We start from the raw sequence: 144,179 nt of genomic DNA, 5'->3' as shown, positions 1-144,179 counted from the left end.
ATAGATACATACTTTCATCTTTTCTGGCTTGAAAATGGGGTAGTGCAGCTTTAAACTTTATTTTTATTTTCATATCACTCGAGTTCATATGGGCAATTCAGTATGATGACAAAATTAATAGAAATAAATAGATTATATAAAACAGTAGGGATGTCACAATATCACATTCTAGTTGATTCAATAGTTGATTATTGTGAGGAGAAACATCCCGATACAGCAGTTATTCACAATTATTAAAACATAACAAAACAAAAGTGAAATCCTCCATTTTCTTTCATTCTAATACATTACTGTTCCAATAATATGTGGACAGCTTTCTGAAATCAAATTTTCTGAATGAAAAAGTAAAGTTATTGTCATATAAAGAGCCACATAAAAAGCATTGATATGATAGGTGTTCTTTTTTTGATGAACAGATTGAATTGAAATGATGCTTCTTGAAATTTTGCTTCTAAACTAGTCACAATTAACAGTTTAGTTAGATATATATATATATATATATATATATATATATATATATATATATATATATATATATATATATATATATATATATATATATTATATATTTTTTACAACAACTAACATAAAACAACAAAACAAAAAAACATAGCAGGACCAGGAAGAACATACGAAAAGTTGAAGAATAAAATAAGGAGATATATTAAGATAAGATAAGATAAGATATTCCTTTATTGTCCCACATGGGGAAATTTCATTGGTGCAACGCAGGTAGATACAGAGGTAGATACAGAAGAACAGATCACTTATAGGAAGTCTGAAAAACACTTTCAGTAGAAGATCTCCTATAAATAAATAAAAACTCCCATAGACAAATTAATAAATAAATACCATTGCATGTGATCCCGACAGTAATTGCACATGAATATGTGTCACGACAGCACATAGATTGCACATGAATTTCACAGTAATTGCACATGAATTGCACAGTAATTGCACATGAATTGCACATGAATTCCAACAGCAATTGCACATACGACAGAATTGCACATCAGTATTAGGTTAGGTCAGTATTGCGACGGGATAACGTGACGATCTCCGGGTAAGACGACTGTTCTCCGCAGTTTCATGAGTTCCTCCTTTGTGGAAACGCGGTACGGCGCCGGCCGGGGGGCGGGGCCGGAGCCGGGGGGCGGGGCCGGAGCCGGGGGGCGGGGCCGGAGCCGGGGGACTCAGAGCCAAGACACATCGCAACGACACGACGAAAACACTCAATCCAGCCGAATAAAGTCAAAACAAGTTAATTTAAAGCGATTCCAGTGCGTGTCCCGATCGTTCGTGAAGTTCCTCTTTCATATAAACGTGTATATAAACGTGTACCGACGACACGCCGTACTTTAGCGCGGCCGGAGGGCGCGGGGGGGGGCTGGTGGGCTCGCTCGGAGCTAGCTCACGTCACAACAACACAACGAACGCAACGAAAAACGCTCAAATCCAGCCGAAAAAAGTCAAAAACAGTTGAATTAAAAAAATATTCCAGCGCGTGTCCCTATCGTACAGCAAAATAGAAAAAATATACTAACTATATTTACAAAATGTAGGAGATAAAGCACAATAAGTGTGAGAAAGAAGAGAGAGCGTTTACACCGGGCTGCCAGCTGTACCAGCGCCTTATGAGGCCATTATTAGTTTTTGTTTATTTATTTTTTTACGATATTGTATTACTTTCAACATAAAACAATAACCAAAAAAAAATAAAATAAAATCAACATAGCCAGGTGGGACCAGGGAGAACATAATTATATAAGAAATAAAGAAAATAAGGGGATGATATCCAACATAAAGAAGGGTTTTTACATCCTATGATTATATTGTGACCTGACTAATCACAATTATCAATTATCTGAATAATCTTGACTTGCCTAAAAACAAGTATAACTTTTTGGGGGTTTCGCGTGTTAAAATAAGCAGTGCCACCCTGGAAAATAGATGCAAATGAAAAGATTTCCCTGCCTGAGCCCGTTTCCTAAATACTGTGTCTACTGTACGAACCTGTAATGAGACAAAAACAAAAGCAAACATTGTGATGAATCCAGGTTTACTTAAAGCACACCTCATTTACTACGAAACTTTCTTTTAGCAAACGAAGCAAAAAATATGCTAAAAAGTGGGAAGCGGCGACAACGAGCGCATAGAAAGAAAAGCCTGTGATTCCGAATATAATTTCTGGTAAGTTCTTGGATTTATTTAGGAAAAGTGTGTGGCCGTTTTTGCTGGCACGGGCGGACATCACTCACACAGGTGTAACATGCTGCTTGTTCGCCGCTCCTCTCTGCCGCAGCCTTCAGACATGTTTATTTGGACATATGCCATAAATCGTGGGCTTTCGGGTGGGGGAGGTCGAGCTCAGCCTGGCGATGGCGGCGCGGTGGGCCTGACCTGCACCGGTGATAATTTGTGGTTTTGGTGCATGTTCGACAGTTCACAAAGAGCCCTCTGACCACCACTGACTGCAGGACCAAAAGCACACCATTCATAAATTAGGCAGTGTTGTGACTCATTTTAATAATAGTTAAATAGACTCAAAATCGTATTTACACATTTCTTGTTAATTATATGTTTTTTTGTAAAGGAAGTTTGTTCTTGGTGCACAAAATTCTACTTTCTCCATCATTTTTTGAAATCTTCCCAAACATTTGAATTTGCATCTTTGGCCTGAGACGAACACATTTTGATGTGCGATATATTCTTGAAAATATCATGATAAATAATCATATTGAAACTATTTTACTTGACTAGTACTTTTTTATTTGTAATTTTATTTGTCATTTGAATTTGTACTTATTTTTCCTTCTCTCTGATCTTGTCCTGTTTGTTTTTGTTTTGTTTTATGGCTTAAATTTTGAGAAAAAAATAAAAGGAATATGCTCGATACTCAATGCCAATTTTGATACTGCAATGATAATAAAAAAAACATAATTTAGACAATAGGCTGTCCTTTTCAACACTGAATAATACCACAGGAAAAGTCTAATTTTGTCCTTTTTATGTGATTTTTTAGAATCAATACTTCAAATTAGTATCTACTTTCTATTCCTGTTTTAGTATTGATTATTATCTGCTTTTTGATACTTTTCACAACTCTACAACTGACTAAATAACCCCAAAAATCCTAGTAAATCCTATTCCAAATGAACTACATTGTAAAAATCATGAGCTGTAATAAAAGAAGAGCAGAATAAAAAACTTTGTGTCACTTATTCAACCCTCTATAGCCAAACTGTTAGTATATTACAAAAAAATAAAAATAACAAACAATATTGTTCATTAATTTATTGAATGAAAAGTTGATATAGTACTTATTGTGACAGGCCTATCTTATATACACAATAAAGCACACATTCAAATATTTTCCTAAACTTACAAAAAGGTTTACACTGTCAAAAAACATCTGAACTCATGTCTTCTTGGCCTTTTGAGATTACAAGTGTTGTAAAGTACCTTTCTCTTCACCTCTGCTCTCCAAATCTGGACTAAAAATCTATTTCTAAGCATTACTCCCTCATCCACTTGTAAAACTGACTCTAATTTAGAGTCACACCGGTGTCACCTGGTGAACCTCATGTTCTGGGGCGTAGATATGTTCTGCTAAGAGGTCAAAGGGCACGGTCTAACCTCTAGCTTATCAAAGCTGTGTTTATTTAAAGTCTATGCAAGACAACGGGCAACAACAAACACGAGGACCACAGGCAGGAGGGAAAATTAGTGGCAAATCCCACTAAGGAATAGGGATTTGGCTGGTGCTGGTCTGTCAGTATTGTCATTCTCAATCTGTCTGATGGGAACATGCTCTGCTCTGGATTACTGTAAAGTCAAAGTCGAAAACCTGTAGAGAAGTTGAAATTGTGTATGTTTATAACACTATGCTGTACAAACAATCTAGTGAACACTAGTGGTTGGAGTGTGTAATTGGTCATTTTTCTATCAAGATAATCAAAACTACTAGAATTATTATTATTATTACAACAATAAAAAAAAATCACTTTCACAAACAGGAAAGGATCACAATCAAAGCAAGTCCAATCAAGATAAAGTACTGTTAATTCTATCTATTTTAGTATCTAGCATTTTTATCAAACTTATCTAGCCTAATTTCTATACAATTTATTATGCCCAATTGAAATAAAAACATTAAAATAAAATTCAGATTAAAAAAAAAACTTTGGAAAATTACATACCAAGATAACCAAAAATGCTTTTTTTTTTTCTTATTACCAAAACAGGAAATTAAAAAAATGTATTGCAGGAAAATAAGGGGGGGATATTCCACTTGAAAACAATAAATTAATTTTTTTTTTTTTAATTCACAGGTAAAAGTGAAATAAATAAAATGCTGTTAATGCAATCTATGTTATTATGCTGTCTACACATTACATTTGTTGTAATACCTACAATAGATTCTGTTCTGTTTGGTCCTTCAGCATATTTCACCTTGCCTCCACCTCATATAAAAGTTAGCAGGGAATCAATCCCTATGGAGTTTCAGCAGCGCTCATGCCTGACGGGACTTTGTTTTCTCTCTGTCTGCACTGTACGCAGCCGCTCATGATGTCAGGGATGGTCCAGTCCGTTTATTTACCTTCAGCGCTGGATCTGTGGAGCTGTGTGTGGCCCTGGTGCTACTGTTGTAAAGCTCTTCCAGAGGAAACATGAGGGTTCACTGTGCTCTCCGCTGGTGACAGATCCAGCACATGCAGCGGCTGAACGCCAGACACAATCGCTACGTTTACATGCACAGCTTACTCAGCGTACGCTCCAGATCAGATTTAGCTTCATTTAGTGAACCGGTCAGACCACTCTAGTCAGGTCAGAAAGCTGCGAACGGGTGCAACAATAAGGAATAGATATAACTGATAATAACATGGCTAAAAAACACATTTTTCATAGACATTTCAGAAAAACAATTAAATACAATTGTCTTTTCCTATAAATAAAGCGAGAAAAAAAGAAAAAAAAACACAAGCAAGTCCTCTCTGGGGGGGATTATTAGTTGTCATTGCTGATCAAAAATGAAGGAGTTTATTATGTTTTGTTTAATATGTATCTGGCTATTTCTTGACGTTGAAGTGATTGTTCAGATGTGTTTATGTGATTTGAGAAGTGAAGTTAAAAGTATAGGCCAGAAATTCTGTGGTTGAGTTTGAGTCACGTCTTTGCTGAATGTTTTCGTCATAGTTTTGTGGCTTTTGAATTTAACACAGATGTAATCTCGCATAATGTTTTTTACTGGCCACGGCAAATAGAGAGAACCCTCTTTTGCATCTCTGAACATTTAAAAAAAGACACTTTTCACAATTGCAAGCGACCAATTTCAACCGTATTAAAATAAAACCACTTTTATCTAGCTTATTCATGCCCAGTGTCATCTTAATTTTTTTATGTTTTGTATTTGTCTTCTGTGCAACATGTCTAGACACTACAGATAGAAATGTGCATTTTTTGCTATAATCTGGCATATTTAAAATGTAATTCACATGCAATCATTAATATATAAATGAAACATTTTATTTTTCACTATTTGTTTTTCCCTTCAATGCTTAAAAAAGCATTTAGGATTAACATATAATTCAAACTCTACCAGTTAATGCAAATAGTAAAATTTTTTGGGCATTTCTTGAAATAAATACTCCTTATGTGACGCTACTTTTTCAAAATAAACATAAGAGCACAGTTACGGAAATCTGATTTACGGCATAACATATAGAATCTTGTTGAATATGTATCGTTCTTTGTGGGCTGCTATGATTGTTTAGAAACAGAGCCAAGTTTTCATAATGGGGTGTCAGGGGCTGAGTCCATATCAAGGGCACAGGGGCAGGAGGGCAGGGGCTGAGGGGGAGGGGCTCCGGGATAAGTTCTCCTTTGTGCGCACGCGAGGAGGTGAAAGGCACACTGTATGAGCGGCTCCACGGCTCCTGTCGCGTGGCCCGGAGGCTGTTCCCTGGGTTTGCACGCTTACCCTTCCAAATCACCACTTAGGAAAACTCTATGACCACCCATTATCCCACTGACCCACATGTAACTGCAGCGAGGGCAATTCAAAACTGTTTCTACGATGAAAAATGCACTCACAAGCAATAAATAACAACTATCCAACCTAACTGTCATCTAACCAGTAACAGACTATAGCAGAGCAAGCTTATGTCCAGAGTTATGCATGGGTTTCAGCTTCCTGTTTTATGCATCATTTCATCGGACTTTTTCCCATTTAAAAGATGAAGAATCACTATGGCAACGGTCCTACATTCGCTTCATTCTGAAAACCATAAATATCCATGGGTTTCAAGAAGGTTCCTTCCTGATTTGAAGATTTTATGAGGACCTTTCCCCAATCAAAAGATATAACATTTTGATTTTAATTGTGCTATTGCAAATCAGGAGTCTTATGCCTGAAACCCAAGAAAAAGCTCTACACCCTGCACCAAATCGTTTATTTCTTACATTTTAAATTGTTTAAGTTTTTATACTATTTTCTATTTTCTAATTTTGCTCTACACAACAAATTTTAGATCGTCAAAACTTTGGCACTGAGATTCATTGAGGTTTGAAGTGATTGTCAACGCTCACATTCCATCATTTACACAGGAAAATGGTTGCCAGGAAGTCCAGAATTAGTATTTTTTATACAGTTTGATGGGTCTGGTCACCGTTTTCATCCTCACGATTTCAGATTGCTGTGATTGACGGGTGGTTTAGCCAATCAGGGACAGGCATCGCCCGTATCAAAACAAACATGGCGGCTAACGAGGAAAAAAGTAAGGAAAAGATATCACAAGGGACTGAAAAACGTCACAAATCTCTGCAGAATCAATGAGAAAAACATGGTGGTGTGAGAGAAGTTTGATTTTGTTCTGAATTAGCTCTTTTGGTTCTGACTGTACGTTGTCGAGGCGCAACAGAAGGAGTGACAACCAGACTCACTCTTCGAAAAGCATTGGAGAAGTGTGTGTTTTGCATTGCAGGCGTGGAAAATGGGGCAGATTTTAAACCGGTCATGCACATCTTTGCAATAACAACTTCACTTTAACGCTGGCCTTCAGTGGTTGATAAATGTACAATCCTGTATGTAGTCACCAAACTCCTACGCTCAGCAAAACGTAATCAGGATGGTGGTGTTAGGCACGGTTCTATCACTGTTGCCCTGCGTGTATGACCCCCCGGCCTGATACTGGTGTTCAGCCCACAGTGCCACCCTCGGCCCGGCTTTTCAGCACCTTCAGGCCACAAAAGGGCTTCTTTGTTCAGCCTCGCGCTCATGACGTGACCTCCAGATCGCGCTTCCACACACACACATTCAAATGTATCAGTATTTTAACATAGTAGATCTATAGTATACTACGGAATGACACGTAAAATGAAAAAAAGAATACACTTTTTATGTTGGTAAAGGATCAGTGGATACATAATGAACGCACTCATTTTGATAATAACTTGCATATTGGAAATGTGTTGGTTTATACTGTATATCCAGTACTTTATCGCTGGTAGTATTGCTCCAGATTAAATGAAGTAAATCCACCCTCTTCATTTAGATGGAGACAGGACATGTTGAGCCAAGTCTGCTAGTAATAGAAATACCGGTACAACAATACTCAAACATGACTTTTAACATAAACATTTGAACTTAGTTGACATACTTGGCATATACTCTCCTTTTCTGCAGGGTGCAAGTCAAGTAAATGCACGTATTTTACAATCCTTTTGATTTTGAAATGGCAACCAAGACACAAAACTTTCAACATGAACACAAATCTCAGTATGCGGACATTACATTTCCCCATACTTTATTCCCATAAATGGTTGCATTATGACTTACTCTAAACCGACAACATCATTTTTAATTTTACTTGGTCAATTTGATGTATTCACATTCCAAAACAAGGGTTACTTAACTTAAGAGTTCTGTCTACACTAGTATTTGTTGAAGTATTATTCCAAAGAAGTGACATTTTCCTGAACACCACTAGAGGAAATCGCTTGGCTGCATATTGGGGTCTACTGCGTTCACGTGTTATGTCTACGTCTTCACTAATATGACGATTTGAGATATGACCACCCACCTATGCGAGCGCTCTCTCTGGATATGAAATGGTAATGTGTTCAGCGCAAATTTAGGCATAGTTTTGGTTAGTTGAGATGGTAGTCAGACATGAACTGCCTTATTCAAACCAAATGCGGCTGGAATCCACAGTGGAGACTATTTTGATTCCAGAAAAGGCACGCTTTTCTATATCAATGGAAAATGTCTAATAACCAACTGTCAGTCGCTGAAATTAACCCTTGTTGAATATGGTTTTATGCTGACCACTGGCCAGTATATTTGGTCATAAATCCCAAAGGTAGGGAGCTGCCATGTTTGCACTAAAAATTCTCAGTCCAGCCACACACCTTTTCGGAGGTCCAGCAGAAAATCAGGGAGCGGGGTCAGTCTTTCCAGTCGGGCCTAATTAAAAGGGAGGGGTCTGAAACGTGCGGTCTGTGCTTACAAAGGGCTGGGGCCACCAAATGACTTTACCAAGGCAAACAAATGTGTCAATATCCAACAGCCGCTCATTGTCCATACCTAAGTGGACAGTGAACTATATTCATGTTTAACAACTCACTCACATGCTTGCTGCTGGTGGTGTAGGGGTCTAAGGCTGTCCAGTCTAATAAAGCCTTCAGGCCAGAAAAGATTTTAAACATAAAATGAATAAATAACCTCACACTACTCTTTTAAGATGATGTATTTTTCGTCATAGATCAACAGCTGCTCACAGTAAGAAGATTCCGTGCTTCTGTGCAGAGTTAGCACAAAGATCTGGAGATGGGTCCCCACTGCTCCTGGCTGGTTGCCCCGCATCTGCATTGAAGGATGGGTCAAATGCAGAAGACAAATTTCCATAAGAGGACAATAAAGTTTCCGTTAACCTTAATTCACCAGATTTTTTAAACAAATGCACAATACGAGGAAAAAATTTACACCAGCGTTCAGATAAACTACTGCCATATACAATAGTCAGGAGTGTAATGACATACTTCCTGTAAGAAAGACAAGTTTGGTGGGTCTTGTTTGCCAGATCAAGCTTGAAAACCACAAGAAGATGGCAGAAAAACACATCTCCGTTCAGTCTAGCATGAAAATAAAAGTTTTAATCACAAATGTTGTGTCTGCGATAAATCTTTACTAATACATTGGGCTTCAATATTGGTAGAAGGACACAGTTTTTTTAATTTACTGCACCCAGACTCGACACAGCCAAATAAATCTTCAGTCTACTGTAGTAAACAAGTGTAAAGTTACATATGTATTTCATAAAGACATGTGTCACAGCTAAATAAGGTGAAGTCTTGATATAGTCTCTGAAAGCTGCTTCACAGAGTCACAAATCCAAACCAAATCACGGGCTTGTGTTACCTGGGAGAGGCACATTGAGAGGCCCGAATATTAGAGAGACCATTAAAGGGTGAGAGTTTCCAAGCGGAAAGGCCTATTGGTAGCCAGGCTGCAGTTTATGGGGGTCACAACAATTGGGGGTAAAGTACACCCAATCCTTCAGTGGACCAAATTTGCAGTAACACTGTCAACACCCAGGGGAGAGGGGACCTGCGGGGGTCAGTGCGGGGGCAATGCCTGGTGCCAGAACCTCTCACCTTCGCTAGTAAATCCCAACAATCTGCACTGCCACTGAACGTGCGGCTGAGGTCAGGTGTTTGTGGCTCCTGTGGCAGAGGCAAAGACGTCATGCTCCTCCAAAAGAAAAGTCCAACACTTCCATAGTAGTAACAAACATTCTACATATCTTGTATTTGGGCTCAGGCGGCTTGTTCATTTTATACTCTACAGCTTCAGCTATATGAATTATTATTCAAATTAGATTATTTTTGTTATCTCAGAGGCCCAGTGTCAAGTGGGACATCTGTTTATAAAATGTACGGACATCAAGTAAAGAAATGTACCCTTATCTCTACCATGTATAAAGAGTGCCACAGTTGTTATAAGGACTTTCTCTGTTACGGTGGTGAACGGAGGAGCACTTTCTGGATCACCACCTATTGACATTAGGTTGTCATTTGATTCAATTTGGAGACCACTGTGGGGATGCATGTACTCTAATACACAATGAAGTCCAGTTTATTTTACTATTTCAATATTTTAATCATAATTAAATACATAGTGTGCATTTTAACATAGACTTCAAGTAGTTTCGTTAAATTTTAACATTTGGTGAACTGAAAAAGTTCAAACCTATCAACCCCTGGTCAAATCAGTTTCTAGCTTTGATTTAAGTATTGTTTAGTATAAAATTGTTAAACCACAAAGGAAACATGGTTTAAACATGCAGATATAATCAAACAAGCTTAAGTCAAGAATCACAACTCATGTTTACAACAGTAAACAGTTAATATCGCAAAGCAATTTATTGATTGCATAATATAAGGTCGTTAGTACAGAATGTTGTTTGTCCAATCAGACACGGCTCTGTGGACAGCACAGGGAGGTGGGCACGATGACTGTGACGGACATGGCTGCACAGAGACGTGTCCTCAAAGGTCACCACACTCAGACCTGATGTGGATCCACCCCAAAGAGCTGTAACTGGACAGACTGCATGTACCACTGACTCTGCTGCCAAGCTGTTTGGTTTGGCAGTGCCAGCAGACTGGAAACATGTCATGTGACTTCTGGAGAGAGCCGTTCCCACCGCTATTATGTCTAAAGGCCAAAGCTAAGTCATGTACACTAGTTATTACTGTTCATTGTACAAAGACGCTGAGTTTATATAGTAAGCGAGTAATTGTCGGTAACTATAGGAGCAAACAGCTCCGACTGAATAGATTTCAAGCAAGATAAAACTTCAGATTATAACAAAGACTACCTTTTTATATAAATGAATCTTCCAGTCTCTCGAGTTTGGAACTAAAGCAAGCCCAGAGTTTTCTGCTTTAACATATGGAGTAATAAGTTAGCTACGTGTCAAGTCAAGTTGAAATACATTTCAAATCCACCCAGCTGTAAAGTGACCCGGAGAGGTGACAGTTCACCTGATCAACCTGTACACAGGCTGCTGCCAACAGAAGGATTAAAGCTCTCAGACTCACAGGGGCCAACACTGACACTGACATCTTTATAGCACTATGAAACTGGCAGCGCTGCAGCAGTCCACCTCAGGTAGGAATGATTCAGTGTGCGCATGGAGACTCGTGTTTATAGAAATGGGTGTGGGTATATACGGTAAATTAAAGACTTTTTTTTTTTAAATGTTTCTATATTTAGTGTCCATTATGACCACATGAAAATAGGACAGAAAGAATTTGAGAAAATATCTAATTGTGTTTCTTTTTTCTGACTGATATTTCAATTAATGTTGATATTTAATCAATATTTAAACATATCCAGTTGCATCAACACCTGAGAGAAGACTGACATACAGAATGAACTGCTTCATTGTTAAAGTGGCCAACTCAAGCCCTGGAATGAATGAGTGAATTAATAATTACAACAAACAGTATAAAAGGAAAATACAAAAAAATCAACTTGAACCAACAAAACAAAACGAGTTCCAAAGAAGTTCCAAACACACTTGAGTTGAAACACGTCTTAACATCCAGTTGTGCTGTGTCACTTTTGACCCAACACCTTGAGAGTCATTGCGCAGTTCTTTACAGGCCACAGCAGCAGTGTTACCGAGCCACGGTTCACTGTAGCAGCACGGACATAGAGGACAAAGACCGCCTTCATGTGGTGTTCATTCAGCCCAGGAGACTCCTTCAGGTTTTGTGTGTCTGAAACGAGAATGTGAGGTGGCAGAGCGACGCCATCTACCCCTGAAATCAAGCACAGGGGATTTGTACAAGCGCTAGACGTCACTGTGTCCTTCATTCCTATTGCAACTGGATCGTCGGCGCGTATACGTTACAATTCTAGATTAGATAATGGCGGGCTAGAGTATGTTTTGTCCGGTGAGCTTGCGCAAAATTCCCCGAAAGGCTCTTAGTTTCAGTTTTCCGTAATTTCTATAAAGGCCAAAAAACAAGGCCACGACCAAGGTAAGCCCCGGCTATACGATATGGTTTCTGTGATACAACACCTCTCCCTCCATCGGCAGCCACTGCAGAGGAAATATTAGTTGCTTAATAAAACACAATTTAGGCAGCAGCCACAGAAGAGAGGCCTAGCAAAACAGATGTTGTCTTGTCATGTTAGCTGTACTTCCACTGAGGTGTGGATCCATTTCATTGTGTTTTCTCCTCCTCCCGTCTCGCAGACTCACCTCAGTTTGTTTTGAAACTGAGACGCAAAAGTCCTACACACACACTGTCACTTGCATTTTCCAGACTGATTTGAGGAGTGCTCTTGAGATGACAACATTAATTAAAGGCTAATTAAAGTTATGAAAACAAAAGCTCGTAGCCATATTGTTTCGTGAAAAGTAGGCATTTTACACTTATGAAACCGGGGGTGGCCCATACGAGAGGGCGAGCAAGCTGTATGTAATTAAATAACATGACACTTCTTTGGGCTGCCCAGGAAAGCCTCAGTGATACGAGACACATTCCTCTGCATTACTTTGTGTGTCTTGGAGTGGCTTGGTTTTTAGCAATTGTTAAAGCATGACCAGGTCTCCATCGGGCAAGAATAATATAAATGGTAAATGACACCGCTGAAAAAGTCCAACGTCTCAAAAATATGATTACTTAAGAAAACAAAATCAAAAATCAGATACATTTACTCAATTTTAAATAAGAAAATACGCTGATTTGCTGGTCAGAGTCTAAAGCTCTTTAATTTACCACTCAATTCTGTGTTTGGGGAAAAAAAAATCTCCAAAACAGCTCACTATCTTAGCAGGTTTCCTTTGATGATAGCCCACAGAGAGGTTCAGAGGAATAATTTCCGCTTCTTGTTTCGGCTCTTTGATCCAGATCCAGCCCCAACAAGACTCTTTCTATACAGTGGTGATATAGACAAGGGCCAACGCTGGAGATCCCACTGTGTGAGCTCGCGGTGTCGAAAAGTCATGTGTGAGCGAAGCCAGGCCAGGCAGAAAGAGCACTAAATAACAATAAGCTGTGGGTTTGTGGCTGTCCACCCACAAACTGATGATGGGGACAAGAACAACTCTATTTCCACTTGTTGTTCTACAGTTTGTCGGATTGAATTTTGCTGCCAAACTTTTCAAAATACAATCACAGAATTTGCACTTTATGAGAAACAACCACCAATTTCAACCTAATTAAATGAATAATAATGAATGAATGAATGTAATTAGGGTTTCACACCAACTTAAGGTAAATAACATAATTACTAGGTGTAATACAATATGGTATTTATGCACTACATTTGTAAATTTAACTGTTAATTTTGTGTACCGTACATAGAAGGCCTATTTTATTTTTTATCCTATAGTTGTTTTAAATTGTTTTCCTTTAATGCATGCCCTTTTTGAGTATATAAATGTCGCTTTATTCTTGTTCATTGTTTTATGTTGTACCGAGTCACAAAAGCAAGTTCCTATGTTCGTGAATTCTGTTCATTGGCAATAGCAATAAACGTTTTCCGATTCCATTGTATTCTGTTCCTGCTGCCTTTCTCAATAATACATAATTCTTATTCAACTGTCAAATACTGCGATGGTGGACTCATGTGCTCTGAAGTGTTGAGGAGACTTCATTTTAGAAGCTTATTGGCCCATATCTGTCAGAGGTCCATATTAAAGGAGTCGAAATCCCAGAAGAGCTGTAAAAAGCTCTGAAAGCGTCAAGGCAAATGAGCCTGAGAAGGCACCACCAAGGGGATGGTGCTGACTCCAGCCCGTGTAGCCCTCCACAAGTGGCCCATACAATACACATATGAACTGACGTCATGCTTGCTTTGAATCCTATATTGTGCTTTTGTACTTACTTACCCAGAAATAAAGGGCAATTGAATACATTAAATGAACTTAAAACATCACAATGCTTATCTTAAGTATAAACTTATAAAATGTGAGATGTCAGGGGCATTTTTCAGAAAACACCATCTCTGGTCTTTATTATCGATAGAAAAATGTTATGAGGCTAGACATTTGCGGCTGGAAAGCAGCAGTGTACGGAGGTGATCTGGTGTGTGTGTGTGTGTGTGTGTGTGTGCGTGCACGTGCAGGCTGCCTGCAAGTATTTACATGCTTACACTGAGGAAGCAGGGCCTCCAGGAATTTGATACAGCATCCCACTCAGGAAGAGCGCCGGAGTCAGACTCTAGATAACAGAGGAGTTGGGCTAAAGCTCCATACATTATGCATGTCCTCGCACTGTAAGAGTTAAGCATGTGTCAAAGACTCCCATCATCGTCACTCCACTCGACAGATCCGTTCACATGGAGAAAGACTCCCTCAAGGAGACCTCAGCTCAATATTAGACAGGAAATATGTCTTGACACTAATGAGACCAGGGAAAAGGCTCCAAAATCCTGCTAAATCCTACATGAATAAATCGGCGACAATGGATCATTTGAGGCTAATTTTGTCAGTCAAATAGAAGAAGACAATTAGCATCCTGCTATCTTCCTTCCAATCAAACTCCTTCTAACTTCCTCCTTTGTTGTGACCCCTATAGTTTGTTACTCACTTGCTCTCTGCAGTCTGGAGCTGTACCTGCTGTGAGCACATGACACATCCTTTTTGTCAGATTCAGCTCAAGTCTGGTGAGACTCACCTCATCCATTTAACCACACACTGTATACAAATATTTAAGAAGAAAAAAAGTCTGAAACCCAGAAAATATCTACAAGTTTTCTGGACAATTATAATACGTTACTAAATAAATATACATAATAATCAAAAATTCAATTCCACTAAGGGGTGTGAAAATGATTGATGATAAGGTTGACTTATTCAGATTTCCCTGTCCTTCTCGGGTATAGCCCTGTCTCTGTGTGAGGTAAGCTCTCTCTAATGCTTCTATTTTGGTGCCGGGCTGGAGGTGTGGGGCTGGAGGTGTGGGGGGTGGAGGTGTGGAGGGTGGGGGGTGTGGGGGCTGGAGGTGTGGGGGCTGGAGCAGACAGCGTGGCGCTGCATGTAGCGGCCAGTTGTTGGGCCAGCTGTAGTGTCCAAGGGCTTTTCCACCTGAACGTACGCGGGCCTGGGGACATCCCAACCATGTAAGCCAGAAGACCCCCTACAGCGCCTGTCCCGGTCCGAGCTGCCCCTGCCCTCCGAATACCTGTCAAAACAAAGATTTCATTTGTTGAACGGGCTTTAAGTGCTCTGTAGTTCTGACAGTGATAAATGGCCTTGTCCATCGAATATGAATCTGTGGTCTGCAAAAAACGACAGGGTGAGATAACTTTTATTTGCACAGCGCTTTCGGGTGATAAATTTGAATTCAACACCTGATGAATTGGCGTTTGAATGACTCGTTCTATGTATGAAATTGCCCCGCGCGATCCAGTGGGGAATAAAATGGCAACGGTGCGTTTTGGGTGTATAATAGTGTGTTTGCTTTTAGTTGCTTCACTAGTGATTAGGCGTCTCTGTAATAACACAAGTGGAGCTGTCAGTGGACACAGGAGCATGTTCGAGCGCTGTAACACAATCTGCACAGCTCCAGGCCTGTGAACAGCAGCAGTATTGATCTTTAGACAGCAGCTGATATTGTCACCTTGAGAGCGCCGAGCTGTTTGCTTTAGATTTTTGTGCTTACAACAGCAAACTCCAGTGACTGCTGCACAGTTTGGTTTGGGTATTATGAAGGAGCAGACGTTAACAAGGATGCCCAATGTATTCTTAAAACAATACAGTAGAAAAAAAGACAAAAATCAATATCTAGAATGTAGATTTTTTGCAGAAATACAATATACACATATTTTGGGTGTTTGTTTAGATACACTGCAAATATTTAATACAGGTTTCAAGTTCATGTGAACCTTATCTACACGTCATTTGCAAATAATTAAGCTTGTAATAAAAATTAATGCATTGAAACGAGTCAGAAACATCTTGAAACAACTAAATGAATATAAGTGACATAATAAGTGGTCAAAACAACTAGCGAACGACAAAATTAAGTGGAATATTTTCAATTCAAGTCATTTATGGTCATCTAGACATTTTTGTGTGAGCTGTCAATCCAAAATGAAGCGCTCTTTCAGCTTTCTCATTGCATTATCGAAATTATTGACAAAACTTAAACAACTATTTTTGTTCTACACCAGTAACCTTTATCAACCATTTATTAATCAGCTCAGAAGTTTTATGTCAAAAACCTTAATTCTCGCGAACTATTTCCTTCTTGTTTTGATTTTCACGCAAAGTAAACAACAAACCAGCATGTTCCCATAGCGACGTGTCGTATCTTCCCAACAAAGAGGCCGATTCACCCGCCGCTCCAGATTGGGATGGGGGCTGTGTTTTCTGTAGGAGGGGAAAAACTTTGTAGTGGCGAAGAGTTATCAGGGCTAATCAAGCATGCGATATGAACACGTTCTGTCACTCGTTGGACAAAGAGGGCGCTGTCCGGACTCCGGGAGGCCATTAACAGGGGTTTAAGGTGAAGGTTACGGCTTCAACAAGAGCAGTTCATCTCTCTGAATTGTGAGGGGAAAGTATTTTAGGCTGTTATGCATCTACCAAATTGTATATAGCAGAAACGTACTGTACACCGATTTAACATATAAGAGTTACCGTATTTTCCGGACTATAAGTCGCACCGGAGTATAAGTCGCACCAGCCAAAAAATGCAAAATAGGGAACAAAAAAACCCATATGTAAGTCGCACTGGAGTATGAAATGCGGTTGCAAGTGTGAAAATAACAAATAATATCACATATCTCTCCGGAGTATAACTATATAAGTATAAATATAAGTATAAGTCGCACCCCGGCCAAAACTATGAAAAAAGTTGCGACTTATAGTCCAGAAAATATGGTATGTTGCCACAATATTAGAGATGGAGAAAATATCCTTTACAATTCAAACAGTTTAGAATATTGAGCATGTCTATTGCCAACCCATGACCAACAGAAGAACCCAATCAAAACAACAAAAATCCTTATCCAAACATGATTCAGTTATCATTGTCCACATATTAATCAATAAGAAAGTTTTGGATAAAACCACCAGCCCAATGGTCCAAGCTTGCAATGTTTTTTTTAATATCAATGTTATTTGAACTCACAACATTTGAATCATATGTTTTGTGTCATTTTGCTTACTACTGGAAGCAGAGAAAAACATGATCAGACAAAAACTGACTTTGTACTAATAAGTGTAAACCAAACATAATTAAAGAAATGTAAAAATGAGTTCGCTCACACACAGGCCTGAGTGATGGGATTTTTAATGTAGGTAATTTGTGCCAAATAAAACCTAAATAAATCAAAGCCATATTTCAGCGTTGCTTCAGCGGGATGTAAATCTGTGGCTTTGCCCCGGGACTCCAGCTAGAGTGTTATTGTTGATTAAAAAGGATTAGGGCTAAGATTACAGTCTGTCTCCTCCCAAAGTCTATGTTAAACTTCCCCAGCGCCAGGCCTCCAAAGAGAAATAGTGTGAGTGAAGGAGCCTCTTTCAAATGGGCCACTAATCAGACGGAGAGTGACGCAGGCTTGTTCACCTTTAATGGAGCGGACAAGGAACAGGGTTTGATTGAGACACGTAGAACAAATTAAAAGAAGGCTGGGCTGAAGAGACTAGTTATGAACAGTACATACTGATATTAGCAGTCATTTTGTTTTAGAAGTTTAGTTTGAAGTAAAGCTGACAAAAGATTAAGAAAATGTAATCGGATTAATACAACTTTTTAAATGCTTTCTAAAATGTCATTATTTAATTGTCTATTTTGAAGTATTTGCACACATTTTCTTAAAATTAAATAATGTAGGAAAATTATCTTACAAATCTAAATACATTATTTAAAAGCCCAATTAACTACAATTCAGGTCAAGACATTGTATTTCATGTTGAATCTGTGTGTCACATTTTTAAAAGGTAAAAGTACATGACCAAACAACAGATTTAGTGGTTAAAGGTCCAGAATAACAGTGTAACTCTGACGGTGACAGATGTAGCTGCTGCTGTGGGCCTGGCGTCTACAAGTGTTCTGTTGGTGAAATGTTTGGTCCATTTCACTCGTTTTATGGCTCACACGCAAGATTTGTTTTTGTCCTAGAACTGATAAGGAGATCTGGAATTAAACAACATGTGCTCCATGACAAAAATGAAACTTTATTTTATGTTTTTAACTTAACCATGTGATGTCAGCGCTGCTCCTCCTTCTCTCAGGTAAACTTCCCTGTGTCATCTAAAAGTGAATATTTGGTTAAAACAGATCCTGTTGGTAGCCCTAGTAAAAAGCAAAACATTTAATGTGCTATAGTTTTAAATATACCTGTTTGTAAAGTATTGTAAAGTAAGTCTATGTGCAGCGAAGAGGAAGTGGATTTGATTGTTACGTCTACCCTGTCACTTGGTGTCTTGGTCTGTGCAAAGGGCATGATTAGCTCTGACTTAGCTACAAACATTTAAAGGGTCAGATTGAAGTGTCTAACAACTAGAGTGGCTCTGTTGTCATAAGGTGCCCTTTATTTTCTTTTTAATTAAAGAGATGGTTACCATCTGTTAAGAGCTCATTGTGGATGGAGAGAGGAGTCAAGTCATGTCTTTTCTGCCGTCCCAAATTATCGGTATAGTGAAAATTGCTGGCTTAGAGTTTTTTGAGATTTTCACACAGTAATCTAGATATACAGGTAACTGTTATGCAAATGCAGTGTATTTTTGTGAAACCTTATGTTCTGCATGACACAGGGGTGCACACACATTCCAGGTTGTCAAACTTGTTTCGTAAAAACAGGGTTTTCACTTAGTCCTTTTAAACATAATTTTTGTTGGTAGCCTGGTCATCTGTTGCTACTGTGAGAGGAAATTTAATTTCCTTTTCTGTGTAGCATGTTTAATAAAGGTCTGCTCCAGAAGGCAGCTGCCTCTTGACCTTTGCTTCCACCTGTTTTGCCCTGCATGGCCTGCCTCATGTCACTCACCTCATAACATTGACAACACCACTTTACAGCGCGTTAATTGCTACATTCATTACTCTGTGTGCTGGCTAATAATCCTCGACAGCTAGTAACATGGTAACTTTAAAAAATTACTGCTGCTCAATGCTATCTCCTCTGCTGCTACTGAACAAAAGCTACTGTGAGCCCCTTGTGCCACACACGCCTCAAATCTAAACAGCCCTGGGAATTTCAAATGGACAAAACATCGGTTCACGAACAGCAGTGGATATGTTTGTTCTCTTTGCAGGGCGGGAACAATCTGGTGAACAACAACAGTTAACAACAAACCATTGCTCTAAAGTACTTTTAAACAAACAACATGCACTGCTAATACCGGTACATCCAGATACTAAAGGATACTGAGCACATTACTCAGCACATGCAGTGTCTCTGTAGACCAAACGCTGACCTGTTGTGTGTAAATCCAGGCTTTCACTCATCCATGAAGAGACACAAGGCCATGACCCCTTTTATTCTCCCCAACACAGGAATGTACTTCATGCTAGCAGCACCATTAATTGTCAGAGCACAGAGAGACCCTAAACATCCATACAATGCAAGTTTTAAGCCATTTACACTGACTCACGTAACCATTTTATTCAGCTTCAAAATGTTGATGTTGACAAATTTAGTAGATTTGCTCATTTGTCTCAAAGTCAGTGCCTTGTTTTGTTGCTGAATGTGAAGCAAAAACATTCTTGGCGCGTCGCGCAAGGGCAATTAATGTGATCAAAATGTTTGTTTCCCAATTGCAAAGCACCACTTTTACAATCAAATATAGTTTTAGAGAATTAAAAAATAACAGAACGCATGAAGTCGAGACCATTTCCGTTCAGTCTTGGCTCGGGACTGACCCGTGCTCACACTGAAAGGCCTTTTCATCCGTGACAGCATGCATCAGACGCATAATTTGGAGAAAGCCGCTGACAGAAAATCAGTAAGGAAAATATTTAGATCTTCATGCTCACCCCCGAATGTGTCGCGTGTTAGAAATATACGGACTGCCGCACATGGATGGAAAGGGTCTTAGTGCGCAGGCCTTCTCTGTGAATTTCCCATGAGGCTGAGCTGCTGGAGACACTGCACACATGACGGACACATGTCCTACAAACAGTCTAGGACTGTAGTGGACTAAAGACGTTACAAACTTACACTGTGCAGCGATTAGTCTCTTAAAATACTGTTACAATGAATGTGAGAAGTTACTCATGAACAATTAATAACACATGTAAATGTAATAATTCGTATAAATATCTCCTATCCACTTTTGCACTGCCAGTTTGCATCATCCTGATCCTGCTGTTGTACATATTTTATATTTAAATCAATCTTATTCTACACATTTTATTTTGAAAGCCCTTTTTTAAAGCTTATTTTAGCATGGTCTGTACTATTATCATTATTATTATTATTGTTCACGGAAAAATGGGATTAAAACTGACTCTGCTTCGGAGACATCTCAATTTAACAATTATTCACTGACAAGACGAGCCAACAACAGTGAAATTCTTAATTCACACTGTCTAATGTATTGCCATTGATTGAATATGTGGTCAGTTTGATCAATTCAAACTTTCTGAATGATAAAACAAACTTATATCACTTACTGTGATATAAGAAGCACTTTACATTTATGTTTACTTTTTGTATAGAGTATGGACTGAATTGAGATTAGTTTTGCATTCTAAAATCCGCACGGTTATAATTTCTCTTACAAATATATTGTATGGATATTATATGACGTAACTCTCGGAACTGACCTTGTATTTCACACAAACAAGCTCAAGGGAGAATTTTGGTCCCGCCCCATATTGTAAAATAAATGTGCAGACAAATGATCAAATACATAGCTTTAGAGTGAGAAGTTGAGATTATTATCATTTCTAAAAGTACATTAATCTTGACACAAAACTGTTGCTTGATCCGGTCCTGGGATTGTGAACAATAACAGATTAAAATATGTAAAAATAATGCATTTCATCTATAATGTACATAGACAATTATATATTTGAAATGTAACATGGCAAAGTGGCCTTTCATTTCACATATATAGTACATTATAAAAATACACAATACAAAAATGTCTTTGGGATTGAATTGATAACAAATGTAAAAGATAGGAATCAGAGCGATATCAAACAACTCAATCTGCAGAAGAAATGCCCATTTGCGCTAATAACACAACAAGCTACATTTACCAGCTATTAGTCCCATTTCTTTTCAAAGAGTAGCAACAACAAGCTGATTAGGTCACTATTCACCACCCTGGTTTCAATCTACAGGCCGAAGAGAACATTTCTATGTTGGGTCAAGCCGAGGGGAACATACGCACTGGTAGATTGGATAATAACGGCACAAATCTGATAAATTCAATCTTACTCAGCTTATTAGATGTGGTGAATTTAACACAGAATGGTGGTCATTTAAGTTTGGTCAACCGAATGGGTGCAGTTTGAGTTTGTGTTCTGGAGTAAGATGAGGTCAGAGCTGTAATTGTTAAAGATTTGTACTTAGTTTGTCACGTCGACTTGGCTTGTTTCAACGTATTTCTGAATTTACCGTGCGTCTGAGAATTCCTCTGCGAAAATCCTATAATTAGAGCAGATAGAGCAGGAAGTTTATTCAGATGGCTCTTTACACAGCCTTCTTTATCCAATGAGGCACAGACAAAGGCCTTGAAAATGGAGTAGGCCCCATCTGTACAAGCTTATCAGCAAAACCGCATCGCTCCAGCGCTTGTATTACACTGACCGAACCTCTAACAATTACAGAATGTATCGACACCAAAACAACCTTTTTTAAACTATAAGCAAACATCTCTGTCAACACATTTGCATAAACATTAAGAAAAATGCAAATGTGCCTGTGTAGCCACAGCCTGGTACAACATAACATTTTAATGCATGTGGATCATAACATTATTAAAGGACATTGTGCTGTTGTGTTATTTTACATGCTTGCTACTTGCACTTACACACACATATTGATAAATGACTAGTGGACATGGCAGTGAGTGCCAAGCCTCAAAGGGCAGGGCACATCTGGCATCATTGCCCTCTAATATATTACTGTGATTTGCTTTTTTCCAGGTTTCCAGAGGCTCAAGTTGACTCCAACAGCTTCAAAACGACACTTAATGTGGACTTATACTGCCCTCCTCAGGTCTAACAGGGAACTACAACAGTAAACGTCTCAGCTATATTGATATTAGATGTACTGCCTTCAACTTGAACTATATTTCTATTCTAGTGAGGCGGTGAAGCGGCAAAATGTAAGTGCACTTCTCCTCCTCCAACTGCAGCCTTTGTAATAAAAAAAGTTTGTTTTATTCTTCAAGTTTCATTAAAAAGGCTAAAATGGCAATACGTCAAAATTCTGCCAAACGTTGACAAGGCTAAACTTTCACATGATTATGAAAAAGGCTACTTCCACAATGCCTTTGGAATTTCATGGACCATAGAAAATTTAGATTAAAACACAAGGAACTCCAAATGGGTTTACTTATTACTCTTTCAAAAGAAATAAAACAATACATAACATTGTAAAGGCTGTACTGTAGGACACACTCTTTGGGACTCACAGTGTAACGCTATCCATTGTGTAATTTATAGATCAGAACTTTTGGCTTGGACACCGCAAGAAAACAGACTTCATCTGTCAAACATTGTTATTTTAAACAAACTATTCTATAATTAATCTCTGATGTTTTCCAGTACGTGCACTGCCATAACGCTGTTAAAAACGTAAGGATAATTCAGATAAGGAATTTACTAAATAAAATAAAAATACAGTTAAAATAGTTGACAAAAATGGTTCTTTTGACACTGCTTACCTGCTGCTACTATAGCATATACTGTGCATCTAAAAAGGATCATTGTTTTGGTCAGTTAGAAAGTGGGACAACAGCTGCTGTTTTGACCTCAGATACAAAGTAAGTTGTAAAGACCAAAAGCAGTAACAAAGTATAAATTCTAGTGTTGTCACGATGCTAACATTTCAAACTCCTTTTTGATACTAAATGTTTGAAACACAATTCCAATTTCAATATCACAATGTTAGAAAAAAATATGCTTTGTTTAATATAATAGAAGATGATTTTCAAAGTTTTGTTAATTTTACTATTATGGTCTGTTGATTGACTGAAGATGATACTGTCATATTTAACTAGGGTTCTATGAATCCCGGATGGGTCAGGAGAGGATAAAATGATCAAATAGAACAGACCCTGTCTATCGATTAATCCACTCAAATTAATCGAGTAATCCAGTGTTTTGTCACAAATTAAATGTGACGAAACACTGACAAAAGCTCCAAAAATGATTAGGATCTCATGCAAAAACATACAGGTAAGCATTAGCAAACAGCATTTTCAAGTGAAAGGACTTATTATAGAGTCCAGTCACCCCCAAAACTCCTCAACTCGCTGCATGCCTTCTCCTTTACGTCATTGTCATAAAACCATATCATTCTAATAAAATAATTAGTCGACTGATAAAAGCTTTGGTCAACTAAGACATTTTTTTAACAACCCAAACTAGCGCCAAGACCAATTCACAATGTGTTCATAATCTACCGCTGCTTAGTGCCTATGCATGTTTGAGTCCCTTCGCATCTGGATAAGGACACTTGAATAGCGCCACATTAATTATTGCTCATCCTTAATGCATCTTAGGCTCACATGCAGTGGACTTGAGTGGTGACACCCAGAGGAGTCTTCCAGAAAATCCCGGGGAGGCTGTAGCACTTCCTTCCACTGATAAATTTCCCGTCAGTGCACACAGGATGCAGGATCAGAATGCACACACGTACACACACTCCCCACAGCTGGGAGGCATGTGAGGCATTTCCAGAGAGGGTTTTCAAATAAACAGGGACATTTTCACACCTGTTGGCGCTGGCATCACTGACAGACGACTTCCCATCAGCCATCACCACGTGTCCATCGCAGTGGCACCGTCCAAGCAAACGCTCCGTCAACAACAAGAGAGCTGGGGCGGTTTTAGAGACAGTTCCTCCGTTCTGCTGATGAAGATTAACACACAAACAGCCCTGAAAAACAAAAGAGAATAAGTCCTCTGTTTGAAAAGAGGGCTGTTTATGTTCCACAGATTTATGGCTATGGTATTTTTTAATATTTTCTTTTGAACAAACCTTTTTTATGTAATAATAAAGGAGATGTTGGCAAAAATGCATGTGATAATGTCAACACCGGGTCCTTATCATCTATAAGTGTTTTCTCACATAACAGTATCAAGTTCCTATACGGTAATACCCCAGTTCCTACTTAGTCTGAGGAACTACCCAGTTCCCCTTGCTCACGTTTACACAGCAAAAATGGCTGAAAGTCTAACTGGCTTTCTATTTAATTTAACGGAGTTAGGAAAACAAAAGTATTTTTTCCAATATCTTCCTCTTTCATCTTGATCACTATAAACTTGCACATTAAATTGTGATGCACAAAAAGCTCGAACTAATGATGAAATTAACAATACAAGACAATCATTCACAGTGTTTCTGAGTTTTAGTTACAACTTACTAATTAAGAAGTATATTTTTGGAGCTAATGTGTCCAAGTCATTTCTCCTGTAGAACAAAAATGTCTGTCTTAGTTTAGAATGAATGAAACATATTTCCCAATAAAAGAAATGTTGCTTGTGTTCCTGGTCTAACGGAAAGTACCTGTCCCAGAGTAGGAGCTAAAGTTCCCAAACTATGGCTCCAGTTCCTAGTCTCTACTCTGTGTGAACATGAATCGAATAGTGAATGTAATTTTAAAAAAAGCTGAAAAATCATCCTTAAGTGCAATTAAATCATGAACATAAACATTTTGTACACCTCACTGAACAGTTTATGTTATGGATGATCAATGAGCATGCAGTAATGATATTTTTACCATTTAATCTTAATATTTCTGTCAACTTTCTTTACGCAGGTCATAAAGAGAGAGACAGTTTGGGCCTTTGAAGCAATATAATGAAGCAATATAATATCATCATGAAAACCTGCTCTCTCCAGTTCTCACAATACAGACTGAGCTTGGCTTGATTACTTAAAAAAAAACACTCATTAACATAACTTCTCAGTAGTAACAGTCAGTTATGCAAAAAAAACGTCTGGGCATTTCAGGGGGCAGCACAGATTTGCATAGATTTGCATATGTATTGCAGCGACCAATTATGAACCGTCTGACCCCTGCGTGAGAGGTCGTAATGTATTGGAAACAAACAAGCCTTTCCCGCGAGGCAGCGTGCACCTTGTGGATCAGACACCTGCAGATTGACGAGACCAAACGGAGGAAGGTCTGTGTGTTTAAGTCATCACATCGCAATGCAAAACAGCCACATGCAAGGACCCAGGTTAGCCTCACTTCTTTGTCGTCCCGAGACACCTCCTTCTCAGATTTATGACTGTTATTCTTGAGATCATTGCAAGAAAATATGTTACAGATTTACACTGCGGGGCGAAGTTTGGTTTTAATGTCAAGGTCTGATGTAATGATCCTGCCTGGAAGAACTTCTAAGTCCCCGCTTTGACCCACAGGTTTTAAAAAGATCAAGTGCATCTACGAACCTTCGAAAAGACAAACGGCCTGGCTTTTCGGAGGAATCTCAAACTGACATTGGTGCTGTGTGGGATGCACCGATAATTTATCCTATAGGAAATCTGAGCCTGTTAGTAAATGTACAGCGTGTTCATCATTTTATGGAAAACACACCCAAAACTCAATTAAAAGTAAAATACTGTAGTATAAGTCGCACCAGCCAAAAAATGCATAATAGAGAGCAGGTGTGAAAATAACTAATAATAACAATAATAAGTCGCTCCAGAGTGTATATAGCATATAAGTATAAATATAAGTATAAGTCGCACCCCGGCCAAAACTACGAAAAAATACTGTTAGTTGATTTTGATCAGAGAATAAGTTATGTATTTTCACTTCCAAAGCATGTATTGTATTCAGGTTTGCAGTATTCAATTTCTGCCATGAAAAATGATCAATATTCCAACAAATTCTTCTGTAAATGTCCATCCATCCATCCATTTTCTTCCGCTTATCCGGGGGCCGGGTCGCGGGGGTCGCGGGTCTGTAAATGTCCTTGGTTCTTAAAGGCGTACGTTCATGAAACACTCACCTTAAAAGGCATTTGGACACAAACATCTTCTGTAGAAAAACAAGTTGCACTTCACTATGACGTGTACATTAAGTTTTACTTCATATTAGAACCCGTTTCTAAATTTCTGGTCATCTTTCCTGCCTTCACTATTAACAATTATCCAGTGAAAACAAGCAGGTAAGTTACACACAAACTGTATTGGTGGTGTTCTTTGTAATATTTTGAGTCAGTTTAGTCCTTGACTGTGCTAACCTTGGCTATTATCAGTGAGATGGGAGTAAATTAGTGTGCGGAAGATTGTGGAAGTGCGGTGTGCGTGGGCGGGGAGGGGCGCAGCGGGTTATCACCTGCTCCTCCTCCTCCTCTGAGCTTCATCCTCTCAGCTCCGACACTTTGAGCAGGTTACCCCGGGTCATTGCCAAGACGCTCTGTCACGAGAAAAACACAAGGCACTGGCTTTTTTTTTTTTTATCATTTTATGTGACAATTTTAGCTGGACAGCAGGAGCCATTCTAAAGCAAGTCGTTTCATAAATATCGTATTTTAAGTCGCACCGGAGTATAAGTTGCACCAGCCAAAAAATGCATAATAGAGAAGAAAAAAACATATATAAGTTCCACTGGAGTATGAAATAAGGTTGCAAGTGTGAAAATAATCTCACATATAAGTCGCTCCGGAGAATAAGTATAAGTACATAAGTATAAATATAAGTATAAGTCGCACCCTGGGCCAAAACTATGAAAAAAGGTGCAGCTTATAGTCCGGAAAATACGGTATACAAAAAGAGAATTCCACACATTTGAACTTTACTACTGTATACTATTAAAGCTCATTCAAACTGTTTGTTAAACCAATGCCATCTGAAGCCAACTTTGAACAAATAAAAAGCCAAATAAATCAATGCTTCAGGGAGTCTGTATGTAATGTTTAGTCAGTGTTGGGGCACTAAATGAAATAGTAGTGCAGAGGAGTGATTGCTTACATAGAGACTACAGGTGAAAGGTTACCATGATCCTTCCTCCCTTCCGATGATCTCTGGAGTGTATCTTGAAATGTCTGGGCTGCGTCGTGGTTCAGTCTCCATCTACATTTATGCAAGAACGCTTCAGAGTGCAAAAGCAGCTCCATTGTAAGCTCGGGTGGTCTAAAAACACAAAAAAGATAATAAATCAAATACAAAAAAATATACTCCAACCAGCATAATATGGTACTAGGTGTTTGAACATCTTATTTTATATTGTTGGGTTTGTTGTATTGTCCTGGGGGTTTGTGGGTGATGTTTTCCCTGAATAAGTCGCATTGAAGACATATTTAAGTTTTTATCTTGGTATTAAGTATTGATACCAAAAAAAATCTGAAAAAGTAAAATTTTGTCCAATAATGTGAAATGCATTGATCAGAAAACCACATGGTAAGAGATATTTTGAGCTGAAATTAGAGGTGGGAGACAATTTATATAAAAAAAAATTATAATATGCAAAATTATCAAATAGCCTACCGTATATAATCTATTAATAATTCCCTTAGAAAGAGACTGAAATGTCTGGTGTCATCTCCCTAACAAAGTATATGGAGTAATATCTCTTATTTTTGTGGTTAATTTTATGGTCCATTCACAGTTTGTGTTGAACTTGAACCTCAACTAAAACATTTCCAGACACATTTCAGCGCGATCCTCCCGATGCATTGAGAAAATATTAATTAAATATCATTATCAATTTATGACAAAAAGAAAATCTATTCAATTGTCTATAGAATAAGTTTCATGGTATTAAAATCAGTTTTGAATGTCTGTAGACCCAGCTTTACAATATAACTAACAAGACCAAACGTGACATATTCTTAACAACATTCTGTGCTAAACAACATTCACCTTGGTCACTAGACTCATTAATAACATTTAATTACATGTGACTCTCCTGTTATCACCAGCTACAACATGTAACTTGAGACACTTTGTAATTAGGCAGTATTATTTGTGGAAACTTTGTCTAAACAAAATGGAAATCAATACAGGGCAATGTGAGGTAGAGTAAACAGGCTATTTTTCAAAGCCAACAATACTATATGAGAATTATATATAAAAATATATAATTTGTAATTAAAACAAGGACATTTATAAACCTCAAAACAGTCTAAACTCCATTTAGGTGTGGGAAATGTTGTAGTTATTTAGATTGGAAATAAACATTGCGGCTGATCTGTAGTTTTGTAAATCCAACCAGTAAAACCAATTAAACAACGATTAAGAGTGAAAAAGATGTTTTAGAAGTCGATGAGGGAAACCAACAAATACATAACCATCAACTTTATTCTGCTAGCTTTAATACTTGATGTAAAATGTATCTAGTCTAAACAAATATTGACTTCTTGATTGTGGCAACCAATTATTTTTCCACCAAAGACAGAGGAAGTTATATAAAAAACATAAAACAATAATAAAATACGACACAACATCATCCATTGGACAGTTTGTCAATTACTACTGTGACATTCCATTAGAGGGAGTTAAATAGTAACATAGCCAGCCAAATGAATTCTCACAATATTTGATTCACAAAGTCGATTTTATAAATGATGTTATACACGTATAAATCTGGCATGAGCCACTTTCCTTTCAACACAAACTCCCCGTGTAGATGAAGTAGATGAAAGCATCCAATACATTTATCCAAACTCATAAAGATGACATCACCCCCACATCTCACAATATCATCCCAAAATGTGTTGCAAAAATCTGCAATCTGCCATGCAGCCTACGATTTAAAAATGTATGTGTGTCAGTGGTCAAAGACTGAATTATTTTAATATAGAAATATTCATGTTTTGTAGAGATATGGATACTTATACACTATTTACCCCATATAAAGTGTTGAGTTACAATATTATGTGTGACATTTATAATGTGCATAAATGACATGCCCCCATCCAAAGATGCTATAGTACCATATCAACCAAACAGAGCTCTTCGTTCTCAAAATGCTGGCCTTCTGGTGGTCCCAAGTCTCTAAAACGTTCCTTTGACATCTCTTATGATCAGGCCAGTTAGAAACAGAAATAAAAACCTACAGATTCCCAGCTACGCTGCCCTAGGAGCAACTATGCTGGGGGAAGCACTATCCTCTGCTTCAGACTCCTTTTCCTATCAACAATATTTTACATTTTAGCTCACCTGTGTCATTGCTCTTCACATGTTATTTTCCTTCTGCCACGTCCCACGTGCTGTTTCAGGACCGTGGCTAGGCCATATAGCCTCATGGCTAACCCTAACCTTAACCCTACCTTAACCCTTAACCCTGACCCTAACCCTGACCCTAACCCTGACCCTAACAGCCTAGCAGTTTCGGCCGCGCCGCGGCTCTGTAGACGCTCCCGTTTCGAACGCTGCTGATTCTGCACCTGACAAACATACATGACATGTCTGTCTGTCCCAAACTATTCACACTGGTAACAATTCTTTTTTTTCTTTTTTTTTGGTTTGTTTTTTTCTGCAGACGTAGATTAGTATAAGGTGACTTGTAAGTAATAGAGGTGCACAGGTTTTAAAATCTAGAGGATCACTCTCCCACTTCACCAATATTCACCAATTCATTTCCCAACACTGCCCTCTTGTGGGTCTTGGCTGCAGCTACTGTGTCCCAAAATAATTTTACTTTTCAATTCTAACATTTTACCAGTAACACAGTAAAAAAACAACAACATGAAAATAAACCTGCACAGCTCAAATTATTTAAATGTTGATCCTCAGCCTTTTAAGGTGTTTAGGCTAATAATTCATGGTCCAATAAGACAGCGATCAATCATAGGACTATCTAATGTTGTCAACTCATGGTGTGTGTAAATAAAATAAAGATGGAAAAATCCCAAGTATATTCTGAATTATTGCGCTTAAAATCTCATGGATCTATTGAATTTTATCAATCCAATACCGTTCTTTTTTCAACTACTGCAGTATTTCTTAAATCCTCTCCAATCCAATAGCCAGATCTATATTTTGTTATAATAAACAGGCTTGTTTGCGACCAGGGAGTCACAAATCAAATAACCAATGGTCCAATGTATTTTTCTCTCTGTCTGATCATCTTGTACTTCTTCCATTAAAGATACCACATCCACCACTTCTTCCACAAGCGTCGATGAGATTAAACAATGGCCATAAAATTGCAAACAAACATTTTAATTGCCACATAGTATGCATAAAATAAGTGTTACACTGTGATTGTTTTGAATCATGAATTTGACATAACATAAGCAATGGGGAAACAATTGTTGTGGCAGTACAAGTAGTGGACACTTGGGCAAAACGTCAGACATTTTGACCAAACCAAATTCAAGATCTGGAGATGGATCCACAGGTGCTGCACTATGACTGAAGTTGCCCATTGGTCTCGACAGGATTTACTCAGCAGCATTTGAAGTGTGTGGCTCGATGCAAAAGAAACAGGTGAAGAAATGCACAATAGGGAAAACACAGTACAAAAGCAACCAATTACAATGAATGTGGCACATCAGGTAAATTAAAAAGTAAGACACAGGCTGAACATGGCAATGTAATTTAAGACATCAATACAAGTCACATTATTACCTGAGTTACCATTATCATTATTAACACCTTCAAATGACAAAGTGCAAGAATTGAGACTTAAGTAAACAAAACTATGTAAAAAACAAGACCACTCATCCATCTTTGGCTCAAACAACTCGATTGATACATAATGATTTCAAACATGACCTGAGGAATAATACCATCAAGTGAGTTTTGACTTATGATCGTAATGTCCGCTCCTGTTTGAAGCTGACACAGAATTTCCAAGCTTCAACGTAATGAGACAAACAGATTTCCTCTGGGAACAGTTCCTCTACATCAGGAGGAATGTCCATGTCTTTGCGCTCCATGTAGGACACCAGAGTATCTTTTAGACTAGAGGAAAAACACACATTTAGATGATTTCTTTTAGACACAAAGTGAAATGTGTAATGCAATCTTACCCCCACTCAGGTTTGAAGACGTCTGTTGCCTCAGGCTTGTTGAGCTCTAGTACAAGGAACTCATGCATTTCCAGCAGGAAAGAGTCAGCACTGTTTTTAGAGAAGAAACCAGTCAGCAGCCTGCGCTCATCCACGCCAAGATCCTGCTTGTACTCCTTAGAAACATCTCCAAATGGATCCTATAACAAACAATTCAGTTAAACATGAAAACTGTCTCCGAGACTTGAGACAAAGTATAGTTTACCCTCTTAAGTTTGAGCAGCCCTTGTGATTTAAGAGACCCAAGCAGCTGCCATAGTGCAGCACAATGCTTGAGAGAACACATACTCAAAGCCTGTGAAAAAGGATTATTTTGGTAAAAACAGACAGACAAATCAAAAGAAAAGTATTAAATTAAAGAAAGTTACATTAAACATAATGTAACTAATTAGGTTTCAGACCTTGAGGATATGTGGAGGCGTTTGATTTGACATTTTCAGCACCTCCTCCAGGTAGCAAGAGAACTGCATACAGGGCTCTCCTCCAGTCTTGGGAAGAAACCCAAGAGCAATTTCCACGGTGGACAAGGCATCGCACACCTCACTGTAAGAGTCCAGCTCTGTGCTGACTGCAAACTGGGTCAGGGTTTGAAGTGGTTCCTGGGGAAAAAAATACAGTTACACAACTGAACTACTTGTACTCTGGTTGACTAAGAACAGATTTGACGTACTTGTTTTATCTTCTCCTTTACATCCTTCAGGATGATCTCATAGTTACGCTCATGTCTGTTTACTAAAGTAGGAATGCCCTAAAAAACAAGATACAGATACTTCATTTATCAGCCCTGTATACTATTCATACACATATTTTATTTAGTATTTATTTTACTCACATTTAGAGTGATTAGAGGTTTGCCCAATAGAAAGCGTGACACAATCTGCTGTTGGATTTTAGGCAGGTCATACTCGTGCAGTGTTTCCTGGCCTTTCTCAATGCTGTACTGTGTGTTGGACAGAACCAGGGGCATGAGGTCTCTGTCCAGCTCGTACCGGATCACATGGAGGTCAGTCAGATCAGCTGGACTTACTTTATAACTGAGGTGGAAATAATTTACCAGATTCACAGTTTTAAAAACATTGATCACAAATTAGGTTTCCACTGTGGCATGAGGAGCCCCACCTGGTCTCCTCTCCAGTGAGCTTGTCCACACTGTAAACCAAGTCATTGTGCAGGGCAATGAGATAACTGACAAGGGCTGTGGAGCAGAGTCCTGGGCCACGGCGACCGGGTAACAGCACCCTAAAATCACTGCTGAGGTCCAAGTCTCTCATGCAGAGATCAGGGGGAAGCTTAATCTCACCTGAAACATGTTAATACATTTCAAATGTAATATTCTGGGTAAACTATATTCTGCAATTCTTCAATTGTACATTTACCATTGTTTGCCAAAAACACTCTAAGCTGATTCCAGGTAGTCAAAACTATTTTAATATGGTTCTCGTACCAGGCCCTTAGGGAAACTGTAACGATTTTTATTTTTTTTAAAGAGAGAGAAAACGATAGACAAATAAGAGATTTATACAAACAGACTAACTGAATGACCTATATCTTACAAAAATATTTGTTGCTGAATACCTGATCGCTGATTTTGCAGAAATTCAGCAATTGTGCCACCGAGTTCACCAACATTTTGAAACTTTTTGACAAGATTTTTTTGCAGAGTGAGAACGTCGGGAAGGCACTTCACCAGTCTGTACTCGGCTTCCTGAAACAAACATAAAAATATGGTTTGTAACACCACATTTGAATGAGTAATGTATGTTTGCTTGTTGATTCCTTACCCTATGCAGGAATCTCCACAGAACTGGCAACGTGTCTTTGCCATCGTTGTGCTCTAAAATGTGTGAGAGCCCTGAAAGAGAAACCTTCTCCCTGCAGCTCCACACAGTGGAACAATGGATCAAAGAGTTTTCAGGTAGAGAGCCCAAAAACAGCCGAGGGTCCCCAAACATGACTTTCATGACTGGACTGGCAGAAATGCGTTCATCAGAACGAATGAATGTATTCACCTCCTTTAGCTGTCTGTCCAGGTTCTTTAAAGTACAAAGTACATAAAATGAGAGAAATAAAGAATACAAATGAAAGAACGTCATTTGCAAGAACTGTACCTTCAGTTGAGGAGTAATTATGTTGCTCATCCCAGTTTCCCAATTATTTCTATTTTTGTTGGTGGATAGTTGATTATCATAACCAACTGGCCCTAAAAGTAAGGACAACATAATTCATGTTTGTTAAGATATTGTAGACATTAAAAAGCTTTTAGTTGGACAGGACACTTCATGTACATAGCAGAAAGAGGCTAAAGCTGATATACAGTCAGTCTGAATAAGAGAACCTTTCTAAACAAACGTTGCCATGATAGAGTGCGTACATGTTGGTTGCTGTGGAGGATGAAGTAGGCTGCTGATGATCAGATGGACAGAGCTGACTGTATCATCTGCTCCTTTTCCAAGTGATTTGATCAGACGTTTCTGGTCCTCTCTCAGATGATCAAGGAGAAACTCTCCTGGGTCAGCTACTTGGGGCTTGATGATGCGGGAGATTATCTATGTATGAAGAAATAATCCATCATTCATTCAATGTCAAAAAGTCAATTACAGCAGGAAAACAACAAGACATTTTGGGAATGTCCCAAAAAAGTGTCAACCATAGAATTGCTTGTTTATTATTAGCCAAGTTATTTGCAATAGGCGAGTAAATTTGGTGCATCTTCTTCTAAGTCAGTAGGTGATTATGTGGTCATATAGTCTATTATCAATATTATTTGCATTCATATGCCAGTATACCCAAACAGCATGCTTTAGATTGTATTCACTCTATATAATGCAAACTGTGCCAACATTGTTATTATTTATAATTTTACCATGATATGAAATGACTTCAAATCATGATCAAGCAATAGGCCAATATGTGATATTTCATCTACAATAAAGTACTAAATAGAGTTGGCATTTTCAAATATAAAAGCCCTCCCTACTTTTTACAAAGGAAGTCTGGACTGGCCAAGATAATAACCAGATAAAGAGCCAAGCCTATAACTGTTAGCATCATTATAAGCCAATATTACGGGACTAAACCCCAGGTTAAACTTTGACTCTACTGTTGACAATGACATTTGCCTAATGTAACAAACGATGTCTGTGTAATCCCTCATTCGTCTGGGTAGGTTCCATAGTTTTAAGAAAGTTCTGATATCTGTCACCTGAACAAAGGTTTTAAGAGTCTCAGTTCCTCTGACAGGGTTCAAACTTCTAATCTAATAAAATCTTATCTTGGTCTTAACTTGGGTTTCCAAGATCAGATTTGAACAAAGTCTTATAACAGCAAAGCAAACCTGTAAGAGTGGTTGTTGTTAGCCAGTGTTGGGAAGCGTTACTTTTTTTTGTAACTATCGCAAGGTACATTAAATTGTTACTGCCCTAGAAAAAAAACTCGTAACTGTACTGCGCTACTTTGTTATAAAAGTAACCCATTAGCGCACTCTTATAATACTAAAAATCAATATTATTGTATAACCTATATTGTTTTCAGACAATTCTTTTGCGTTGCTTAACACAGTAATCATTGAAACATCAACTAAACAAGCAAAGTAAATGCGTTTGACTGAGTTTATTTGTCTTTTATGTTGACAGACTACCACAATACCACGTCATACAATAAGCACGTGTAGTCCTCAAATATCGCTAAAACTAAAGTGGCGAATCGGCAAGAGCTCCAACGCACAACAACAGAACGCACTTGTTTAGCACAGTAGTTTTTTTTTAATCAAACTCACCACATTGCTGTTATCCAACATTTACTCCTCAGATACAAAATATTATTTATAATGAAGGAGAAAATGTTTTTCAAAACGTGCTTCTGAAAGTTTATTTCTCTTTGGCGTGAGGACAAGACTCAGTCACTAGTTGGACAGTGAGCATTCTCACAACACGCCGAGCTCTGGGATTGCAGAGAGAAGATGAGATCCAACCAAAACTAACAGGTCACTGATTTGAAAAAGTAACTTGGGGCGTACTAGATTACATGGGTGCACAAAATTAACTCCTCTAAAAAAGTAATTTGATACTCTAACGCGCTACCAGCTAATGCGTTACTTTCAACTCTGTGGTTAGACTTCTCAGAAGTTAAACGTTAGTTGTTTTAGAAAATATTAACTTAATTAACCAATATAATGTTGGGTAATTCAAGTTAAAAGTCACACAAAACATCTGTCATGATACAGTTCAAACTGGAGCACTGCCCTCGTGCCAATTTCCTGTGGTGTCAAATAAATTGTACATATGACTTTCCAAGCTGAAGGTTCACATCTCAGTTCAGCCAATCAGTGCTCAGCCAACATGTTTTAAAAGCCTCCTCCTCCCCAGCACCATTTTTGCACAGGAATAATCAGACCTGGGGGAAGAGTCTAATATCTGACTTAGCACATCAAATGCATCACTTGTTATTCCCTGCCCTGAGTCTAAGATAAAAGTAATGTTATTATCTTCCTAGCGCATTAATTTGCCTCAACACATTCATTTCTTATTGTAGTTTGTCCCGATTGACCTCATAGTGAACCACTAAATGTAGTGACATTCAGTGTTGGGCAGTAACGCATTACTGTAATCGGATTACTTTTCTAGTAACATAGAAATCTAATGTGTTATAATCAATTAATTAGTGATCAGATTATAGTTACTACAATATGTTACTAAGTTATAGAAAGCTTTTTTAATCAATAAAGGAAAGATTCCAAACACTTCATAATTTATATATTTCACTTTTTACACAGTAAAATAATCCCTAATCTGTCCCTTTCTTTCTAGGAATTGCTGCACTGTATCACAGTGCACTTATGGGATCACTTTTCTGTTGCAACCCTTCCCAATAAAACTTTTTTCTCCATTGTGTCAGAGGTGGATGGATGGGCAGGAACACTACTGTCTAAGTAACAGGTCTCCAGTTGCTAGGGAAATACAAGAGTATTGCAGTTACCTGTCTGTTCTTGCAGAGACCAAACAACATGGCCATGTGTGTGACCATACGAACAACTGCAAAGGGAACTGGAGAAAGACTCTTTGAGTCCAACATGTCTGGACTGTCTCTGCGCCGAGGGTCACCGAGGATGTGGCCTGTCTGAGTACGGTCAGCCCTATTCGATACCACAAAAAAAAACAATTTTAGAAATACTGTGTGTTTGTGTGTTTGTTTAAATAACTTACTGTGCTTGAGCAGCGTGGAACCCTCCTGCTGGCCTATGATTAATTCCACCTATTTGTGCTCCACAGTCCACACAGCGACTTGTTACAACGGGTCGACCACACTAACAAAGAGAGCATTAGATCTCCTTATGTCTCAATATATATTTGCTTCTTAGCAATACTACATACCTCGCCAATAGCACATGGATGGCCATTTTGACAAGCTGTAGTAATCGGAAGGTTAATATTACACAATTTAGGAATCGTTTATTATTCATTTTTTAAAAATGTATTTTGTCTGGTACTTACTATACCAATGCAAGCCCTGTCCCATTGCTTGCTGTGCCATTGTAACTTTATCTTCAGGCATGCTGGGTAAAAACGCCGCCTTTGACAAACAAAGAAATCTTCATAAACAAGGTTGTTCTCTTAATAATAAACATGACTGAACATGTGTTTTACCTGCATGTTGGCAGGTGTAAGGGCCAGCTGCTTCAGAGGTCCCAAAATGCCCTGGTTTCCACAGAGCAGCACAGCAGCCAGATGAACTGTGAGTTCAACTAAAACACACCGAGTGCTAGAGAGCGCTGGTCGGAGCGTTAAAGGCCCAAGATTATTTGTGACGAGAGCCTGAGCAAAGGCCTTTAACTCTGGGGAAGTGAGGACTTTAGAGCTCTGAATGTAGTCCATCCACAGATTTTTTTGCTAAAAACCCCAAAAACATGTAAACAGTAAATTGGATTAATCCCTCATTCATCCACAAAACGTTCCATTGTAGGAAAAAGATTCAGTTGTAGTCATCTGGACACTGGACACTTTTTCTAAAAACAGTGTCCAGATGACTAAAACTGATTTTTCTATGAATAATACAGTACTTCTTTTGGTTGTAATGCATGTTAACCATGGATAGTTATTTTCTAAAACTTCATTATTTTACCTCAGGTTTGGGATGAAGGCTTGTAATGGGTTCTCTGTACCATGTGGTAACTTCTCTGAACAGAGCTAGAAGCAGAAAAACTGCTCTGCACTGAGGTACACATCTGCACCTCTGAAAACAAAATCATAAATAAATAAAAGATAAATATAATAATTAAATAAAAAGGATAAGCTTCATATCTAAGTAATAAGCAGAAAACAATGCATCATTAAATGTGTATCTTTACCTCACAAGTCTCATCCAGGCCGTCCACTGTGCCATCCATAACCACTTTTGCAACAGCATTTCGGATGGTTTGGTAATCAGGACCACACACAAGAAACAGGTCCATTGGCGCTGCTTCAGTCTTTTGGAAAGCAGATGAAAGAAGAAACAGATAAAATGTATGCATATTGAAATGTTGTAAAAACATGAAAAAGGAATTTGGAAAGTGTACCTTTTGCAGAATTTCATCAGGGAAAAGCCATCTCATTTGATGAACTTTTAGGAGGTTCTGAACACTCTCCACTCCATGTTGAGTTCCAGTTTTCCTAATTAGATAAATACGATACCAGTTGTTCCCGCTCAGTGTGCACAGATCTTTCACACTTTTCAGGAAATCACTGGCTGCCTGGCGATCCTGAGTTTCTGTGGTCATAATAACCAGAGCATAAGCATCAGCACATCAGAAACATACAGTATGCTGCTGCAATGAATCACTGTAACTCACCTGTGGTGGTCGTTTCTTCAATGATGAGACCAGCAGCCATGTCCAAGTCCAAGCGGACTCTTGCCACCTTCTGCATGCAGTCCACAGTGGCGGAATCAAGAGACTGAGGGTCCGCTAACAGTTCTGCAAGGAAGCTACTTTCATCCTTTAGGAACAATTTCTCAAACATGGAGTCCTACAAGAACAGACATCTCACATGAGAAAAATCATTTCACGACATATATGACTTATCAAACAACTACAATCTGCTACCTCAAAACAATTTATGTAGAGCAAGTACAGTTCAGTCTTCTCTGTATCGTCCAAGAGGTTGCTTTCCTCCACCACATGGAGATGACGCTTCAAGTACTTTTTTATTTCATCAAAGCTAAATGCATATAAAATATAAAGTATTGTACTTTAAAGTAGAAGCCTTTCATATGCCACTTTCACAGACTTTACCTGTACTTCAAGAGGAGTTTGAGCACTACTGAACGAACCACCGGGCTTTTATCAAGAGATTCATCGAATGGGGAGAACTCTTTTGTAACAATCTGTCTTCTTCTGTGTGCTGAAGAAATAATGACAATAGGTGTTGACAAAACAGTCACAGCATTAATCAATAACACAAAGAAGAAATTTGTTTTACCTCCAGGAATCAAAGCAGGTTTTGCCTCGTGCAGGAGAAATGACAGTAGATCTTGAATAACCTCTTTAGTTGGCGGGGAGTTATCTTTGAAGCACATGGATGACACAAACTCCACAAAGAAAGCATTGCAGCGTCTTCTAAACTGTGCGTGAATGTTTATTTTAATTCTGCAAAACAAATGCAATCATAAACCAGTTAGTCAATTTGAAAAACAGAGGAATAATATTTCTAACCAACCTAATGGCATCAGAAGGAAGTACTGGAAAGTCATCATTAACTGGCTGTATGCAGTACGGACAGTACATCTGCCCCAGGACAAGCCAATGTTTGATACAGTGCAAGCAGTAGATATGCTGACACGGGAGGCAGATGGGGTCCTGAGGGTCTCCAATGCACACTGAACACTGAGGGAGACCAAACCTGTAAAATAGTAAATGAGAAACCAGTTTTTCTCAAATAGTTGAGTAATGAAGGGTTAATAATGCAACTTATTTTTACCTGAAGATGCACTCAACAGCTTTATCTTTGCAGCTTTTCAATAAACCAATTACTGCTTCAAATGCATCTTTTGTTTTCATGTCAGTGTTCCTTTCCAAAATCTTAACAATATTAAATAACATCAAATAACAGAACTTTATTGCCGTTCATTAAAAATTACAGGATTTATCTGCAAAATTAAACTAACTCACTAACCTTCCAAAGTTTTTGCGTGTGGTCCAAAACTTCTGGGACAAGCTGGTGCTCTAGTTCCTCAATGCCTACCAACATGTGCTCCACAAATAGAGAAAGACAAAATATCCGATTCCAAGCATCCCTACAAAACATAATGCAGACAGGGGTTAATTATAGTCTAGTGCGTGTATCAATTCATCACACAACATAATCTTCACGACTTACTGCACTCTGCTGACAATTGTCTTGCTTCTCGCTCCGTAGAATCTCACATTGTCTTCGGAGCAAACTAGTTCAATGGGAATCTGGAGTTTATGAACCTGCCTGAGCCAAGTCTGTCTTTGGTCGTGTGTGTTCAGAAATGTGGGCTCCAGATGTTCCACACAAGCAAAAGCAGCAAACACATCCAGTACCTTGAAGGAATTAATACAAACAAACAAACAAACAAAAAACAACATATGTAAAAATATGACCAAGTGGGATGGTGTTTTTATGTTGCTGTGTTTTTAATAGTGCATGTTTTAGTTCACTCCTCCCAGCTTGTTGCCTAGTGACTACCTGTAAACCCCAATCCCTGCCCAGCCACAATCAACGCACCTGCGTTAGTTTGAAACAAAGGGGTTTAATGTCGGATTGAGGGTACACGAGTGGAGAGGGACCCAGGAAAAACTTGGACCTTGGGTACTAGGCGTGGTAGGCAGCGGAAACGTCATGGATGAGGATGAGACTTGGATCGGCGGCTCGGGACGCGGGACTAACGGTAGAGCAGCTATGGGGCCACGGCACAGAGCGGATGTGGCGTGCAGGACGGGAAGGGGATACAGCACAAAGGTAAAAGAGTGGGGAGCGCGAGTGTCTGTGGAGTGGCGTGCTGGGATGGTCAATGTGCTGGACCAACGAACCACACGAGACCAACAAGACAAGAGAACTCTATGAAGGAATCCTGCCTGCGCTATAAATGTTGTACACTTTTGAGTATTGGTGTTCAGAGGAAGACATATGGTTGTAAACTCGTTGGTATGTGTACATGACTCCATGTGTTTGTCTCAGGGACACCAGCACGGGATGGAATGGACAGAGCGTCACCAGGGCGGACATCGAGAGGACCAGCAACGGAAGGGACCGAGCTAGACCACCACCAATCGCTACAACAGCAGGGGCAGAGTTGAAAGTAGCTCCAGGACCAGGTCGTCCGTTGAAATTATCCGATTGGGGGAGAGAGGACTACGGTCTTAATGGAGAGAGCGCAGTTCCATTCTTAACATTCATTTTGTTAATTGGCCCTAATTTTATACTTTCATCTTTCTTGTTTTAACCTGTTTTTTTGTAAATAAATTGCATATACCTTTTTAACTGAATGGTGCTTATTGGTTACACAATATCATGCTCTTTCTTAAATTTAATTCACAATTAAAATAAATAATTTGGATGAATATCGGCCTCAGCTACATCCACCTTGTACAATAAAGCTCACCCTGTGACACATACATCATACATTATGTTAAAAAGCAAACTAAATAGTGAATTTACCATTTCAGGTCCATCTCTGGAACTAGGATTCCTTAAGAGCGCTTCAGTGACTTGTGGTTCTATGCAGATTATCCTGGAGAGGTTCTGCAGTCTGCTCTTGAACTCGTGATAAGCGGCATGGACCCAGGACAGAGATGTGGGTCTATCAGTGGCTTCGAGCTTTATCTTCAGTTCATTCACACAGCTGTTCAGAGCACCACTCAGGAGCTAGTAAAACGTAACAAATATGTCACATGGTCACATAGCAACAAGCATGTAAACGGTAACAAAAAGTTATCTTTTTTAGCACCTGCATCTCTTTTTCACGGGTTACATTCATGGTCAATGAGACATAATCCTGTAGATATCGCTGGTAGAATTCTGTCTGTGTGTCCTGGTCCTCTTTTCCAATGTAGAGCCCCAATGGAGTTTTCCAAAAGAAATCATGAAACTGCAGTTGTGTTGGTCCTAATGATCACCAGAAAGCATTTTATTTTCTGCCATTTTGAAATAACACATAAAATGATTTTAAAAATGTACTTTTACCTTCGTGTTGGAGAGCATGAACCCACATATCCTCTAGGTAATCTCTGATCCTCCAGCTAAAGGGCATGCTGCAGCCGACTGTTATCTTTGGAGTGATGTAGTTTTGGACCAGAATTGTTCTGCTCTCAGAGCTAACACAAAATACTTGTTGTTAATATGACATGCATAATATGACACACTTGCCATTATACAAACTGCAATAGCACTTACTTGGGGTCTTGGCTTAATGGTAGGATTTGAAGAAGCTTATCATTACCAAAAATGTCCAGCCATAGATTTTTAAGAGAAGTCCCACAGTTTGTATCCAACAATAATTCCAGGTTTTGGTCACAATCGCTGATTGCGATTAAGTGAGCCAACATGGGGACTACCACAGCCTGAACACGTTTCCATAAGGTGTTCCTGCCATTTCCCAAAGATATAAAAGCAGATTGATGTTTTGACTCTGGAAAGCTTTACTTTCTGCTTTTCTCACCTGAAGGTCCCTCCTTCTTGCAGGGCATCAATGTTGGAGGCCTCTTTCATGACCCAGTTGTTTTTTAACAATAGGGCGTTGTCAACATGAGTGGCCAATAAGGCATGAAGATGCCTCTTTATTATTTTGTTAAATCCTTCTGTAAGAAGTCAAAGGGAAAATTACAGATCTGTTGTATTGTAAATTAATGGAAATAAATGCATTGCACGTTTGAAACAAGTAACTCATTGATTTACCTTTAATTTCATCATCGTCATCAAGAAGAGTGAGCAGAATCTCCACCCTGCGAGTGCTGCGGAAACCACTCTCCATCTGATCCCAGAGCATCCCAACTGCACTTTGCACACAGCTTCGCACCAGCATCGTAGTGTCAAGGACAGTATCCATGTCCTGCTGTAACAGAACTGGTCAGTGACACCTTCAGCAGGTGTAAAGGGCAAATAAACAAAACATGACTTACATTTTGATTCTTCTCAGAGTCTGTGTTCTCCTGTTCTGTCTCCATATACATTTCATCATCTACTTCCATGGCTGCAAGATATACATACAGTATGTTATCTTGAGGACGGTTTAAAAAATAAGGTATAAATAGAGTACAACGTACCTTCAGGTTGTCTCATATTGTTCTCAAACAACTGACTGATTGTCATTCTTTGCAGGATTTTGATGTCAGAAACCATTTCATTTGATCTTCTCAGGTCATCAATATGAACTGACCTCCAAGGTCCTTGACATAATGAGAAAAGTTGTATGAACACAGTGGTGCGCAATAAAGAACAAAAATAGTAATATTAAAAATTACCTCCATGAAAACCAACATAGGAAGTCCCTCCGACCATTCTTGGCAATCTTGAGATGAAATACACAAACACTTTGTGCCCCGTGTTCTCTAGGACAATCTTTCGGATTTCATTTATGGACGAGTACCTGGTGAAAGAGAGCAAAGGTGGTAGAACCAGAGTCTCAAACATGATAGACTGACATTGACAACTTACTTTGCAGATGCTACAAGATTAGCACTCTGAGAAGCTTCATCATAATCACACTGAACGATGAGAACCTTGAAGTTTGGTTCAGAATTGTGTTGACTGCCTGTGAGGAAGTGTCTGGACACAGAAGATAAAAGCATGAAATTACTTAATTGTTAGATGATTCTTTCATTACATCTACCCTGTACACATATACACAAACCTGATTTTTTTTAAGAAGGAGTGCTCTGTGTCAAATTGCTGCACTGATAGAAGTTCAGCACTTAAACCATTTTGTTCCAGTGGTTTTAAGTCAGAGGTTGTTAGAAGTCTTGAAAATGTTGTCACCTAAAGATTGAAGAGAATACAATATAATAAGATGTAACAGATGCATAGAAGTGCCTGTGGACATCGCCTACCTCCGTGAAGAAGCTGTTCCCGAGCTGTTCCTCCATAAAGTGAGCGAGTATATAGTCAGATAAACATCCATTATTCTGCTCTTCACTGTAGACTTTGGCTAAATGCTCACTCTCTCCTCTGGGAAGTTCACTGCAATCCAAACGAACAACTGAATCTGGTGTGGCGCATTTAAGGAGAACCAGTTTAGCTGCATCTAGAACGTTCTTCTCGGGATCAATCATTTCCATGATGTCGTTCTGATTCTCCAGCACTTGCAGCACCACAGAAGCACAAGTGTCAAAGTGGTAGCCAATAAAAACGTCTGCTGGATTGTACTTGTGTGTTTGAACAAAGGCTCCCTGCTGCCTGCCCAAAGACACAAAGAGCTTCACCCATTCCTCCAGCTCTTTAACAATGGTCTTCTGTTCAGCTTTGAGGACAGTATGGATGTCCAGAAAGTGTTTTTCCAGTCTGTTGATGAGAGGAATCGGAAACTGCTTGTAGACTATTTCTCTTTCCTCAATGACAATGAGTCTAAAGTCTTTGTGGACCCTGCACTTGACTCTGTGTGTCCCCAATCCAAGATCAACATACTTCTGTCCACCTAAGAAGACATAGTACTGATTCAGAGCATCATAGAGGCTTTCATAGAGGTTCTGCAAGTTGAGAAGAACAACAGTTTGCCCGGTCTCCATGCAGATTTTAACTCTGTTGATGTTGCGGCAGATTTGGGTGTATTGCTGATCTTTTGGAAAGCTAGAGCCAAAGATTATTTCCGGATGACCACTTTCTTTGAAGAAAGTTTGTTGAAGGATTTGAAGAGCTGCATAGTTTTTGGTTAGTACCAGCAAGTAACGACACTCCTCATCCTGTCCGATAGTCTTAAGGTTTTCCTTCACAAACTCGATTGCACTGATGTTGTCCAGGTTGGGTTTTATTTGCAGCTCATTTTTGAAAAGGGAAACTGCATCTACATCCACTCTTCCACTGAAGTTGCGCAACACTGCCTTCATAATTTCCTCTGCAGACGGTTTCCTCTGCGATATCTTGGCAACTGCAAAAATCATCTTAATTAAGCTGTAGTAATCACGTAAACCAAAGAAACCATTTTCTTGCATTCTACAGATCTCCAAATAAGCTCTAGCAAAGGGCCTGAAAAAGTCTCTGACCATTTCTAGAATCCTCTTATCGGATGAACATATACCCTTTGCACTTTCAATGAGCTCCTTCTCATCTGGATCACCGCGGGAAACAAAAATACCCCTGTTCATTTTTGCTGGATCCAAAGCCCAGTTCGATATCCCAATGAATCCGACTTTTTTGTGAGGCAATGGTTCGTCATCAATGCATCCTTCCTCAAGCAATGGATGGAGAGTTTTAAGAGGCATTTTTGGAGAGTCTTCAGCCAAACCAATCTCATCAAGGACCACAACTGAAATGTACTCCTTCAGATTCTTTCCTTCCTGGAAGCGTCCACACTGCTTGAATGTATTGATAATTCCCTCTGGGGTGGAGTGAGGGCTACACTGGAATGACACTAAGTGGATCTGTTTGAGTCTTTTGTAAATGTCGGAATGAGCAGATTGACCTTGCATTGCATCAGCCACCAAAGTCTTAGACAGAGATTTTGAGCTTCCAGGTTTTCCAACTAAAAAAAGTGGGATTTGAAGCTCAATGCAGAGGACCATCATGAACACATTCTCTTTCAGGGCATTGTTTCTTGCTATTCCCATTGGAACCTCATTGAGAAATAGATCCTGCATAAGTATGATTTCTTGCTTCATTTTAAGTGGGGTGTAATCTGGTGGTAGTTTTCTGGAGACTATTTGCCTGTAGTCTTCCTTATTCTCAAGACAAGCGTGATAGCACACTCCTGTGGCCATAACTAAAGACCATAAAACAGCATCTCTGTCTTCACTGCTTTGATTGGAATCAAACTCATCAAAGAACATGGCATGATTGTTCAAAAACCAAACAAATGCCAGCATGCAACGTTCCACATCTCTGAGGCTCACAAAGCTACATTCATCTTTTCTTTTGCGCATGTACTTCTGTGAAGCTGAGAGGACATTCACAATAATATCAGAGTAAACTGTCCTGATGTCATGACGCTGAATCACTCTTTGTACTATCTGCTGAATGTAAATCTTCTCTGTGTCATCATTTAACTGCCCAAAGTCCCACACAAGTGGGATCATGCTTGGTGGTAAGGCGTGAACTCGATACACCAACTGCCGCAGAGGAATAGATCCTAGTTTTTCATCAGTTTCCTCAGCTCGAACTCTGTATCCTAAACCGGCAGATTCTAGTCTCTCGATCATCTCATCTGTGTGCTTGCGGTAGGGATTGCACGCTGCTATGATATGTAGACCAGAGCCTGATGTCAGATCTTCTCCTTGAACCGTCTTGTCACAAAGGACCTCCTTGATGCTGCTGATGGCCTCGGTGGTGTTTGCCTCGTCAAAGAACAGAACAGAATCAAAGCCATAGTCCTGTTTGTTGATAGCAGCCATACTTTCTGCTTCTCTGACTTTGGCATAAATCATGTTTGAGGTTGTTCCTCCATGGACTTTGACCAATTTCATGTTCTCTGTAGCCACTCCACTTTTTAGTAACTCACAAACAAACTTAATGAGCCTTGTTTTCCCACATCCCGTCTCTCCCATGATGATAACAGGAATGCCACACCTGAAGCGCATGTGGATTGCAAGTATCTTGAGGATGTTATCAGTCGTCAGCTCGTAAGTTTCATCTGGATCGAGATGGCACTGAATACCAAGAACCCTGCACATTCGCTTTATTTTTTCTCCTCTTGGAAGCTGGTCAAAGTCGATGTTAAAAGGCACTCTCTGCAATCTTAGGGCGTCATACAGCCGTTTAGTCATAACATTTCTTTTAATGACTCTTCCTGAAGCAGGATCAATGGCATCAACAGAGTTGTGATTGTTCGGCTGAAGGTGGAAACCTATAAAGGTAATGGATTCATGATCATCATTAAAAAAGATGTATGGGTGTGGTTCTGTTTCCCATCTCTTTCGAATGAGGAAAGGAGCCAAGTCCTCTTCTCTTACACCAGTCAGATCTACCTGGTCCATGCCAGGACTCTGGTCAGAAATATTAAGAGATGGAGTGGCAAAGTCCTTAGCCATCAAAATCATGAAGTCTACAACAAATCTTTTGAATCCAACTAGAGTGTTTCCAACAAACTCAGCATTGCAGAAGACAGATGTTTCGCAATCTTTAAGTTGTAGATTGAGGAACCATGCAAAGTTTCGTAGTTCTGCCCAGGATGGGTTCACAATTCCACAGTGCATGAGAAGCATTTGAAGACATTCGCCGTGTGAGCCTTCAACTCCATTATATGTGAACCTATCCAAATCAGCACGGGTATGAAATCGTATGAGATATTGATAAGATCGCTGAAAGGCAGGACTTCTAAATTCTTCATCATCCATCAATGGATCTTCACTATTAAAAATTGCGGGGTCATCATTTTTTCTCAGCTCTCTTTCTAGTACCTCCTTTGGAGGTCGGCAGAAAATATTCGGGAACACATCTGTGAATGAGTATTTCTGAGCCTACAAAACAAACAAACAACACTAAAGCATTGTTTAAAGCATGGTAGACGTGGGTTCATAAATTAAATGTGATCAGAAAAGGCCTACCTGGCGTGCTGTGACTTTGGATTGATCCAGGATCTCCACTACATACAACTGCTTCTCATTGCACTTCCACACCTTCCCCTCAGAGTCCATGAGACAGCGCAAAAACAGCAGCTTGAAAAGAAACTGCGGACTGCGTTGAACCTGTTGCATGACACAACCAAGATTAATTCGTTTTTCTGTTTATGTTTTGTTTTAAAGGCGGTATGGACGATTTTTCGGCGATTTGAGAACGCAGGCGGAAGTGCGCATGCGCACTCCCCCGTGCGGACTGATACAACACACACGTGCGTTTGTTTATTAGCGCAACGGAGCGCATCGCATCGCTTGTCTCCCGTAGATTTCTGTCCACTTCTGCGTCAGCTCGAACTGTCTTTCTCCGTCTTCATTTTGCCCCGTACACTGAGGGAACTATATTATGATAGATCCATGCGCTTAGGCACGCGGAAACGTGAGGACGAACCGCACGCGGCTGCAGGTGAGCGGTAGGTGCGTTTTATGATTGATACGTGGCAGGACAAATGATTTATCCACGCCACGAGGAAATATGATAAAAAATTTGCTGAAAAAAATCGTCCATACCACCTTTAAGTAACACTTTTAAAACATCATTACCGAAGAGGTGACGTCAAAATGAAACACAGTGAGTGCTTTCCTCTCTGTTTGGTTCAGAAGAGACTGGAGAACAGCATCCTCATCGACCGTGGGCTCAATCAAGCGAATGCAATTCATCCCTGTAGTCTTCTTGGTTGAGTGTTTTAGTTTTTGATACAGTCTCTTAATATAAAGGGATTTGCCTGAAAATAAAGCAAACTCATTGTCACTAACCACTTAACTATAACTGTGACAATGAATAACTACATACACGAAGACTACTTACCCACACCAGCTCTTCTGGATGAGACAATACCAACACACAGCCTGTCTTTGAATGCAGCTGCAGCACTACAGTGGCCCTCAGGGACCACATAATGATCATGCAGGTATTCCTTAATCCTCACTAGTGGAGCTTGGGGAACCATGTGTACTTTGTACTGGCTAAAGGCAGATGGAAGGTAAGCATGCTCTCGTTCAGAGCTGCAGAATATAACAAGTCTGTAATCCCGGCTGCTTTGAGTATTTAAGCTCTGAAAGAAGCTCTCGGCTTTAGAGCTCACATCGTATGTCAGCACATCTGCATACAGCAGGGAGTAGATCTTGTCTCCCCTGTACCCACAGCTGAGACAGCGTCTTAGGAAGAGTTCTACTTGTTCATAAGGCGTGGTGGAGGTACACAGGAGCACTTCATCCTGGGTTGGTAGTGACTCATCTTTGCTGCTCATGTAGGTGGAGATGCAAGATGTCAAGATGTCCTCATGCGGACAAACAACCAGGTTTGGTTTTCCAACATTTAATCCATTCGGAAGTTTTCTGCTGACGCATATTGTAAAGTTTCCATCTGAAATATCTACATCCCCTTCACTCTCTGTCACATTTGCTAATATTTCCAACAGTCGTCCAAGTGTCCTCAAGTCTATGACATCAGGTAGTGAACCCTTCATGTCTTTCATGTAAGTGTTCCATATTACATCAAATTTCTGCAGTCCACTTGCTTGTTGGATTAGCGATGGTAGAAGGTCATATTCACTGCCAAAATCAGAACTTGCTCTTTCTACCATTGTGAATGTCTGAAACTCAATGTCCTCATTTTGATCTTGAGGCTGATTAAGAATTTCATATTGGAGCTCATGCCACACCTGTCTCAGGTCTGCGGTGGAGCAGTCAGGCTTGACAAAAGAGAGCATCATCAGAACTTGGTCATCTACATGGGACACGTTTTGTTGAGAGAGGTGACTGCATAGGTATACAATCTGTTCAGCTGTATAGTAATTGAGATAGTAGTGCTGGGATCTTTGCTTAGCCACAAAATCAATCCAGAATTTGAGACACTTCTCAATTTTTCTACAAAGAACAGGAAGCTGGTCCTCAAGGCTGCCATCTATAAGAACTGCACTGAAAGCACCGCCAAGGTTGAAGTCCATCATAATACTGGGGTCCATACCATTTCTGCAACTAATCTGAGCTTCCCAGTGTCGGAAGAGAGGATTACCAGCTGTGTACAGTGCAATAAAGGCCTCAGACAATCTCTGAACACTGTCAAAAACCTGGAAAACACAACCACACACAAACAAAAGTACACCGTTTAAAGATAAGCATTTGTAAGACAACAGGGGAAAAAGGAATTATTTAAATAAAACACCTCTGTGAAATGCTCCACTTCATGTTGTCCCTGGTCTCCCTTCCCTGACATAAGCATCAGTTTATTCTGCAATTCTCTCAGATCCTCAAGAGAATAATTTCTTATCTGTCGACCATCATCATGTTCCTCTGTGATCTGGAGCTTTAGGGCCTCGTCAAGACTTAGCTGGATGGTGAGAATCAATATTAAAATTATTTGTACACAGAACAAAAAAATACTACAAATACAAATGGATTAATGTGGCATTAACCCTTTTTCCACTCTGTGCACTGATGACATAGATCCCCTTCTTGTTGATGGATGAAGCTAAAGAAAGAGATGACAACTCCACGGAGCCATGGCTCTCTTTCACCGTTTTCAGCCACTCAAGATGACGAGCACTGTCTCGCTACAAAACAAAACAGTGTTAGATTTTACACTTACAAATATTGTTGGTATCATGATGTAATCGAACCAGTTTCTTAGGCAGGTTGGGATCATTCTGTAAAGCCTTCCAAAGCTTTTGGATCGCACTTTTGAAAGATTTAAAATCTGAGTCCTGCTTTAGTTCATAAAGCATAGACGAGTATCCAAGGACAGCATCATGGAAACAAGCCACCCGGTCCACATCCATGTCATTCTCTCCAGCAGAGATCGAGGCCAGGTCCACAAACACCTTCAACTCATTGATGTCTGAGAAATAGTCATGTGATCATTAGATTTTTAATAGTAATAGTAAGTGTAAAACTGAATTATGGGTATTTGCATTTTTACCTTCAAGGGCCTCTTTGACCCAGCGCACAAAGTTTCCCCTGAGTGCCAGTTCTACCAGACAGTCTTTGCGGTCCTCAGTTATTTCCACAAGATCCTTTTTTGCTTGAATCAAGTCATTGTTAATTTGATTGATCTGCAGTGTCTTCAAGTTTGACGGCGTCTGAAGACAAATAGAAACAGAACAGAGCAAATTGTTTTACATTTTGTACAAAAAAATGGTAAAAAGCTTTTATAAAGAACAAGTACTTACAACTTTCATGAGGTTGTCCAGAATGCTGAAGTCACCCTGGGGGCAAAGGCTCCTTTTCACTTTCATGATAATCTCTGCTGAAGCCACAGCCACGTGAAGCTCATGGAACTGTTCAATTTGTTCAACCCGATTGCGGACCCACTGTTTGTCATCAGATCGATCAAGGCTGCACATATTCTCCAGGTCCTGTACCAATTTTTGATACTTTCCCTTGTAATCTATGAAGAGGTCATTGATCCTCTCAAGCGTAATACAGCCATTCTTCAGAGAAGAATATATTTCCTTGTACTCATCAAAACAATTCAAAAAAATCTCTTCATGTATTCTTTCTAGTGAAACATCTTCATCATCATCATCATCTTCGTCATAAGAGTTTTCTTTACCCACAAAAGCTCCCACATGTTGTTCCCAACACACTTTGAAGATATAAATGTCTCTGAACATGTACATCTTTTCTGCCATGTCTCTGATATCTTCGTCTAAATTAAAGTATGTGACATCATCAGCCTTGTTTGAGGATTTTTCATCAAAGAGATGAACCTCTATAAAAGTATTTAGAGGCATGTCCTCAATGTTGACACGTTGTCGCTTCTTTATGTCATCGACATCAACTATCAAAAACATAACCATGTCAGACAAAAAAATGTAGTTCAAAGATGGATCCAAGAAGCTAGAGTTGCCACATACCCGTTATAACTTCTTCAAGTTTGTTGCTCATTGTTACCAAAATATCCACCAGCTCTTTCTCATGATAGACAACATTCACTTCTTTCTGCCTCTGCTGCAACAGCTTTTTCATTTTAGTTGCATTTGTGTATTGTGTTTTTTCAATGAGACCATCTGTATATTTGCAGAGGCAAAATATCAGTACTTCAGCTAATTAGGAATTGGACACTTTATGGAAATTTGTTATCTTGCTCTTACCAATCTGTGTCAATTCTAAAAAAACATCTTTCTTCTCCAAAATGATGTTGATCAAACCAATCTCAATGCTTCCATGAACAAACTCATTGACAGCATTGTCGAATGTTGAAATTGCTAATGCAATTTTTTCACTGGCGACATCAGAAAGCTTCTCAGACACACCTTCCTCACCCATCACTAAATAAAAAAATAAATTGTAATGTATATTACACATGGGCACACATGCACTTTTATTTTATTATTTTATAAATACCGTATAGATGAAAAATGTTTTTAGAAGCAGTCCAGGAGAGGAGATGGCGCAGTATTGTCTCTTCATCATCACAATAATCCCCTCCACTGTGTGTTGGCCATGACTTCTCAACTATGGCTGAGATTAATTTCCCAAACTTTCCAAACCAATGTAAAGCAAACCTCTCAAGAAACTTTCCTTCAGAATTTGTCTTTAAAAAAAACAATAGGTGAAACAAACTTGTTTTACAATGTGAGAAAAGAATGAACTTGTGGTGGTAGTATCTACCTGGCATAAAGATGTAACAGCTTCTAGAGCACACGCTTCAATACAAGAAGCAACATGTGAATGTGATGCACTGAGGCGCTCTATGTTCATGCAGTAGTATTCAATCTGTTGCGTCGGAGACTCCTATAGATACACATTACCATTTTTGATCACATTCAATGAATATTTAATTAAGAGTGCAAAAGCAAACTTGTACACTTCTGTACCTGTTTGAACCTGCCCTCAAAATCCTTTGTTATTTTGTCCTTCCACTCTTTAGTGAAAACGTCATCTTTGAACTTGATAGACAAAATGTTATTCCAAAGCTGAATAGGGAATAAAATTGTTTAACATTTGAAGGAATGCAGTTATAAAAACCCTATTACTGAAAGTATATGACTTACCTCAATCTCTTGTGTATTCCTAGTTAAACTGACTCTGAAACACTGAATTATCTTTTTTCTGATTATGTCCAGAGCAGTATCCAGGGCATCTTTCGTTGATGTCTGTTTGTTTGTTGTTTCTGAAGTTTCCTGTGAGGTATATTTGACACTTTACTTCAACCGGACCCTAACATACTGTATACTTTATAAAATTTGCATACCAGAGGCGTGGAAGAAACAAAGTCTGAGACTGATGCAACAAGATGCACGCAGGACACAAGAATATCAGTATAGTTTGCACAATATGGTGGTCCTTTGCAAATACCGTCCAATAGTTTAACTGCTGCATCCAGGCAATCCTTTCTGTAAGTATCTGTAAAGGGACTAGAACAATCCAATCAAAAATGAAACGGTGGTAATTAAGATACGCATAAAAAGTTTTTTTTTTTAAATTCTATAACATAAAAATACAAGGCATATGTCACCTGCACTTATTTTCTACAAGATTTCCATTTATGTGCGCCATTATTTTAGAGACCTCCTAAAAGACAAAATGGAAACTTTTTTGTAGCAATTCTTAAACAGACATCATTATAGCATTTACTTACCTCAAAATTGTAGTATGTGATCTGTTTAGGAACTTTTAAAGAGAATATATGAAGCAAATCGAGAAGTTCTGGTTTCAAAGCGATGCTCCCTTCCAACAGTTCACTTAGTGAAAGTAAGCACAACCAGGAGCGCACCACAAGAACATCCATCACTCCAAGATGAAGATGATTCTTCATCAGGTTGACTAGACTTCTGAAAAGTACAGCCATATGTTTAATGATTATATAAAGTTTTTAATAATGTCAGAATAACAGAATCTGAAAGTGACAGAGGAATTGTTACTGTGGGAAAAGAGACATTTCTGGTTTATTAATATGGATACCCCCCACATGTTTTTATTTTTCTAAGATATAATTGAAACTGTACTGTATGAAAACACTGTACTTAAGGTACATAAAATACCTTGTACAACTCATTACTCATTCAGTGGAAATGCATGCCATGTTGTGGTGGTACTTCTAGGAGGCGTTCGCAAAGGAGAGCGCTTGTGAATAAGAGAGAGCGGATGGAGAGATGACGGAGAATGAAAACATGTAACACGTTGTTGTTTGACGAGATTTCTGAGAGCACTGAAATCTACAAAAGTTTCCTTCTATAAGTGCAACATTACCTTCTGTCTGTATCAGGAATGTGCTGCATATCCTCAATGTTGTGAATGCCTTCCAATCCAGCCCAAGACATCACATTCCTTGTGTTATGAGAAATCAATGCATCATATGGCTTGGTGATGCCTTTGAGAAGATGGACCGTTGGCAGCACCAAAATCCAGTGGGGCAATCGCCGAGCCTTTGTTGCATTTATTAGTGACATCAACATATCTGTCAAACTAAACAAAAATAATATTTGACAACAATACCAAAAATATATAAGGAATGTATAAAACAGCACTTATACTTTTTGAAAATGGTGGCATCAAGCAAAAACTGTTCCCAGTACTTTACAAAGTCCTCTTGGTTTGATCGGGGCAGACTTAGTGCAATGCAGAGTCGACTGCGCTCCCCATTATCCAGGAGAATGTCATATCGACTACACACACAGAGCATTATTACAGCAGCTCTGAGTGGATCTTGTACATAAAGGTTCTTTCCCTCTTGGTTCTGCAGCAACTGAGGGATCATCTTATACAGCATGAAGTTCTTTAACATTTTTTTCACCTAAAACCAAAATAAAAAGGTTAACCTTGTCTCACGTGACATTTAAGATTTTTGAAAACTAGTCAAAGCGGATGTACCTCCTCTTTTCCAAAGCCCAAGGACTCCCATTTGACTTGTCTCTTCTCATACACTAAAGGATTCGAGTAAACCTCAAAGAACTGGTTCAACCGTGCCAGAAAATTCTTTAAATTAACGTCAGACCAGTCTTTGAGAAGATCAAAAATGGTTTCAAGCATTAATTTGCCAGCAATTTCCCTGCCTTGAATCAAATCCCTCTTTTGCAACAAAATTTTTTCTATCAAGAAATTCATGAATCCTTTTTCAGGTTCCACGCATATTATGTCATCATACTGATGCCAGCTTCCTGTAAAGGAAAAAATATATACCAAAAAATAAACAGCGTATATATGTTTTTAAACAGTATCAAGACAGTATTTCAAGCATAAAGAACATAAGTTACCATCAGAATTGAGGAGCTTGTCTTTCACAAATAAGCATCTATTTGTCACATCAGTGTTGTCAACCTTGTAGATGCACTCATACTCATATTTCCTCTTTTTACTATTGTGCACAACATATTTGTATGGTATGAATACACAAACAGCTTTTGATTTGCTCGTCACCAATTCACCCTCAACTAGAAACCCATGATCTCCAAGATTTCTGTAAAAAACAACAAAATGATCAATATTTGAAAAACTTTTTAAAAGATAATAATAATAATACCTAGTTGGGTGTAGTTCAACTATGTTTTCATTCCATGATCCAATATGTTTTCCTGCCCGGATGAAGATCTTATCGCTCTTTGGATCAAATTTAAAGTCCTTTGAAAGAACTGCATGAAAATGTATAACCAGCCTGTCATGCGCTTCAACAGTTAGGTTCTTTTTTGGCCTAAAACAAAGTCCAAAAGAGTAAATTCAACTAAACGCAAATGACTGAAAAAAAATACATGCATGTACGAATTAAGGTCTATGTTACTTTTGTGGTCCTTGGGCAGCGTCGGTGGGCCGTGCGTCGTCTTCTGTGGCTTTACTTGGGTCAGAAGATTCTGACGTTTGTTTTTCTGTTGAGGCCTGACTGGTCCCAGACTGCTGTACCTCAGTTTGCTCTGCTGTGGCCGCTGGTGGATCCACACTTGAGCCTGAACTTTTAGTCTGTAAAAATATTCACATACAATTTTTAACATAACTTTTTAAGTTGTTATTGAGTATATTCAAAATTAAATTGCAATACCTCTGAGTTTGGACCAAAAATCATCTTTGGTTTAGTATTTCCAGTTTGGCTCTTATCTGGCACTTTTCCTTTGTTGTTCTCCTGTCGTTTGGTCTCCTTGGTCATTTTTTCCTTTAGTTCTACATTCTCGTTCGCATTCTTGTTTTTAGTGTTTTTTTTCTCACTTGTCTTTTTATCATTCTGGTTATTGGTGTTGGTCCCTTTATCAGAACCAGGCTGTGATATTTCAGGAGCTGTATCTTGTGTTTTTTTAGACATCTCTGTCTGGTCTCCTTTTTTACTTTGTTTTTGTGCATTTCCTTTTACAGTAGTTGTTTTCTCATTAACAGCTCGCATGTCTCCAGATGCAACAGTTGTACCATCATCTGTCACAATTTGCTTCACGTTGGTTTCATCTTCTACCATTGGCTTCTCAGTCTGGTCCACCTCTTGCTTTTTCTCTTGCTTGGTCCCTTGATTCAGTTTGTCATTAGTTTCTTTATTTGCATTCTGGTCCAGCTGTGATTGACTGGGGGTGGATGAATCCTTCTTTTTTTTTCTTTTTCTTTTTTTCTTGTTATTAGTCTTACTATCGCTCTGGTCATTAGCCTTGGTGCTTTTATCAGAATCAGGCTGTGGCGTTGGCGTAGCTTTTCCCTGAGTTGGAGATTGTGTTTGATTGTTCTCTTGTGTCTGATCATCCTTGGCATGTTTTTTAGTATCTTTTTTTACCATATCCATTTTTTCATGTACAACTTGTGTCTCTTCAGATGTTCTGACAGAATCATCATCTGGTGCTCTTTGACCTGTGTCGGCTTCACCTTCTTCCATAGGTTCACTTGGTGGGAGTTGATTTGCTGGACTTTTCATCGACACTGCACCACTTTGTTCAGTGACTTCCATGTTCTCTTGTGGTACGTCAGCAGTGGCTGGCTTTCCTGAAGTGGACCGGTCATCTAAAGAGGAGAGCTCTTGGATTGACACTGAGCTTTCACTATCAGACCCATCTCCTTCTTGAGCTCTTGTGTCTTTGTTGTCATCAGTTGGAACAAGTGACATATCAGATTGGTTGGTATCTGTAGACATATTGTCATCTTTTTTCTTCTTACCTTTCTTCCTTTTTTTTTTCTATAAAATACCAGAAAATTAATACTTCAAAAAATGCTACAAGGAGATTGCAACTCATAGCAAAAATTAAAACCACACAAAGTAAACACTAATTACACAAAATGGAATTGTTGCCGTTACCTTTTTTTTTGGATTGGCATTTTCATTCGGACGTTTTGGAGATTTATCATCATTCTCTACAGTGTCGTCAGGGGCAGCAGTATCTGGGTCATAAAGACAAACTGTCATGTAGGGTTGTGCAATTAATCAAATTTAAGTCGAGATACAGTCAAGTGACATGTCTAATTGTCATTGATTTACTAAGAGCAACTTTAATTTAGCTAACTGATTTAATTAAGGTCTACATCCATGCATATGTCAGAATGTCAGTGTTCAATGTTTCTGTTGTTGTGTTGTTTTGAATTCAGTGTTCAATGTTTTGTTGTTTGTGCTGCTCCAAATCACCAGGACAAGTTCCTATGTCTGTGAATTTTGTTCATGACAGATGGCAATAAACCCTTATCTGATTGAGTAAAAACGGTGGATTGGAGGAGCACAGAGCAGACTTGAAATTTGACTTATTTGTGTTTAATTGCCCAGATCAAAACTCTTTATTGTTTATGTTCAAGAATCCCTTCTAATTCAGTTTTTAAGTAGACTAAATAAAACATTGAGAACGATAAATTAAATGTTTTTGTTTTGTTTTAAGGTGTCTAATTGCCCAGTCCATGATGAATAAAGACAATTGTGACGTATGTGATGGGACGTCGCCCTCTTGTGGGTGAAACTCAAACATTAGAGTATAGGTGGCACTTACAGAATCCTTAGTGATGTTTATTTTACTATCATCAAGTGTCGATTTTGAGTATAAATGTTTCAATATCCCACTAAAAACCCTCTGGTTAATAATTCACTTACCTTGCGTGACTGCAGGTTGTCTTGATAACTTTGTTCCACATTTACTGCAGAAGTTGGGTTTCTTTTCCAAAATATTGTGTTTACAAGTAGGGCACTTCATTTCTGAATATTATCTGTAACAGTAAAACATATGCTCGATAAAACAAATGTTACTTTCACTTTTGTTGTCACACAATCAAGGCCAATCATACCAATGGCGGTAGAACAAAAAACAAAACTGAGAAGTCGCAACATTCCCGGGGAAAATCAGCGTTGACAGCACGATTTATGCATATAATAAATTCATAAATAGTGAGTTTTCCTTCAGGTAAATGCGCGATGTTTTCTGCTACGATGCTTTTGTAAAATAATGCAGGGAAAAAGGAGGTCTCACTCCTTCCCATCATCACTATAACAAATCATATCAGATTCTTGAGCTTGATACTATTTTATTGAGTTTTAGCACATTTCAAGTTTAAGTTTATCACACTTTAGCATAATGAAGGCATTTTATAATATGTTTTATAAACTTACAGTACGTTGACTGCCTAGAGCTCACTTTTGAAGAAAACATCTATGTCACGATGCCAAGTCCGTAGCCAATGAGAGGACAGAACAAGTAAAGATACTTCCTGTTTGTCTCTCCCAAATAATAGCTACAAAAACGTACACTGAAGGCAATTATACCCAGTTTACTGCAGATATAATGATACGTGCGGTTAGCCACAGATCGTCAACCCAGTTCCTGCGATGTTTTTTGCGACACCTTGTGGCCGTATACGGAAGCTTTTTTTCATTCCATTACAGTCTAGGTTAACCCTATCCCCCCTAGCCCTAGCCCTAACCTTAAACCCCTAACCCCTAGTGGGAAAAAAATAGAGAGTAAGAGTGTAGCTAACTCATCCCAAAACAAACTAGACTGTGCAATCTATAAGTTTAAAAAGTTTAAAACCAAATTGCTCCGTGCGGGGGTCGAACCTATAGTCTCCCGCACCGAAATATGGACAGGAAGTATGACTCCTTCAACTAGCAGGTGTCGCAGAACGGGATTGACGGGGCCTAACCGCAACTTATATAAATTCAAGTAGGATAAACTAAGCGTATCCTGCTTCTAGTCGCGCCCCATCACATGAGCGCAACATGTAGAATAACTTGCAAGTAAAAACCTTAATACATTTACTGTCATAAATATTCCTAAGGCTTAACGTTACACGAGAAACATGCCAGAGGACGACAAACTTGCAAACTTACCCGGAAGTGCGCTGTTAGCTTCGGTCGTGCGGCTTCGTTGGCTGCGGTAGTGTCAGTCTATAAACCTTTACAGTCTTTTTAGGACAAGAGGAGGATGACGCGCCCTTTCTAGTGTAGACGACTTAAGTTTCGTTTTGTCTGAATTGGGAGTTCCCTTGAAGAAAATGCGGAAAGTCTTGTCTTGAGTGGGAATGGCTCAGCGTTAACTTTCTTTTAGTTTATTTTACAGGGAAAGTGTCTTATTTATATTTATATTTTTCAAGCGTGCAACTATTCAGACTATGCAAAGTATCTTCAGATAAAGCATATACACAACAAAAAAATTCAAATATACAGTGTAATTAAATGGTAGTATTCAGATGAAACTACACCATATAAATACCGTATACACAACAAGGCATATGCTCGCCTACATATCTTAAATCACTTGTTCTAATTTCCATTTTGTTTAGTCAAAGGTTGTGCTTCAGATGGAACTTGGGCGTGTTGTAGCTCAACCACATTCATTTCCCTGAAGGCCTCTCAGCCCTACACACAAGAGCATAAACTAGGTCCTATTAGTCCAATTAGTTGTGTGAGGTTTATTTTTGTTTTTTGTTTTTAATATGGACATAATAATGGATGAAGCAGATGCATTGTTTCAAGTGTTATAGCAAATGTCATGTTTTCAAAATGGCTTTTGAACCAATTCAATACAAAATACATTATAATTTAGTAAAAGTACTACAATAATAACAGCATTAAATTCAGTCAAAATTATCATGTGTGCAGTTCTGCTCTGTTTTCAGCCACAGTTTTAGATGTTTGCTGAAGATGTCGAGGTCAGTTTGCAGTTTTAAATCAGCGTGAGGAGATTTCCATAGACTGTGTCCATTGAAAGAAAACAGTTTCAATGTGCTAACATTTACCAAATGTGAAAAGATAATGTTTTTGGATGATATCACAATGATGCCACCTCATGTGTTTTCTGTCAAATACATTAATTGCTTTGGTTTGGTTTAACCTTTTTGCAAACATACTTGACTTGGCTTTGAAACTTCACATTACTATCAATTGTGACTCTTTGTCTCTTTGACTTCTTCCATTATTTCACAATTTATGCATACATTAAAAGAGATCTGAAGAACATGCTCTGATAGAAACTCAAATGTTAAGAAAATGTTTTCTTAACATATAGGGTTAAGTGTGATAGCTTGATCCAGGTGGAGATGTTGAGCAGAGCCTGTGTCAACTGTGCCTGAGTGGAGGGTTTAGCAGACACATGGATGACTGTATCATCCACATAGAGCTGGCAGATGACACCCTGGCAGCAGTCCAGAGGGTCTTTCATGTACAGAGCAAACAACAGTGGGCCTAATACGGAACCTTGCAGCGCCCCCATGTCATTAGGGCGGAGACTAGTGTTGCACTTATAGAAGAAGAAGAGGAAACTTTTTTCAGTGCTTCTCCGTTTATTCTCCGGGAATATCGACAAGCAACGGCGTGTTACATGTTTACATTCAGTGTCCTGCCCCATCCGCTCTCTCTCACTCACGAGCGCTCACCTTTACTCAAAACATGCGAACGCCTCCTGGTGGCACCAGCACAACATAGCATGCATTTTAACTATGAGTAATGAGATCTTTAAGACATTTTATGTCCCTAAACTACAGTGCTTTTTAATTATTTTCAGAAAAATAAAAACATGTGGGGGTGTCCAAATTAATAAACAAAAATGTCTATTTTCCCCACACTAGTTTGTCAATTACCTCTGTGACATTGCATTAAGGAGTTAAATAGTAACATAGCCAGCCAAATGAATTCTCACAATATTTGATTCACAAAGTCTATTTTATAAATGATGTTATACACGTATAAATCTGGCATGAGCCATTTTCCTTTCAACACAAACTCCCCGTGTAGATGAAGTAGATGAAAGCATCCAATACATTTATCCAAACTCATAAAGATGACATCACCCCCACATCTCACAATAGTACAATATCATCCCAAAATGTGTTGCAAAAATCTGCAATCTGGCATGCAGCCTACGATTTTAAAATGTATGTGTGTCAGTGTCAAAGGCTGAATTCTTATATTTATATATACATGTTTTGTAGAGCGATGGATACTTATACACTACTTACCCCCTATAACATGTCCAGTTACAATATTATGTGTGACATTTATAATCTTTCGTGAAAGATGGTATTGTACCATATCATCCAAACAGAGCTCTTCACTCTGTTCACTCTTAAATAATTAATTTCACAAATAATCTCAGCTTCTCCACAAAACCTGGTATTGTTATTATTTATTTATTTTTAATGATTAGTATAAGGTGACTTGTAAGTACAGGTGCACAGGTTTTAAAATCCAGAGGATCACTGTCACTTCACTCTCCCACTTCAATGATATTCCTAACACCGCACAACACTGCCCTCTTGTGGGTCTTGGCTGCAGCTACTGTGTCCAAAAATAATTTTACTTTTACCAATAACGCAGTAAAAAACAACAACAAAGTAACATAAACCTGCACAGCTCAAATGTGATTATCAGCATTTTTAAGGTGTTTAGGCTAATAATTCATGGGACTATCTTTTGTTGTCAACTCATGGTATGGATGTAAATAAAATAAAGATTGAAACATCACAAGTACATTCTGAATTATCGTGCGTAAACTCTCAAAACTGTTGGGGAATGGATCTATTGAATTGTATTAATCCAAATCTTGTTTTGCATTTCTCAAATCCTTTCCAAGCCAATAACCAGATCTATATTTTCTTATAATAAATAGGCTAGTTTGCGACCAGGGGGTCACAAATGAAATAACCAATGGTCCAGTGTATTTTTCTTTCTGTCTGATCATCTTGTACTTCTTCCATTAAAGATACCACATCCACCACTTCTTCCACAAGCGTCGATGAGATTAAACAATGCCTATAAATTGCAACAAACATTTTAATTGCCATATCTTATGCATTAAATTACGTTTTTTTGTCATTTACAGTTTCTGTGGCTTGTGTTTCTTAAAATTTCTTATACTTACTCTGTGATTGTTTGTTTTCAATCATGAATTTGACATGACATAAGCAATACGGAAACAATTGTTGTGGTAGTAGTAAGTAGTGGACACTTTCCAAATATATAAAAAATTGGGTGTAGTAATTTGTTATAATCTTACAATTCAAACATACACATTGGTAAAACGTCAGACGTTTTGACCAAACCAAATTCAAGATCTGGAGCTGGATCCACAGGTGCTGCATGACTGAAGTTGCCCATTGGTCTCGACAGGATTTACTCAGCAGCATTTGAAGTGTGTGGCTCAGTGCAAAAGGAACAGGTGAAGAAAGTGTACAAAAGGGAAAACACAGTACAAAAGCAACCAATTACAATGAATGTGGCACATCAGGTAAATTAAAAAGTAAGACACAGGCTGAACATGGCAATGCAATTTAAGACATCAATATAAGTCACACATTATTACCTGAGTTACCATTATCATTATTAACACCTTCAAATGACAAAGTGCAAGAATTGAGACTTAAGTAAACAAAACTATGTAAAAAACAAGACCACTCATCCATCTTTGGCTCAAACAACTCGATTGATACATAATGATTTCAAACATGACCTGAGGAATAATACCATCAAGTGAGTTTTGACTTATGATCGTAATGTCCGCTCCTGTTTGAAGCTGACACAGAATTTCCAAGCTTCAACGTAATGAGACAAACAGATTTCCTCTGGGAACAGTTCCTCTACATCAGGAGGAATGTCCATGTCTTTGCGCTCCATGTAGGACACCAGAGTATCTTTTAGACTAGAGGGAAAAACACACATTTAGATGATTTCTATTAGACAAGTGAAATGTGTAATGCAATCTTACCCCCACTCAGGTTTGAAGACGTCTGTTGTTGCCTCAGGCTTGTTGAGCTCTAGTACAAGGAACTCATGCATTTCCAGCAGGAAAGAGTCAGCACTGTTTTTAGAGAAGAAACCAGTCAGCAGCCTGCGCTCATCCACGCCAAGATCCTGCTTGTACTCCTTAGAAACGTCTCCAAATGGATCCTATAACAACAAACAATTCAGTTAAACATCCAAACTGTCTCAGAGACTTGTGAGACAAAGTATAGTTTACCCTCTTAAGTTTGAGCAGGCCTTGTGATTTAAGAGACCCAAGCAGCTGCCATAGTGCAGCACAATGCTTGAGAGAACACATACTCAAAGCCTGTGAAAAAGGATTATTTTGTTAAAAAACAGACGGGACAAATCAAAAGAAAAGTATTAAATTACAACATAATGTAAATAATTAGGTTTTAGACCTTGAAGATATGTGGAGGTGTTTGATTTGACATTTTCAGCACCTCCTCCAGGTAGCAAGAGAACTGCATACAGGGATCTCCTCCAGTCTTGGGAAGAAACCCAAGAGCAATTTCCACAGTGGACAAGGCATCGCACACCTCACTGTAAGAGTCCAGCTCTGTGCTTACTGCAAACTGGGTCAGGGTTTGAAGTGGTTCCTGGGGAAAAAAAATACAGTTACACATCTGAACTACTTGTACTCTGGTTGACTAAGAACAGATTTGACGTACTTGTTTTATCTTCTCCTTTACATCCTTCAGGATGATCTCATAGTTACGCTCATGTCTGTTTACTAAAGTAGGAATGCCCTAAAAAACAAGATACAGATACTTCATTTATCAGCCCTGAATACTATTCATACACATATTTTATTTAGTATTTATTTTACTCACATATAGAGTGATAAGAGGTTTGCCCAATAGAAAGCGTGACACAATCTGCTGCTGGATTTTAGGCAGGTCATACTCGTGCAGTGTTTCCTGGCCTTTCTCAATGCTGTACTGTGTGTTGGACAGAACCAGGGGCATGAGGTCTCTGTCCAGCTCGTACCGGATCACATGGAGGTCAGTCAGATCGGCTGGACTTACTTTATAACTGAGGTGGAAATAATTTACCAGATTCACAGTTTTAAAAACATTGATCACAAATTATGTTTCCACTGTGGCATGAGGAGCCCCACCTGGTCTCCTCTCCAGTGAGCTTGTCCACACTGTAAACCAAGTCATTGTGCAGGGCAATGAGATAACTGACAAGGGCTGTGGAGCAGAGTCCTGGGCCACGGCGACCGGGTAACAGCACCCTAAAATCACTGCTGAGGTCCAAGTCTCTCATGCAGAGATCAGGGGGAAGCTTAATCTCACCTGAAACATGTTAATACATTTCAAATGTAATATTCTGGGTAAACTATATTCTGCAATTCTTCAATTGTACATTTACCATTGTTTGCCAAAAACACTCTAAGCTGATTCCAGGTAGTCAAAACTATTTTAATATGGTTCTCGTACCAGGTCCTTAGGGAAACTGCAAAGATTAAAAAAAATTTAAAGAGAGAGAAAGCGATAGATAAATTATAGATTTATATAAACAGAGACACGAATTGAATGGCCGAGTACCTGATCGCTGATTTTGCAGAAATTCAGCAATTGTGCCACCGAGTTCACCAACATTCTGAAACTTTTTGAAGATTTTTTTGCAGAGTGAGAATGTCGGGAAGGCACTTCACCAGTCTGTACTCGGCTTCCTGAAACAAACATAAAAATATGGTTTGTAACACCACATTTGACTGAGTAAAGTATGTTTGCTTGCTGATTCCTTACCCTATGCAGGAATCTCCACAGAACTGGCAACGTGTCTTTGCCATCGTTGTGCTCTAAAATGTGTGAGAGCCCTGAAAGAGAAACCTTCTCCCTGCAGCTCCACACAGTGGAACAATGGATCAAAGAGTTTTCAGGTAGAGAGTCCAAAAACAGCCGAGGGTCCCCAAACATGACTTTCATGACTGGACTGGCAGAAATGCGTTCATCAGAACGAATGAATGTATTCACCTCCTTTAGCCGTCTGTCCAGGTTCTTTAAAGTACAAAGTACATAAAATGAGAGAAATAAAGAATACAAATGAAAGAACGTCATTTGCAAGAACTGTACCTTCAATTGAGGAGTAATTATGTTGCTCATCCCAGTTTCCCAATTATTTCTATTTTTGTTGGTGGATAGTTGATTATCATAACCAACTGGCCCTAAAAGTAAGGACAACATAATTCATGTTTGTTAAGATATTGTAGACATTAAAAAGCTTTTAGTTGGACAGGACACTTCATGTACATAGCAGAAAGAGGCTAAAGCTGATATACAGTCTGTCTGAATAAGAGAACCTTTCTAAACAAACGTTGCCATGATAGAGTGCGTACATGTTGGTTGCTGTGGAGGATGAAGTAGGCTGCTGATGATCAGATGGACAGAGCTGACTGTGTCATCTGCTCCTTTTCCAAGTGACTTGATCAGACGTTTCTGGTCCTCTCTCAGATGAGCAAGGAGAAACTCTCCTGGGTCAGCTACTTGGGGCTTGATGATGCGGGAGATTATCTATGTATGAAGAAATAATCCATCATTCATTCAATGTCACAAAGTCAATTAAAGCAGGGAAACAACAAGACATTTTGGGAATGTCCCAAAAAAAGTGTCAACCACCTCAAATTGTAGATCTAGAATTTTTACTTAAAATAGAATTGTTTATTTATTGTTAGCCAAGTTATTTGCAATAGGCGAGTACATTTGGTGCATCATATTCTAAGTCAGTAGGTGATTTTGTGGTCATATAGTCTATAATCAATATTATTTGCATTCTTATGCCAGTATACCCAAACAGCATGCTTTAGATTGTATTCACTCTATATAATGCAAACTATGCCAACATTGTTATTATTTATAATTTTACCATGATATGAAATTACTTCAAATAAAGATCAACCAATATATCCCCTGGAGGATATTTCATTTACAACAAAGTACTAAATAGAGTTGGCATTTTCAAATACAAAAGCCCTCCCTACTTTTTACAAAGGGACTATAACATGGGTAATAAAGAGCCATGCCTATAACTGTTAGTTTCCTTAGAAGCCAATATTACAGGACTAAACCCAAGGTTAAACTTTGACTCTACTAGTTTAAACACAATAAGGACAATGACATTTGCCTAATGTAACAAACGATGTCTGTGTAATCCCTCATTCGTCTGGGTAGGTTCCATAGCTAAAGAAAGTTCTGATATCTGTCACCTGAACAAAGGTTTTAAGAGTCTCAGTTCCTCTGACAGGGTTCAAACTTCTAATCTAATAAAATCTTATCTTGGTCTTTCAGACCAGAGTCTTATGAAGCAAAGAAGCAAACCTGTAAGAGCGGTTGTTGTTAGCCAGTGTTGGGAAGTGTTACTTTTTTAAAGTAACTATCGGTATGTACAATACATCGTTACTGCCCGAAAAAAAATACTTGTAACGTTACTGCGCTTCTTTGTTATAAAAGTAAGCCATTAGGGCACTCTTATAATACTAATAATCAACATTATTGTATAACCTATATCGTTTTCTGACGATCCTTTTGCGTTGCTTAACACAGTAACATAATCATTAAAACATCAACTAAACAGTTTAGTTGATGAGTTTACCTAGAGTTTATTTGTTTTTATGTTTTTTTTTTTAATCTAACTCATTTACTCCTCAGATACAAAATATTATTTATAATGACGGCGAAAATGTTTTTCAAAACGTGCATCTGAAAGTTTATTTCTCTCTGGCGTGAGGACAAGACTCAGTCACTAGTTGGACAGTGAGCATTCTCACAACACGCCGAGCTCTGGGATTGCAGAGAGAAGATGAGATAACTAACACGTTACTGATTTGAAAAAGTAACTTGGGGAGTACTAGATTACATTGGTGCACAAAAAAAACGTTACTGTAATCTGGTTACTTTTCTAGTAACATAGAATGTAAACAATTTAATAAGCAGAAAGATTTCAAAGATTTCATAATTTAAATATTTCACTTTTTACACAGTAAAGTTATCAGTCATCTGTCCCTTTCTTTCTAGGAATTGCTGCACAGGATGTCCACAGTGCACTTAAGCGAGCACTTTTTTGTTGCAACCCTTCTCCGTTAAACCATTGTGTCAGAGGCATCTGTCCCAATGCTGTCCTCAGGAACACTACTGTCTAAGTAACAGGTCTCCAGTTGCTAGGGAAATACAAGAATATTGTAGTTACCTGTCTGTTCTTGCAGAGACCAAACAACATGGCCATGTGTGTGACCATACGAACAACTGCAAAGGGAACTGGAGAAAGACTCTTTGAGTCCAACATGTCTGGACTGTCTCTGCGCCGAGGGTCACCGAGGATGTGGCCTGTCTGAGTACGGTCAGCCCTATTCGATACCACAAAAAAAACAATTTTAGAAATACTGTGTGTTTGTGTGTTTGTTTAAATAACTTACTGTGCTTGAGCAGCGTGGAACCCTCCTGCTGGCCTATATTTAGTTCCACCTATTTGTGCTCCATAGTCCACACAGCGACTTGTTACAACGGGTCGACCACACTAACAAAGAGAGCATTAGATCTCCTTATGTCTCAATATATATTTGCTTCTTAGCAATACTACATACCTCGCCAATAGCACATGGATGGCCATTTTGACAAGCTGTAGTAATAGGAAGGTTAATATTACACAATTTAGGAATTGTTTAATATTCATTTTTTTAAACGTATTTTGTCTGGTACTTACTATACCAATGCAAGCCCTGTCCCATTACTTGCTGTGCCATTGTAACTTTATCTTCAGGCATGCTGGGTAAAAACGCCGCCTTTGACAAACAAAGAAATCTTCATAAACAAGGTGGTTCTCTTAATAATAAACATGACTGAACATGTGTTTTACATGCATGTTGGCAGGTGTAAGGGCCAGCTGCTTCAGAGGTCCCAAAATGCCCTGGTTTCCACAGAGCAGCACAGCAGCCAGATGAACTGTGAGTTCAACTAAAACACACCGAGTGCTAGAGAGCGCTGGTCGGAGCGTTAAAGGCCCAAGATTATTTGAGACGAGAGCCTGAGCAAAGGCCTTTAACTCTGGGGAAGTGAGGACTTTAGAGCTCTGAATGTAGTCCATCCACAGATTTATTTGCTAAAAACCCAAAAAACATGAATACAGTAAATCGGATTAATCCCTCATTCATCCACAAAGGTTCCATTGTAGGAAAAAGATTCAGTTTAGGCAACTTTTTCTAATAACAATGTCCAGATGACTAAAACTGAATATTTTTCTATGAATAATACAGTACTTCTTTTGGTTGTAATGCATGTTAACCATGGATAGCCATTTTCTAAAACTTCATTATTTTACCTCAGGTTTGGGATGAAGGCTTGTACTGGGTTCTCTGTACCATGTGGTGACTTCTCTGAACAGAGCTAGAAGCAGAAAAACTGCTCTGCACTGAGGTACACATCTGCACCTCTGAAAACAAAATCACAAATAAATAAAAGACCAAGGATAAGCATCATATCTAAGTAATAAGCAGAAAACAATGCATCATTAAATGTGTATCTTTACCTCACAAGTCTCATCCAGGCCGTCCACTGTGCCATCCATAGCCACTTTTGCAACAGCATTTCGGATGGTTTGGTAATCAGGACCACACACAAGAAACAGGTCCATTGGCGCTGCTTCAGTCTTTTGGAAAGCAGATGAAAGAAGAAACAGATAAAATGTATGCATATTGAAATGTTGTAAAAACATGAAAAAGGAATTTGGAAAGTGTACCTTTTGCAGAATTTCATCAGGGAAAAGCCATCTCATTTGCTGAACTTTTAGGAGGTTCTGAACACTCTCCACTCCATGTTGAGTTCCAATTTTCCTAATTAGATAAATTCGATACCAGTTGTTCCCGCTCAGTGTGCACAGGTCTTTCACACTTTTCAGGAAATCACTGGCTGCCTGGCGATCCTGAGTTTCTGTGGTCGTAATAACCAGAGCATAAGCATCAGCACATCAGAAACATACAGTATGCTGCGGCAATGAATCACTGTAACTCACCTGTGGTGGTCGTTTCTTCAATGATGAGACCAGCAGCCATGTCCAAGTCCAAGCGGACTCTTGCCACCAGCTGCATGCAGTCCACAGTGGCGGAATCAAGAGACTGAGGGTCCGCTAACAGTTCTGCAAGGAAGCTACTTTCATCCTTTAGGCACAATTTCTCAAACATGGAGTCCTACAAGAACAGACATCCCACATGAGAAAAATCATTTCACAACATAAATATGACTTTTATTAAACAACTACAATCTGCTACCTCAAAACAATTTATGTAGAGCAAGTACAGTTCAGTCTTCTCTGTATCGTCCAAGAGGTTGCTTTCCTCCACCACATGGAGATGACGCTTCAAGTACTTTTTTATTTCATCAAAGCTAAATGCATATAAAAGATAAAGTATTGTACTTTAAAGTAGAAGCCTTTCATATGCCACTTTCACAGACTTTACCTGTACTTCAAGAGGAGTTTGAGCACTACTGAACGAACCACCGGGCTTTTATCAAGAGATTCATCGAATGGGGAGAACTCTTTTGTAACAATCTGTCTTCTTCTGTGTGCTGAAGAAATAATGACAATAGGTGTTGACAAAACAGTCTTATCATTAATCAATAACACAAAGAAGCTATTTGTTTTACCTCCAGGAATCAAAGCAGGTTTTGCCTCGTGCAGGAGAAATGACAGTAGATCTTGAATAACCTCTTTAGTTGGCGGGGAGTTATCTTTGAAGCACATGGATGACACAAACTCCACAAAGAAAGCATTGCAGCGTCTTCTAAACTGTGCGTGAATGTTTATTTTAATTCTGCAAAACAAATGCAATCATAAACCAGTTTGTCAATTTGAAAAACAGAGGAATAATATTTCTAACCAACCTAATGGCATCAGAAGGAAGTACTTGAAAGTCATCATTAACTGGCTCCTTGCAGTTCGGACAGTACATCTGCCCCGGAACAAGCCAATGTTTGATGCAGTGCAAGCAGTAGATATGCTGACACGGGAGGCAGATGGGGTCCTGAGGGTCTCCAATGCACACTGAACACTGAGGGAGACCAAACCTGTAAAATAGTAAATAAGAAATATGTTTCTCACAAATAGTTGCGTAACGAAAGGGTTAATATTGCAACTTATTTTTACCTGAAGATGCACTCGACAGCTTTATCTTTGCAGCTTTTCAATAAACCAATTACTGCTTCAAATGCATCTTTTGTTTTCATGTCAGTGTTCCTTTCCAAAATCTTGACAATATTAAATAACATCAAATAACAGAACTTTATTGACGTTCATTAAAAATTACAGGATTTATCTGCAAAATTAAACTAACTAACTAACCTTCCAAAGTTTTTGCGTGTGGTCCAAAACTTCTGGGACAAGCTGGTGCTCTAGTTCCTCAATGCCTACCAACATGTGCTCCATAAATAAAGAAAGACAAAATATCCGATTCCAAGCATCCCTACAAAACATAATGCAGACAGGGGTTAATTATAGTCTAGTGCGTGTATCAATTCAACACACAACATAATCTTCACGACTTACTGCACTCTGCTGACAATTGTCTTGCTTCTCGCTCCGTAGAATCTCTCACTGTCTTCGGAGCAAACTAGTTCAATGGGAACCTGGAGTTTATGAACCTGCCTGAGCCAAGTCTGTCTTTGGTCGTGTGTGTTCAGCGATGTGGGCTCCAGATGTTCCACACAAGCAAAAGCAGCAAACACATCCAGTACCTTGAAGGAATTAATAAAGACAAACAAAAACAAAACAGCACATGTGAAAATGTGGCCAAGTGGGACAGTGTTTTTATGTTGCTGTGTTTTTAATAGTGCATGTTTTAGTTCACTCCTCCCAGCTTGTTGCCTAGCGACTACCTGTAAACTCCAATCCCTGCCCAGGGACAATCAACGCACCTGCATTGGTTTGAAACAAAGTGGTTTAATGTCGGATTGAGGGTACACGAGAGGAGCTTGCACCTTGGGTGCTCGGCGTGGTGAGGAGGACTTGGGGGTAACCTGGACCCCGGGCCCTTGCTGTGGTGAAGAGGACCTGGGGTTAACTTGGACCTTGGGTGCTAGGCGTGGTAGGCGGCAGAAGCGGCAAGAATGAGGATGAGACTTGGATTGGCGGCTCGAGACGCGGGACTAACAGTGCGGCTGTGGGGCCACGGCACAGAGCGAATGTGGCGTGCAGGACGGGACGGGGACACAGCGCAAAGGTAAAGGAGTGGGGAGCGCGAGTGTCTGCGGAGTGGCGTGCTGGGGTGGTCAATGTGCTGGACCAACGAACCACACGAGACCAACGAGACAAGAGAACTCCATGAAGTATGGAAACACAGAGGCTGCGCTATCAGTGTTGTACACTTTTGAGTAGTGGTGTTCAGCGAAAGGCTTATGGCTGGAAACTCGTTGGTGTGTAAAGCACTGGCTCTGTGCGTTTGTCTCAGGGACACCAGCACGGGATGGACTGGACAGAGCGTCACCAGGGCGGAGATGGAGAGGACCAGCAACAGAAGGGACCGAGCTAGACCACGAAAAAACACTACAACAGCAGGGGCAGAGGTGAAAGTAGCTCCAGGACCAGGTCGTCCGTTGAAATGATCTGATTGGGGGAGAGAGGACTACGGTCTTAATGGAGAGAGCGCAGTTCCATTCTTTACATTCATTTTGATAATTGGCCCTTATTTTATATTTTTATCTTTCTTGATTTAACCTGTTTTTTTGTAAATAAATTGCATATATCTTTTTAACTGAATTGTGCTTATTACACCATATCATGCAATCTCTTTCAATTCACAATAAAAAAAAACTAATTTTGCATGAATATCGGCCACAGCTACATCCACCTTGTACAATAAAGCTCACCCTGTAACACATACATCATTCATTATGTTAAAAAGCAAACTAAATAGCGAATTTACCATTTCAGGTCCATCTCCGGAACTTGGATTCCTTAAGATGTCTCCAGTGACTTGTGGTTCTATGCAGATCATCCTGGAGAGGTTCTGCAGTCTGCTCTTGAACTCATGATAAGCGGCATGGACCCAGGACAGAGATGTGGGTCTCTCAGTGGCTTCGAGCTTTATCTTCAGTTCATTCACACAGCTGTTCAGAGCACCACTCAGGAGCTAGTAAAACGTAACAAATATGTCACATGGTCACATAGCAACAAGCATGTAAACGGTAACAAAAAGTTATCTTTTTTAGAAACCTGCATCTCTTCTTCACAGGTTACATTCATGGTCAATGAGACATAATCCTGTAGATATCGCTGGTAGAATTCTGTCTGTGTGTCCTGGTCCTCTTTTCCAATGTAGAGCCCCAATGGAGTTTTCCAAAAGAAATCATCAAACTGCAGTTGTGTTTGTCCTAATGATCACCAGAAATTAATTTATTATTTATTCTGCCATTGACATAACACTTAAAATTGTTTTTAAAATGTACTTTCACCTTCGTGTTGGAGGGCATGAACCCACATATCCTCTAGGTAATCTCTGATCCTCCAGCTAAAGGGCATGCTGCAGCCGACCATCATCTTTGGAGTGATGTAGTTTTGGACCAGAATTGTTCTGCTCTCAGAGCTAACACAAAATACTTGTTGTTAATATTACATGCATAATATGACATACTTTCCATTATACACACTGCAATAACACTTACTTAGGGTCTTGGCTTAATGGTAGGATTTGTAGAAGCTTATCATTACCAAAAATGTCCAGCCATAGATTTTTAAGAGAAGTCCCACAGTTTGTATCCAACAATAAATCCAGGTTTTGGTCACAATCGCTGATTGCGATTAAGTGAGCCAACATGGGGACTACCACAGCCTGAACACGTTTCCATAAGGTGTTCCTGCCATTTCCCAAAGATATAAAAACAGATTTATTTTTTGGCTCCGATATGCTTTACTTTCTGCTTTTCCCACCTGAAGGTCCCTCCTTCTTGCAGGGCATCAATGTTGGAGGCCTCTTTCATGACCCAGTTGTTTTTTGACAATAGGGTGTTGTCAACATGAGTGGCCAATAAGGCATGAAGATGCCTCTTTATTATTTTGTTAAATCCTTCTGTAAGAAGAAAATTACAGATCTGTTGTATAGTAAATCAATGAAAATAAATGTATTGCACGTTTGAAACAAGTAACTCATTGAGTTACCTTTAATTTCATCATCGTCATCAAGAAGAGTGAGCAGAATCTCCACCCTGCGAGTGCTGCGGAAACCACTCTCCATCTGATCCCTTAGCATCCCAACTGCACTTTGCACACAGCTTCGCACCAGCATCGTAGTGTCAAGGACAGTATCCATGTCCTGCTGTAACAGAACAGGTCAGTGACACCTTCAGCAGGTTTAAAAGGGCAAATAAACAAAACATGGCTTACATTTTGATTCTTCTCAGAGTCTGTGTTCTCATATTCTGTCTCCATATACATTTCATCATCTACTTCCATAGCTGCAAGATATACATACAGTATGTTATCTTAAGGACAGTTTAGAAAAAATAATATATAAATAGAGTACAACGTACCTTCAGGTTGTCTCATATTGTTCTCAAACAACTGACTGATTGTCATTCTTTGCAGGATTTTGATGTCAGAAACCATTTCATTTGATCTTCTCAGGTCATCAATATGAACTGACCTCCAAGGTCCTTGACATAATGAGAAAAGTTGTATGAACACAGGGGGGTGCAATAAAGAACAAAATTGGTAATAATAAAAAATACCTCCATGAAAACCAACATAGGAAGTCCCTCCAACCATTCTTGGCAATCTTGAGATGAAGTACACAAACACTTTGTGCCCTCTGTTCTCTAGGACAATCTTTCTGATTTCATTTATGGACGAGTACCTGGTGAAAGAGAGCAAAGGTGGTAGAACCAGAGTCTCAAACATGATAGACTGACATTGACATCTTACTTTGCAGATGCTACAAGATTAGCACTCTGAGAAGCTTCATCATAATCACACTGAACGATGAGAACCTTGAAGTTTGGTTCAGAATTGTGTTGACTGCCTGTGAGGAAGTGTCTGGACACAGAAGAGAAAAGCATGTATATATTAGATGATTCATTAATTACATCTACCCTGTACACATTTTCACAAACCTGATTTTTTTTAAGAAGGAGTGCTCTGTGTCAAATTGCTGCACTGATAGAAGTTCAGCACTTAAACCATTTTGTTCCAGTGGTTTTAAGTCAGAGGTTGTTAGAAGTCTTGAAAATGTTGTCACCTAAAGATTGAAGAGAATACAATATAATAAGATGTAACAGATGCATAGAAGTGCCTGTGGACATCGCCTACCTCCGTGAAGAAGCTGTTCCCGAGCTGTTCCTCCATAACGTGAGCGAGTATATAGTCAGATAAACATCCATTATTCTGCTCTTCACTGTAGACTTTGGCTAAATGCTCACTCTCTCCTCTGGGAAGTTCACTGCAATCCAAACGAACAACTGAATCTGGTGTGGCGCATTTAAGGAGAACCAGTTTAGCTGCATCTAGAACGTTCTTCTCGGGATCAATCATTTCCTTGATGTCGTTCTGATTCTCCAGCACTTGCAGCACCACAGAAGCACAAGTGTCAAAGTGGTAGCCAATAAAAACGTCTGCTGGATTGTACTTGTGTGTTTGAACAAAGGCTTCCTGCTGCCTGCCCAAAGACACAAAGAGCTTCACCCATTCCACCAGCTCTTTAACAATGGTCTTCTGTTCAGCTTTGAGGACAGTATGGATGTCCAGAAAGTGTTTTTCCAGTCTGTTGATGAGAGGAATAGGAAACTGCTTGTAGACTATTTATCTTTCCTCAATGACAATGAGTCTAAAGTCTTTGTGGACCCTGCACTTGACTCTGTGTGTCCCCAATCCAAGATCAACATACTTCTGTCCACCTAAGAAGACTTAGTACTGATTCAGAGCATCATAGAGGCTTTCATAGAGGTTCTGCAAGTTGAGAAGAACAACAGTTTGCCCGGTCTCCATGCAGATCTTAACTCTGTTGATGTTGCGGCAGATTTGGGTGTATTGCTGATCTTTTGGAAAGCTAGAGCCAAAGATTATTTCCGGATGACCACTTTCTTTGAAGAAAGTTTGTTGAAGGATTTGAAGAGCTGCATAGTTTTTGGTTAGTAACAGCAAGTAACGACACTCCTCATCCTGTCCGATAGTCTTAAGGTTTTCCTTCACAAACTCGATTGCACTGATGTTGTCCAGGTTGGGTGTGATTTGCAGTTCATTTTTGAAAACAGAGACAGCATCTACATCCACTCTTCCACTGAAGTTGCGCAAAACAGCCTTTATAATTTCCTCTGCAGACAGTTTCCTCTGCGATATCTTGGCAACTGCAAAAATCATTTTAATTAGGCTGTAGTAATCACGCAAACCAAAGAAACCATTGCCTTGCCTTCTACAGATCTCCAAATAAGCTCTAGCAAAGGGCTTGAAAAAGTCTCTGACCATTTCTAGAATCCTCTTATCGGATGAACATATACCCTTTGCACTTTCAATGAGCTCCTTCTCATCTGGATCACCGCGGGAAACAAAGATCCCCCTGTTCATTTTTGCTGGATCCAAAGCCCAGTTCGATATCCCAATGAATCCGACTTTTTTGTGAGGCAAGGGTTCGTCATCAATGCATCCTTCCTCAAGCAATGGATGGAGAGTTTTAAGAGGCATTTTTGGAGAGTCTTCAGCCAAACCAATCTCATCAAGGACCACAACTGAAATGTACTCCTTCAGATTCTTTCCTTCCTGGAAGCGTCCACACTGCTTGAATGTATTGATAATTCCCTCTGGGGTGGAGTGAGGGCTACACTGGAATGACACTAAGTGGATCTGTTTGAGTCTTTTGTAAATGTCGGAATGAGCAGATTGACCTTGCATTGCATCAGCCACCAAAGTCTTAGACAGAGATTTTGAGCTTCCAGGTTTTCCAACTAAAAAAAGTGGGATTCGAAGCTCAATGCAGAGGACCATCATGAACACATTCTCTTTCAGAGCATTGTTTCTTGCAATTGTATCTCCCATTGGAACCCCATTGAGAAATAGATCCTGCATAAGTATGATTTCTTGCTGCATTTTAAGTGGGGTGTAATCTGGTGGTAGTTTTCTGGAGACTATTTGCCTGTAGTCTTCCTTATTCTCAAGACAAGCGTGATAGCACACTCCTGTGGCCATAACTAAAGACCATAAAACAGCATCTCTGTCTGCACTGCTTTGATTGGAATCAAACTCATCAAAGAACATGGCATGATTGTTCAAAAACCAAACAAATGCCAGCATGCAGCGTTCCACATCTCTGAGGCTCACAAAGCTACATTCATCTTTTCTTTTGCGCATGTACTTCTGTGAAGCTGAGAGGACATTCACAATAATATCAGTGTAAACTGTCCTGATGTCATGACGTTGAACCACTCTTTGTACTATCTGCTGAATGTAAATCTTCTCTGTGTCATCATTTAACTGCCCAAAGTCCCACACAAGTGGGATCATGCTTGGTGGTAAGGCGTGAACTCGATACACCAACTGCCGCAGAGGAATAGATCCTAGTTTTTCATCAGTTTCCTCAGCTCGAACTCTGTATCCTAAACCGGCAGATTCTAGTCTCTCGATCATCTCATCTGTGTGCTTGCGGTAGGGATTGCACGCTGCTATAATATGTAGACCAGAGCCTGATGTCAGATCTTCTCCTTGAACCGTCTTGTCACAAAGGACCTCCTTGATGCTGCTGATGGCCTCGGTGGTGTTTGCTTCGTCAAAGAACAGAACAGAATCAAAGCCATAGTCCTGTTTGTTGATAGCAGCCATACTTTCTGCTTCTCTGACTTTGGCATAAATCATGTTTGAGGTTGTTCCTCCATGGACTTTGACCAATTTCATGTTCTCTGTAGCCACTCCACCTTTTCGTAACTCACAAACAAACTTAATGAGCCTTGTTTTCCCACACCCTGTCTCTCCCATGATGATAACAGGAATGCCACACCTGAAGCGCATGTGGATTGCAAGTATCTTGAGGATGTTATCAGTCGTCAGCTCGTAAGTTTCATCTGGATCGAGAGGCCACTGAATACCAAGAACACTGCACATTCGCTCGATTTTCTCTCCTCTTGGAAGATGGTCAAAGTCGATGTTAAAAGGCACTCTCTGCAATCTTAGGGCGTCATAGAGCCGTTTAGTCATAACATTTCTTTTAATGACTCTTCCTGAAGCAGGATCAATGGCATCAACAGAGTTGTGATTGTTCGGCTGAAGGTGGAAACCTATAAAGGTAATGGATTCATGATCATCATTAAAAAAGATGTATGGGTGTGGTTCTGTTTCCCATCTCTTTCGAATGAGGAAAGGAGCCAAGTCCTCTTCTCTTACACCAGTCAGATCTATTTGGTCCATGCCAGGACTCTGGTCAGAAATACTGAGAGATGGAGTGGCAAAATCTTTAGCCATCAAAATCATGAAGTCTACAACAAATCTTTTAAATCCAATTAGAGTGTCTCCAACAAAGTCAGCATTGCAGAAGACAGATGATTCGCAATCTTTTAGTTGTAGATTGAGGAACCATGCAAAGTTTCGTAGTTCTGCCCAGGATGGGTTCACAATTCCACAGTGCATGAGAAGCATTTGAAGACATTCGCCGTGTGAGCCTTCAACTCCATTATATGTGAACCTATCCAAATCAGCACGGGTATGAAATCGTATGAGATATTGATAAGATCGCTGAAAGGCAGGACTTCTAAATTCTTCATCATCCATCAATGGATCTTCACTATTAAAAATTCCGGGGTCATCATTTTTTCTCAGCTCTATTTCTAGTACCTCCTTTGGAGGTCGGCAGAAAATATTTGGGAACACATCTGTGAATGAGTATTTCTGAGCCTACAAAACAAATAAAACAAAACTAAAGCATGGTAGACGTGGGTTCATCAAATTAAATGTGAACAGAAAAGGCCTACCTGGCGTGCTGTGACTTTGGATTGATCCAGGATCTCCACTACATACAACTGCTTCTCATTGCACTTCCACACCTTCCCCTCAGAGTCCATGAGACAGCGCAAAAACAACAGCTTGAAAAGAAACTCCTGCAGGCCGCGTTGAACCTGTTGTATGACAGAACAATGGGTAATTTGTTTTTCTTTTTTTGTTTTGTTTTAAGTGACACTTTTAAAACATCATTACCGAAGATGTGACGTCAAAATGAAACACAGTGAGTGCTTTCCTTTCCGTTTGGTTCAGAAGAGACTGGAGAACAGCATCCTCATCGACCGTGGGCTCAATCAAGCGAATGCAACTCATCCCTGTAGTCTTCTTGGTTGAGTGCTTTAGTTTTTGATACAGTCTCTTAATATAAAGGGATTTACCTGAAAATAAAGCAAATGTCACCAATGTCACCAACCATTCCCTATAACGTTGTGAATAACTCGAGACTACTTACCCACACCAGCTCTTCTGGATGAGACAATACCAACACACAGCCTGTCTTTGAATGCAGCTGCAGCACTACAGTGGCCCTCAGGGACCACATAATGATCATGCAGGTATTCCTTAATCCTCACTAGTGGAGCTTGGGGAACCATGTGTACTTTGTACTGGCTAAAGGCAGATGGAAGGTAAGCATGCTCTCGTTCAGAGCTGCAGAATATAACAAGTCTGTAAAAACGCCTGCTTTGAGTATTTAAGCTCTGAAAGAAGCTCTCGACTTTAGAGCTCACATCGTATGTCAGCACATCTGAATACAGCAGGGAGTAGATCTTGTCTCCCCTGTACCCACAGCTGAGACAGCGTCTTAGGAAGAGTTCTACTTGTTCATAAGGCGTGGTGGAGGTACACAGGAGCACTTCATCCTGGGTTGGTAGTGACTCATCTTTGCTGCTCATGTAGGTGGAGATGCAAGATGTCAAGATGTCCTCATGCGGACAAACAACCAGGTTTGGTTTTCCAACGTTTAATCCATTCGGAAGTTTTCTGCTGACGCATATTGTAAAGTTTCCATCTGAAATATCTTCATCCCCTTCACTCTCTGTCACATTTGCTAATATTTCCAACAGTCGTCCAAGTGTCCTCAGGTCTATAAGATCAGGTAGTGAACCCTTCATGTCTTTCATGTAAGTGTTCCATATTACATCAAATTTCTGCAGTCCACTTGCTTGTTGGATCGACGGTAGAAGATCAAATTCACTGCCAAAATCAGAACTTTTACTTTCTACCATTGTAAATGTCTGAAACTCAATGTCCTCATTTTGATCTTGAGGCTGATTAAGAATTTCATATTGGAGCTCATGCCACACCTGTCTCAGGTCTGCGGTGGAGCAGTCAGGCTTGACAAAAGAGAGCATCATCAGAACTTGGTCATCTACATGGGACACGTTTTGTTGAGAGAGGTGACTGCATAGGTATACAATCTGTTCAGCTGTATAGTAATTGAGATAGTAGTGCTGGGATCTTTGCTTAGCCACAAAATCCATCCAGAATGTAAGACATCTCTCAATTCTTCTACAAAAATCAGGAAGCTGGTTCTCAAGGCTGCCATCTATAAGAACTGCACTGAAAGCACCGCCAAGGTTGAAGTCCATCATAATACTGGGGTCCATACCATTTCTGCAGCAACTAATCTGAGCTTCCCAGTGTCGGAAGAGAGGATTACCAGCTGTGTACAGTGCAATAAAGGCCTCAGACAATCTCTGAACACTGTCAAAAACCTGGAAAACACAACCACACACAAACAAAAGTACACCGTTTAAAGATAAGCATTTGTAAGACAACAGGGGAAAAAGGAATTATTTAAATAAAACACCTCTGTGAAATGCTCCACTTCATGTTGTCCCTGGTCTCCCTTCCCTGACATAAGCATCAGTTTATTCTGCAATTCTCTCAGATCCTCAAGAGAATAATTTCTTATCTGTCGACCATCATCATGTTCCTCTGTGATCTGGAGCTTTAGGGCCTCGTCAAGACTTAGCTGGATGGTGAGAATCAATATTAAAATTATTTGTACACAGAACAAAAAAATACTACAAATACAAATGGATTAATGTGGCATTAACCCTTTTTCCACTCTGTGCACTGATGACATAGATCCCCTTCTTGTTGATGGATGAAGCTAAAGAAAGAGATGACAACTCCACGGAGCCATGGCTCTCTTTCACCGTTTTCAGCCACTCAAGATGACGAGCACTGTCTCGCTACAAAACAAAACAGTGTTAGATTTTACACTTACAAATATTGTTGGTATCATGAAGGTATCGAACCAGTTTCTTAGGCAGGTTGGGATCATTTTGTAAAGCCTTCCAAAGCTTCTGGAACGCACTTTTGAAAGAGTTAAAATCTGAGTCCTGTTTTAGTTCATAAAGCATAGACGAGTATCCAAGGACAGCATCATGGAAACAAGCCACCCGGTCCACATCCATGTCATTCTCTCCAGCAGAGATCGAGGCCAGGTCCACAAACACCTTCAACTCATTGATGTCTGAGAAATAATCATGTGATCATTAGATTTTTAATAGTAATAGTAAGTGTAAAACTGAATTATGGGTATTTGCATTTTTACCTTCAAGGGCCTCTTTGACCCAGCGCACAAAGTTTCCCCTAAGTGCCAGTTCTCGCAGACAGTCTTTGCGGGCCTCAGTTATATCCACAAGATCCTTTTTCGCTTGAATCAAGTCATTGTTAATTTGATTGATCTGCAGTGTCTTCAAGTTTGACGGCGTCTGAAGACAAATAGAAACGGAACAGAGCAAATAGTTTGACATTTTGTACCAAAAAATGGCAAAAAGCTTTTATAAAGAACAAGTACTTACAACTTTCATGAGGTTGTCCAGAATGCTGAAGTCACCCTGGGGACAAAGGCTCCTTTTCACTTTCATGATAATCTCTGCTGAAGCCACAGCCATGTGAAGCTCATGGAACTGTTCAATCTGTTGAATCCGATTGTGGACCCACTGTTTGTCATCAGATCGATCAAGGCTGCACATAATCTCCAGGTCCTGTACCAACTCTTGATACTTTTCCTTGTAATCTTTGAAGAGGTCATTGATCCTCTCAAGTGTAATACTGCCATTCTTCAGAGAAGAATATATTACCTTATACTCATCAAAACAATTAGAAAAAATCTCTTCATGTATTATTTCGAGTGAAACATCTTCATCAGCTTTTTTTTCATTCACAAAAGCTCTCACATGTTGTTCCCAACACACTTTGAAGAGATGACTGTCTCTGAAATTGTACATCTTTTCTGCCATGTCTCTGATATCTTCGTCTAAATTAAAGTATGTGACAGTACCAGCCTTCTCCGAGGATATTTGATCAAAGAGGTGAACCTCCATGAATTTGTGAAGGTGCATTTTTTCAATGTTGACCTGGTATCTTGCCCCCATGTCCGTGACATCCACTGCCAAGAGTTAAACATTGAGAAATTGAAAGGACACAAATGATAAACAGCAGTGTTTCCACATACCTTTCATAGAGTCCTCAAGTTTATGGCACATTGTTAACAAAATATTCACTAGCTCCTTCTCATGGTAGATGCTTTGAACTTCACATCGCCTCTGCAGCAAGTCTTTTCATTTTAGCTGTATCCCTGTACTGTTCCTTCTCTGAAAGGCAGTCTGTGGATTGCAAAAATATATAAATGAAAAGCTAAGAGTATGAAGGGAGGGGGGACAATGAAACTTACCAATCTTGATCAATTCTAAGAATGTAGCTTCATTCTCCAGAATGATATTGAGCAATCCTATCTGAATGTGTCCATTGAGCAACTGATTTACAACAGCAGAAAATAATGAAATGGCTACAACAATTTTTTCATTAGAATCCGCTGAAAGCTGTCCAGTCATTCCTCCCTCAGCAACTATGTAAAGAAAACATAAAAGTTATTAGTAGCAATTACTTCAATGGTCCCAGGGTGTAGTCCATAACTTTAGGGCAGCATAATCACTTAAGGGCTGAATGATCACCAATGCATGTTTAAATAGAATCATTCTCCTTCTTCAGCTCATAGATACACTGAATTTGTAGGTATTTGGAAATTCTTTTCAAAATTGAGTAGCAATGAAATATAATTTCTTGTATTTTGCTATTACATTAGGGTTTGTCTTATGGCAATAAAGACACAAAATGTATTAATAAGATTGCAAATTTATATGTATGTTGGTATATTACCATAAAGGTGAAAAATGTTTTTGGCAGCCGTCCATGAGAGGAGGTGTTTAAGGAGCACTTCTTTTTCCACATCATTTCCTTGACAGTTGGATGGCCATGATTTCTCAATTATAGCAAAGATGAGTCTGCTGAATTTCCAATTAATTGTTATCCTCTCAAACAGCTTGGCCTCTGATTTGTTCTATGGAAGAGACAGGAAATGTGTTCAAATTTTTTTATATTTTCCCTCAAATTATACAAATATCCTACCTGGCACAAATGAGTAACAGCATCCAGAGCACACTTTTCAATATTTGAAGCAACATATGGATGAGAACCAGACAATTCCTCAATGTTTGTGCAGTAGTATTCAATCTGATCTAAATGAGATTCCTAAAACCACATTAAGTGAGAAGGTTACACAAATACAACACTAACACGTTCAAAAAGATGTCTTACTTACTTTTTTATATTTGCCTTCAAAATCTTTTAATAACCCTTCTCTCCACTCTGTAGTGCACCAACTATCTTTGAACTGGATAGAGATTATATTATTCCACATCTAAAAAGGAAACAATAGACTGGTGTAGTAACAGTGTCATACAGTATATATAAAAGGCAAAGGTTTTGGAAGGCAACATACAAAGCAAAACCTAGAAAAAACAGTGGCTTACTTCAATTCCTCTTGACCCTTTCACTTGATACAGTGAGGAAATTCCTCTGTTTAAGGAAGGGTTTCCTAAGTAGTTACCAAAGGATCGACTGATCCAGCCTCTTGTGGTGTCCAAGGCAGAAAGTACCAAGTCTCTCATTTGCTGTTGGTCTTTCTTCTCTTCTGTTGGCTCCTAAAATGTGAATATTTATATTATTTATTTAATAACAGATTCTGCAAAACTGTACAAGGCAAGCTCCGTTTAACCAGTTTTTCCTAATTCTCAAATTTGAACCAAGATTGAAACATATCATACCTGAGGCTGGTTAGAGTAAACAAAGTCAGATACTGAAGCCACCAGATTCATGCAGGCAACAGGAATATCGATCACATTTGTGCCATATGTTGTTGGTTTGACAGTTTTGCAAATCTGATCCAGCATCGTTACCACGGTTTTCATACATTCATTCCCATAATCCTCAGAAAAGAGACTAGAACATTGTAATAGTATTGTTAGTAAGTAGTATTGAGGGATGTAAAAAGGGTTTTAGATAAACATATGTTACCTGTATTCTTCTTCAATAAGATTTTGTGTGATATACGTTATTATAGATTGCAAAGTCTGCAAAGGATTACAAGAAAACTTTACAGCACAGGACTGAAGTCCAAAAAGCTTGGAAGTAAACTAAAAGGTGTCAACTAACCTCAACATTTGTGAAGGTAATATCTTGTGGACTTTTGACAAGGTAAAGCTGAAGCAAAGTCAGTAGGTCAGGCTTCACAAAGTTGATGCACTCCAAAGTTTCATCAAGTGACATTAAATATAGGAAAGATCGCACCAAAAGTTTATCCACCTCTAATAAATGGCAATGGTTCCTCAAACGGTTTTGTATTGCTCTGAATAAAGCAATTTAACAAATAAGATACAAGTCACATGGTCATAATTATATATTACAGTATTATAGTAAAAACATACTTTCTGTGTTGGCTGTTCATGTTCAATAGGTTTTTAAAACCGCCAATGCCATCCAAACCTGTCCATGATGGTAAACAATTCAAGTTTCCAGACAATGCATTTTCAAATGGCTTAACTGTTCCATTGAGCAAGTGAAGCATTGGTAGCACTGAAATCCAGTGGGGCATTGCCTCTGCTCTCACTGCATTTATCAGGGACAACAACATATCTGGAAGCCTGTACAATTCCATCAACTTTAACATTCAAAAGTTGTCTATCACATCAATTGGATGATGAAAAAAATGCACTCACCTTTTAAAATGAAAGAAATCTTCAGAAAATCTGGTCCAATATTGAAGAAAGTCCTCCTTGTTTAATTCAGGGAGACACAGTAGATCACAGAGACGACATAGTTCCTCATTTTTCAGTTTGATATCAAACTCTTTGTGCACATAGACCATAATGATGGCTGACTTCAAGGGGTCTTGTATGATGGAATCTTTTTTCAATTTTTTTTGTAATTGAGGAACTATATTGTTCAGCATAAACTCCTTGAGCATTTTCCTAACCTGAAATATTAAACCATGGTTAGCATAGTCACAGCAGCTACCGCTACGCTGATTTAACATAACACATTTACATCATCAGGCCCATAATCCAAGGAGTTCCATCTCTTTTCTCGTTCTTCATATACGAAAGGTTCAGAGTAAATCTGAAAAAACTGGCGCAACTGTAAGTGAAAACTTTTTAAATTTTTATCAGACCAACTTTTGAGGAGGTCAAATATCATTTCCAACATTATTTTTCCAGCCATTTCTCTGCCTTGAAGTAGACTCTTCTTTTGGTCGGGCCAAAATGTCTCTTTTAAGCGTTGTAGCATGCCTTTGGGTGGTGGAGCACAGATTATGTCATCATACTGATGCCAATCCGCTAAAAATACAAAATAAATAGTTAACAACATTCACATAATTTACTCAACTTAATCAAGATATGAAACCTGTACATTACCATCTTCATTAAGGAGATGTGATTTCACAAACAAACATCGGTTTGTGTTTTGGAAATCAAATTTGTAGATGTGTTCATACTCATACTCCTGTTTTTTGTTTTTATAAACAACATACTTGTATGGTATGGACCGACCGCAAATGTTGGATTTTGGGGCTATCAAAGTGCCCGAAACAAGGAAACCATGTTTTCCAAGATCTCTGTGAAGACAGACATGTCACTTCTACCACTCCATTCAAGTAAATAATAATAGTACTAGTAGGAAATAAATACCTGAAAACACTGAGTTCAGCAAGATCTTCCTTCCAATCACCAAGACATTTTCCAGCTCTGATATAGATGCGATCCTCATTAGGATTAAATTTGAAATCCGGTGAGAGAATAGCATGAAAATATATTGTGATTCTGTTGTGTGACTCAACAGTCATAGCTGTGTTTGGCCTAAAAAAGATTTTTAAAAAAACATGACCCGACAAACCCCACATTGTTTTAATATAAATTGAACAAACTTGTATTGCTCACTTTTTGGGTGTTGGGGCAGCTTCAGTGGACCTTGTGTTGTTAGCATTACCGTCTGTGCTTGAATCGGGTGGTTTTGATGTTTGATGGTCTGTTGATTGCTCTACCTCCATGTTTTTTACTTCTGTACTTGGTGGGTCCACACTTGAGCCTGAACTTTGAGTCTGTAACAAATATTTTTTTTTAATGAAAAATCAGATTTAAATTAAATAAAAATAAATAGCTGCCACATACCTCTGTGCCCGCATTTTGTCCACAAAACATATTCTGATTGGCACTTTGTGATTGATGTTTGTTCTGTTTTGCGGTCTGTTTCTCACTTGTTTTTTCAATTGCATTTTGGTGCAGAGTCTGTTGATTGGAGTCAGATTCTTTCTTGTTTTGGGAGTTTTTCGCATTTTTCGTTGTATCCTCCTTGTTATCAGCCTTGGTCCCTTCATCAGAATGGGGCTGTGGTGCTTCTGGAGCTGTACCGTGGGTTGGATGTTGGGTTTCAGTCTTGCCCTGTGTTTCTTTAGACTTCTCACTAGCTTTAGACCCTGTACTCTGACTCTGGTCTCCCTTTTTACTTTGTTTTTGTGCATTTCCTTTTACAGTTGCAGTTGTTTTCTTATTAACAGCTCGCATGTCTCCAGATGCAACAGTTGTACCATCATCTGGCACACTTTGCTTCACATTGGTTTCATCTTCTACCATTGGTTCACTTGGAGAGGGCGGCTTCTCAGTCTGGTTCACCTCTTGCTTTTTCTCCTCTTGCTTTTTCTCCCCTTGATTCAGTTCGTCATTAGTTTCTTCATTTGCATTCTGGTCCAGCTGTGATTGACTGGGGGTGGATGAATCCTCCTTGTTTTTGTTTTTTTGTTTTTCTTGTTATTAGTCTTACTATTGCTCTGGTCATTAGCCTTGGTGCTTTTATCAGAATCAGGCTGTGGCGTTGGCGCAGCTTTGCCCTGAGTTGAAGATTGTGTTTGATTGTTCTCTTGTGTCTGATCATCCTCGGCATGTTTTTTTGTATCATTTTTAACCATATCCATTTTTTCATGTACAACTTGTGTCTCTTTAGATGTTTTGACACAATAATCATCTGGTGCTCTTTGACCCGTGTCAACTTCACCTACTTCCATAGGTTCACTTGGTGGGAGTTGATTTGCTGGACTTTTCATCGACACTGCACCACTTTGTTCAGTGACTTCCATGTTCTCTTGAGGTACGTCAGCAGTGGCTGACTTTCCTGAAGTGGACCGGTCATCTAAAGAGGAGAGCTCTTGGATTGACACTGAGCTTTCACTATCAGACCCATCTCCTTCTTGAGCTCTTGTGTCTTTGTTGTCATCAGTTGCAACAAGCGACAAATCAGATTGGTCGGTATCTGTATTTTCATTCAGACGTTTTGGAGATTTGCCATCATTCTCTACAGTGTCGTCAGGGGCAGCAGTATCTGGGTCTATCATAAAGACAAATTGTCATGTAGAACTGTGCAATTAATCAAATTTAAGTCGAGATACAGTCATGTGCTATGTCTAATTGTCAATGATTGACTGAGAGAACCTTTAATTGAGTTAACTGATTTAATTAAGAGGTCTACATCCATATGTAATGGGTAAACAGGTGGATTGGAGGAGCACAGAGCAGACTTATTGTTTATGTTCAAGAAATCCCTTTTCATTTACTTTTTAAGTAGACTAAATAAAATATTGAGAACGATAAATTAAATGTTTTTGTTTTGTTTTAAGGTGTTTAATTGCCCAGTCCATGATGAATAAAGACAATTGTGACGTATGTGATGGGACGTCGCCCTCTTGTGGGTGAAACTCAAACATTAGAGTATAGGTTGCACTTACAGAATCCTTAGTGATGTTTATTTTACTATCATCAGGTGTAGATTTTGAGTATGTTACAATAGCCCACTAATAACCCTCTGATAATAATTCACTTACCTTGCGTGCAGGTTGTATTGATAACTTTGTTCCACATTTACTGCAGAAGTTGGGTTCCTTTTCCAAAATATTGTGCTCACAAGCAGGGCACTTCATTTCTGAATATTATCTGTAACAGTAAAACTTATGCTCGATAAAAAACTTTTTTCACTTTTGTTGTCACATGAGCAAGGCCAATTATACCAATCGCGGTAGAACACACAGAGTAGTCGCAACATTCCAGGTGAAAATCAGCGTCGACAGCACGATTTATGCATATAATAATTTGATAAATAGTGAGTTTTCCTTCAGGTGCTCGGTGTTTTCTGCTATGATGCTTTTGTAAAATAATGCAGGGAAAAAGGAAGTCTCACTCCTTCCCATCATCACTATAACAAATCACATCAGATTCTTGAGCTTGATAGCATTTAATTGAGTTTTAGCACATTTTAAGTTTAAGTTTATTACACTTAAGCATAATGAAGGCATGGGTTTATCCGTTATAATATTTTTGGTAAACTTACAGTACGTTGTCTGCCTAGAGCTCACTTTCGAAGAAAACATCTATGTCACAAGCCCAGGTCAGTAGCCAATGAGAGGACAGAACAAGTAGGCAAGGCAAGGCAAGGCAAGTTTATTTGTAGAGCACATTTCATACACAAGGCAATTCAAAGTGCTTCACAGCAGGAAAAATGCATTCAAATCACAAAGAAATTACAGAAACAGAAATACAATAAAATTAACTAAATTAAAAATTATCAATCCAACTGATTTTCTAAACTAATAAAATCACAAACAAAAGAGAAGAGTGCAAAGAAAAAATCCTTTCAGTCATATGCGCAGCTAAACAAAACTGTTTTTAGCTTAGATTTGAACATTGTCAGAGTAGAAGCCTGTCTCACATCTTCAGGAAGACTGTTCCAGATTTTAGCTGCATAAAACTGAAACACAGATTCCCCATGTTTTGTCCTGACTCTGGGCACCAGCAAGAGGCCGGTCCCTGAGGTCCTCAGAGTCCGAGATGGTTCATATGGCACTAACATATCCAAGATGTACTTTGGTGCTAGGCCATGGAGAGACTTGTACACAAGCAGAGCTGCTTTAAAGTCTATTCTCTGAGCCACAGGAGCCAGTGCAGAGACCTGAGAACAGGACTAATGTGATCATACTTCCTGGTTCTAGTCAGGACCCGAGCAGCAGCGTTCTGGATGTACTGCAGCTGTTTTACAACTCGTTTGGAGAGACCAGTGAGCAGGCCGTTACAGTAGTCTAATCTACTGGAGACAAACGCGTGGATAAGTCTCTCTAAATCTGGTTTTGACACTATATTTTTGATTTTGGCAATGTTTTTTAGATGGTAAAAAGCTGCTGATGTTATTGATTTGACGTGGCTATTAAAGTTCAAGTCTGAGTCCATTATTACCCCCAGATTTCTAATTTGGTTTGTAGGTTTTAGAGCGAGACTCTGGAGGTGACCGCTAACACTTTCTCTTTGTTTCTGTGGGCCAAAAACGATTATTTCAGTCTTGTCTGAGTTCAGCTGGAGAAAGTTGTTTTGCATCCACAAACTGATCTGTTGGATGCAGTGACAGAGTGAATCTACTGGTCCATAGTCACCTGCCGATAGTGAAACATAGATCTGAGTGTCGTCTGCATAATTGTGATAGGACACATTTTCACTGCGTATCAACTGACCCAACGGCAGCATGTAGAGGTTGAACAGAAGGGGACCCAGGACTGACCCTTGGGGCACTCCACAGGTCAGGGTCATGTGGTCTGAGACACAGCTACCAATTTCAACAAAGTACTTCCTGTCTTCCAGATAGGACCTTAACCAGTTTAGGGCAGTGCCAGTGATGCCCACCCAGTCCTCTAGTCTCTGTAAGAGGATCCCATGATCGACAGTGTCAAAAGCAGCACTCAGATCTAACAGAATTAAGACTGAGGCTTTGCCCGTGTCAGTGTTCAGGCGGATGTCATTTGTCACCTTGACAAGAGCAGTCTCAGTGCTGTGATGAGGTCTAAAACCTGACTGAAAAACATCAAATGAGTTGTTTATTAAGAGGAAATCTGTGAGCTGTTGGTAAACAACCTTTTCAAGGACTTTGCCCAAAAATGGCAGATTAGAGATGGGCCGGTAATGACTCAGTACTGCGGCATCAAGACTGCTCTTCTTTAGGAGAGGCTTTATGACCGCAGTTTTCAAAGACATTGGGAATGTTCCAGATTGAAGCGACATATTAATTATGTGAGTGAATGGTGCTAACAAACTGTTCAGCACAGACTTTAGAAATCTGGTGGGTAACACATCAAGGCAGCATGTAGATGAACTCAGACTGGTGATGATCTCATGGACAGTTTTGTCAGTTACTGGTGCAAAGTGAGTTAGCTCTAAGTGTCTTGGTGGTTTTAGGGTAATTTTTTGCATTGTGGGATTTATAGCATTTTTAATGCCCTGAACTTTGTCATTAAAGAATAATGCAAACTCATTACACTTGGATGTGGAAATGAGTTCTAACGGCAGCTGAGCTGGAGGGTTTGTTAATCTGTTTACTGTGGCAAACAGGACACGCGAGTTGTTACTGCAGCTTCCAATTATTTCAGAAAAATATCTTTCCCTAGTTCTACATAAGATTAGGTTGTACATGTTCAGCTTTTCTTTGTAAATCTCTTTTTGAACCTGGAGCTTTGACTTGCGCCATTTCCGTTCGGCCCTGCGGCACTCCCTTTTCTGTGCCCTGACCGAATCATCATTTCTCCACGGCGCCTTCTGCTTATTTTTAACCATTTTAGCCTTTATAGGGGCGATGGTGTCCAGAACATTCAAAACACTAGATGTAACAGAGTTCAACAAATCATTTACATTAGAACATGAGACATTTTCAAAGTTTATCATTTCCATAAACAGTGCACCTGTGCCATCACTTATGTGTCTCCGCTGAACAACTGCAGGACCAACCGGAGGTTGGGGAGGAACAGACAGGTCAAAGAAGACACAGAAATGATCAGACAGAGCAACATCGATCACATTAACATTTGAAATATTTACCCCCTTTGTAATTATGAGATCTAGAGTGTGTCCTTTGCTGTGGGTGGGGCCTCTCACATGCTGAGTAAGACTGAAGGTTTCAAGGACAGCATCAAGCTCTTTAGCGTTTCTGTCACAAATATTATCAACATGCACGTTGAAATCACCTGTAATGACCAAACCATCAAAGTCTGTGCATATGACTGAAAGCATCTCAGTAAAATCATCAATAAAACTTTGGCAGTGCTGGGGAGGCTTGTATAAAACAATGAAGAGAATGGATGGAGACCGTTTTAGCTTCATTTTAAAGGATACATACTCAAATGATGAAAACACCCCAAAAGACAACCTGCGGGTAATTATTTCATCTCTAAAGACAGCACAGACTCCACCCCCTTTTTTGTTTTCTCGTGTTTCAGATTCAAACTTAAAGTTGGGTGGAGCAGATTCTATCAGAACTACATTTCCTGTGTTTTTGTCAAGCCATGTTTCAGTTAAAAACATAAAATCAAGATTATAAGAAGAAATAAAATTATTAATTAAGAGAGATTTGTTACATAAGGATCTGACATTTAGCACAGCAAGTTTCAGACTAGTTTCAGTGGGACTGGGCTTTATCTTTTCACAGGGAATATGAATCACATTTCTCAGATTGGGCCTGACTCGCATTTTGTTTTTCCATCTGTGTGATGATGTGACTACAGAAATAGCACTAGGGGGGGCTCTTTTTACATAGGGCCCCGGGTTGGTTTGATTTTTAATGTGACAATAAGTCCCGGCAACGCTGAGACCCAGTGCATCCTAGCTATGGGAGATACCAGGTAAAAGGCGAGGTTGGATGGGTGGTGGGGCTTTTGTAGCCAAGGAGAGTTTGGGACCAGGTGAGAGGCGAGGGGGGATGGGTGGTGGGGCTTTTGTTGGTGTAGTCGGCATAGCCCTTGCTATATTGGGCGTGAGTGGAGCCATCTTAATGCCTGATTTGATCAGACTTTCAAAATGGCTGGGAAGGCCCATGGGTGAGAGTGGAGATGAGAAGGAGAATGATGAATCTTTAGTGGGAGTAGATGTTGCAGGGGGAACCCAGGGCTGGTGTGAAGGCAGGGGCGATGACAGGGATGTTGTTGGGCTTGTCACAGATGGGTCCAAGGCCTTTGAAGATTGTTCCTTTGCTGGAGGCGGTGGAGGTGAATGTGGAGCAGCTGGAGCTGAATCCTTTGCTGGTGGTGGTGGAGCAGCTGCTGATGAATCCTTTGGTGGAGGCTGAGGTTGTGGTGCTTTTGATGTTGAAACATTGGCTCGGTCTTTGGCTGATGGAGCAGGAATTCTTCTCTCATTCCTCTCTTCTCTAACTATCTGCTCAGGACCCTGTCCAGGCCCAGTCCAATGCCTCAGAGCGTGGAGCAGGTTCTCTGTCAGCACCCTCACTCCACCTCTGCATAGGTGGGGGCCATTTCTCTTAAACAGGTCCTCTCGTTTCCAGAAGTAAAGATACTTCCTGTTTGTCTCTCCCAAATAATAGCTATAAAATCATACACTGAAGGCAATTATACCCAGTTTATTGCAAATATGTTGATTCGTGTAGGACAAACTACGGCACTGGTAGTTCCTCTGTACGTGTGAAAAGCGTATCCTGCTTCTAGTCGCGCCACATGTAGAATAACTTGATACATTTACTGTCATAAATATTCCTAAGGCTTAACTTTACACAAGACCAAGAGGACAACAAACTCACAAACTTACGCGGAAGTGCACTGTTAGCACGCTGTTAGCTTCGCTGTTAGCTTCGCTCTTGCAGCTTCTGTGAATGCAGTAGTGACATAAACCTTTACGCTATCTTTTTGGGACAGGAGGAGGATGACGCGTGATGGACTCACCTCGGGACAGGACACCTCTGTGCGGGACACTCACGCGCGTCCGGACATCCACAGACTCACACTGAATACTTTCATTTCCGCCTTTTCTAATGTAGACGACTTAAGTTTCGTTTTGTCTGAATTGGGAGTTCCCTTGAAGAAAATGTGCAAAGTCTTGTCTTGAGTGGGAATGGCCCAGCGTTAACTTTCTATATAGTTTATTTTACAGGGAAAGTGTCTATTTATATTTATATTTGTCAAGCATGCAAATATTCCAAACTATGCAAAGTATCTTCAGATAAAGCATATACACAACAAAACAATTCAAATATACAGTGTAATTAAAAGGTAGTATATCAGATCAAACATTACATACCGTATACACAACAAGGCATATAAAAACACAAGACAGCAACGCTCGCTTACTTTTCTTAAATCACTTGTTAATTAACATTCTAATCCCCATTTTGTTTAGTCAAAGGTTGTGCTTCAGATGGAACTTGGGCGTGTTGTAGCTCAAACTCATTCATTTCCCTGAAGGCCTCTCTGCTCTACACAAGAGAAAAATCTAGGTCCTAATAGTCCAATTATGCTGTTGTGTGAGGTTTATTTTTTGTTTTTCTTTTTTAATATGGACATAGCAATGGATGAACCAGATGCATTGTTTCAAGTGTTATAGCAAAATACACATTTTCAAAACCCGTTCATAGGAGGCTTTTGAACCTTTTCAATACCAAATACGTTATAATTGAGTAATAGTACTACAATAATAATAACATTAAATTCAGTCAAAATTATCATGTGTGCAACTGCTCTCTTTTCAGCCACAGTTTTAGATGTTTGCTGAAGATGTCGAGGTCAGTTTGCAGTTTTAAATCAGCGTGAGGAGATTTCCACAGACTGTGTTTATTGAAAGAAAACAGTTTCAATGTGCTAACATTTACCAAATGTGAAAAGATTATGTTTTTGGATGATATCACAATGTGCCACCTCATGTGTTTTCTGTCAAATACATTAATTGCCTGCTTGTACAATGACAGTGAAAGGGACGTGAGAATATCACAGCATGTAGATATAAGAGAGCAGCTTGTCGCTCCCTTATGATAAAACTAAAACAGCTCAAGTTTGGTTTAACATTTTTGCAAACACTCTTGACCTGGCTTTGAAACTTTACATTACTATCAATAATGACTCCTAAATATTTTGTCTCTTTGACTTCTTCAATTATTTCACAATTTATGCATACATTAAAAGAGATCTGAAGAACATGCTCTGATAGAAACTCAAATGTTAAGAGAATGTTTTCTTAACATTTAGGGTTAAGTGTGATAGCTTGATCCAGGTGGAGATGTTGAGCAGAGCCTGTGTCAACTGTGCCTGAGTGGAGGGTTTAGCAGACACATGGATGACTGTATCATCCACATAGAGCTGGCAGATGACACCCTGGCAGCAGTCCAGAGGGTCTTTCATGTACAGAGCAAACAACAGTGGGCCTAATACGGAACCTTGCAGCGCCCCCATGTCATTAGGGCGGAGACTAGTGTTGCACTTATAGAAGAAGAAGAGGAAACTTTTGTAGATTTCAGTGCTTCTCCGTTTATTCTCCGGGAATATCGACAAGCAACAGCGTGTTACATGTTTACATTCAGTGTCCTGCCCCATCCGCTCTCTCTCACTCACGGGCGCTCACCTTTACTCAAAACATGCGAACGCCTCCTGGTGGCACCAGCACAACATAGCATGCATTTTAACTGAGTAATGTACCTAAAGTAGAGTGCTTTTTAATTATATTTCAGAAAAATAAAAACATGTGGGAGGTATCCAAATTAATAAACAAAAGTGTCTATTTTCCCACACTAGTTCGTCAATTACCTCTGTGACTTTAAAATGAATGTGTGTCAGTTGTCAAAGACTTAATTATTCTTATATTTTTATATTCTTGTTTTGCAGAGCGATGGATACTTATACACTACTTACCCCCTATAAAGTGTTGAGTTACAATATTATGTGTGACATTTATAATGTGCATAAATGACATGGCCCCATCTTACCCAAAAGATGCTATAGATCATCCAAACAGCTCTTCACTCATTCATAAATCATTCATTTTACAAATAACCTCAGCTTCTCCACAAAACCTGGTATTCTTATTATTTATTTATTTTTAATGATTGGTATATATATATAATATATATGTATATAAGGTGACTTGTAAGTAGAGGTGCACAGGTTTAAAAATATTCACTCATTAATTTCCTAACACTGCACAACACTGCCCTCTTGTGGGTCTTGGCTGCAGCTACTGTGTCCCAAAATAACTTTTCAATTCTAACATATTTTAACAACAACACAGTAAAACAACAACAACAACAAAGTAAAATAAATCTGCACAGTTCAAATGTGATCATCAGCCTTTTTAAGGTGTTTAGGCTAATTGTTAAAAGTCCCCTGGGAAAGTACTACACATCCCACAATGCACCAGGGTTCATTGTAGTTCCTTAAGGCCGTATGCTGTGTTTTTGCCATTACTGTGTGAGGAGCAGAGCCTAGTTTCGTTGTTTTTTTATCCTGCCTTTATCCTGCCTTTTTATCCTACCTTATCCTGTGTGTATAGGTACCATGTGCGTCCATATGATGTGAGTATTGTTTGTAACCATGTATGCATGTCGAAGTTCTGTAAGTTAGAGAGCACGTGCTTGTTTGCGTGCCGATGTTTGCTCTTAAAGTGATAGCGCGCAGCTGGGTTAATAGTTAATACCTACTAATAGTGCTTCAGTTCTACACATGCATGCCCATAATTCAATCCCTTATTCTGTATATTTCATTGCAAATAGTCCCTTATGTATATTTTGTGCAGTTTACTTTGTATTATTTATGTTTCTTGGGAGAGTTAAGCTTTACCTGTGACTGAACTTGTAAGCTTAGGGCTCCCTGTCGTGGTCATTTAGTTTAACTACAGTAGGGCTCTCTCCTGTGGTTGCCGAATGTAACATTAGGGCTCCCTCTGGTGGTCGCTGCGTGTAACTACATGCTTTTATATATTTTCACTGCAACCTGTTTGTGACTGTTTCCTGACGCAGTTTTTATTGTCTTTCTTTTCAGATAACCACACACACACCAAGATTTACACACCCACGCACCTTTCCTCTCAAATTCATGTCATTCATGTGTATATAACTGATGGAAATGGAGTGTTTATTTTACCATTATTATTATTATTATTATTAGTAGTAGTAGTATTATCTTGTCTTATGCTAGCTGTTTTTATTTTATTTTATATTTTAATTTTATCTTTATTTAGGTTTTTGTCTATCGGAGTTTTGTTCATAAGTTTATAAGAGTTCTTCTATTAAGAGTGTTTTTTAAACTTCCTATAAGTTACCTGTCCTTTTCCTCTGTATCTACCTGCGTTACAACAATGAAATTTACCCATGTGTGCACAATAAAGGATTATCTTATCTTAAATCCATCTGTAAATAGACCTCCTCCTCCCAATGTTTGCTCTCTTCAATAAATGTTCAAGTGTGAACTGGAGTTGTCTGTTCCTTCTGACCGAGGAAGACTCAGTTGAAGATTGATCAGTAATCAGTGCATACCGGACGCACACAGTATCGCACACTAATAATTCATGGTCCAATAACACAGTTAATAATCGTTGGACTATCTTTTGTTGTCAACTCATGGCGTGTGTAAATAAAATAAAGATGGAAATGTCATAAATACATTCTGAATTATTGTGCTTAAACTCTCAAAACTGTTGGAGCAAGGATTTTTGGAATTGAATCAAACCAACACTTGTTTTGTATTTCTCTAATCCAATGACCAGATCTATATTTTCTTATAATGAATAGGCTAGTTTGCGACCAGGGGGTCAAAAATCAAATAATCAATGGTCCAGTGTATTTTTCTGTCTGATCATCCTGCCAGACAGTTTTGTACTTTTTCCATTAAAGATACCACATCCACCACTTCTTAAACAAACTAGATGAGATTAAACAATGCCATAAAATTGCAACAAACCTTTTAATTGCCACATCTTATGCATTACATTAGGTTTTGCAGTTTCTGTGGCATGTGTTTCTTAAAATGTCTAATACTTGCTCTGTGATTGTTTGTTTTCAATCATGAATTTGACATAACATAAGCAATAGGGAAACAATTGTTTTACAAGTAGCTGGACACTTTACACGCATTTTTTTCTATATATTTGGAGTAATTTATTATAATCTTAAAATTCAAACAAACATACACATGGGCAAAACGTCAGACATTTTGACCAAACCAAATTCAAGATCTGGAGATGGATCCACAGGTGCTGCATGACTGAAGTTGCCCATTGGTCTCGACAGGATTTACTCAGCAGCATTTGAAGTGTGTGGCTCAGTGCAAAAGGAACAGGTGAAGAATTGTACAAAAGGGAAAACACAGTACAAAAGCAACCAATTACAATGAATGTGGCACATCAGGTAAATTAAAAAGTAAGACACAGGCTGAACATGGCAATGTAATTTAAGACATCAATATAAGTCACACATTATTACCTGAGTTACCATTATCATTATTAACACCTTCAAATGACAAAGTGCAAGAATTGAGACTTAAGTAAACAAAACTAGGTAAAAAACAAGACCACTCATCCATCTTTGGCTCAAACAACTCGATTGATACATAATGATTTCAAACATGACCTGAGGAATAATACCATCAAGTGAGTTTTGACTTATGATCGTAATGTCCGCTCCTGTTTGAAGCTGACACAGAATTTCCAAGCTTCAACGTAATGAGACAAACAGATTTCCTCTGGGAACAGTTCCTCTACATCAGGAGGAATGTCCATGTCTTTGCGCTCCATGTAGGACACCAGAGTATCTTTTAGACTAGAGGAAAAACACACATTTAGATGATTTCTATTAGACCCAAATGAAATGTGTAATGCAATCTTACCCCCACTCAGGTTTGAAGACGTCTGTTGCCTCAGGCTTGTTGAGCTCTAGTACAAGGAACTCATGCATTTCCAGCAGGAAAGAGTCAGCACTGTTTTTAGAGAAGAAACCAGTCAGCAGCCTGCGCTCATCCACGCCAAGATCCTGCTTGTACTCCTTAGAAACGTCTCCAAATGGATCCTATAACAAACAATTCAGTTAAACATCCAAACTGTCTCCGAGACTTGAGACAAAGTATAGTTTACCCTCTTAAGTTTGAGCAGCCCTTGTGATTTAAGAGACCCAAGCAGCTGCCATAGTGCAGCACAATGCTTGAGAGAACACATACTCAAAGCCTGTGAAAAAGGATTATTTTGTTAAAAAACAGACAGACAAATCAAAAGAAAAGTATTAAATTACAACATAATGTAACTAATTAGGTTTCAGACCTTGAGGATATGTGGAGGCGTTTGATTTGACATTTTCAGCACCTCCTCCAGGTAGCAAGAGAACTGCATACAGGGATCTCCTCCAGTCTTGGGAAGAAACCCAAGAGCAATTTCCACAGTGGACAAGGCATCGCACACCTCACTGTAAGAGTCCAGCTCTGTGCTGACTGCAAACTGGGTCAGGGTTTGAAGTGGTTCCTGGGGAAAAAAAATACAGTTACACATCTGAACTACTTGTACTCTGGTTGACTAAGAACAGATTTGACGTACTTGTTTTATCTTCTTCTTTACATCCTTCAGGATGATCTCATAGTTACGCTCATGTCTGTTTACTAAAGTAGGAATGCCCTAAAAAAACAAGATACAGATACTTCATTTATCAGCCCTGAATACTATTCATACACATATTTTATTTAGTATTTATTTTACTCACATATAGAGTGATAAGAGGTTTGCCCAATAGAAAGCGTGACACAATCTGCTGCTGGATTTTAGGCAGGTCATACTCGTGCAGTGTTTCCTGGCCTTTCTCAATGCTGTACTGTGTGTTGGACAGAACCAGGGGCATGAGGTCTCTGTCCAGCTCGTACCGGATCACATGGAGGTCAGTCAGATCAGCTGGACTTACTTTATAACTGAGGTGGAAATAATTTACCAGATTTACTGTTATTCTTTTAAAAACATTGATCATAAATTATGTTTCCACTGTGGCATGAGGAGCCCCACCTGGTCTCCTCTCCAGTGAGCTTGTCCACACTGTAAACCAAGTCATTGTGCAGGGCAATGAGATAACTGACAAGGGCTGTGGAGCAGAGTCCTGGGCCACGGCGACCGGGTAACAGCACCCTAAAATCACAGCTGAGGTCCAAGTCTCTCATGCAGAGATCAGGGGGAAGCTTAATCTCACCTGAAACATGTTAATACATTTCAAATGTAATATTCTGGGTAAACTATATTCTGTAATTCTTCAATTGTACATTTACCATTGTTTGCCAAAAACACTCTAAGCTGATTCCAGGTAGTCAAAACTATTTTAATATGGTTCTCGTACCAGGTCCTTAGGGAAACTGCAAAAATTTTTATTTTTTTTAAAGAGAGAGAAAACGATAGACAAATACGAGATTTATACAAACAGACTAACTGAATGACCTATATCTTACAAAAATATTTGTTGCTGAATACCTGATCGCTGATTTTGCAGAAATTCAGCAATTGTGCCACCGAGTTCACCAACATTTTGAAACTTTTTGACAAGATTTTTTTGCAGAGTGAGAATGTCGGGAAGGCACTTCACCAGTCTGTACTCGGCTTCCTGAAACAAACATAAAAATATGGTTTGTAACACCACATTTGAATGAGTAATGTATGTTTGCTTGTTGATTCCTTACCCTATGCAGGAATCTCCACAGAACTGGCAACGTGTCTTTGCCATCGTTGTGCTCTAAAATGTGTGAGAGCCCTGAAAGAGAAACCTTCTCCCTGCAGCTCCACACAGTGGAACAATGGATCAAAGAGTTTTCAGGTAGAGAGCCCAAAAACAGCCGAGGGTCCCCAAACATGACTTTCATGACTGGACTGGCAGAAATGCGTTCATCAGAACGAATGAATGTATTCACCTCCTTTAGCTGTCTGTCCAGGTTCTTTAAAGTACAAAGTACATAAAATGAGAGAAATAAAGAATACAAATGAAAGAACGTCATTTGCAAGAACTGTACCTTCAGTTGAGGAGTAATTATGTTGCTCATCCCAGTTTCCCAATTATTTCTTTTTTGGTTGGTGGATAGTTGATTATCATAACCAACTGGCCCTAAAAGTAAGGACAACATAATTCATGTTTGTTAAGATATTGTAGACATTTAAAAGCTTTTAGTTGGACAGGACCCTTCATGTACATAGCAGAAAGAGGCTAAAGCTGATATACAGTCCGTCTGAATAAGAGAACCTTTCTAAACAAACATTGCCATGATAGAGTGCGTACATGTTGGTTGCTGTGGAGGATGAAGTAGGCTGCTGATGATCAGATGGACAGAGCTGACTGTATCATCTGCTCCTTTTCCAAGGGACTTGATCAGATGTTCCTGGTCCTCTCTCAGATGAGCAAGGAGAAACTCTCCTGGGTCAGCTACTTGGGGCTTGATGATGCCGGAGATAATCTATGTATGAAGATTCAATGTCAAAAAGTCAATTAAAGCAGGGAAACAACAAGACATTTTGGGAATGTTCAAAAAGTGTAGATCTACAATTTTTACTTAAAATATAATTGCTTTTTTATTGTTAGCCAAGTTATTTGCAATAGGGGTATACAATTGGTGCATCTTCTTCTAAGTCAGTAGGTGATTTTAAGATAAGATAAGATAAGATATTCCTTTATTGTCCCACATGGGGAAATTTCATTGGTGCAACGCAGGTAGATACAGAGGTAGATACAGAAGAACAGATCACTTATAGGAAGTCTGAAAAACACTTTCAGTAGAAGATCTCCTATAAATAAATAAAAACTCCCATAGACAAATAAATAAATAAATACCATTGCATGTGATCCCGACAGTAATTGCACATGAATTTCACAGTAATTGCACATGAATTGCACATGAATTCCAACAGCAATTGCACATACGACAGAATTGCACATCAGTATTAAGTTAGGTCAGTATTGCGACGGGATAACGTGACGATCTCCGGGTAAGACGACTGTTCTCCGCAGTTTCATGAGTTCCTCCTTTGTGGAAACGCGGTACGGCGCCAGCCGGGGGGCGGGGCCGGAGCCAAGACACATCGCAACGACACGACGAAAACACTCAATCCAGCCGAATAAAGTCAAAACAAGTTAATTTAAAGCGATTCCAGTGCGTGTCCCGATCGTTCGTGAAGTTCCTCTTTCATATAAACGTGTATATAAACGTGTACCGACGACACGCCGTACTTTAGCGCGGCCGGAGGGCGCGGGGGGGGGGGGGGGGCTGGTGGGCTCGCTCGGAGCTAGCTCACGTCACAACAACACAACGAACGCAACGAAAAACGCTCAAATCCAGCCGAAAAAAGTCAAAAACAGTTGAATTAAAAAACTATTCCAGCGCGTGTCCCTATCGTACAGTAAAATAGAAAAAATATACTAACTATATTTACAAAATATAGGAGATAAAGCACAATAAGTGTGAGAAAGAAGAGAGAGCGTTTACACCGGGCTGCCAGCTGTACCAGCGCCTTATGACGTAATGAGTTACCCAACATTTACTCCTTAGATAGAAGATAGTAATTATAATGAAGGAGAAAATGTTTTTCAAAACGTGCTTCTGAAAGCTTATTTCTCTTTGGCGTGAGGACAAGACTCAGTCACTAGTTGGACAGTGAGCATTCTCACAACACGCCGAGCTCTGGGATTGCAGTGAGGAGATGAGATCCAACCAAAACTAACGCGTTACTGATTTGAAAAAGTAACTTGGGAGTACTAGATTACATGGGTGCACAAAACGAAAACGTCAAGTTCCTCATTCCTCTAAATAAGTAATTTGAGTACTCTAACACGCTCCCAGCTAATACGTTACCCTCAACTCTGTGGTTAGACTTATCAGAAGTTAAACGTTATTTGTTTTAGAAAAGATTAACTTTATTAACCAATATAATGTTGGGTAATTAAAGTTAAAAGTAATGTCTAGCCTTTGTCGCACAAAACATCTGTCATGATACAGTTCAAACTGGAGCACTGCTCTCGTGCCAATTTCATGTGGTGTCAGATAAATTGTACATATGACTTTCCAAGCTGAAGGTGCACATCTCAGTTCAGCCTATCAGTGCTAAGCCAACATGTTTTAAAATCTGCTCTTTTTCCACCATTCAGCTGTTTAGCTCACGCAGCCTCCTCCTCACTATTTTTGCACAGGAATAATCAGACCTGGGGGAAGAGTCTAATATCTGACTTAGCACCTCAAATGCATCACTTTTTATTCCCTGCCCTGAGTCTAAGATAAAAGTAATGTTATTATCTTCCTAGCGCATTAATTTGCCTCAACACATTCATTTCTCATTGCAGTTTGTCCCGATTGACCTCATAGTAAACCATTAAATGTAGTGACATTCAGTGTTGAGCAGTAACGCATTACTGTAATCGGATTACCTTTCTAGTAACATAGAAATCTAATGCTATATAATATAAAAAAAATGTGATCAGATTGTAGTTACTACAATACGTTACTAAGTTATAGCAAGCATTTTTAAATCAGTAAATGTAAACAATTTAATAAGCGGAAAGATTTCATAATTTATATATTTCACTCTTTACACAGTAAAGTAATCAGTAATATGTCCCTTTCTCTCTAGGAATTTCTGCACAGGATGTCCACCGTGCACTTAAGCGAGCACTTTTCTGTTGCAACCCTTCTCTATAAAACCTTTTTCTCATTGTGTCAGAGGTGGATGGATGGGCATCTGTCCCAATGCTGTCCTCAAGAACACTACTGTCCAAGTAACAGGTCTCCAGTTGCTAGGGAAATACAAGAATATTGCAGTTACCTGTCTGTTCTCGCAGAGACCAAACAACATGGCCATGTGTGTGACCATACGAACAACTGCAAAGGGAACCGGAGAAAGACTCTTTGAGTCCAACATGTCTGGACTGTCTCTGCGCCGAGGGTCACCGAGGATGTGGCCTGTCTGAGTACGGTCAGCCCTATTCGATACCACAACAAAAACAATTTTTGAAAGACTGAGTGTTTGTGTTTGTATTTGTTTAAATTGCTTACTGTGCTTGAGTAGTGTGGAACCCTTCTGCTGGTATATGATTAATTCCACCTATTTGTGCTCCACAGTCCACACAGCGACTTGTTTCCATGGGTTGACCACACTAACAAAGAGAGCATTAGATCTCCTTATGTCTCAATATATATTTGCTTCTTAACAATACTACATACCTCGCCAATAGCACATGGATGGCCATTTGGACAATCTGTAGCAATAGGAAGGTTAATATTAAACAATTTAGGAATTGTGTATGTTTCATTTTTTTTTCAATGTATTTTGTCTGGTACTTACTATACCACCGCAAGCCCTGTCCCATTGCTTGCTGTGCCATTGTAACTTTATCTTCAGGCATGCTGGGTAAAAACGCAGCCTTTGACAAACAAAAAAATCTTCATAAACAAGGCTGTTCTCTTAATAATAAACATGACTGAACATGTGTTTTACCTGCATGTTGGCAGGTGTAAGGGCCAGCTGCTTCAGAGGTCCCAAAATGCCCTGGTTTCCACAGAGCAGCACAGCAGCCAGATGAACTGTGAGTTCAACTAAAACACACCGAGTGCTAGAGAGCGCTGGTCGGAGCGTTAAAGGCCCAAGATTATTTGTGACGAGAGCCTGAGCAAAGGCCTTTAACTCTGGGGAAGTGAGGACTTTAGAGCTCTGAATGTAGTCCATCCACAGATTTATTAGCTAAAAAACCCAAAAAACATGAATACAGTAAATCGGATTATCCCTCATTCATCCACAAAGGTTCCATTGCAGAAAAATATTCAGTTGTAGTCATCTGGACACTTTTTCTAAAAACAGTGTCCAGATGACTAAAACTGAATATTTTTCTATGAATAATACAGTACTTCTTTTGGTTGTAATGCATGTTAACCATGGATAGCCATTTTCTAAAACTTCATTATTTTACCTCAGGTTTGGGATGAAGGCTTGTACTGGGTTCTCTGTACCATGTGGTGACTTCTCTGAACAGAGCTAGAAGCAGAAAAACTGCTCTGCACTGAGGTACACATCTGCACCTCTGAAAACAAAATCACAAATAAATAAAAGACCAAGGATAAGCATCATATCTAAGTAATAAGCAGAAAACAATGCATCATTAAATGTGTATCTTTACCTCACAAGTCTCATCCAGGCCGTCCACTGTGCCATCCATAGCCACTTTTGCAACAGCATTTCGGATGGTTTGGTAATCAGGACCACACACAAGAAACAGGTCCATTGGCGCTGCTTCAGTCTTTTGGAAAGCAGATGAAAGAAGAAACAGATCAAATGTATGCATATTGAAATGTTGTAAAAACATGAATAAAGATTTTGGAAAGTGAACCTTTTGCCGAATTTCATCAGGGAAAAGCCAGCTCATTTGCTGAACTTTTAGGAGGTTCTGAACACTCTCCACTCCATGTTGAGTTCCAGTTTTCCTAATTAGATAAATACGATACCAGTTGTTCCCGCTCAGTGTGCACAGGTCTTTCACACTTTTCAGGAAATCACTGGCTGCCTGGCGATCCTGAGTTTCTGTGGTCGTAATAACCAGAGCATAAGCATCAGCACATCAGAAACATACAGTATGCTGCTGCAATGAATCACTGTAACTCACCTGTGGTGGTCGTTTCTTCAATGATGAGACCAGCAGCCATGTCCAGGTCCAAGCGGACTCTTGCCACCAGCTGCATGCAGTCCACAGTGGCGGAATTAAGAGCCTGAGGGTCCGCTAACAGGAGTTCAGCAAGGAAGCTACTTTCATCCTTTAGGCACAATTTCTCAAACATGGAGTCCTACAAGAACAGACATCTCACATGAGAAAAATAATTTCACGACATATATATGACTTATTACACAACTACGATCTGCTACCTCAAAACAATTTATGTAGAGCAAGTACAGTTCAGTCTTCTCTGTATCGTCCAAGAGGTTGCTTTCCTCCACCACATGGAGATGACGCTTCAAGTACTTCTTGATTTCATCAAAACTAAATGCATATAAAAGATAAAGTATTGTACTTTAAAGTAGAAGCCTTTCATATGCCACTTTCACAGACTTTACCTGTACTTCAAGAGGAGTTTGAGCACTACTGAACGAACCACCGGGCTTTTATCAAGAGATTCATCGAATGGGGAGAACTCTTTTGTAACAATCTGGCTTCTTCTGTGTGCTGAAGAAATAATGACAATAGGTGTTGACAAAACAGTCTTATCATTAATCAATAACACAAAGAAGCTATTTGTTTTACCTCCCGGAATCAAAGCAGGTTTTGCCTCGTGCAGGAGAAATGACAGTAGATCTTGAATAACCTCTTTAGTTGGCGGGGAGTTATCTTTGAAGCACATGGATGACACAAACTCCACAAAGAAAGCATTGCAGCGTCTTCTAAACTGTGCGTGAATGTTTATTTTAATCCTGCAAAACAAGCGTAATCATAAACCAGATAGTCCCTTTGAAAAACACAGGAATAATATTTCTAACCAACCTAATGGCATCAGAAGGAAGTACTTGAAAGTCATCATTAACTGGCTGTATGCAGTACGGACAGTACATCTGCCCCAGGACAAGCCACTGTTTGATGCAGTGCAAGCAGTAGATATGCTGACACGGGAGGCAGATGGGGTCCTGAGGGTCTCCAATGCACACTGAACACTGAGGGAGACCAAACCTGTGAAATAGTAAATAAGAAATACGTTTCTCACAAATAGAGTAATGAGGGGTTAATATTGGAACTTATTTTTACCTGAAGATGCACTCGACAGCTTTATCTTTGCAGCTTTTCAATAAACCAATTACTGCTTCAAATGCATCTTTTGTTTTCATGTCAGTGTTCCTTTCCAAAATCTTGACAATATTAAATGGCATCAAATAACAGAACTTTATTGACGTTCACTAAAAATTACAGGATTTATCTGCAAAATTAAACTAACTCACTAACCTTCCAAAGTTTTTGCGTGTGGTCCAAAACTTCTGGGACAAGCTGGTGCTCTAGTTCCTCAATGCCTACCAACATGTGCTCCACAAATAGAGAAAGACAAAATATCCGATTCCAAGCATCCCTACAAAACATAATGCAGACAGGGGTTAATTATAGTCTAGTGCGTGTATCAATTCAACACACAACATAATCTTCACGACTTACTGCACTCTGCTGACAATTGTCTTGCTTCTCGCTCCGTAGAATCTCACACTGTCTTCGGAGCAAACTAGTTCAATGGGAATCTGGAGTTTATGAACCTGCCTGAGCCAAGTCTGTCTTTGGTCGTGTGTGTTCAGAGATGTGGGCTCCAGATGTTCCACACAAGCAAAAGCAGCATACACATCCAGTACCTTGAAGGAATTAATACAAACAAACAGCACATGTGACAATGTGGCCAAGTGGGATGGTGTTTATGTTGCAGTGTTTTTACTTTTGGATGTATTTTAAGCTTGCTGTGTTCTTAATAGTGCATGTTTTAGTTCACGCCTCCCAGCTTTTTGACTAGTGACTGCCTGTGAAATTCCAATCTCTGACCAAGCGCAATCAGTGCACCTGCGTTAGTTTGAAACAAAGGGATATAAATCCGGATAGAGGGGACATAAGAGGAGGGGGACCTGGGGGTAACTTGGACCCTGGGCGCTCGCTGTGTTACGCAGCGGAAACGGGAAGGATGAGGATGAGACTCTGATTGGCAGCTTGGGACACGGGACTAACGGCACAGAGCGGGTGTGGCACGCAGGACGGGAAGGGGACACAACGCAGAGAAGAAGGAGTGGGGAGCATGAGTGTCTGCGGAGTAGCGTGCTGGGGTGGTCAATGTGCTGGACCAACGAACCACACGAGAACCACGAGACAAGAGAACTCTATGAAGTATGGAAACACAGAGGCTGCGCTATCAGTGTTGTACACTTTTGAGTAGTGGTGTTCAGAGGAAGACCTATGGTTGTAAACTCATTGGTGTGTAAGGCACTGGCTCTGTGTGTTTGTCTCAGGGACACCACGACGGGATGGAGTGGACAGAGCGTCCACTCCATCCACATTATGCTCTCTCTTCAATTTAAAGGTTGAATGGATGATTTTTTTGGCCCAAATCTGAGTCTTATTTCCTCGTGGCGTGGACTGCCAATTAGTCCTGCCACGTATCAATCATAAAACGCTCCTACCGCTCACCTGCAACCGCGTGTGGCTCGTCCCCCGAGAGCAGCACGTTTCCACATGTCTAAGCGAATTGATCTATCATAATATAGTTCCCTCAGTGTACGGGACAAGATGAAGACGGAGAAAGACAGTTCGAGATGCAATGCGATCCGTTGCGCTAAAAAACAAAACACACGTGTGTGTTGTATCAGTCCGCACGGGGGAGTGTGCATGCGCACTTCCGCCTGCGTTCTCAAATCGCCGAAAAAATCATCCATTGCGCCTTTAATTCACAATAAAAAACAAAAACATTTTGGCATGAATATCGGCCACAGTTACATCCACCTTGTACAATAAAGCTCACCCTGTGACACATACATCATACATTATGTTAAAAAGCAAACTAAATAGTGAATTTACCATTTCAGGTCCATCTCTGGAACTAGGATTCCTTAAGATGTCTCCAGTGACTTGTGGTTCTATGCAGATCATCCTGGAGAGGTTCTGCAGTCTGCTCTTGAACTCGTGATAAGCGGCATGGACCCAGGACAGAGATGTGGGTCTCTCAGTGGCTTCGAGCTTTATCTTCAGTTCATTCACACAGCTGTACAGAGCACCACTCAGGAGCTAGTTAAACGTAACAAATATGTCACATGGTCACACAGCAACAAGCATGTAAACGGTAACAAAAGTTATCTTTTTTTAGCACCTGCATCTCTTCTTCACAGGTTACATTCATGGTCAATGAGACATAATCCTGTAGATATCGCTGGTAGAATTCTGTCTGTGTGTCCTGGTCCTCTTTTCCAATGTAGAGCCCCAATGGAGTTTTCCAAAAGAAATCATCAAACTGCAGTTGTGTTTGTCCTAATGATCACCAGAAAGCATTTTATTATTTATTCTGCAACTGATATTACACATAAATTTATTTAAAGAATTTACTTTTACCTTCATGATGGAGAGCATGAACCCACATATCCTCTAGGTAATCTCTGATCCTCCAGCTAAAGGGCATGCTGCAGCCGACCATCATCTTTGGAGTGATGTAGTTTTGGACCAGAATTGTTCTGCTCTCAGAGCTAACACAAAATACTTGTTGTTAATATTACATGCATAATATGACATACTTTCCATTATACACACTGCAATAACACTTACTTGGGGTCTTGGCTTAATGGTGGGATTTGTAGAAGCTTATCATTACCAAAAATGTCTAGCCATAGATTTTTAAGAGAAGTCCCACAGTTTGTATCCAACAATAAATCCAGGTTTTTGTCACAATCACTGATTGCGATTAAGTGAGCCAACATGGGGACTACCACAGCCTGAACACGTTTCCATAAGGTGTTCCTGCGATTTCCCAAAGATATAAAAACAGATTGATGTTTTGACTCTGGAAAGCGTTACTTTCTGCTTTTCTCACCTGAAGGTCCCTCCTTCTTGCAGGGCATCAATGTTGGAGGCTTCTTTCATGACCCAGTTGTTTTTTGACAATAGGGTGTTGTCAACATGAGTGGCCAATAAGGCATGAAGATGCCTCTTTATTATTTTGTTAAATCCTTCTGTAAGAAGTCAAAGGGAAAATTATTGATCTGTTTTATTGTAAATTAATGGAATTAAATGTGTTGCACGTTTGAAACAAGTAACTTATTGAGTTACCTTTAATTTCATGATCGTCATCAAGAAGAGTGAGCAGAATCTCCACCCTGCGAGTGCTGCGGAAACCACTCTCCATCTGATCCCTGAGCATCCCAACGGCACTTTGCACACAGCTTCGCACCAGCATCGTAGTGTCAAGGACAGTATCCATGTCCTGCTGTAACAGAACAGGTCAGTGACACCTTCAGCAGGTTTCAAAGGGCAAATAAACAAAACATGACTTACATTTTGATTCTTCTCAGAGTCTGTGTTCTCCTGTTCTGTCTCCATATACATTTCATCATCTACTTCCATAGCTGCAAGATATACATACAGTATGTTATCTTAAGGACAGTTTAGAAAAAATAATATATAAATGGAGTACAACGTACCTTCAGGTTGTCTCATATTGTTCTCAAACAACTGACTGATTGTCATTCTTTGCAGGATTTTGAGGTCAGAAACCATTTCATTTGATCTTCTCAGGTCATCAATATGAACTGACCTCCAAGGTCCTTGACATAATGAAAAAAGTTGTATGAACCCAGGGGTGTGCAATAAAGAACAAAAATAGTAATATTAAAAATTACCTCCATGAAAACCAACATAGGAAGTCCCTCCAACCATTCTTGGCAATCTTGAGATGAAATACACAAACACTTTGTGCCCTGTGTTCTCTAGGATAATCTTTCTGATTTCATTTATGGACGAGTACCTGGTGAAAGAGAGCAAAGGTGGTAGAACCAGAGTCTCAAACATGATAGACTGACATTGACAACTTACTTTGCAGATGCTACAAGATTAGCACTCTGAGAAGCTTCATCATAATCACACTGAACGATGAGAACCTTGAAGTTTGGTTCAGAATTGTGTTGACTGCCTGTGAGAAAGTGTCTGGACACAGAAGAGAAAAGCATGAAATTACTTAATTGTTAGATGATTCTTTCATTACATCTACCCTGTACACATATACACAGACCTGATTTTTTTTAAGAAGGAGTGCTCTGTGTCAAATTGCTGCACTGATAGAAGTTCAGCACTTAAACCATTTTGTTCCAGTGGTTTTAAGTCAGAGGTTGTTAGAAGTCTTGAAAATGTTGTCATCTAAAGATTGAAGAGAATACAATATAATAAGATGTAACGGATGCATAGAAGTGCCTGTGGACATCGCCTACCTCCGTGAAGAAGCTGTTCCCGAGCTGTTCCTCCATAACGTGAGCGAGTATATAGTCAGATAAACATCCATTATTCTGCTCTTCACTGTAGACTTTGGCTAAATGCTCACTCTCTCCTCTGGGAAGTTCACTGCAATCCAAACGAACCACTGAATCTGGTGTGGCGCATTTAAGGAGAACCAGTTTAGCTGCATCTAGAACGTTCTTCTCGGGATCAATCATTTCCATGATGTCGTTCTGATTCTCCAGCACTTGCAGCACCACAGAAGCACATGTGTCAGAGTGGTAGCCAATAAAAACGTCTGCTGGATTGTACTTGTGTGTTCGAACAAAGGCTCCCTGCTGCCTGCCCAAAGACACAAAGAGCTTCACCCATTCCACCAGCTCTTTAACAATGGTCTTCTGTTCAGCTTTGAGGACAGTATGGATGTCCAGAAAGTGTTTTTCAAGTCTGTTGATGAGAGGAATAGGAAACTGCTTGTAGACTATTTCTCTTTCCTCAATGACAATGAGTCTAAAGTCTTTGTGGACCCTGCACTTGACTCTGTGTGTCCCCAATCCAAGATCAACATACTTCTGTCCACCTAAGAAGACATAGTACTGATTCAGAGCATCATAGAGGCTTTCATAGAGGTTCTGCAAGTTGAGAAGAACAACAGTTTGCCCGGTCTCCATGCAGATTTTAACTTTGTTGATGTTGCGGCAGATTTGGGTGTATTGCTGATCTTTTGGAAAGCTAGAGCCAAAGATTATTTCCGGTTGACCACTTTCTTTGAAGAAAGTTTGTTGAAGGATTTGAAGAGCTGCATAGTTTTTGGTTAGTAACAGCAAGTAACGACACTCCTCATCCTGTCCGATAGTCTTAAGGTTTTCCTTCACAAACTCGATTGCACTGATGTTGTCCAGGTTGGGTGTGATTTGCAGTTCATTTTTGAAAACAGAGACAGCATCTACATCCACTCTTCCACTGAAGTTGCGCAAAACAGCCTTTATAATTTCCTCTGCAGACAGTTTCCTCTGCGATATCTTGGCAACTGCAAAAATCATTTTAATTAGGCTGTAGTAATCACGCAAACCAAAGAAACCATTGCCTTGCCTTCTACAGATCTCCAAATAAGCTCTAGCAAAGGGCTTGAAAAAGTCTCTGACCATTTCTAGAATCCTCTTATCGGATGAACATATACCCTTTGCACTTTCAATGAGCTCCTTCTCATCTGGATCACCGCGGGAAACAAAGATCCCCCTGTTCATTTTTGCTGGATCCAAAGCCCAGTTCGATATCCCAATGAATCCGACTTTTTTGTGAGGCAAGGGTTCGTCATCAATGCATCCTTCCTCAAGCAATGGATGGAGAGTTTTAAGAGGCATTTTTGGAGAGTCTTCAGCCAAACCAATCTCATCAAGGACCACAACTGAAATGTACTCCTTCAGATTCTTTCCTTCCTGGAAGCGTCCACACTGCTTGAATGTATTGATAATTCCCTCTGGGGTGGAGTGAGGGCTACACTGGAATGACACTAAGTGGATCTGTTTGAGTCTTTTGTAAATGTCGGAATGAGCAGATTGACCTTGCATTGCATCAGCCACCAAAGTCTTCGACAGAGATTTTGAGCTTCCAGGTTTTCCAACTAAAAAAAGTGGGATTCTGAGCTCAATGCAGAGGACCATCATGAACACATTCTCTTTCAGAGCATTGTTTCTTGCAATTGTATCTCCCATTGGAACCCCATTGAGAAATAGATCCTGCATAAGTATGATTTCTTGCTGCATTTTAAGTGGGGTGTAATCTGGTGGTAGTTTTCTGGAGACTATTTGCCTGTAGTCTTCCTTATTCTCAAGACAAGCGTGATAGCACACTCCTGTGGCCATAACTAAAGACCATAAAACAGCATCTCTTTCTGCACTGCTTTGATTGGAATCAAACTCATTGAAGTACATGGCATGATTGTTCAAAAACCAAACAAATGCCAGCATGCAGCGTTCCACATCTCTGAGGCTCACAAAGCTACATTCATCTTTTCTTTTGCGCATGTACTGCTGTGAAGCTGAGAGGACATTCACAATAATATCAGAGTAAACTGTCCTGATGTCATGACGCTGAATCACTCTTTGTACTATCTGCTGAATGTAAATCTTCTCTGTGTCATCATTTAACTGCCCAAAGTCCCACACAAGTGGGATCATGCTTGGTGGTAAGGCGTGAACTCGATACACCAACTGCCGCAGAGGAATAGATCCTAGTTTTTCATCAGTTTCCTCAGCTCGAACTCTGTATCCTAAACCGGCAGATTCTAGTCTCTCGATCATCTCATCTGTGTGCTTGCGGTAGGGATTGCACGCTGCTATGATATGTAGACCAGAGCCTGATGTCAGATCTTCTCCTTGAACCGTCTTGTCACAAAGGACCTCCTTGATGCTGCTGATGGCCTCGGTGGTGTTTGCCTCATCAAAGAACAGAACAGAATCAAAGCCATAGTCCTGTTTGTTGATAGCAGCCATACTTTCTGCTTCTCTGACTTTGGTATAAATCATGCTTGAGGTTGTTCCTCCATGGACTTTGACCAATTTCATGTTCTCTGTAGCCACTCCACTTTTTCGTAACTCACAAAGAAATTTGATGAGCCTTGTTTTCCCACATCCCGTCTCTCCCATGATGATAACAGGAATGCCACACCTGAAGCGCATGTGGATTGCAAGTATCTTGAGGATGTTATCAGTCGTCAGCTCGTAAGTTTCATCTGGATCGAGAGGCCACTGAATACCAAGAACACTGCACATTCGCTCAATTTTCTCTCCTCTTGGAAGCTGGTCAAAGTCGATGTTAAAAGGCACTCTCTGCAATCTTAGGCCGTCATACAGCTGTATAGTCATAACATTTCTTTTAATGACTCTTCCTGAAGCAGGATCAATGGCATCAACAGAGTTGTGATTGTTCGGCTGAAGGTGGAAACCTATAAAGGTAATGGATTCATGATCATCATTAAAAAAGATGTATGGGTGTGGTTCTGTTTCCCATCTCTTTCGAATGAGGAAAGGAGCCAAGTCCTCTTCTCTTACACCAGTCAGATCTACCTGGTCCATGCCAGGACTCTGGTCAGAAATACTAAGAGATGGAGTGGCAAAGTCCTTAGCCATCAAAATCATGAAGTCTACAACAAATCTTTTGAATCCAACTAAAGTGTCTCCAACAAACTCAGCATTGCAGAAGACAGATGTTTCGCTGTCTTGAAGTTGTAGATTGAGGAACCATGCAAAGTTTCGTAGTTCTGCCCAGGATGGGTTCACAATTCCACAGTGCATGAGAAGCATTTGAAGACATTCGCCGTGTGAGCCTTCAACTCCATTATATGTGAACCTATCCAAATCAGCACGGGTATGAAATCGTATTAGATATTGATAAGATCGCTGAAAGGCAGGACTTCTAAATTCTTCATCATCCATCAATGGATCTTCACTATTAAAAATTGTCAGGTCATCATTTTTCCTCAGCTCTATTTCTAGTACCTCCTTTGGAGGTCGGCAGAAGATATTTGGGAACACATCTGTGAATGAATATTTCTGAGCCTAAAAAACAAATAAACAAAATTAAAGCATGGTTGACGTGGGTTCATAAAATTAAATGTGATCAGAAAAGGCCTACCTGGCGTGCTGTGACTTTGGATTGATCCAGGATCTCCACTACATACAACTGCTTCTCATTGCACTTCCACACCTTCCCTTCAGAGTCCATGAGACAGCGCAAAAACAGCAGCTTGAAAAGAAACTCATGCAGACCGCGTTGAACCTGTTGCATGACATAACGATGGGTAATTCATGTTATGTATATATACATTTCCATTTTTTAGTAACAATATATATATTTTTTTCACATATTTGTTTTTAATTACCGAAGATGTGACGTCAAAATGAAACACAGTGAGTGCTTTCCTCTCCGTTTGGTTCAGAAGAGACTGGAGAACAGCATCCTCATCAACCGTGGGCTCAATCAAGCGAATGCAATTCATCCCTGTAGTCTTCTTGGTTGAGTGCTTTAGTTTTTGATACAGTCTCTTAATATAAAGGGATTTACCTGAAAATAAAGCAAATGTCACCAATGTCACCAACCATTCCCTAAAACTATGTGAATAACTCAAGACTACTTACCCACACCAGCTCTTCTGGATGAGACAATACCAACACACAGTCTGTCTTTGAATGCAGCTGCAGCACTACAGTGGCCCTCAGGGACCACATAATGATCATGCAGGTATTCCTTTATCCTCGCTAGTGGAGCTTGGGGAACCATGTGTACTTTGTACTGGCTAAAGGCAGATGGAAGGTAAGCATGCTCTCGTTCAGAGCTGCAGAATATAATAAGTCTGTAATCACGCCTGCTTTGAGTATTTAAGCTCTGAAAGAAGCTCTCGGCTTTAGAGCTCACATCGTATGTCAGCACATCTGCATACAGCAGGGAGTAGATCTTGTCTCCCCTGTACCCACAGCTGAGACAGCGTCTTAGGAAGAGTTCTACTTGTTCATAAGGCGTAGTGGAGGTACACAGGAGCACTTCATCCTGGGTTGGTAGCGACTCATCTTTGCTGCTCATGTAGGTGGAGATGCAAGATGTCAAGATGTCCTCATGCGGACAAATAATCAGGTTTGGTTTTCCAACATTTAATCCATTCGGAAGTTTTCTGCTGACGCATATTGTAAAGTTTGCATCTGAAATATCTTCATCCCCTTCACTCTCTGTCACATTTGCTAATATTTCCAACAGTCGTCCAAGTGTCCTCAAGTCTATAACATCAGGTAGTGAACCCTTCATGTCTTTCATGTAAGTGTTCCATATTACATCAAATTTCTGCAGTCCACTTGCTTGTTGGATTAGCGATGGTAGAAGATCAAATTCACTGCCAAAATCAGAACTTTTACTTTCTACCATTGTAAATGTCTGAAACTCAATGTCCTCATTTTGATCTTGAGGCTGATTAAGAATTTCATATTGGAGCTCATGCCACACCTGTCTCAGGTCTGCGGTGGAGCAGTCAGGCTTGACAAAAGAGAGCATCATCAGAACTTGGTCATCTACATGGGACACGTTTTGTTGAGAGAGGTGACTGCATAGGTATACAATCTGTTCAGCTGTATAGTAATTGAGATAGTAGTGTTGGGATCTTTGCTTAGCCACAAAATCCATCCAGAATGTAAGACACGTCTCAATTCTTCTACAAAGATCAGGAAGCTGGCCCTCAAGGCTGCCCTCAATAAGAACTGCACTGAAAGCACCGCCAAGGTTGAAGTCCATCATAATACTGGGGTCCATACCATTTGTGCAGCAACTAATCTGAGCTTCCCAGTGTCGGAAGAGAGGATTACCAGCTGAGTACAGTGCAATAAAGGCCTCAGATAGTCTCTGAACACTCTCAAAAACCTGAAAAAATACAAACACACAAAATGTATACTGATCAAACATAACAATTTGTTGGACAGTTAGAATATTTAGACAACAGCGGTTACAGCAGAATACAGCTGTTCTTTTTTCTAGGGCTGGGAAAATTATTGTGTTAAGGCAATACATAAATCTATATATTTTTTTTTTTTCTCTCTTCTTGCGTTAAACCTACTTGACACAATAATTACTGTGTGCTAATACGCCCGTTTGTGTGTCCTCCCACTATGCCTTATAGACCCCTCTCCGGTTGTGTGTATGCGCGTGCCACTTGGACTGCTTCTGCTACGGAGGTGTCTGGTAGTTTACATGCATGCGTCTGTGCGTGCGTGTGTTTTCGGGACAATAAGTCGCACCAGCCAAAACAATGCAGAATAGAGAAAAATATATAAGTCGCACTGGAGAAAAAGTCAAATTTTTGGGAGAAATGTGATAAAAAATTATTTCAAAAAATGATTAAAAAAATTCTGGACCAAGAACAGACTTTTTATCTTGAAATGCAATCTAAAATAATAACAGATTAGAGAACATGGTGAATAGGTGTACGTATGCTAACGTAACACCTTCAGCTACATGACACATAGACAACAAACTGTGGTAAGTGTCTGGTATGTTAACGTAACATATTACCAATTATTCAGATAGATAGAGAGATATATATATATATATATATTAGTACTAACCAGGCCCTGTCTTTAAGTGATACAGTTGTTAGATTGTGATTACTTAAGTTATTTAGGTTTCCACCCATACTGTTTACCAGTTATTTATATAAAATACCTCTGTGAAATGCTCCACTTCATGTTGTCCCTGGTCTCCCTTCCCTGACATAAGCATCAGTTTATTCTGCAGTTCTCTCAGATCCTCAAGAGAATAATGTCTTATCTGTCGACCATCATCATGTTCCTCTGTGATCTGGAGCTTTAGGACCTCGTCAAGACTTAGCTGGAAGGCAAATATCCATATTATTTATTATTACTATTACAAATACAAATACAAATATTACTGATTGTTGCATTAACCTTTTTTTCACTTTGTGCACTGATGACATAAATCCCCTTCTTGTTGATGGATGAAGCTAAAGAAAGAGATGACAACTCCACTGAGCCATGGCTCTCTTTCACCGTTTTAAGCCACTCAAGATGACGAGCACTGTCTCGCTACAAAATCAAATATAACACTTATAAACACTTTTTAAAATCACAAATATTGTTTCAGCAAAACAGAGAGTTATCACACCAGCTTCTTAGGCAGGTTGGGATCATTATCTAAAGCCTTCCAAAGCTTCTGGACCACAATATTGAAATTGTGAAAATCTGAGTCCTGCTTTAGTTCATAAAGCATAGACGAGTATCCAAGGACAGCATCATGGAAACAAGCCACCCGGTCCACATCCATGTCATTCTCTCCAGCAGAGATTGAGGCCAGGTCCACAAACACCTTCAACTCATTGATGTCTGAGAAATAGGAATTTGACAATCAATTTTCTAATTGTGTGTAAAACTGAATAATGGGCATTTGCATTTTTACCTTCAAGGGCCTCTTTGACCCAGCGCACAAAGTTTCCCCTGAGTCCCAGCTCTCGCAGACAGTCTTTGCGGACCTGAGTTATATCCACAAGATCCTTTTTTGCTCTAATCAAATCATTGTCAATTTGACTAAGCTGCACTCTCTTCAGGTTCTCCTGATTCTGGATGCAAACAAACAAAAAACATAATTTGGTTAATTAAACAAACATTTAAGATTATTTTACAAAAAAAAAAAAAAAAACATAAGTACTTACAACTTGTATAAGGTTCTCCAGAATGCTGAAGTCACCCTGGACACCAAGGCTCCTTTTCACTTTCATGATAATCTCTGCTGAAGCCACAGCCATGTGAAGCTCATGGAACTGTTCAATCTGTTGAACCCGATTGTGGACCCACTGATTGTCATCAGATCGATCAAGGCTGCACATAATCTCCAGGTCCTGTACCAACTCTTGATACTTTCCCTTGTAATCTATGAAGAGGTCATTGATCCTCTCAAGCGTAATACTGCCATTCTTCAGAGAAGAATATATTACCTTGTACTCATCAAAACAATTCAAAAAAATCTCTTCATGTATTCTTTCTAGTGAAACAGCGTCATCAGAGTTTTCTTCATTCACAAAAGCCCTCACATGTTGTTCCCAACACACTTTAAAGAGATGACTGTCTCTGAACGTGTACATCTTTTCTGCCATGTCTCTGATATCTTCGTTTAAATTAAAGTATGTGACAGTACCAGCCTTGTCTGAGGATATTTGATCAAAGAGATGAACCTCCATAAAAGTATTTAGAGGTATTTCCTCAATGTTGACACGCTGTCGCTTCTTTATGTCATCGACATCAACTATCAAACACATAACACAATGTCAAACTAAAAAAGTATTTCAAAAAGGAATGCAAGCGGCGAGATACATACCGGTTATAAATTCTTCAAGTTTGTTGCTCATTGCTACCAAACAATCCACCAGCCTCTTCTCGTGGTCAACAGCATTCAATTCATTCTGCCTTTGTTGCAACAGTCTTCTCATTTTAGCAGGATTTTTGTATTCCGTTTTTTCAGTGAGACCTTCTGTTCATTTGCAAAGGCAAAATAATATAATTTAATTAAGTAGCAGACACTTTCTGGAAATATGAGGCTGTTAACTCTTACCAATCTCAATCAATTCTAAAAAAGCAACTCTCTTCTCCAAAATGATGTTGAGCAAACCAATCTTGAGGTTTCCCTGAACCACCTGGTCGACAACATTGTCAAAGGCTGAAACTGCTATCACAATTCTTTCACTGGCGGCATCAGAGAGCTTCTCAGCCAATCCTTTCTCACCAACTGCATAAAATAATATACACATATTTTTAAATCAAACATTATAATTTTTCTTATTTTTTAGAGAAAATACCATATAGCTGAAGAATCTTTTTAGAAGCAGTCCAGGAGAGGAGATGGCGCAGGATTGTCTCTTCATCATCACAATAATCCCCTCCACTCTGTTTTGGCCATGACTTCTCAACTATGGCTGAGATTAATTTTTCAAACTTCCCAAACCAATGTAAAGAAATCTTCTCAATAATCTTTCCTTCAGATTTTGTCTGTAAGAAAAAAAGGTTAAACAAACTTGTGTTATAAATCACTGTATACATTTCTATATTGTATTAATTAATTACTGTAATGTTTAAAAATAGTTTATACCTGGCATACAGATGTAACGGCATCTAGAGCACACCCTTCAATACAAGAAGCAATATATGGCTGAGATCCACGTAGACCCTCTATGTGCGCACAGTAATAATCAATCTGTTTCATTGCAGACTCCTATGGGTGCACATATTTGATTTTACACTATGGAAATATTAAAAATGTCTTATCACATGGGAAAAATCATACATCAACAGTTCACCTGTTTATATCGGCCCTCAAAATCTTTAGTAAGTTTGTCCCTCCACTCTGAGGTGCAAATGTCATCTTTAAACTTGACAGAGAAAATACTGTTCCACATCTGAAACGGAAACCAGAAAAAAAATATTGAATATTGACATTTCAAGTGAGTAAAACTTAATCTAAAAATTGAAGGTAATTCCTTACTTCAATCTCATGTGTATCCTTAAGTACACTTCCTTGAAAACACTGACTCATCTTTTTACTGATGATGACCAAAGCAGTACTCAAGCAGTCTTTTGTAGATGCCTGCTCTTTTACAGTGTCTGATGTCTCCTACATACATACATACATACATATATTTACTGTGGTTTACCAAAGTGACGATAAAAAAAATTCACATGAATTACAAACCAAAGATGTAGCAGAAGAAACGAAGTCTGAGACAGATGCAACAAGATGCATGCAGGACACAAGAATACCAGTGTAGTTTGCATAATATTTTGGCACACCGACTGCTTTGCCGATTTTGTCCAGTAGTTTAACAGCGACTCCCAAACACTGCTTTCTGTAAGTCTCTGTAAATGCGCTATAGCATAATAACGTTTTTTTTAAAGAATAGTTATACACAATACATAAAACATTAGGAAAAGGAACTTGAGCATAAGTCACCTGTACTTATCTCCTTTTAGATTTTCATGTATGTGTGTTATTGTATTAGAGATATCCTGTAAGAGGGAAAAATAGATTTGACATGAAATAGCATGATATTGTATAATGCATGCATTTAATTACCTCAAAGTTTGAAAAAGATATGTCCTTTGGAATCTTTGTGTTAAAAATATGAAGAATGTCTAGGAGTTCTGGTTGCAAACTAATGTTGCAGTCCAACAGTTCGCTAATTGAGATTAAGTGTAACCAGGAGCGCACCACAAGAACATCTATCTCCTTAAGATGAAGATGACTCTTCATTAGATTGACGAGACTCCTAAAAATGTAAATAAAAGCACATTAATACCCCTAATTAAAAAAAAAAAAAAAAAAAAAAAAAAAAAATCGAATTTCATAAGAATGTGGAATACTTACTTTCTGCTTTGACTATTCATGTTTTGAATGTTTTGAATGTTTTGAATGTCCTCCAAACCTGCCCAGTGCAGCTCACTCCCTGCATTATTAGAAACCAATGCATCATAAGGCTTAATGATGCGTTTGAGAAGGTGGACAGTTGGGACTACCAAAATCCAATGGGGCAGGCGCTCAGCAATTGCCAGATTTATAAGTGAAATAAAGATTTCTGTCAAACTAATTAGAAGCAATATTAATATTTCACAACAATAATCAAATCAACAAGAAATCAATAAAATGGCACTCACTTGGGAAAAATGACAGCATCATGTGAAAATCTTTCCCAGTACTTTACAAAGTCCTCTTGGTGTAATTGGGGCAGACTTAGTGCAATGCAGAGTCGACTGAGCTCCCCATTATCCAGGGGAATGCCATATCGGCTACAAACACTGAGCATTATTACAGCAGCTCTGAGTGGATCTTGTACATAGAGGCAGCTTCCCTCTTGGTTCTTCAGCAACTGAGGGATCATCTTATACAGCATGAAGTTCTTTAACAGTTTTTTTACCTAATGAATAAATAAATAAAATACGAATCTCATACTACATGCATTTTAGGATTTTTGCAGACATACCTCCTCTTTTGCAAAACCCAAGGACTCCCATTTGACTTGTCTCTTCTCATACACAAAAGGATTAGAGTAAACCTCAAAAAATTGGTTCAGCTGTGTCAGAAAATTCTTTAAATTAACATCAGACCAGTCTTTGAGAAGATCAAAAATGGTTTCAAGCTGAATTTGTCCAGCAATTTCTCTGCCTTGAATTAAATTCCTCTTTTGTTGTGACCAAATGTTGTTAAATTTCTCTTTAAGGTAATTCACAATTCCTCTTTCAGGTTCCGCACATATTATGTCATCGTATTGATGCCAAGCGCCTGAATGTGTTAAGAGTAAAGAAAAGGTTAATAAAGTCAAGATTGTGATAAAGAACATTGATAAAGGACATAATAATTACCATCAGAATTGAGGAGCTTGTCTTTCACAAATAAACATCTATTGGTTGTATCATTGTTGTCAAGCTTGTAGATGAACTCAAATTCATATTTCCTCTTTTTAGCCCTGTAGACAACGTATTTGTATGGTAACGGCCCACTTGTAGCTTTGGATTTGATGGTCTCCAATTCACCTTCAACTAGAAACCCATGTTCTCCAAGATCCCTGTATTAAAGCAAAAGCATGATGAAAAGAGACAAATCTGGACAAGCAAATTGAAAAACATTAAATAGTTTAGGACAATAATACCTTGTCACATTCAGTTCAGCTATGTTTTCCCCCCATGACCCAATGCGTTCTCCTGCTTGGATGTAAATTTCATCTCTGTTTGGGTCAATATTAAAGTCCTTTGAAAGAACTGCATGGAAATTAATAACCAATCTTTCTTTTGCATCAACAGGTTTGTTTTTTTTTGGCCTAAAAGGATAGAGGTTCGTTAAATATGATGCATAGAAATATAAAATATAAGTGTAAATTAAGGTCTATATCACTTTTGTGGTCCTTGTGCAGCTTTGGTAGGCCATGCGTCGTCTTCTGTGGCTTTGTGTGGGTCAGAAGATTCTGACATTTGTTTTTCTGTTGAGGCCTGACTGGTCCCAGACTGCTGTACCTCAGTTTGCTTTACTGTGGCCGCGGGTTGATCCACACTTGAGCCTGAACTTTTAGTCTGTAAAAATATTCACATACAATTTTTAAGATAATGTTTTATGTTGTTATTGAGTATAATCAAAATTAAATTGCAATACCTCTGAGTTTGGACCAAAAACCATCTTTTGTTTAGTATTTCCAGTTTGGCTCTTATCTGGCACTTTTCCTTTGTTGTTCTCCTGTCGCTTGGTCTCCTTGGCCGTTTTTTCATTTAGTTCTACATTCACATTTGGGTTCTGTTTGTGTTGCTTGGAGTCAGATTCTTTCTTGTTTTTAGTGTTTTTTTTCTCATTTGTTCTTGTATCATTCTGGTTATTGGTGTTGGTCTCTTTATCAGAACCAGGCTGTGATATTTTAGGAGCTGTATCTTGTGTTTTTTTAGACATCTTTGTCTGGTCTTCTTTTTTACTTTGTTTTTGTGCATTTCCTTTTACAGTAGTTGTTTTCTCATTAACAGCTCGCATGTCTCCAGATGCAACAGTAGTACCATCATCTGTCACAATTTGCTTCACGTTGGTTTCATCTTCTACCATTGGTTCACTTGGAGAGGGCGGCTTCTCAGTCTGGTTCACCTCTTGCTTTTTCTCCTCTTGCTTTTTCTCCCCTTGATTCAGTTCGTCATTAGTTTCTTCATTTGCATTCTGGTCCAGCTGTGATTGACTGGGGGTGGATGAATCCTCCTTGTTTTTGTTTTTTTTGTTTTTCTTGTTATTAGTCTTACTATCGCTCTGGTCATTAGCCTTGGTGCTTTTATCAGAATCAGGCTGTGGCGTTGGCGCAGCTTTGCCCTGAGTTGGAGATTGTGTTTGATTGTTCTCTTGTGTCTGATCATCCTCGGCATGTTTTTTAGTATCTTTTTTTACCATATCCATTTTTTCATGTACAACTTGTGTCTCTTCAGATGTTCTGACAGAATCATCATCTGGTGCTCTTTGACCCGTGTCGGCTTCACCTTCTTCCATAGGTTCACTTGGTGGGAGTTGATTTGCTGGACTTTTCATCGACACTGCATCACTTTGTTCAGTGACTTCCATGTTCTCTTGAGGTACGCCAGCAGTGGCTGACTTTCCTGAAGTGGACCGGTCATCTAAAGAGGAGAGCTCTTGGATTGACACTGAGCTTTCACTATCAGACCCATCTCCTTCTTGAGATCTCGTGTCTTTGTTGTCATCAGTTGGAACAAGTGACATATCAGATTGGTCGGTATCTGTAGACATATTGTCATCTTTTTTCTTCTTACCTTTCTTCCTTTTTTTTTTCTATAAAATACCAGAAAAGGAATACTTCAAAAACGTTAGGAACACTTACATGTTACAAGGAGATTGCAACTCATAGCAAAAAAAAAAACCACACACACAAAGTAAACACTAATTACACAAAATGGAATTGTTACCTTTTTTTTTGGATTGGCATTTTCATTCAGACGTTTTGGAGATTTGTCATCATTCTCTACAGTGTCGTCAGGGGCAGCAGTATCTGGGTCTATCATAACGACAAACAGTCATGTAGGGCTGTGCAATTAATCAAATTTAAGTCGAGATACAGAAAAATTACATGTCCAATTGTAAATGATTGAGAGCAAATTTTATTTAGTTAATTTATTTAATTGAGAGGTCTACAGCCATAAGTCTGTCAGTAAAAACAGGTGGATTGGAGCACAGAGCAGACTTGAAATTTTACTTATTTGTGTTTAATTGCCCTGAACAAAATTCTTTATTGTTTATGTTCAAGAAATCCCTTTTAATTTAGTTTTTAATTAGACTAAATAAAACATTGAGAATGATAAATTAAATGTTTTTGTTTTGTTTTAAGGTGTTTAATTGCCTAGTCCATGATGAATCAAGACAATTGTGACGTATGTGATGGGACCTCGCCCTCTTGTGGGTGAAACTCACAGTATAGGTTGCCTTACAGAATCCTTAGGGATATTTATATCATCACGTGTAGATTTTGAGTACAAATGTTACAATAGCCCACTAAAAACCCTCTGGTTAATAATTCACTTACCTTGCGTGACTGCAGGTTGTATTGATAACTTTGTTCCACATTCGCTGCAGAACTTGGGTTTCTTTTCCAAAATATTGTGTTTACAAGCAGGGCACTTCATTTCTGAATGTTATCTGTAACAGTAAAACATATGCTCGATAAAACAAATGTTACTTTCACTTTTGTTGTCACATAATAAAGGCCAATTATACCAATGGCGGTAGAACAAAAAACAAAACTGAGAAGTCGCAACATTCCAGGTGAAAATCAGCGTCGACAGCACGATTTATGCATATAATAAATTGATAAATAGTGAGTTTTCCTTCAGGTGCTCGGTGTTTTCTGCTATGATGCTTTTGTAAAATAATGCAGGGGAAAAGGAGGTCTCACTCCTTCCCATCATCACTATAACAAATCACATCAGATTCTTGAGCTTGATACTATTTAATGGAGTTTTAGCACATTTTAAGTTTAAGTTTATTACACTTTAGTATAATGAAGGCATGATTTTATCTGTTATAATATTTTTGGTAAACTTACAGTACGTTGTCTGCCTAGAGCTCACTTTTGAAGAAAACATCTATGTCACAAGCCCAGGTCAGTAGCCAATGAGAGGACAGAACAAGTAAAGATACTTCCTGTTTGTCTCTCCCAAATAATAGCTACAAAATCATACACTGAAGGCAATCATACCCAGTTTATTGCAAATATATTGATTCGTGTAGGACAAACTACGGCACTGATAGTTCCTCTGTACGTGTGACAAGCGTATCCTGCTTCTAGTCGCGCCCCATCACATGAGAGCTACATGTAGAATAACTTGCTGGTAAAAAAAAAACTTGATACATTTATTGTCATAAATATTCCTAAGGCTTAACTTTACACAAGCCCAAGAGGACGACAAACTCACAAACTTACGCGGAAGTGCGCTGTTAGCACGCTGTTAGCTTCGCTGTTAGCTTCACTCGTGCAGCTTCTGTGAATGCAGTAGTGACATAAACCTTAACGCTGTCTTTTTGGGACAGGAGGAGGATGACGCGTGATGGACTCACCTCGGGACAGGACACCTCTGTGCGGGACACTCACGCGCGTCCGGACATCCACAGACTCACACTGAATACTTTCATTTCCGCCTTTTCTAATGTAGACGACTTAAGTTTCGTTTTATTGGAATTGGGAGTTCCCTTGAAGAAAATGTGCAAAGTCTTGTCTTGAGTGGGAATGGCCCAGCGTTAATTTTCTATCTATTTATTTTGTTTATTTTACAGATTCTATATTTATATAAATGTAAGAGAATTTGCCAGAGGCTGTATTTTCAAGCGTGCAAATATTCAAACTATGCAAAGTATCTTCAGCTAAAGCATATACACAACTTGGTTTATCAGATCAAACATTGAATACCATATACACAACAAGGCATATAGAAATAGCCAAAAATAAATCATAGGAAACACAAGACGGCAACGCTCGCTTACTTTTCTTCTAACCAAATCACTTGTTAATCAAAGTTCTAATCTCCATTTTGTTTGTCAAAGGTTGTGCTTCAGATGGAACTTGGGCGTGTTGTAGCTCAACCACATTCATTTCCCTGAAGGCCTCTCAGCCCTACACACAAGAGCACAAATAAGGTCGTAATAGTCCAATTATACAGTTGTGTGAGGTTGTTTTTTTTAATATGGACATAGCAATTGCATTGGATGAACCAGATGCATTGTTTCTAGATGCAGTGTTATAGCAAAAATACAAATTTTCAAAACCCATCAATAGGAGGCTTTTAAACCAATTCAATACAAAATACATTATAATTTAATAAAAGTACTACAATAATAACAACATTAAATTCAGTCAAAATTATCATGTGTGCAACTCTGCTCTGATTTCAGCCGCAGTTTTAGATGTTTGTTGAAGATGTCGAGGTCAGTTTTCAGTTTTAAATCAGCGTGAGGAGATTTCCATAGACTGTGCCCATCTAAAGAAAACTGTTTCATTGTGCTAACATTTACAAAATGTTCAAATGTGAAAAGATTATGTTTTTGGTATCATCCAAAAATATAATCTCACAATGATGCCACCTCGTGTGTTTTCTGTCAAATACCTTAATTGCCTGCTTGTACAATGACAGTATTGGGACATGAGAATATCATAGCATAGATATAAGATGTACATAGTGGGCCCAACAGTGGGCCTAATACTGAACCTTGCAGCGCCCCCATGTCATTAGGGCGGAGACTAGTGTTGCACTTATAGAAGAAGAGGAGGAAACTTTTGTAGATTTCAGTGCTTCTCCGTTTATTCACCGGGAATATTGACAATCAACAGCGTGTTACATGTTTACATTCAGTGTCCTTGCCCATCCGCTCTCTCTCATCTTCTTCTTCTTCGTTTTGTTTTATGGCGAGTGGCACTCATCATTTTGGTGCATTTCCGCCATCTACTGTTCGCATCTTATTTGATGCTATGTCTATATACAGTGCTCACCCAGTCCATCATAAAGAGTCCTTATTCCGCAGTATGTGCAACCCCTTCCCTTAACATCTGGTGCAGTTCTTCCCCGGTGACATCTTTAACGTCCAAAAAAGTCCTCGCTGCTTCAAGAATTACATTTATTAGTTCCGACTTTCCCTGAAGTCCACATGCACAATTTATGACCATAATAATGAAGGCCAAAAATGTTTTTTTTATCCACAGAGATGAAATCTTTGCAAACTTTCGTTTCTTCAACATTTTCCACACCTTCCTTAACTTTCTTTACAGCTTCAGCATATGTCAGCTTGTTTTCAGTCCTCACTTTACACACTTTTCCCTCCAGTTTTCTCCTCTGGCAGCTCATTGTTCCCACACGATGATTCCCGTTACAGTGCAAACATTTTATAACACTTTCCTCTTCCGCACACTTCTCAAATTCACAATCATTCTCTCCACATCTTGCACATCTTCTCTTCCTTCTACATACTGTGGCCACATGTCCATATTCCTGACAGGAGTAACACCGGAGTGGTGCTCTTTCAAAGGCCCGAACTGGATAGCTTACATGATCCAGGTACAGTTTTGCAGGTAGTGACTCACCAAAAAAAGTCACACAAATAGACTCACTTTCCTCTCTCATTCCGTTCCCAAATCGAGACAACCTTTTAACCTCACATACATCAGCAACACTCAAAAACATCTTTTCATTCAACATACCGACACCACTTATTACACCTTTCACTCTCGTTTTTCTATCCAGATCAAAACACCTCACACTAGCAGTTCCATAGTTCTCGATCTCCAGGGCTATATCTCTCTGATCTTTATTTGTGCAGTTAATAATCACCATTCCACTCCTTGTAATCTTGACTGATTGCACTTCCCCCATCACCTGACTAACAAATCTTCCCACTTCATGTTGATCATTGAAAACTCCGTCCTTTCTCGTCACAGAAATCATTCCAACCGCATTTTTTTTTATCACTATTCACATTTTTACAAGTTTCTCTCAAGGAAACCTCATCCTTTCTATTCCTCTTATCTTTAAGTAACCCCACTTACTTTTCCGAAAACACTCTGACTTAATTTCTTTCCTCCACGTGCTTTACAAATCTGACCATCACGCTCTCTCCTCGACCCCTTTATCTCGCCGATCAACCTCCAACGAAACTGATCGCCTTTATTCGTGACTTTCCGTGTGCTCCCTTTTCTCTCAATTTTTCCATCATCTTTGTTTCTGATCCTTCTTTTTCGCTCTCGTCACAATCTGACTCCATCCGACCTCTCCTGGAAAGGTCACGTCCCAGCGTCCTGCCCCATCCGCTCTCTCACTCACAGGCCATGGTCACAGGTGCTCACCTTTACTCAAAACATGAGAACGCCTCCTGGTGGCACCAGCACAACATAGCATGCATTTTAACTATGAGTAATGAGATCTTTAAGACATTTTATGTACCTAAAGTACAGTGCTTTTTAATTATATTTCAGAAAAAATAAAAACATGTGGGGGGTGTCCAAATTAATAAACAAAAATGTCTATTTCCCCACACAAGTTTGTCAATTACCTCTGTGACATTCCATTAGAGGGAGTTAAATAGTAACCTAGCCAGCCAAATGAATTCTCACAATATTTGATTCACAAAGTCTATTTTATAAATGATGTTATATCATTATATCTGGACGTCCCCAGAGCCAGACTTAAACACTGGGGTGATCAAGCCTTCTCTGTCGCTGGTCCCATACTCTGGAACAAACTGCCCCCCTGACATGCGCACCATCACAGAGTTTAACCTTTTTAAATCCAGGCTAAAAACATATTTGTTCAGACTGGCTTTTAACACTCTGTAATGTAATGACACTTTATTTTGTACAGTTTGTTTTTTATTTAGTTTTTATGTTTTGTATTGCCTTGATTTTATTGTGAAGCACTTTGGTGAGGGTTGTAAAGGGATCTATAAATAAAAGTTGATTGATTGATCGATCGATGGATCGATCGATGGATCGACCAACCGACCGATCGATCGATTGATGTTATATGTGGCAGTAGGCCCTCATAACCCCTGACAGCCTATGGCCTGTGACCTGGGCCTTTAAAAGGAGGCTTCCTCACCTGCGCTGGCCCTTCTCGCCTCTGACGTCACCCGCCACCTGGGAGCAATGCAAGCGGCACGAGGACCGGAGCATTCGTTCTGATCGCCCCAAAAACACCCCAAAGTTTAGGCTTAAAGCCAGCGATCACACCAGCGTGTTAATCAGGTTGACTGTGGGACTGTACCGGGTCCCAGGCCTGCTGCTAAGGACCAGCGCCACCTCCTGGTAGGGTAATTGGGCTAAGTGCCTTAAGGGACAATCTGGGCTGCTGTTTTATTTTACTTTTGTTATTTCGGTGAATTGTTTAAATGTGTCTACTGTTTTAGAGGTGTGAATGTGTGAATGAGAGTATTAGTAGTTTTATTATTAAAAATACAAATGTTTTATTTATTCTGTCTTTAGATTTAATAAATTGTGAACTGTTTTCCTATATCTGAGTCTCCTGGTCCACTCAATCAAAGAATTTGCGCTTGCCTTACTTGTGTATGTGTCCCTGGCACCAATCCAGGGTGGCGTTGTTGGAAACTATACAGTCAATAATTATTCATTTAACCCATAAATTGGAATTCATGTGGAAGACATCCACCTAAACATCATATCCCTATCGTAGCCACGACATTTTGGCGTTCGTTGGCAGGATGCGATTGAGTTGGACCGAGACTTAGAATTGGGTGATTTAACTTTAGGTTGGGTTATTTAGTGCATCCATTTAGCTTTTGGTGGTTGCTGTTATTCCAGTGATTGGGGGTGCCTAATGTGTGTGGTTTAAAGGTCATTTTGATGTTTACTCGCATGTTATTTGTTTGCAGTGTTCAGTTATAAATTGTGAGTTTTGTTTTCATCTGTTTCTCCTGTGCCTTAAACTATTAACACTTAGAGCTATTCTTGTCCTGTGTTGATAACATATTGCCGTTAACGCTAATATTGTGCCTAAATTGTTCCTCCTGTCTTGGGTACATTGTGTTTAGGGTATTGTGAATAATACAGCAACAGAATTGCCCGTTGTAAAATATGGAAGAACAAATGCGCGAGTTACAGGAATTAGTTAAACAATTGAAAGCAGACAATGAAAGACTGCGCCAAGAGCGCTCTGATGCTTCAGGTGCTAGTCCCGGACCGTCCGCTCCGGCTACGGAACCACCCATGGTGCGTGGCAATCCAGGTCCCGATAGACTAGTTTTCATCCCACGTGACCGTAAATGCCCTATGTTTCGAGGCCGAAGCGGTATCGGTTTGAGTGAGTGGTTAGAAGAAGCCCAAGCATGTATGAGAGCTCGGCATTTGTCCACAGGTGATCAGGCGTTTTTCTTATTTGACCATTTAGAAGGAGAGGCCCGCGAGGAGATAAAGTATCGCCCCGCTGAAGAACGGAGTGACCCAACCAAAATTACTGCCATTTTGCAGGACCTGTATGGATGTTCAGAATCGTATGTAGCATTGCAAGAGGCATTTTTCTCACGTAGACAGCATGAAGGCGAAGGGTTGTTAGAGTATTCGCTTGTTCTAATGTCCTTGATGGAGAGTTAAACAGCGTGCTCCAAACAATATTGTAAATTCTGAAATCCTCTTGCGCGATCAATTCGTTGAACAGGTTCTCGATGGTGCTCTTAGGCGCGACCTTAAGCAATATGTGCGTCAGTCTCCTGGGGCAACACTAATTGACGTTAGGGGTGAGGCTATCCGGTGGGAGCGTGAGGGGCTGACTGTGGCCATGCGGGGCCGAAGCAATTCTGTTCCCTCAGCCTGTGGAATTCAATATGCGGTGCAGGGTGGCTACCAGCGGTCGGGCCAAAGTCCGCCATCCGAGGTAGCAGAGGTGAAGGAACTCCTGAGACGTCAGCAGGCACAGTTAGATGCACTGACTCAGAGTATTGCCCGCTTACAGACTTCTCAGCCTCGTCATCGTGGTCGTTCACCACGAACAGGTCCAATAATTTGCCTACGCTGTCAACAGCCAGGCCACATTGCAAGGGAATGTGATGGGCCACCGGTCCAATCCCATCTACGGTCCTCTGCGCACGGTCACCCACAACCGCGCCAGCCGTCGGAAAACTAGTGCCCACCGTGTTGCAGAGTCACAGCTCGGGTGGGGCATCTATTGGCTCGAATAATCCTTGGGTAGGGCTAGAAGACGCTGATAAGTTAATTTCCTCGTGTCCACATATCGACGTTGGGATGGGTGGCGCCACCGTACCATGTCTTGTTGACACAGGCTCGATGGTCTCAACTGTGACCGAGAGTTTCTTTCAGAAGAACTTCGAGCCTTGGGGTGAGGAGCGTCTTAAGGCCTGCCATTGGCTGGAACTTAAGGCCGCCAATGGTTTGGCCATCCCATATGTTGGCTATCTTGAGGTCGAAGTCAGCCTTTGCGGTAAATTAATGCCCCATTGTGGCGTCTTGGTAGTTAGAGATCCACCTGGACAGACTTCAACTCAGGTCCCCGGTGTGCTCGGGATGAACATTATCCGGAAATGTTACCTCGAGCTCTTCGGCCACTTTGGATCGGCCTTGTTTGGAGAATCATCCAGCTCACTCCCTGCCGTCCTTGTGGAAGCTATGCAGAAGTGTCATGTCGCCAGTGTGCAGTCGGCACCTAAGCTGGGCCGCGTTCGGGTCCGAGGAAAGCGGGCCTGTCGCGTTCCGGGTGGTGCAATAAAGTTGGTTACTGCCACTTGTTCACAACAGCTCTCGGAGGGGACTGTATTGTTTGAGCCACCAGAGGCTGGGTTACCTGCAGGCCTTATGGCATCGCCAGCTCTGGTACGTGTGGAACAGGGCATAGCGTACATTCCAGTAGTGAACGTAGGTGAAGCAGATATCCCCGCACTGTTATCGGTACTCTGTCATCAAATCAAATCAAATCAATTTATTTTTGTAAGGCCCAAAATCACAACAGTTGCCTCTGAGGGCCACAGGGAGAAATGAATCAACAATGTCTGTGGTGGCGATGAAGTCAGACAATGTCTGTGGTGGCGAGGGAGTCAGACAATGTCTGTGGTGGCGAGGGACAATGTCCCAGGGTCCTCTGTCCTTAGACTCTCCTTCTCGGCCAGGAAAAACTACAAAAAAAACCTCTTTGGGAAAAAAGCGTAGAAACCTGGAGGAGTTCCAGTGAAGGAGAGATCCGACTCTCACAGACGGACAGACGGACACGAGGGAGACTGGAGCTGGACCCACTCTTCAGGCAGATGAGGGACCGACTGAGGCAAACTGGACCCACTCTTCAGAGCTGGACCCACTCCTCAGGCAGATGAGGGACCGTCGGAGGCGAGCTGGACCCACTCTTCAGGCAGATGAGGGACCGACTGAGGCGAACTGGACCCACTCTTCAGAGCTGGACTCACTCCTCAGGCAGATGAGGGACCGTCGGAGGCGAGCTGGACCCACTCTTCAGGCAGATGAGGGACCGACTGAGGCGAACTGGACCCACTCTTCAGAGCTGGACCCACTCCTCAGGCAGATGAGGGACCGTCGGAGGCGAGCTGGACCCACTCTTCAGGCAGATGAGGGACCGTCCACACAGGGCAGGGACCACTTCACCAGGGGAGGGGCATCTGGGTCCACAGGTCCTCAGGAGTGAGAGAAAGAAAAAGAAGGCGGTGAACAGTTTGCAAGTGGAATCAAAAAATAAATATTGTTTGATAGCATAAGTAGTCAGAAGAAGAGGATAGTGCTCAAGCTGTCATACTTCCCCCAGCATAGTTACTCCTAGGGCAGCGTAGCTAAAGCTGTGGGTTTATGTTTCTGTTCCTAACTAGTCTGACCATAAGCGATTTCGAAGAGGAACGTTTTAAGCCTGGACTTAAATGAAGAGACTGTGTCAGCATATTTAACATGGGTCGGGAGCTGATTCCATAACACAGGAGCTTGGTAGCTAAACGCTCTACCTCCTACAGTACTTTTAGAGACTCTTGGGACCACCAGAAGGCCGGCATTCTGAGAGCGAAGAGCTCTGTTTGGATGATAATGGTTCTATAGCATCTTTGAGGTAGGATGGGGCCATGTCATTTATGGCTTTGTAGGTCAAGAGTAGAATTTTAAATTTGATTCTAAACTCGACAGGGAGCCAGTGAAGAGACTTCAGCACCGGCGTAATGTGCTCTCTTCTTTTTGTTCCTGTTAGTAATCTTGCTGCTGCATTTTGAACCAGTTGAAAGCTTTTTATGGAGCTTTTAGGATACGCTGCGAGCAGGGAGTTACAGTAGTCTAATCTAGTCGTTACAAATGCATGGATAAGTTTTTCGGCATCACTTTTAGGCAGGATTCTTCTGATTTTGGCTATGTTGCGCAAATGGAAATAGGCTGTTTTACAGGCTTGATTTATATGAGCTTTAAATGAGAGCTCCTGGTCAAATAAGACTCCAAGGTTTCTTACAGTAGAACTGGAGGCTACACTGACATTGTCCAGTGTGACTATCTGCTCAGATAGATTGTCTCGTAGACGCTTAAGGCCAAGCACAATGACCTCGGTTTTTTCAGGGTTAAGAAGCAGGTAGTTTAGTGTCATCCAGGTTTTTATCTCCTTCACACAAGTACTAAGTCTGTCTACTTGATCGCTCTGATCAGGTTTCATTGATAAATACAGCTGAGTGTCGTCTGCATAGCAGTGGAAGTTAATGCCATGCTTTCTGCTAATGTTGCCTAACGGCAGCATATAAAGAGTAAACAGAATTGGACCGAGTACCGAACCCTGTGGCACACCGTAAATTACTTTAGAGCATGGTGAGGAGCTCTGGTTTACATTAACAAATTGGAACCTATCAGATAAATATGATTTAAACCAGCTGAGGGCTGTTCCTCCAACACCTACATCACATTCTAACCTCTGCAGTAGAATGTTGTGGTCAATGGTGTCAAACGCTGCGCTGAGGTCCAACAGAACCAGGACTGAGACCAGTCCATCGTCAGCGGCTAATGACAAATCATTTGTGACTTTAACTAGTGCAGTTTCAGTGCTGTGGTGGGCTCTGAACCCTGACTGGAAAACTTCAAATAAGTTATTGTCCTGCAGGTGGAATGCATTGTTAGTTTTAGGGCTCATGAGTAGGCTTGAGTGTGAGATCACTGCCACACCACCACCTCGGCCTGTGCTCCTGGCGGTCTGAAAGTTAACATGGGTGGGTGGGGTGGATTTAGTCTGACGTAGTCGTCTTGTTGAAGCCACGTTTCAGTTAGAGCTAGAAGATCTATGTTATAGTCACTAATTAATTCATTAACTAAGAGCGATTTGGAGGAAATTGCTCTAATGTTTAGCAGTCCACATTTTACGTGTTTATTCATCTGTATATTTGTGTCATTTGTGATTGTTATTTTCCTTAAGTTATTTGGTCTGACGCCTGAAATATTTTTTCTGAGATGTGACTTTTTGGCATTATTTGTACGAGGGACACGAGGGACACACACAGTCTCTATCTGTCTTGAATCTGAACACTTCACATGTAACAGAACGGGCGAGAGTTCAGCGACAGATGAGCGTCTTAAACTGCTGCTCTGCGCCCGGGGCTCATCCCTAGATGGTCACTTAACACGACTAAGACTATCGGTCAAATTCCGAACTAATAGGGATGTACCCTCCGAAGTTGGATGGATGCCATCCCTGCGTATGAGCCCGGGCTTTCCCCAAAACGCACTCCAGTTATCAATAAAGACTACGTTGTTTTGAGGGCACCATCTGGATAACCAGTTGTTGAATGCTGAGAGACGGCTGTACAATTCAGCATTGATCCGATTGGGCAGGGGACCAGAAAATATTACAGTGTCTGACATCAACTTCGCTAGGTCACACACCGCGGCTACTTGAACTTTGAGCACCTCTGATTGTCTCCGCCGGGCGTCGTTACCGCCTGCGTGAATCACAACTCGCCGGAAACGGGTCCTACTCTGCTTTAAGATCCTAAGTCGATGTCACCCATTCTGGCCCCCGGGTAACACCTAACGCTAGCAGCTGGCAGCTTCACGTCTCTAACAATAGAACTCTCGATTACAAGAGTTTCTCTAGTGTGTTCAGCGGGCGTGTGATCGCTGAGGAGAGAAAACCTATTATAGACGTGAAGCTCACAGTGCTCTAAGGTTCGGCGTTTAGCGCCTTGTCCCCTCCGAACTTGTCACAAATTGGTCCCTATTCTGTTCCTGGTCTAGTCCCGGCTGCACGGGAGACGCTGAGGGGCTGAGCTCGGCCTTACTGCTACTGCTAATGCTACGCCCTGCAGCGCGGTCCGGTAGCCCTCGCGCTAAAACCGAACTATAACTGGACTTTAGCTCCTCTAAACAGCGGATCCGCGCTTCTAATTCCGTAACCCTGGCCTCCAAAACTACCACTACACTGCACTTCACGCACCTATCATCAGAGAAGGAGCCAGGGTTCTGACTCGACATATGACAGCTCAAACAGGTAAAGGTAGGTCTAGCCATGACGCTAGCGGCTAGGCTGCGCTAGGCTAGATCAGGCTGGAGCTAGAGAGTGAGGAGGGCTTTTAATCCACGAAATACTGAAAAGTGAGCGGTTTGAGGCTCCGGATTGTTTGCGGAGAAATCAAACGCTCACTTTCGTGTATATGATGCATAAATAGTGTGTATAATTCGTGGATTAATCGGTAAAAGGCTTTAAGAACGAACAGCTCTGAAAACGCGACACACTCACCGGAAATGACGTCACTGACTGAGTTCTCCAAGAAATGGCGACAAGAGATGTAAGCGACTTGGGATCTGCCCAACACCGTTGGAGCTCCTCAATGTATGGCAAAGAGGCCGGAACGCTGAATACAGGCTTCTGGGAGACTTTGACTTGTCGTCACAGGTGACTTTGACTTGTCGTCACAGGTGTATCTACTCCAAGTCCTGATAAGGCCAACTGAATAGCCTGGTGAACAGAGGAAAACTCAGGCTCTGTCTCCAAGGGCTCCAGGTCTGAGGAGCGGGAGCGCACAACAGAGGGGTTAGGGGAGTGACAGCCTTCTACCCGATCCCCCAGAAAATCTGCACCATCTGCTCTGAACAAAGTGTCTGAAGCAGCAATGGATATAGCGTCTTCCTGAGGATGATCAGCACTGGAGTCTGTCTGGTCTTCCTCATCATCCAGAATGGGGCTAGGCACAGTGGGAGGACCACTAGGTTTCAGACTGAGGAGCAAAGACTTAATCTGAGCAAATTCAGAAGCCAAAGTGTCCACTTTGGCAGACAATGCCTGATCTTGGCCTCAGGGGCCTCCATGCGAGGACGCTTGCGGCGTTTATGGTATAGAGGCAAGAGTCAGTTTAGGCATAGTACTCTAAACCGCTGCAAGTCTAGCGGTCCTGTCTGCCAGTGGAATGGAGATACAATTGAAACAGGCATCTTCTGTGAGAGCCTGTTTCAGATGCCCAATCCCTAGACAATGTGGACATAGGGTATGGCCATCTTCTGGGCTTAGAGGAGCCAAGCAACTGTTTCAACCATGCAACAAAGATGACATCATGTTGTGAGCTTTCTGGAGCGAATAACACTCACAAGTCACTGGCTCATGTACCGCTCTTAATCAGAAAGCGCGGGTGAATACCACAGGCTACCGTCGCCACAAACTGAGGCAGTAGCAACGAGCTAGTGAGCGGGAGAAACAATCACGAGTCCCAGGCTTGCGGTGTCACAGGAGCGGAGAGCACTCACGGAACACCGGTTGAGATTGAGAATAGTCAGTAACCGTGGTGCCGTTGGAGCGAAAAAAACACTCACAAGGCACCGGGTCACGCAGGTGTAAAAAATACAATAAAACCGAAGTATAGCTAGCAACAAGACAAGCTAATAAACGGTCAAGCCACAGGAGCGGAGACACTCACGGGGCGCAGGTTATCACGAGCTCACACGCGGTGTTAAAAGAAAAAAACACTCACGAAATGGCGGTGCCGCAGGAGTGAAAAACACTCACGAGGCACAGGTGTACTAGCCTAGCAGGCTCTGAATAGATGCGCTAATGTATCAAAGTCCGCAGACTGTCGGATAATTAGCTGAGAAAACTGGCCGCCAAACATATGAAGGCTAGCCAGCTAGTAATAGTCAGTGTCAACATACAGCGTATCAATATTTGGCCAGAAAACGGCAAAAAATACTCACTGCAGGTGATGATAACAGTCAAAAATGCGATACCGTCTCGCAGCTGTTATGGAAAAATAATAATAAGAATCTGGCCCTCTGCCTGGTTTCAATTTCGATTCAATTCTAATTCAATTAATTTCATTTTTGTGACGCCCAAAGTCACAGCCTGACATCTACATGTCTGGACACCCTCACACCAGAGCAATCAGCTGCTTTGTTCTTCAGAGCCGGTAAACTTCCTGCCTTCCCAATCGAATAAAAGGAACCACGGGTGTCCAGGACGAGCCTGTTCTCTAAGGTGTCGGCAGTCAAAATGTAAATGTAAACCCTGTATTCTCTGGTTGTCCTTTTGCCTGTGCCATTTGCATCTATGTCCTCTAAGACCTGCTTGTGAATTTAATTAATGCAAATGTTATGTACTGTCTCATTCCTGAAACCACTGTTTCTTTGATGTCCCATTTGCTCCTTGGTTCCTTTGTACCTGAGAGACCAGTGACCGGGAACTTCTGTGTGTGTGTGGTCATGTGACCATCTGTGATTAAAGGAAGGGAACAGAGGTGGGACGAGGAGAACTTAGGAGGGACACATTTTGGGAAGCAGGCAAGAGACAGACGCGTGGACTCGGCCTTCCATGAGAATGGCCGAGTCCACACGAGTTTCTTTCTGATTCAGCCACAAGATTAAACAGTTTACTTTTGAAACGAGACAACTTGCTTCTTTGTCTTATCGAGAGATTTTTGCCACCACACAGCCTCCGGAGGGCGCGACGCGCAGCTCCAATATGTGAGGCTCCAAGCAAGAACGGGTTGAAATCCAAAGCAATATTCCAAAGAAGAAACTTCGACCTATCGCTGATGTGAGAAATGTAGAAAGAAAAGAGTGCTGGGTGCGTCAAGTATATATATGGGCTGGTACTGACGTTACCCATGTCACGTCCACGTGACTTTGTTGGTATTAATCTCGACCTATGTGCTGCGCACATGTAGATATCCAGGTGCTAAGCACTGTCCTCTGGCGGTCAGGAGGAATGAAATCGAACCTCCCATTTCCCAACAAGGGATGGAGGGGGAAAATAAATAAAGATAAAAATAAATAAATGAATAAAATATAATATAAAATATAATATATAAAATAAAAAAACAGCTAGCGTAAGACAAGATAATACTAATAATAATAATAATGGAAAAATAAACACTCTATTCTCATCAGTTATATGCACATGAATGCGACACTATTGCACATGGTTATGTCAGTATTGCACGTGTTCAGGACTAACAGTGTTTGTTATAAAGTCTGACAGCAGCAGGAAGGAAAGACCTGTGAAACCGCTCCTTCACACTGCGAGGGTGGATCAGTCTCTCACTGAAGCTGCTCTCCAGAGCGGACAGAGTGTCCTGCAGGGGGCGACACTCATGGTCCAGCATAGTGAGCATGTGAATTTAGCCAGGACCCTTCTGTCCCCCACCTCCTGCACCGAGTCCAGAGCGCAGCCCAGGACGGAGCTGGACTTCTTGATGACTTTGTCCAGCTTCCTCCTCTCCCTCTCTGTGATGCTGCTGCTCCAGCAGGCCACACCATACAGGAGGGCTGATGCCACCACAGAGTCGTAGAAGGTCTTCAGGAGTGGCCCTGTCACTCCAAAAGACCTGAGTCTCCTCAGGAGGTAAAGCCGACTCTGGCTCTTCCTGTACAGTCCGTCTGTGTTGTGAGTCCAGTCCAGTTTGTGGTTCAGATGAACACCCAGGTACTTGTATGAGTCCACTCTCTCAATGTCCCGTCCCTGGATGTTCACTGGTGAGGGGGCAGTGGGGTGGCGTCTGCGGAAGTCCACCACCATCTCCTTGGTCTTCCCCGCGTTGATGAGCAGGTGGACACCAGTCCACAAAATACTTCGCCAGTCCCCTGTACTCCGCATCATCGTCGTCCGTGATGAGTCCGATGATGGCAGAGTCGTCAGAGAACTTCTGCAGGACACAGCTGTTCGTGTCATGTCTGAAGTCTGCAGTGTAGAGGGTGAAGAGAAAGGGCGCGAGGACAGTGTCCTGGGGCGCCCCCACACTGCAGGTCCGAGTGTCAGACAAACAGTCCCGTGCTCTCACAAACTGGGGTCGGTCCGTGAGGTAGTCCAGGATCCACTCTGCCAGCCGTCTCCAGCTTGTCCCTCAGGAGCAGCGGCTGATGGTGTTGAAGGCGCTGGAGAGATCGAAGAACAGGATCCTCACAGAGCTGCCAGGCTTTTCCAGGTGAGAGAGAGAGCGGTGCAGCAGGGAACTAATTGAAGCCTATGGAGCGGGCTCATTGGCGCATGGCTCCAAAAAAGTTTTTTGTTCCGCATTACTTCCTGAATACTGTCTCATCTCCTTTAACTTTTGTGACGACATTGCTATGAGGCTTTGGCATAGGGAACGAGAACGTCGACAGCAGACTGTGTGAAAGACTGAGAACAGTCAACGCAGACTTTTGGAACATTTCCACTTGAAATGGTCTGTTTACGTAACGTATAATGATGAGTTGTTGTATCCATCTATAAATATATATGTATCATGTTGTAAAGATCTGATATTTATGAAAATATATATAAAGAAGTGTTAGGATAAAAAGTCTGGTTTAATTGACAACTAATTAAACCGGACTCATTTATAGGTGTAATAAATGAGTCCGGTATAGGTGAAATAACGTCCTCATCATTTTCTGTAGTCTTTTTTGGTTTGGGTATGTAACTTCCGGACCGACAACTTCCTTCCTGATTCCCTAATCCCTGTCAAACTCTGGCCCGCGGGCCAAATCCGGCCCGCCAGACGTTTTAATCCGGCCCGCCAAACATTTCAAATGTATATATTTTTTTAAAATATATATATATATATTTTTTTTTTAATCGATTTGTAGAACCGTAATTACACCCGTAACCGTTTTTATCGCTAAAACTATGCGTCCCACAATGCCATCGGTGGCCGCCCCTCCCCCACAGGGCTCTGCTGCACTGCTGTGTGAGCGGCCGAGGGAGAAGTGCACTTTAAGCACTTTTGAGCAGAAGTTTAGTGGTGTGTCAGTTCAGGTGTATAGATAACTATACACCTGAACTGTGTGTATAGTTATCTATACACACAGTTCATAATGGAAATGTTAGTTAGTACATTTAAACGTTTTTTTAGATCTTGAGAAGTTTATTTTTGTTATGAAGTCAAATGTTTATCTCTGTGTAGAACTGTAGATCAACTCTGAAGTTGTAATGCACATAAACTGAAGCACAGTATTGGTGAAATTACACTTGTTTTTCTAAATACACAGTTTATGAGAACAAACGTTTTGTAATTTTTTTTTTAATCAATCCAGTAATGGCTTCAAAACAGTAGGCTATATAACGCTATTTATTTATTATATTTTTAATAGTTTTATGTTTTACGTTATGTTCGGCCCGCGACCCAGCCTGAGTGTCGAAATTCAGCCCGCGGCCCAAATGAGTTCGACACCCCTGCCCTATATGATCTAGTGCTGACCGAGGTGGTCTACCCATGGATCTGGGTCTACCCTATCCAGATAATATAATACATCCATGCTTCCTCTGTTCTTGTGTCCAGGAGTCAAAGGATTCCCTCCAGAAACAAACTCCCTTATAAATGTTCCCGGCTAGACCAAGGCAGAGGAAGTGTAGGGGAGCACCATAGGGTTAGCACAGGGGTTTAAGGGTTTTTTATCATTGATCAGGTTTTGGCTTTAGGTTTTTATGTATATATTTATGTATAGTTAAATCTGTATCTATTTGTTTTTATGGAGGTTTTAGTATTTTTTTATGAGCTAATGATAATGTGCCCTCCTAATTATTTATAGTTCGACCCAATTGTGTGGACAAGGTAAAAGGCGCCTGAACCACAATTTCTTGTTTCTTGTTAAACAAGAAATTATTGATGGCCAAATGAAGCCCCATGAACCACCCAAATGAAGCCCCATTTGGTTGGTATGAACCAACCAAATGAAGCCTCATTTGGTTGGTATGAACCAACCAAATGAAGCCCCATTTGGTTGGTTCGATGCCTTGCAAGGTGTTTCATTTGCTCCACTACGCCATCTTGTGGTCAAAAAATGTAATGCATGTAAGATAGCACAGTGTCACAAACCAAATAATAACCGATTTTATTGAGAAAATAACACCAATATACAAAAAAATAAAGTGTCTACTCAATGACGCATATTTACTCCATAACAACAGATTGTGTCACATGGTTCAACAACAAGGCCTGATCAGGCCTCGTTGTGTCACATGGTTCAACAATAAGGCCTGATCAGGCCTCGATCCCATATTCCCCTGTTCCAGGGGCGGATGCAACTCTAGTCAGACACACAGACTTCTAAAATCTTTCTATTTTAAATGTATCTATTTCAACTATCTGAGCTTTTTCAGACCCAGGCACTGCCATGGATTATGAGGCAGTTAATTTGCGCTTGGCCTCCTCTAGACACTGCTTCAGATAATCCTGATGGCTCTTTATTATAAAGTCTGTATCAGAACTTGACTCGTTGATCACTGTTGCAAAATGAGTGTCTATTATGTTTAAAAAAAACTATAATATGAGGGGATCATCACACATTGACATAATTGGAGTATCTGTAATAATCACCTTAATAAACATTTCCTCTATAATGTGCCTTTCAGATATAAAATTATTAAGGCTAAGTATTTCCTATTTGAACCTAGTAAGCGTTTGTAATGTAAAGAAGCATTAGGAATGTTATTACTGTACAGATACTTGCTAGGTGTTAGATATAATCAGCAGCTTCCTATGCTATCTGAAATACAAACCTGAGTAATAAACCTGAAATACTAAATTGAACTGTCATTCTAACTCAACCACTATCTGACACTGACTGACCCACGACATCCACGACGCACCGCGAGACATTGCGCACTTCTATTTGAAAGTGACACTCATCCTGAACCAGTCACGTGACCAGAAACAAAACTGAAGCCTCGCTTTTGTCATGTGTTTTTAAGAAAACTGACGCAAGCCTCAAAGCAGGGCTTCATTTGCCACGCCCCCTTTTACTCGGTACAAGCCTCGAAGCCTCGGCTTCAAATGAGCCATCACTAGAAGACACAACTTGTTGCCTCCATACCTTTTGCACATGCACTTTATTTTGATTGAAAATTTTAAAATGTGGACCACAATAACTTCTTGTCTTCCTTGACTCAACGGCTCAAGGCCATCCTACGTCACATTGATCCAGGTGGAGATGTTGAGCAGAGCCTGTGTCAACTGTGCCTGAGTGGAGGGTTTAGCAGCCACATGGATGACTGTATCATCCACATAGAGCTGGCAGTTGACACCCTGGCAGCAGTCCAGAGGGTCTTTCATGTACAGAGCAAACAGTGGGCCTAATACGGAACCTTGCAGCGCCCCCATGTCATTAGGGGGAGACTAGATTCAACCCCATTGACCTCGACGCATCGCTGTCTACCTCTCTAGATAGAACCTATCTAGCGTGCTTTGCAAATATATTTTACAATAGTCTTGGAAAATTGCCAGTTGTCTTATTTCATTTTTGGTGAAAAGATTAATATTACAGTTTCTACTTTCATTTTTGATTCACCAGAAAGGTCAGAGCTTATTGGCTAAATGACACCGGTCTTGACAAAGTCTCTGAATTTAGATGTTAAAAGTCGGGCAATTAGGCCAATATAAAGTTTAGAACAAATGAAGTCTATTGGTAAAACATCAACGTGAATTTTAAGTAAAAGTGTGGGACTTAAAATGTGACATTAGAAATGTTCCAGCAGGTGGCAGAGTTGCCCTTACTCTGAGCACACTGGCCTTTTCCAAGAGAAGATAGAAACAGTTGCTCTCTTTGGAGGAGCGTCTGCAGTCTCACCTGTGCCGTGAAACATGATTGATCAGCATGAAGGCCCCATTCGAGATCATTCTGAGCACGAGTTGCCAAATACTCTTATCAATTCATCAGACAGACATCTAGTACAGCACCCGAAGGCAGTACCTGCATATTAAATCTATAATGGCTCAATGTTTCCCTTTCACGAGGCCCAGTATTCAGCATTTAGGCTTAGCAGTGGGGCAGATAGGGAAAACATTTATGAGCACGTCATAAACACAAAGTGCATTTTTAACAAGAGAAAGAGAAAACCGTCTTGTGTAAATGAATCTCAACACAGTCAAAATGGCCTCTTTGGGACGTGGGCCTACAAAATGTTTCAATAAATAAACAGATTACAATAGTGTTTGACCTCTTTCCATCATAGACTCACTGACTGCACTGTAATCAGGACGGGAGCTCATTTGCTGCTCTCTATCTGTCATGGAATTAGACATGTCCTTGGGAGGAGACATACACCGATGCTATTCCGTAACACATCGAGAACACAATTCAACTTAGAAGATGAAACGACACAGAAATATCAGACATTTGTATGGCAAGCTTGGGAGAAAACGCGGGGACTGATCACGCAAGCTGTGGTAAGCAGCCTGCGCGATTCTCCTGCGTCTCACCCCGTTTTTTCCCATGCTGGTTGGTTTTATTAGATATTCTGGAATAGGCGGGTCACATTTCTCATTGGTCAGCCTCACATCAAGTATTTTTACGGTATTTTTCCGTAGAGATCAAGCCTTGGGTAAACATTACCCAAACTCCTCTGGGCTGTCACCCCCTCTGGGTAAACATCCTTTGGCCCATCTTTACGACCCCTTCACAAATGCAGTTTGTCACACACCCGTTTTTCTCTCAGACTAATGATGCAAATTATATATCACTATTATGCAGATGAAATACATCACAGAAATATAATCATATATTCACATTTTATCACACTATCAGTGAGTGTGACTGGGAAGAATCACTCTTTGAGATGGTTAAGACAGCTCAAGCCACCTCTGTCATCACATTAGTATAACTGTCCTGAAGTTCTTTTGTGTAAATATCGCCCTATTCAGCTCCAGCAGTGATTTGATTTTGTACTATTCGTAATATGTTATTTATGGATTTAGGACTGTCAGGCAATTTTATTATTCAGGTTCCCTATAGTCGACTTAATGAATATGGATATTTTCATAAGAAAATTAATGAAGAATAGCCAATGTTTCTGTATTGTAGAATTATTTTGGAGCATATAGCAAAAAAGTAAGCTGTCTCTGTCTAAGTAAAATACCTTAGATTCATTGCTGGATTTCTTCCTTTGCAATTTTAAGATTTTCACAGTCATTGCACACATTTAAATTCAATACAGTTGATTTATAAAGGCAAATAATCGTCTCTGTGTGTGTGTGTGTGTTTAGCATCAGTTTACACAATAAATATCCTATTATTATTTTGAAACAGTTGCTCTGATGATTACACATTTGTCTACAGTTAAGGGAGTACTGTCAGATTAATAGTAGTAGTAGTACTTGGGTTACTTGTTACTTCAGTAAAAGGATATTTCACAGAGTAACAGTCGGCCTTCTCTTACTTGAGTAAATGTTTTGGTTACTCTTTCCACTGTAATATAAGTGGAATTGTTTTATAGAGTTTTGTGTCTGCTCTTGTAAATATCAGAATATGTGCATAAATATCAAAGTGATCACAAAGTTAAATAATTTGGTAATGGCTTTTTTTTAAAAACACAGTGCACTCAATTCTGAAGTGAAGTGGATGGACATTTTCCAGAGAAAAAAATAAAAATAAAAAGCAGTGTGCAAAATTGTTCAGCCCTCAGCTTTGTGGAACCGCCTTTTGCTCCAATTACAGCTGCAAATCTTTGAGGGTCTGCCAGCTTTGTTCATCTACAGACTAACATTTGCCCCACGTTTGTGAACAGCAGTTTTCAGATCTTTCCATAGATTCTCTTTTGGATTTAGGTCTGGACTTTGACTGAGCCATCCTATCACATTAATGTTTGTCTTGAACATTCCCTTGTAGCTCTGGCTTTATGTTTAGGGTTGTTGTCCTGCCGATAGAGAACCTCTGCCCGATCCTCAAAATCTTTGTATAACATAAGCCTGCTTTAAACGTCTCCATAACTTTATCCCTGACCTGTCCCGTGTGTTCTTTGGACTCATGATGCTGTTTGCTCTCCAACATTCACTTAACAAACCTCTGTGTCCTTCACAGAACAGCTGCATTTATACTGACTTCAGATCACACAAGTGGACTCTATTGAATCATTAGGTCAACAGTCAATCTTTCAGCCATAATCAGGAAACTTCTGACAGCAACTGGTTGCACAAGGGAAAAGAGGCACTCCAGTTTTTATTTAAATCTGGAAATCATCTCATTTTCCTCCCACTTCTCAATTGTCCGCTTTGTGGTGCTCTTAAAATACCAGCATAATGTATTGAAGTTTGTGGTTGTGATGGGACAAAATGTGGAAAATGAACCGGGTACTTTTGCAAGCCACATCAGAGTACACATTTTGGCTACTCCAGCCCCCTGTGATATGAGGAAGTCAGGAGGTAATGTATGTTGAACATATAGGGCTTTGTTCCGGTCACCATGGTTTGAATTAACCTCTTGGTCAAGGGTGGATGGAATTTGGAAAGTTGTGAGACACAGTGGTGAAACATCTGTGGTGAGAAGGAAAGACATCTCTTGAAGGTCTAAAACAGATAATCTAGCTTCATCTCTTTCCCCAGAAATAAAAAGGTTGGGCTACAAAATCATTTTAGTGAGACTTATTTGAAATTTGCCCACTTATTTTAGAGCATACATGTTGTGCACAACAGGCTGTGTAGACTGAACTTCAAATTAATACATAGATTTTGTTATGACATTTACGTCGCACCCATGTCTACTGAAATAAACATGGGACCCACGCGAAAAGCCATTCCTCCCGACCAAGTCCCGCTGACGAATCTGTGACGAGGCGCACCTATAAGTGCGGCGGCGGCGCGGGTGCGTTTGGAGAGCGCACCATCTCAGCAGTCGGCATGGAGATGTCCATCAAACTCATCTGCAGCATCCCAGTGTTTTTTGTGCTGTTGGCGTGCAGTCCCACAGAGGGCTGGTACAAACAGATGTCTGGAGGACCGAGCTACTATTCAGTGGGAAGAGCATCTGGTTTGTTGTCCGGGATCCGGAGGTCTCCATACGCAAAGAGAGGCGAGACGCAACCGACAAACAGCGCAGAGTCAGCGGCAAACTTGCTCTCAGAACTCACGCCACGCAGTTTGTTCTTCAACACCATGGTCAGTCAATGTCTGTACTTTTAAAGCTAAACATGCAAAAGTCTTATTTGTACATCATCACAGAGCGCGCGTATTTAAAATCTTTCTGTTTCACACAGCCCGTTTGCATCAAAGAAATAAGACCAATACTTCGGAGTTGTGAACTCTTCCATGAACTGAAAGGCTCGTTTAAGTGCTCTGCTGAAGTCTTCCTCTCCTTGGACTCCGCGGACTGTGCGGCAGATTGAGCGGCGCGCGCCCACGGCGCACCCAAGGGTGCCTTCCTGCGCCACGCATGAAAAGACCACAACTCCAGGGTTTATAACCTATTGTTGTTGCACGGAGGTTATTTTTGATTTTGTTATTAAATGTTACATTATTGTTGTACCAATTTAAATGAGTTTTCATTAAATGGCTTTAGGCTAAATGTATAGGACTTATTTTGAAATTGTAACCATGTTATATTAGGCCTATGCTTTTTGTTCCAAACAAAGGAAAATTTGTGTAATTTGTCGAGAAAGGCCTAAGTCTTTTCAAACATAAGTTAGGCTTTTATTTTATTAATATATAAATAAATTTTATTAAAGAACTAAAATCACATCTTAAAAATGTCTTAGTAGGCAGAATATAAAACAAACAAAAAGCTGAATGACTTCTACTGCAACTGGACAGCTGCAATGTTTTCCATTAAAATCTGTTGGGAGAGCA

General features: G+C 40.0%; 5 protein-coding genes across 5 annotated transcripts in view; 1 reads left to right on the top strand and 4 right to left on the bottom strand.

The window, feature by feature from the left end:
• Positions 1-30,378: 30,378 nt before the first annotated feature.
• On the bottom strand, positions 30,379-58,246 carry LOC140358456 (E3 ubiquitin-protein ligase rnf213-alpha-like). Its single transcript, XM_072443301.1, has 67 exons — positions 58,146-58,246; positions 56,916-57,028; positions 56,139-56,221; positions 54,912-56,018; positions 54,657-54,832; positions 54,402-54,569; positions 54,136-54,338; positions 53,753-54,039; positions 53,416-53,675; positions 53,132-53,347; positions 52,521-52,713; positions 52,398-52,453; positions 52,134-52,296; positions 51,934-52,062; positions 51,757-51,855; positions 51,551-51,673; positions 51,284-51,473; positions 51,031-51,207; positions 50,794-50,946; positions 50,107-50,717; positions 49,857-50,016; positions 49,558-49,775; positions 49,354-49,491; positions 49,104-49,268; positions 47,745-49,008; positions 47,480-47,661; positions 46,868-47,008; positions 43,223-46,780; positions 43,027-43,151; positions 42,831-42,941; positions 42,638-42,762; positions 42,440-42,562; positions 42,296-42,366; positions 42,072-42,228; positions 41,836-41,974; positions 41,571-41,762; positions 41,361-41,491; positions 41,125-41,282; positions 40,836-41,042; positions 39,531-39,718; positions 39,327-39,447; positions 39,132-39,232; positions 38,871-39,053; positions 38,634-38,800; positions 38,447-38,555; positions 38,258-38,372; positions 38,006-38,180; positions 37,733-37,923; positions 37,523-37,642; positions 37,297-37,407; positions 36,822-37,064; positions 36,669-36,747; positions 36,549-36,583; positions 36,381-36,481; positions 36,154-36,310; positions 33,551-33,725; positions 33,288-33,379; positions 32,961-33,212; positions 32,755-32,884; positions 32,556-32,639; positions 32,299-32,479; positions 32,012-32,213; positions 31,850-31,927; positions 31,581-31,778; positions 31,385-31,474; positions 31,141-31,319; positions 30,379-31,072 (listed from the first exon to the last, which is right to left on the bottom strand). The coding sequence occupies exons 2-67, from the start codon at positions 57,013-57,015 to the stop codon at positions 30,916-30,918; spliced, it is 15,873 nt and encodes a 5,290-aa protein (XP_072299402.1). The 5' UTR covers positions 57,016-57,028; positions 58,146-58,246; the 3' UTR covers positions 30,379-30,915.
• Positions 58,247-61,658: 3,412 nt separating this feature from the next.
• Positions 61,659-91,204, bottom strand: LOC140358804 (E3 ubiquitin-protein ligase rnf213-alpha-like). The gene is given in 69 exon segments (XM_072443853.1): positions 61,659-61,950; positions 62,017-62,198; positions 62,269-62,358; positions 62,453-62,650; positions 62,723-62,800; positions 62,885-63,086; positions 63,172-63,352; positions 63,429-63,512; positions 63,605-63,672; positions 63,674-63,732; positions 63,809-64,060; positions 64,136-64,227; positions 64,399-64,573; positions 66,246-66,402; positions 66,472-66,572; positions 66,640-66,674; positions 66,759-66,837; positions 66,912-67,154; positions 67,374-67,484; positions 67,581-67,700; positions 67,791-67,981; positions 68,064-68,238; positions 68,320-68,434; positions 68,509-68,617; positions 68,696-68,862; positions 68,933-69,115; positions 69,195-69,295; positions 69,390-69,510; positions 69,594-69,781; positions 70,969-71,175; positions 71,259-71,416; positions 71,498-71,628; positions 71,708-71,899; positions 71,973-72,111; positions 72,201-72,357; positions 72,426-72,496; positions 72,572-72,694; positions 72,770-72,894; positions 72,963-73,073; positions 73,151-73,275; positions 73,347-76,910; positions 76,988-77,131; positions 77,211-77,392; positions 77,467-78,730; positions 78,826-78,990; positions 79,076-79,213; positions 79,280-79,497; positions 79,579-79,738; positions 79,829-80,418; positions 80,485-80,579; positions 80,581-80,635; positions 80,704-80,877; positions 81,189-81,369; positions 81,438-81,560; positions 81,631-81,729; positions 81,842-82,012; positions 82,136-82,310; positions 82,386-82,441; positions 82,524-82,716; positions 82,796-83,011; positions 83,087-83,343; positions 83,415-83,704; positions 83,783-83,982; positions 84,056-84,223; positions 84,305-84,489; positions 84,536-85,068; positions 85,185-85,745; positions 86,235-86,347; positions 91,120-91,204. Coding segments are annotated over 68 exon segments (15,810 nt in total). The 5' UTR covers positions 86,335-86,347; positions 91,120-91,204; the 3' UTR covers positions 61,659-61,793.
• A 4,134-nt stretch (positions 91,205-95,338) lies between these two features.
• LOC140358444 (E3 ubiquitin-protein ligase rnf213-alpha-like) lies at positions 95,339-122,869 on the bottom strand. The gene is made up of 67 exons (XM_072443286.1): positions 122,754-122,869; positions 121,723-121,835; positions 121,109-121,197; positions 119,814-120,974; positions 119,559-119,734; positions 119,317-119,484; positions 119,030-119,232; positions 118,651-118,949; positions 118,325-118,584; positions 118,038-118,253; positions 117,747-117,939; positions 117,624-117,679; positions 117,366-117,540; positions 117,159-117,287; positions 116,974-117,072; positions 116,766-116,888; positions 116,476-116,665; positions 116,232-116,405; positions 115,998-116,150; positions 115,336-115,925; positions 115,083-115,242; positions 114,792-115,009; positions 114,575-114,712; positions 114,333-114,497; positions 112,268-113,534; positions 112,012-112,193; positions 111,765-111,908; positions 108,125-111,688; positions 107,929-108,053; positions 107,733-107,843; positions 107,540-107,664; positions 107,342-107,464; positions 107,196-107,266; positions 106,971-107,127; positions 106,735-106,873; positions 106,470-106,661; positions 106,260-106,390; positions 106,021-106,178; positions 105,732-105,938; positions 104,337-104,524; positions 104,133-104,253; positions 103,938-104,038; positions 103,680-103,862; positions 103,443-103,609; positions 103,256-103,364; positions 103,067-103,181; positions 102,810-102,987; positions 102,537-102,727; positions 102,327-102,446; positions 102,120-102,230; positions 101,651-101,893; positions 101,498-101,576; positions 101,377-101,411; positions 101,209-101,309; positions 100,979-101,135; positions 98,448-98,622; positions 98,185-98,276; positions 97,858-98,109; positions 97,652-97,781; positions 97,453-97,536; positions 97,196-97,376; positions 96,903-97,104; positions 96,740-96,817; positions 96,470-96,667; positions 96,287-96,376; positions 96,043-96,221; positions 95,339-95,975 (listed from the first exon to the last, which is right to left on the bottom strand). Exons 2-67 carry the CDS (start codon positions 121,820-121,822, stop codon positions 95,819-95,821), a joined length of 15,948 nt encoding a protein of 5,315 aa, XP_072299387.1. The 5' UTR covers positions 121,823-121,835; positions 122,754-122,869; the 3' UTR covers positions 95,339-95,818.
• A 20,310-nt stretch (positions 122,870-143,179) lies between these two features.
• LOC140357686 (neuropeptide B-like) lies at positions 143,180-143,862 on the top strand. Its single transcript, XM_072442200.1, has 2 exons — positions 143,180-143,492; positions 143,591-143,862. The coding sequence occupies exons 1-2, from the start codon at positions 143,235-143,237 to the stop codon at positions 143,717-143,719; spliced, it is 387 nt and encodes a 128-aa protein (XP_072298301.1). The 5' UTR covers positions 143,180-143,234; the 3' UTR covers positions 143,720-143,862.
• A 250-nt stretch (positions 143,863-144,112) lies between these two features.
• The window catches only part of LOC140357685 (guanine nucleotide-binding protein G(o) subunit alpha-like), a 6,219-nt gene continuing 6,152 nt past the window's right edge, over positions 144,113-144,179 (bottom strand). The window contains exon 10 of the mRNA XM_072442199.1: positions 144,113-144,179. This exon is cut by the window's right edge and continues 138 nt beyond it. Within this exon, the coding sequence (XP_072298300.1) occupies positions 144,127-144,179 (53 nt within the window). The 3' untranslated portion in view covers positions 144,113-144,126.

This window comes from Eucyclogobius newberryi, unplaced genomic scaffold (assembly GCF_026437365.1).
Source record: "Eucyclogobius newberryi isolate DKJ021-1_F unplaced genomic scaffold, fEucNew1.0.hap1 SCAF_13, whole genome shotgun sequence".
NCBI classification, from domain to species: domain Eukaryota; kingdom Metazoa; phylum Chordata; class Actinopteri; order Gobiiformes; family Gobiidae; genus Eucyclogobius; species Eucyclogobius newberryi.
The sequence above is the reverse complement of the archived record's forward strand: the minus strand, read 5'-3'. Positions and strand labels throughout refer to the sequence as shown.

Excerpts from the sequence above, each read along its gene's own strand:
- LOC140358444 (XM_072443286.1), bottom strand. The coding sequence starts at position 121,822 with ATGAAGTGCCCTGCTTGTAAACACAATATTTTGGAAAAGAAACCCAAG. Across the intron at positions 118,254-118,324 it reads GATGCTGTCATTTTTCCCAA|TTTGACAGAAATCTTTATTT; the intron begins GTGAGTGCCATT and ends GCTTCTAATTAG. Across the intron at positions 101,894-102,119 it reads GCCTTCATCCCAAACCTGAG|CTAATAAATCTGTGGATGGA; the intron begins GTAAAATAATGA and ends TGGGTTTTTTAG.
- LOC140357686 (XM_072442200.1), top strand. The coding sequence starts at position 143,235 with ATGGAGATGTCCATCAAACTCATCTGCAGCATCCCAGTGTTTTTTGTG. Across the intron at positions 143,493-143,590 it reads GTTTGTTCTTCAACACCATG|CCCGTTTGCATCAAAGAAAT; the intron begins GTCAGTCAATGT and ends TGTTTCACACAG.
- LOC140358456 (XM_072443301.1), bottom strand. The coding sequence starts at position 57,015 with ATGAAGTGCCCTACTTGTAAACACAATATTTTGGAAAAGAAACCCAAC. Across the intron at positions 56,019-56,138 it reads ATGCCAATCCAAAAAAAAAG|AAAAAAAAAAGGAAGAAAGG; the intron begins GTAACGGCAACA and ends GGTATTTTATAG. Across the intron at positions 31,073-31,140 it reads GTCTTCAAACCTGAGTGGGG|TCTAAAAGATACTCTGGTGT; the intron begins GTAAGATTGCAT and ends TTTTTCCTCTAG.